This window comes from Rhipicephalus sanguineus, unplaced genomic scaffold (assembly GCF_013339695.2).
Source record: "Rhipicephalus sanguineus isolate Rsan-2018 unplaced genomic scaffold, BIME_Rsan_1.4 Seq963, whole genome shotgun sequence".
In the NCBI taxonomy this organism is placed as follows: Eukaryota; Metazoa; Arthropoda; class Arachnida; order Ixodida; family Ixodidae; genus Rhipicephalus; species Rhipicephalus sanguineus.
The window spans coordinates 1-120,001 of record NW_023616390.1 but is presented as its reverse complement, the minus strand read 5'-3'; the positions used below and the strand labels follow the sequence as shown (position 1 = coordinate 120,001).

Below are 120,001 nucleotides of genomic sequence, written 5' to 3'. Positions count from 1 at the left end.
ATGTTGACCGCATGGGTTCCCTCATAGAGTTAATATGGGTTCCCTCAAGAAGAAAATGCTTTAGACAAGTCGTGCCTGCATAGCTCATGACCGCACTTATTAAGAAAACGATAATAAAAAAAACGTGCGATGGAGACAGTCACGTGCAGGTCGCTGTTGGCTAGCGAGAGGTCCGCGGGCCGCGTGTTTGAGAGCCCTGGTCTGGACTCTGCAGCCGACGGCGGAAATGTGTGACCGGAGAGCGACAGCGTCATGTCAAATATAAAGAACGCGTTTTTCTTGGCAACCACTGTTCACAATCAAAATGAGCACTGACAACAGGGTTTGCCAGAACGAATTTTAACACGAAAGTGTTTTATGCCCGGGTCCACCAAGATTTTCATTAGATATTTCCGTCACGGAGATACGTCAGCAAAATGAGCGCCATCAAATGGCAAAGAAAAAAACGATAAGTTCCGTCGACAGGAGTCGAACCCATGACCTCTCGGTCCGCGACATTAGCTGGCGGGCATTTAGCCCACTGAGCTACCGCCAAACACATAACGGAGGCTACATGAACGCGCCTTTTATCTTTCACACTTTCCTCTCACAGTGCTTGCTATGAGCGTCCCCTTTATAACGGGGTGGTGACATGTGTGCCACCAGGCTCGAAAAACAAAACAAAACTTAAAAAACGCGCCATTGCTGCGACCGTCCCTTTCGGCGCGTTTTGTTTACCACACCGCGAGGTAGTGGCTTTCGGCCAAAGCTCGCTCATAGCATCCATCCATATCGAAAAATAGCTCTCCGACGCTCGCCTGGCTGTCGCACCGCGTTCCCCGCTGTTCCTGTGAGAATTAACTGCCAGGCTAGAAGGAAGACACAACGCGCGTAGCGTTTGTCTTCGTGTTTCACGACGTTTTGGAGGAGTGCATGTCGAGCAAGGAGGTTTAAAAAAAAATTCTTTATATCGAGTATCAGTGTCTATTATGTGCTTGTTGATGCCATATTTGCGCGAGATTCACCCCTTATGTGGTGTCCATGTATATGTTAAGAACTTCAGCTACCGCAATGGTTAAATCATGATCACGGGCTTTAGTCGTCTGTACGGAGAAGTGCCACTAGGCGTCAACGTGAGTGGATCTAGATCAGGCGGTGCTACATCTGCCAAACAACAATAGATATTATACAAGCTCTGATATACCAATGCACTAAAGCAGTCAACTACTTCTGTGACACCACGTTTCACTTTCGTGTCATACCGATTCTTATGACAGAGGGATCAACCATCTTTTTTGAATGCATCATTAGCATTATTAAAAAAAATGTAGGCATGGTATGCAGACTTGATGTATGCAATGAATAATTTTGAACAATACATATTATGGTGATGTACCCAAAAACGATAAGAACCGTTTACATACCTACTTCGTCGATCTATTTTGTGTGGTTGTATGTAATTTACGAACTTTTCGTGCAAAGTGAGACGACAACAGGACAGCGGCAAGGTCCATTTTTTCTTTCACGTTTTTCCTAACCTTGTGGACTTTTGGTGTGTCGTACGATGCGTGGATGCGCCAGACGGCTTTAGTCCACTGTAGTGAACAATCAATCAAGAAACCGCTCATTCGCTTGCCCAGAACAGCCAGATGGCTTTTTCTTGCACATAATAATAATAATAATAATAATAATAATAATAATAATAATAATAATAATAATAATAATAATAATAATAATAATAATAATAATAATAATAATAATCACTATCATTACTATCATGAAGGGCGCGGAAATATATGTGCCATGGGCGCCGTCCTATCTAGTTACGTCACTAGTTACGTCACTGCCCGCGACCTTCGGGTCTGCAGTCGAGCAGCGCAACTTCTGCACCGTCGAGGCGGACCACCACTACTGCAGAGGTTCTTCACTCATACATAGTATTCAGGAGTCATTTTGCTGCCAAAGACGCCTGCAAAAGCCTAAGGTCTAAAGTTCGCATCAGCAAAAAATAAACCTAATATGAAGGCTTCCCGTAAAGTTCCGTCATCATAAGCAGCTTTCCTATTGTATCAGGGATGTGCGTCTAGGCCGAATCGAATAGTGACAGAAGCGAATGGAATTGAATATGGTATAGTTTTTGAACAAGTCACGAATCTGAAACAGCCGTTCTTAGAACGAATGCATACAAATTGATTTTCACGTCCTCGTATTCATATTTATTTATTTATTTATTTGTTTGTTGGTTCGTTCGTTCGTTCGTTCGTTTGTTTGTTTGTTTGTTTGTTTGTTTGTTTGTTTGTTTGTTTGTTATGCTCGGAGGTCTCAAAACGGGACATTACATGAGAAGTAATCCCAGAAAAAAAGTCAGTTAGTGCGATGTCAGATAGAAGTGTATTCCATTTTTCCCCCCATTTTAAAAAGTGTACTGCAGGCCCTTCACGGCCCGTGCGAGTGGGTACATGAATACATGTGAAAATATATACATTGCCGAAAATTCATGCTGAAAATTTAGGTTTCGCCTGTACTCATATACAGCTTTGCTGTAAAAAAAGGCCGATACGTATTAGAATGGGCGCATGCTATAGGTGCACAGCATTTGTAGGCGTATGGCGGGAGGAACGCACTGGAATGGTGATTTGTTTTCCTTTGGTCAGTGACTGAAGGCAACTAAAAATAATTAAAAATTGGAGCCCCTTCACGGCAGGAGTTGAGCGAGGGAAGCAACTGGAGGGAATAAGTAGGCGTATCCACATAATTGTTCAGAAAGAGCGAATGCTCATTGTTAATAAAGTCGCGCTCCCCAAGCGAGGTTAGGTAGCATGCCTTTTACATGAGCACTTGCCTTATATGCCTCTAATATGCCCTACAGGAATGACAGTTATCGTACTTTTGCGCCAATTTTCGCCTTACTTCGTTGCAGTTGAAATATTCGTAAAACATTCGGGCTTACAAATGACATTAAGTAGGATGGAATACTGGGCGAGTTGGTGCAGATTCATCGTGGCTAACAGCGCGGAAAACACAGACGAAGACGAGAAGTGGACACGGCACAGCGCTGTGATGTGAATAACCGTCATTACAAATGACGGTTATTCGATTCGATGATAGAATCGAGGAAGGCACTGTTCGATTTGAATATCGAAACTTTCGAATACTCGCACACACCCCATAAATATGTCACTGCAAATAATGTACCTGTTGCGTTCTGTTTCATGAAATCGAATGAAAATGACGTGTTTTTCTGGCTTTCTTGCTAGTTTTTTATTTGGTAGGGTCTTCAGCAGCATGCGTAATACGTGTTCAAATGAGGTTGGAATATGACTTAGCATTACGGGATCCTAAGATGATTTGCGCATATACAAGCGGAAAATTAGTGCCGGTTACAACGGGTAACAGAATGAAGGTAAGCGCACTGTGCAGTGCTTGCCTTATCTTTAACTTATTTTTTTCATGCCCTGTCTTACGTGCTGTTTCTTGTCATAATGCTGAAATACAACTAAAACGCGCGTTTCACTCAAGCCAAGTGAAATGAGAGCGACTACCACATCGAGTTAACCCTTGTGGTAGTCGCTTCAGGTATGTTGCCACCTTTTAGGGACTATACACGCGCTATCCGCACACCCGCCCCGCACGTGGCGGGACACCTGCCGCCCGCAAAGGGAGGAGGAAAAAGCGGAAAGACGCCAATCGTCGCACACGGGGTACCGGTTTTTCCTCCTCCGTTTGCGGGCGGCAGGTGACCCGCCACGTGCGGAGCGGGTGTGCGGATAGCGCGTGTATAGTCCCTTACAGCGAAAGCTGTTATGAGATCACAACAAGGGCTGTTTTTGGCGCCGTAGTTTTCCGCCGCCGCCGCTGGTGTCCGTACACACTATCGCGCGAAATAAAAAAAATGAAATAAGGACAAATATCCGCAATGGAACACGGTTCGAACCTACGCCCTTTGCGTGGGAGCCCAGTGTTCTAGCTCAGAGCCATGCCGGTGCTTGAAAATGCTTTGCAAAAAGACCCTTTACAGGCTTGATGTCGGGAAGGAACCACATTAACATATGTAATGTAGTGTGGTAGAAGAGTAAAATAACAACCAGGAGTCTCACAATGCGAATTCTGTAACCAGGCGTCACACAAAGCGAATTGCGCAACAAGAGGGTTGTTGAATGCTTCCAACCCATTATAAAGGGACCTGCCATTATATAATTCTTCATCGTCATCAGCCACAGCATCCACAAAGTGAACAGAATGTCTTACAGGTATTTAGCGGGTACCATGGGTTCTCCGCAGAATGACAAAATATTGCACACTGGCTGCTTCCCTACTTCACGAAAATTATGATGCTTAATAGCGTAGTGGGTTCCTCACAGTGCAATTCTATTGGTTGCCAAGGAAGGCCTTAAGGCTCCCATGATCGGTTTCCTCAGAGTCTCAATAAAGTTAATTCCCTCTCTCTATCTCTTTCTCACGTTAACGTATGTTATAAAGCGTGGCGGGAGAGTTTAATAAAGACCGGGCGTCACACAATGCGAATTACGTAACTAGTGGGTCTTTTAAAGCTTCCAACCCATTACAAAGGGAAAACAAACAAACAAAGGGCTCAGCCATAATTCTTCATCGTCATCAACCGTCGCATCAACAAAGTGCACATGATGCCTTACAAATGGTACCTCGCTTTTCCGCAGAATGACGAATAATGTCGTGCTGGGTGCTTACCAACCTCACAAAAATTATGATTTGTGGCGTAGTGCGTATGTCGTGGTGGGTGCTTCCCAAGCTCACAGAAATTATGATTTGTGGCGTAGTGGGTACGTTGCTAGTGTACTTGACTTAGTAGCCACAAGAGAGTTTAGAACGGGCTCTAGAAATGCCGCTCTTCCAGCTTTCGCTGTGACTGTGCCGCTATCCGCGCAGGCCTGGCGTTTCTTTTTTAGAAATCTTTTTAAATTTTGGTCCTAAACTCATTGTGTTGTGTCTGCTTTAAGAAGGGCTGTTAAAAAGACATGTCAAGTATGTTAGGCAGAAAAAGTGTAGCTAATCACAATTTAATTACCGAAATTACCCAATATATTCCCATCACGCGAAAAGTCATAGGTACCGATCCTCTGATGTAAAACAGAAATGGCTTGGCAGCAATGTAGCTGTACATGCAGGCTGTGCAATGAACTAGAATATTTGCGCTGTCGTCGATATTAGGTATAGTATAGCCGAAAAACCTAAAATTGCATAATTTCAGGTGGTTGCATTTCAGTCGAAACCTTATAACATCAAAAGTCACTCGTGGTTTTCAATTATCCTAGTTCATTGCACAGATTAATGTTCCATAAAGAAGCACGGGAAGTTCCATCGAAAAAGATTGGTTTATTCAAAAGTTATGACTTTTTGCGCAACAAGAAACAACTGAAAATGAAGTTTTGAGAAAAACAAGAAAAGTTTTCCAAACGTGTTATATACATCTTTGGAAGGTTGTGGGACTGAGACACCAAAGAGGCTATCGACCACCAAAGAGAGGAGGCCACTAAATCCCTTTACTCGACCAACGCTAAAGTCGCGACTACCTACACTCGCTCGCCCCCTCTTGGCTACGCATCTCAACAACTTCTGCTCGAAAGGATTCGTGCTCTGGCTGGGAGGGAAGAGAGGCAACGAGCTTTCCTTGTTTACTAACAAATTATTTAATATTACTCATAAATGACAAAGGCACATGCTCTCCGCACACGATACACGCTACACAAAATCATGACAAAAGAATACAACACTCGCGACGAAAAATGCAGCATACAGGAGGATATCAATGACAATAAAACAACGCGATCAGCATGAGAGGGGGAATATAATAATTAGTCAAACTGCGCAATGTCCTAATACGCTGCCTCCCGCTGCGCAAAACTCGTTTAAATAAAGGAGATGAAGTTCGTCTCACGAAAGGTCCATGTTGTTGGAGGCTTCGGAGCTGGCTGGGCGAGTCGGGGCTCGGGGTTTGTTCCTGGGGTCGCTGTCCAATTCTTCCCGCTGCTCGTGACGCTCTCGATCTCTTCCGTCCTCATCGTCTCCTTCATTCCCTTCATCATCTCCCTCAGGCGTCTCCATCTCAGTCATTATCTCATCATCTCTCCTCCCTATCACATTCCATCCTCGACCTCGGTCCTCATCTCATCGTCTCCCATCTCGATCTCATCTCAATCCATCCTATTCCATTCCACCCTGCCGATCTCCTCTATCCTTCTCGATCGAAGTCCCGCGGCCGCTTTTCTTGGGTTGCGATTCCGCCCTTCCGTGGCAACCAATTGCCGCTGTTTACACAACATTCTTCTTTGTCGGTCAGTATCGGCCCGATGACCGCCCCCGCAGCCTATACCAGTGGAAAACCCTCTCTCCAGCAACGTAGAGCAAGCAAAAATGTAGAAGCGCCAAAGTGAGAGAGTGAAACGGGCGAGCTGTCCGATGACGCTTGAATTATGGGCGACCGGGAATTCCAACGCTCGGACAAAGCGCGCTGTCTCTAACGGCCGACGCGCAGTGTTTCGAGCGCCGCGTTAAAAAGCCTCTGGCCGCCCCTCGTCGCCCCAGTTTCCGGTGCTTGACGACCCGATGTCCAGGTCGGGTTCCGACGTCTCCAACCCGGTGTCTCCCGCGCAATTCTCCGCAGTCGCCGCCTCTTCTTCCTGGAACGTCGCAGGCGGTAATCCACGGAGAACGCGATAAATGAGCCGCGGAGGCTAACGGAATGTCAGGCCCAGCCCGACTCAGGGGTTAAAGCAGGGTCGCATGAATGGAACCGCCGAAAGCCGCTCCGCTGCCCCCCATGCCATAAAGCTGAAGGGGGCGCGCGACGCCTGCATGGCCATACACAAGAAGCGTCACCCGATCACGGTGTTTGCGTGGTGGGCCCGCGTGGACCGTCAACAGAATTCTTCCAGGAACTCTGCTGCGAAATGCGGATTCGTTACCCCGGGGAGGCTTCCTTCTGCCGAAGCTTGGGTTGAGGAAATGGATGTAAACATCTTGAGATGCCTGGGGTCGAGCACGCGTTTTCGGGAACGTCACAGGACACTAAAAGCCGCCAAGCTCATAACTAGGATCTTTCTCAGATACCACGAGTTCACCGTGAGATTGTTTAGCAGCTCCTAGATTTTTTTCTGGCTTGTTTTTCGTCAGCCGTTGACTGGTGGCAGGCGTCTTTCAAGCGAGTTCGGTCCCTGCTGAAGCAAGCTACTGTAGTGTAGTTGCCAGGATCGACACCCGCCTGCCTCAAGATATCCAGCGTGCCACCACTTCCATTGTTGAACAGTCATATGCAATCTTATCAGGGCCGTACCCAGGAATTTTTTTCGGGGGGGTGTTTGTGTGTATAACGGCTACGTTCATTGAAGCCATAGCGCTGATGAGACAGGGGCCACAGAAAGAGGACAGGAGCGCACGTCCTGTCCTCTTTCTGTGGTCCCTGTCTCATCAGCGCTATGGCTTCAATGAACGTAACGAACCAACTAGCCCAAAAGTCTGTCCTCTTAGATTTTATAACGGCTAACTTTGGCAACTCGTGGTCGCTGTGAAGGCGTGCAAATATTTTAGTGTCACCCGAAAAGTTAAAGCATGAAAAAATTTCGGGGGGTGTCAGAACCTCCTCAACCCCCCCCCCCTTAGTTACGGCCCTGAATCTTAATTATAGTCCAAACAGTGTGCGGGCCTACATAGATATATTTAGGGACACGCGGCCAGAGCATCCCATTGAAGCATTTATTCGCGTTTTGGGTTTTTCCGCAGACACATTTCGTCAAAACATATCGTCTGAAGAGAGGTCTGCATTAGAGCTGTGCACGGGCCGTATTTCCGAGCCCGAGCCCGGCCCGGGCCCGCTGACTTTGTCGAAGGCCCGCCCGAGCCCGACGGCAAAGGGCTGCGAGCCCGCCCGGCCCGGCCCGACGTACGAAAACACAATCCCGGGCCCGGCCCGGCCCGGCCCGGCTTTTTGAAGGTTCGGTGCGAAAACAAAACATCCTTTTCCGGCACTTTGGCATTTTATTGAGCATATAAAATATGATCAAACTACACACGACGAACTGTCTCTAATAGAGAGTGTTCGCGGCACTTTTGCTATAGAAGTAGACGGCCTCATGCCAGCAACAATGGAGTTCGCTCGCCAAAGCCGTCACGTGTATGGGGTATGCCCATGCAAGCGTCAGCTTGCACGAAGGCGATCTATGTCGGGTCGCTCGTCGCTGTCGCGTGCATTGTCACTCATATGGGATTTGGCCTTAAATCTAACGCCGAACAGTCGCGTGGCGCCGTCACTAGCTCAGGTGGTGTTACTTCTCTGTTTGTCGGAGTGCAACAGAGGCAGTGCTTTACCTGCTCCCCTTTTGTTTAAAGTAGCGAATGGACAGGAAAAGCAGTAAAGCGCGGTCGCGGGAAAGGCGCTGCATGCGTGCTGGAAAACAATTAACAATTCCCGCTCATTCTCTATATTTCGGGCTTGAGTCGGGCTTTGCGCCGGGCCCGAGCCCGGCCCGATAAAACTCCAAGTAGCCCGAGCCCGGCCCGGGCCCGAGGTGAAAATACGTCGGCCCGCCCGAGCCCGGCCCGCGGGCCGGGTCGGGCTTTCGGGCTACCCGGAGCCCGTGCACACCTCTAGTCTGCATACACAGGCTTCAGTTTGTTCATGATGTCTTTGTAAAAACCTTCCCTGTGCTTGTATCATCCTGTTGCGCGGGGCTATGCTTGGAGAATAAAGAGTTGCACGGACCCTCGAAAGATGGCACTGGGGAGTAGCGTAGTAGCTACTCCCCAGTGCGGAGTAGCGGAGTAGACCAAATCAGTGACAACGCAAATGTTACCAAACCAGTGCGCGAGCGCCGATTATCAGTGCCAGTGAGTGAAAGTGAAAGTGCCAGTGCCACGGACAGCGATGACGAATTTTTCGACGCTGCGGACATCGCAACACCCAACGTTTCGCAACACCCAACCTAGTTCTATAAACGTTGGCAACACCCGAGTGGGACATGACTGCGAGCGCCAACGACGAAATGAACACTAGGCCGCGTCGACTGTGCAAAAAGGCTTGGCAAGAAGATTTTGTTTATTATTAGTTATTGTTTAGAGGCGAGCGAGGACGCTCTGTGTTTTTTGGGGGGGAAAGTGATGTTGCGCGGGGCTATGCTTGGAGAATAAAGAGTTGCACGGACCCTCGAAAGATGGCACTGGGGAGTAGCGACGAGTAAATTATGGAGGGACCTTAGCGACGAGCGACGACGAAGCGGGTGGATGACCTTCGCCTCCCCCTTCCCCCAAAGAGGGACCCCTTTAATAGCCGACGCCTGTGCTCATGCATACATAACACACACTGCACTTCAGCAACGCGGGAGGTAGAGGTTCGTAGCCTGAGTCGCAAACGCGTGCGTCCCGCTGGCCTCTGTCTCGCAGGCGCTGCTCTCGCTCCACCAAGGCACGACATTCGCCCGTCGAAATCGCGTCCTATCTGCAACGCATATTGCAGCAGTTTTGTTAGTCGGTGCTCTCGCAATTGAAGCAGTCGGCGGCAGAGAAATCCCGTTCGTGCACGTGGAAGCTGCACTACTCCGATGAGCCGACGCACGCTAACACGAATACAAAGGCAAAGAACGTAACAGCGTCAAGGGTGCCTCGGCGACGCCAGCGCGGCCAGTCTACCTCTCTGGTGTCGAGACGCTTTAACCATGACCTCCGATATCACGTGCAATCTCGGAGTAAGCGCTAGTAAGTGTCGATCGTGAAGCATTACTTCTTTTCACCTCTCACAGACGGCGGCACCGCCCCGCTCTGCTAGCTCTGCCCGCCGCGAAAGAGAAGGTGTGAAAGATATAAGGCGCGTTCGCGCCGTACGTGCCTAGCATCTCCCGAGTTGGCTTAGTCGGTAGAGCGTCGGGCGCTTGCCGTCGCGGCCGCAACGTCGTGGGTTCGATTCCCAGCGGGGTATGTTTTTCTTGGTTTTTTTCTTTCTCACCCGTTGGCGTCCATTTTATCAACGTCATATCCGTGACGGATGTACTTGGTGGACCCCGGCATAAAACACTTTCGTGTTAAAAAGGGGAGCGGAGGCCGGCCTCGGGGCAGTTGGGGACGATCGCTCTCAGCAGACCAGTCGAGGCACTACCCGCCAGACAGGTCTACGCGAGCAGTCACACCCGAGCAGAGCAACGTAGTCGAGGGTCACCGTGCCCGAGAGGTCCGTGCACGATAGTCTACGTGTGACCACCTGAGTATAGACGTCAGACTCTGAAGTTTCCAAGATGTGTGGCACCACCTGTCGGAGAAGTATTGAGTAGTGCATAGACCGACTCTCTCGCATAGTTTGCTATGGGACCAGGTGCAACTAGCGAGTGCGAAACAACGATTGAGCTTAATATCGCTTGTGTTTGCGCATTTAGCACTCAGAACGAGAGCTGTGAATTGCTCTCCGCTAGTCGGACGCGCCACCGAACCGTCGTGAAGTGCTTGCTGGATAATTCGCCTGAACGACGGCGAAAACAGCAGCAGACGAGAGCCCTCCGCACGCTACGAAGAAACTCCGCAAAAGACGCACTGTTGCGTTGTGAATTGCCACGGACGTAAAAGACTGAATAACAACGTTCAGTTTTACCGATTTCCATAGTTGTCGTACGAAGAAGAAAGGCGAGAGCGCTGGATACAGGCCGTTGCGAGCGTGTTCGGTAAGCGAAGTACCCGCGTTCTCCACAGCCGGTGGCATGAATCTGTGGCTCTGCTGTTGTTTTGCGTAGCCCTGATGCAAAACCGTGGTAACCTTGACTATGAAGCTCAGCAGAGGCTCTGACCGCGGTGCTTGTCGTGTAACACGAAGTGAGCAGCTAGAGGCAGACTGGAGACGCGTGATACGCACACCGCGACGAGTTGGTCGTCACAACACAGCATCGCAGACGTATATGTACGTTTTGAAGGCTCAGAGTTCTGGTTCTAACTAGCTAACACCACGTGCGCCATGTATACAAGTAAATCGCAGAATGTTGGTCGTGACCCCCTTGTTTGTTTCGCCCGTGTCCTCCGCGGTTGCCGTAGCTATCTCGGAGGCCACGGTTTTGCCTTTGGTTGTACCCCGCGAAAGTGGACACGCACTTATCCCCATTTGCAGTACATACAAACGGAAGACGACCATCAAGAGACCATTTGAGGATGCGTAATAAAACACTCCAATGCACAGGAAGCGAGAGATGAATTAAGGGAGAATGCAACTGAAAAGGCGAAAATCGCCGGAGCCATTCGCCCCTGATGAACCGAGTTTTGTACCACTGATCGTAAGATGCATAGCTAAGTATAAATTGATCGTGTATGTAGGTACTTTATCGCTGTGGCATACGTATATACCCGACTTTAACGCATTTAGGCTCTAGAGAACGGATGTCGGAGGGCTTGCCTCGAACTCGGTGTCGTGTGATGCTCGCTTGTACTTGCGAGTTGCAGCGCGCGGGAATAACTAAAACTTATCTTGTTGTACTCGCAGTTCGCTTTGATCAGCTTCCTTTGTTTCTGAAGCGTGGATTGGCGGAAGAAGCTTTCCAGGTCCTTGATTTTCAGGAAACCGCGCCTCGACAACAACGAAAGAGGAGGGTTATATTGCGGCCTATGCACATTCGCTTGCGGGTGGCTCTCTTTGCACTACCCAGTTAGGGCCAGGGCTACGATGAGGGCGCTGGTGGCGGTGTTTTTCGCAGCGCCGCCTGGGCAGAGTCTGACGTCTATGTGTCGTTCTTGGGGACGAAGGTAGCCCGGCCGCGTATTATGATTTCCTGGCGCGGCAGAGCACGCGAGAGAGAAAAAACATGGCTGATCCCTCCGTCATAGGAATCGGTATAACACGAAAGTGAAACGTGTCTTCACAGAAGTAGTGCTTATGATATATGAGAGCTTGTACAATGTCTATTCGTGTTTGGCAGCTATAGCACCGTTTGACGTGGATGCACCCATGTTGACAGCATGTCTCTATCGCGACGACTAACGCCCGTGATCATGATTAAACCGTTGAGGCAGCTGACGGTGTGAACATATATTTGGACACAGCGAATCGTGAATCGCGCGTAAGGATGATATCAACAAGCTCATAATCAACATTGGTACCCGGTATGCACTTCTTCAAAGCGTCGTCAATTAAGGAGAGAAACGGCACGGTGTGCGCTTTCTAGTAATGGGTAGCCGACGCCTGTGCTCATGCATACATAACACACACTGCACTTCAGCAACGCGGGAGGTAGAGGTTCGTAGCCTGAGTCGCAAACGCGTGCGTCCCGCTGGCCTCTGTCTCGCAGGCGCTGCTCTCGCTCCACCAAGGCACGACATTCGCCCGTCGAAATCGCGTCCTATCTGCAACGCATATTGCAGCAGTTTTGTTAGTCGGTGCTCTCGCAATTGAAGCAGTCGGCGGCAGAGAAATCCCGTTCGTGCACGTGGAAGCTGCACTACTCCGATGAGCCGACGCACGCTAACACGAATACAAAGGCAAAGAACGTAACAGCGTCAAGGGTGCCTCGGCGACGCCAGCGCGGCCAGTCTACCTCTCTGGTGTCGAGACGCTTTAACCATGACCTCCGATATCACGTGCAATCTCGGAGTAAGCGCTAGTAAGTGTCGATCGTGAAGCATTACTTCTTTTCACCTCTCACAGACGGCGGCACCGCCCCGCTCTGCTAGCTCTGCCCGCCGCGAAAGAGAAGGTGTGAAAGATATAAGGCGCGTTCGCGCCGTACGTGCCTAGCATCTCCCGAGTTGGCTTAGTCGGTAGAGCGTCGGGCGCTTGCCGTCGCGGCCGCAACGTCGTGGGTTCGATTCCCAGCGGGGTATGTTTTTCTTGGTTTTTTTCTTTCTCACCCGTTGGCGTCCATTTTATCAACGTCATATCCGTGACGGATGTACTTGGTGGACCCCGGCATAAAACACTTTCGTGTTAAAAAGAGAGAGCGAGGAGGACGCCAGCGGCCCCTCTGCGAGCGCTTGCGCGCTATTGGTTCTTCTCTTCGGGTGACGTGGCTGGGCACGCGAGCACGTTTGCGCACGCACGGAGGAACACGGAGGAGTGTTTACGGCTGTTCCATCGTGCGGAAGCACCCTCCCCATAGTCACGCCGTCACGCTGCGACGCTATGCGACGCTGCCGCAGATTGCAGATTCGCGCCACGCACATGGCGGACGCCGAAGTACGCGCGCCTGTTTCGAATTCCGCCTGCCCATCTCACGTTGAGCGGGTTTCAGTAAACGTAAACGTGCTTCCGACTGACATGGTGGACACGCGGACGCTTACGTGCGAAATAAACGCCAGTTCTCATAGCCCATGTAACATCGACCAGGTTTCGATGAGCACGCGGACATTCACGTGCGAGTTAGATGCAAGTCCTAACTGCCCATCAAACGTGAAGTGCCTCCGCGTCGACCTGTGCACGGACGGCGACGCACACGAGTGGCTCGCCAGCTACAGTAGGACAACAAACACGACATGGATCGTCGACAGGGAAACCCGAAATCCAAAGAGGTAAGTTCACGTGTTCGTTTCTTTTTCAAGTGGCAAACAGGCCAGTCTAATAACATTTGATGATATCGACGCCATTTCGAAAATGCTAAATGCGAAAGCGCTGAATGCTCGCTCATCGTATCGAAAGGCGCGTCGCTGTGTTTGTGACCGAATGCTGCATTGATATTCTGCAGCGGCGGCATTTCCAAGCCGCCGCTGCAGCTTGGAAATGCCGCCGCTGAAGTTGGCGTAGTTGAAACGTTGTTTTGAACTGAAACCAAGAGCCCTGCGTTTTCACTGTGAATTTTGGTGGTATTGTGTGATTATTTTCAATTTTGGAAAGTCATGCCTTAAATAGCCGCGTCCATTGAACTTTGCTTAACTGCAGACGGTTTTATCACCAGCTTTTGCTATTTGCGGCCCTGTGGCGCGTTTGGTTCGTTCGCAAGTTTGAGTGGCAGAATACGGCATTTCTCACACCTCGTCTTTCGGATGGCGCCGCAAGCAACGCACTGCTGAAGCAGTAACCTCCCTAGCATACGGCCATGTAATGTTTGCATTTTCGATGGTCCATTGTCGCGTGTTTACGCCCCCATTTAACATTTCTACATGTCACTGTACGTCCTAGACCACGGTCACCCTTAGCCTTGGTTTGTCGTGTGCTAAGTGAGGCTTCCATTTCGGTGCGGCAGGGTCAGAAAAGGGCTCGCAAGGCTTGCTGATGAAATGCATTTATGTACCGAAAAGTCCACGAATGCTCTTATTTATGAAGGCTAATATATCGCGACGAAAGCAACGTTTGGTTCGCGAATGTTGTTGCTTTCTTTCATCAACCTAGATTGCTGCAGCTTTTTCTGGAAAAACATATTTATATGCTTCAAGGCTTACATATTGACGCCATCACTACTGCTCTATAGGAAATGGAATTATGTGCTGGGCGCAGAAACATTGGTCTGACCAGTTCGTTGCCAGCACCTTTGCAGTTAGTGCCATGCAGAAGTCTGTTTTCATAACAAAAGAAGTAAGAAACGCAATGCTGATGTATGAATTATCAGGAGCATACTGTGTTGAACATTGTAAATTCCCGCATGCTGCACAAGTAGTGTCTTCTTACTGCTTTGTTTTTGTGTTTACCTTCGTATTATGACAGCTTTAGGTCTGTAAGCCTTGCATCCAAGTTCATGATGCTCATTCCAATCACAGCGTGTAGCCAGCTTCAGGCTGTTGACTTGTGTGCATAAAAAAAGTAGTTATGGATGTCATGTTAGTGCTTAGACATACACCGAGGGAAGCCGGAACACTGCTGACAAGCTTTTCTGCGCAGTGAAAGAATGACTGTTGAGCAATGCAAATGATACAGATGGAAAGGTTAGAACCCTACCGAACTATATCCAGCAAAGCAGTGATATATAAAAAAAAAGATAAGCGCTTTACAAAAAAAAAAGTCCTTGACGACTATAAAGAAATTTTCTCTTCTGCTTTAAAGGATGGTGTTTCACAAGAAATGGAAATGCCAGCACAGTAGCCACAACAAGACCGCTGGCCTGAACGCTACAAACTGTCCGGCATTTGTGGACATCAAGATCAAGGCCGTGACGAAGAGCACGAAAAGGAACGATTCCTTTTTGAAGAGGGAGCATCCTCTGTGCGCCATCGTCCAGCTAATGGAGGACCACAATCACCAGCTGAACTGCGCTGATGGACTGCGCCGTTTACGGAGCTCCTCTGACACCCGGTCCACTTTTCACAGTTATTTTAAAGATGGCCTTGCACCTGCTGAGGCCCTTCACCTTCACCAGCAGAAACTTGCTGTTGAAGATGATGGTGTCGAACAACTGGCGAATGGTGCACTCAATCCTTCTGCAAACACTGTGTACCACTGGTTTAGGGTGTGGCGCAAGGATCACTATGGTGATGCAGTGGACCCACTAAGCAAGCTGGAGGAAAAGGCACCGTTGTACCATCAAAATGGTGCGTTGCAGCTCCTTGTAGAATCTACTTCCTTTTAAAGCTTCTAGAGATGCTGATATTGCTGTTCCAAAAGTAATTGCCTCACTTTACTGTTGTCTGTTCCAGTCATTGTGTGCATGTTACACATAACCGAGATGCAAAGTCGAATCAACCTCGTGAGAGACTTCTCGATAATTGTCAAAAGAAAATATAGTTTGAAAGAGAATTGGGGCAGCTACGCACTAGTGGTGCGAAGACTGAGGAAGCAGCGGAGCTGGTGGCCTTACCCTTCTCCTGACCCTCACTTCTCTTTTCCAACTCTTGCTCTTTTTCACCCCTTGCTATGGCTGTGCAATGCTTCACCCGCTTCCCTCCTCCTTTCTCGCACCCTCACATCACTCCTCCTCACTTCCCTTTTCCACGACCTTGCTGTACCACACTATGCATGGCTATGCAATGCTTTACCCTCTGCCCCCTTACACTTACTTCCTTTCCAACATCCTTGTATGCCACACCGTACTAGCACAGAGAGAGCGAGTGCACGCTGGACACGTGTAGTGTAAGCTGCGCAGTTTCGTTTGAATACCACGCGGCACAGCCAAGAGCTGAAACAGCTCGACTGTTTAAAAAAGAAAGCCATTATCGTCCACCACAATCCCATTTCGCTTCCTGTAGTTGGCTGAAGACTTGGCAGAAATAGTGCCACATTCACATGGGCGTTCCTAGGGGCATTTGTATCTAGAGAAGAGATGTGGACTGCATTATCCAAACTTCTGTTTACATCTTATCGAAATCAGATGCAGCTGTTTTACATGCTGCTGGGAATTTTTGACGTTGCCCACTATGCACACGTGCATCTGGTGTAATTTTTTACACTGCTCTGAAAAAAAATTGCAAGTATAGGGCACATTGAGTACCTTTTGCCTCCTTTCCATGTCTTTCTCTGCTTGCAGCGCTAATGCACATTCCTCAGCTTTAGGGGTGGCATTGTGATTTGCATTGCATTCACTTGAATAAAACTGTACAACTGTATCCCATGTCTTAGCTTTGGTTCAGTGGGGAAGAAAGCTACTGCTAAGGCATTGCAGTGTTTTAGAAGTCATAAAAGGAATGTCTGAACACTGCTGTTTTTAACTTCTCTTCTGTAACCACTTGCAGGTGTCAACGTTTGCACAACCAAGTCAAAGGATGGCAACTGCTGGGCAGTGTTAGTTGTTACAAAGATCATGCAGCGGACGCAAGGCTTGGAATCTGCAAGCGAGATCATATTTTTGGACTCAACAGCCTCCTGCGATGAGTCACAGGCTACCGTTACAGTAGCACTCGCAGCTACTCCAGTTGGTGCTTTACCGATTGCTGTGCTTATGCACAATTCTCAGACAACGGAGAGCTACAAGACAGCCTTTGGCCTCTTGAAACAGAAATATCCCTTCTGTTTTGGTGGCTTACATGTAAGCAAGCTACAACTTCTAAAGTATACCTAGGGTAATTTGAAAGCCTGAATTATTAAATGGATTAGTGTAGGTTGTAAATGAAAGGGTGATACCATACATTTCTTCTGAGCACCCCATGTGCTCAGAAGGTAATGTTTGAATGTTTTGTGTAATAACGTGGTTCCACAATATACTTGCAAAGGAACACTTGACATTGGCACTCGTTATATCAATGGCAAAAAATTGATTCAAGCATTCCATTTAATACACTTCAATTCGATAATTGCTGAAAAACTTATAAAGCTTAAAATAAATAGCGCAGCTCATGAGCATAACAGCAAAACACAATAAACATCCTTACAACCAACTGCCAACCATGCTGTGAGGTGCTGTGTGTGCGACCAACAGCCTTTGCAAGAACACTAGGGCTATGAAGCATTTTTTATTTTTGCAGGCTTGCATCTTGCTCTAAGGTCAAATTATAGTTATTTTTTTAGCTGTCATCGAAAAATGAAGAACAAGTGTCAACATGTGTTCATTTATTTTTCAGACCCCACAGTCATTCATGACTGATAATTCAGCGGCAGAAAAAGCAGCTCTGCAAGCAGTGTGGCCTGAAGCAACTCAGTTCCTCTGCCATTTTCACGTGGCCCAGGCAGAATGACGTTGGCTGCATGCATCGAGCAACAAGATCAGCCATGACGAGAGACGGGAGCTGATGACTGCGTTCCAGAAGGTGTGTATAATGATGCACCATGCAGTATGAAAAGTTGTGTGTTAGAACCCAAAATCCCAGACTTTTCCTACGGGAAAAATGCACCTGAGAATGCAGGATTGATAATGTGTATGGAAAGCTACAGTGACCACAGGGCTACTACAATACATCATTAGCATTCCTTCTTCAGTTCGTCGTAAGGCTGTTGAAACCATCCGTGGCTACAATAAAGCTGACTACCAGAGCATAAACAAGAAACTTGTCCGCTTTTTTAATCTAACTTTTCCACCAATGTTTTATTAATGGACTGTAGATGATAACTGGGTTCTTTTCAAACAAAGTTGCGGAACTCATTGTGAACTTTGTTCTGTTAATTGTCATAAAAAACGATAATACAAGCCCCCGAACACTGACGAACAAAAAGAAGCGATTATACAATAAGGCTAAGCACATTAATAAAGCCCTTTGTAGACTTTGATTCCACTCTTGCACCAAAGTGCGCCAAACTCGATTTACTGCGCCATCCTGATAAAATCGATGTAAATTGCGCCAAACTGCACCATAGTCTTGTGTTTGGGGGCGTCTGGCGCGTCAAAACATGTGCAGCATAATATTAGGGCCACCAAAGCTGCAATCACTCACAACGAATTATTCCGCTGAATAAACAGCGCTCATGCCTGCGTCCCGAGTAAGCCACGATGCCATACAAGTTGCTGACATAGCTTCTGTTGCACAAGTTGACTCGACGGCAAAACATGCTCTCCGCAGAGGATCATGACGTCTAGGCCTATCGGCAGCGAGGTGTGGTGGCGATTCATTGGTGGACGTCGTCTGTTTCGGAAACGCTGCTGATAGCTTGTTTCCAGCATTGCTCGCTTTTAATTAAAGCAATGTTCAGTAATAACTGCACGCATGCCGCTAAAATGTCCATCACCTCTATTTCTGGACATTGCGGAATGAAATCTGGGAAAACCAGCAATAGTTATACAAATATTCTATGGAAGAGCACGTGAATGGTGGGAACACGTTGACACTTATCTTATTTTAGCCATGGATCTTCATCCAGAAGAGCTTTTTTGTTATTCCTTCTGCGAGCCTATCCGCGTTTGTCATTGCTGTTACGGTAAATACTACCCACAAAGAGACCCTGCCCATTAGAGTTTGTGAGGGTCCAAATTCGAATTTTTTGGTTGCTTTTTAAAAATGTCATCTTATTAATAAAAGTATGCCTCCTAGTCGGAGCACCCGTAATTCTGTTTTAATTTGCACAGCTGTCGATAGCGGGCCCTTCGTTGACGACCTTGGCGTCGCAAGGGCCACTGTGAAGCGGCTACGCTATGTTACACGTCTGCCTCTATCCAGATCCGGTAGCTGACTCACAGTAAAAAAAAAGCAGTTTTACTTAATGGGACAATAAAGTGAAACAATGAATCAGTTTACATTGATAAATTGTGCTATGAAACTCTAATGTCGTTGATTTCATCATTATCGGTTCATAAATAAAGGACAAAATCAAGGTAAAAGTTTATATTTAAATATTGCACCAAAATCTTCGTGGGTCTCGTCACACATTTCAAAGTGTTTTTTTCGTAGTTTTACGACATTGGCTCAACAAAATCTTCTGAAACTTCATATGTTAAGCCTCTGGCCCCCTTAAAGCACAATGCTCTTCATTTTTACCGATTAGCAACTACATAGGTCCTAGCATACGGTGTCAGAATCAGTGACGTCATGGTGATTGGTGTGAGAATTTTATGGTGACGTCGCCTCGCGCATTTTCTTTTTTCGCGTTTTCTAGCTTTCCAAGCATCTTCTCGCGGCAAGCATGGTGATTTTGGTATTGTGAAAGAATAATTTACTAATACAAGAAAAATAGCTTCTCTCTTTACTGTACCCTTAAGGGTGAAGCAATGAATGTGATAGCAAAGAATTGTATTGGTATATGAAGTAAGACTAGCAGGTAACTTTTGGATTTGATCTCGCGGCCGCTCCAGGTACCAAAGTTGTTTTAGTGCTGTCAGTTATCTAAGCGTGAAGTAAGCGTTGAGAGCACAGCAAGTTTACCAGCCATCTCCTAGTGCCTCGAGATTGCACGTGCGACTGCACCCTTCGGGTGGTGCAGCCCCCCCCCCCCCCTCACCTCCCCTGGTGTCCTTTCATGCTCCTTACGGAAGACGGGTGGGGCGTTCCTCTCTGCTTGATGAGAAATCGACAGCAGTTGTCGTACGCAGGATGATGTTATCACTTGCGTCCTCCATGCGACAGACGGCTGGGTCGTTTCATTTCCGTTTTTGTCACCGCGTTTGTCACAAGCACTCACAAGCTTTTGCTCGTGGATAGAACCTATGATGCGCGGGATGATGTTATCAATTTGGACTATGGAAAATGGCGGTGACAGCAAAAACCCCTTGATGGTGTCCGTATAATTGCTATCGCAATAAAAATAAAAATATAAATACACTGTCTCCCGCTAAAGGGGACCATGAGGCGATGCGAAGCAGCGTTTTGGCATGTCAGGGAGTGGAGAGGGGGAGGGGTAGTGGAGAGGGTTTGCGCATGCACAGTAAGGGTGGTCACGCTGCACACCACCACCACCACTGGATTGAACTCCGCCCTAAGATGCTTCGCATCTAAAAAATTTCGAGGAGCCATTCCACACTCTAAGGTGGATGACAAGCAAGGCTGTTCAGCGCACGACACAGAGGTGATGTGGTGGAGGCCAGTTTGGTATGTAACTAAGAAGGGTGTGCGTGTAGGCCAGTCTGTGATTCATTATGTAATGGTAACTGCAGAAACAGACGGGAAACAGGACACACTGCTTCGTGTTGTCTCTTTTTGTGTCCCGTGTGCTTCTGTGGTCACCCTTGCTAATATTAATTGATATGTAAGGCCAAGTTGTTAACCGCCAGGCTCTTAATGTTCAATAAGCATTACTTTTTGCACTGTTCCCTAGATGGCATTAGGAGGTCTCCGGCGTACAAAAGGAATGTCCTAGCCATATATAGCTTTGCTGCAAAAAGAAAACGAAATTTGTGATATCACGTAGTCCCCCGTTGAACGCACTTTCGTGGAAGCTCAACTTGAAGCGGATCTCCATCTTCCAGGCAACGCGGTGCATGCACAAACAATAGTCTGTAAGCACTGCGATAATGCTCATGCTACAGCACAGAGGCGCATCAGAGAGGGAGGGAGTGTTGGAGGAGGTTGTTTCTCCGAGGCTAGTTAAGTGACGTCATGTTGCACCAGCAATACAATTGATCGAGAAGGGAAAGAACGTGGCTTTCGCCTTGGAGTCGTCCTAGGGCAGGGGTTTCAAGCCCGTGGCCTGCCACAGCCCGGTGCTACATCGACAGGCTGCTAGGCTCATCGTCATGTTTGGAAGTACCTACTTGTGCGAATAACTGTTCTCCTTGCTCACAGTAAACATGTCTGGTCGAGGATGAACAGGTGCGGTCTACCATGAGGATTGCCTCCGAACAGAAAGTTAATGTGGGCATTTCTTCTCTCGTCGCAGCTAAGCTTTGCCAAGCCAGCATGTTTAGAACTTTAGCCGTTATGTTGTGCTTCACAAGGAGTAAAGTTTTATGACTTTGCTAAATAGTACCCGCATACATAATTTCCACTCACTCTGGGACTATGGGACAGTGACAATAGTTGCAATAGTAATGGACATAGCTTAACTTTGTGTTATGTGTGCACATGGACTCGTAGTATGATCCACGATGGTAAATTTTCGCTCTCAGCTGGCAGGTTCGGGTCGAACTTATTTTAATTCATCATACACTCCACAGCCAGAAATGAGTTACATTTGAAGTGTGTCTTGTATTCCTGTATCGTGTCTAGTCATGTAACGTAAACAACTGAAATATGGCTTTAAACATAGAAGTCGTGTCTTTTATCATTTGCAGGTGATGTATGCGTCATCGGTGAAAGAGACTGCCACCGAAGAGTTACAGCAGAAGCCTCAGCGTGCATATGTGACACGCGTAAAAACATTCCTTGAAAGGAAGGAAGAGTGGGTGCTCTTTTTTCGGTTGGGCCTTATAACAAGAGGCCACAACACGAACAATTACGCAGAAGCCACCATTCGTTTATTGAAGGATGTGGTACTTGGCAGGCAAAAAGCCTATAATGTAGTTGCCCTTGTGGACCTTGTGGCGACAGTCTGGGAGGGCTACTTTTCAAGGAGGCTGCTCAAACATGCGTACAACCGTGTGGCAGCTCACCAAGTGTTCTACGAGAAGCTTGTGCAAAACATGCCCGAAAGTGCTGCGCAGTCGATCCGTGCTCTTGGCGATAGCATGTATGAGGTGCCCAGTGCGCAGGGAGACGGCAAGACCTATCACGTTTGGCAAGACGTCGGCACTTGCACCTGTGGAAGTGGCCAACAAGGGGCATTCTGCAAACATCAAGCCCTTGTACACAGCATGTTTGGAGGAGGGTTTCCAAATGCCCCAGTACTAACGACTGAGGACCGGCACAAGTTGGGTGTCCTTGCCTTGGGTGATAGGTGCCCTGACAAAAGTTTTTTTGGAAGCTTCCGCGAGGTACTGCCAGATCTCCCGTCCACCAGCACTGCTCAGGAAGCACACAGCCAGCATGTGCTTGATGCTCAGGATGAGCCAATGGATCTTGATGAAGATCACATGGAGGGCGTGAATTCCAACGAGCAACGCCATCAGGTGTGTGTCTCATTATCTTCATAGGTGCTTTCGTATAAGCTTCAACTGAAGGGCAGCGCAAAATCATGCACAACCAACCAGCCTGCCAGTGCTTTGTCAGTGTGTCATAATCACAATTTGAGATGAGCTTGTCTTGAAAGCTCTGCGATATGATTAGTTGGTAGATTACACAGCTTTGGTTTGTGCAGGAAAAGTCGTACTTGTGTTGTCAGCAATTTATTTTGTCTTGCCACTGGTGTACTAACTAAACTACGTTGTCGATATTGCCAGGTAACAGCGATTCTGTTTTCACTTCTGCCTATGAAGCAGTAAGTAATGTTGCTTTAACATTAATTTACCATGCCTTCACTTTTATGCCATGCTCACTTAAAAAGCTCGGTGTCATTTTAAATTCAGCTGTGTTGTTAATGAGCTACGATACTTTACTTTTCAGCAAGGTCAAGTATTCTATGACTTTCTCTGAAGCCCATGTTTTTAAACTACGTTTGATTTAGTTTGCTTCATCGTGTTGCATACAATGCTGAATGTGATTTGTTTTATGCCAGAAAAGCCTGCTAAAGTTGGTGTCCGCATTTGATAGTGTTGCAAGAATTAAAAGAGAGGGAAAATGTATTTCAGTGCAACCATTCTGCATGGTTGTCATGAATAGTTGTCATGAATGGAGATGTTAGTAATGAGGGCAGTGATGGGACAACTGCGCCAATTGTACCAAACTGCTCAAACAGGTAAAACATGCTACATTTGCTACATTTTTACAAAAATCTCATAATTTGCGCAGAGCGTGTGTGAAGACGTCATTCTTGTAGTGTTTCGGAGAAAAAGGAGACCGAACATACTTGTTCACATTATTTAAGTTAATACTGTAATTATGAATGGTCACTGAAGCATACTGGCAATGTAATTGAAGGAGTTGCTAGGTGCAACCCTGCCAAGCCATTCAGACAGGCCTTTACTGTGTTAATCTACTAATGACCACGTCTTGTTACAAAACAGTATATGTGCAATCGGAGATTCATGTAAACGTTGAGGAATGGTCTTAAACTCAGAAAATAACTACTGCTTCATGTTACTTGGAAACAACTAGTCAGTGGATTTGTGCATTCAAATAAAAAACAATCGGGCCTCAGATATTTACAAGCTTAAATACCTAGGCATTACACTCCCAATTAAGTTCATGTGGTCAGAGCATATATCCTATATTTGTGTAGCCAGTCTCCAAAGACAGTGGTTCCTTAAGGAAAACTTCAAAATGCACCATGTAGCACAAAACATCTAGCTTACAATGCCTGCATGATGTCTGAACTGCAGTTCGCCTCAATTGTATGAGATCCGCATTACCAAAAAGATACTGTGAAACTAGAAAACGTTCAAAGGAAAGCAGTTAGATTTTTATTTGGAAAGTACAAATGCCTAAATTCTCATACTGATTTCATGAACCTCATTGAAATATGGATGTTCTTCATTCCTTCACAACTGCCTTACAGGTAAGATAAATTTAGCTCTACGAACATCTGTTAGGTGCATTAGTACAAGGACAAAGCAAGACAGTCATAAACATTCATTGGCACCAATCTTGGCTCGCACAAAAGCATTTCGAAGCAGTTTCTTCTTCCCTCACACAGTTGCAGATTGGAGTTCTTTGCCATCTAGCATACTAAGCCCTGACGATTTTGTTGGTTAAATGCAGTGCCATGTTCTGAACATCTAGCATGCTTAATTTTTACTGCTCCTACTTATCTTTTTCATACGGTGTGTGCTTTTATTTCTGTGTTCAGCTCTTGTGTTGTTAGTGTATACACTTTTGCATTGTAAATAAAGCCCATCCTGCTTGAGCCAAATTATTGGCTTGCACTATTTAAAATAAATAAGTATTTTTACTACTACTAGACCCTACTGCAAGATTACATTGCTAAGTAGAGTAAAATAGCTTTTAACTATTGCGGACCAAATAAAAAGTAACACTTCACGAAATTACAAGTTCTTGGAAGCCAGTCTTCTGTTTGATTCGTTCCATAAATTAGAGTGAACATGCGTGCATCATGTTCCTCAATAGACCCTTTCCTTGTCAAAGGTAAAAGGAAGATGCTGACCAAATACAAAAGAACTTTAAAATAAAAGACATTTCAGCTCTCGTACGGAGCCCTGTTCACAATCTCGAACAGTCTTGTCCGCAAGACCATTTCCTTATAATCACTTTGCTTTACAAATATTGTAGAACTATTTGTCGTAACATAATTTTGTAGAAGTTCATGCATCATGCTTAATTTTTAAGTTCTGTTTGATGGTACATTCATCAGACTTCATTTACAATTCCACGCGCTGCAATAAACTGTAGTATTTTGCGTAAAAAGCATGGTGGCCCAGCATCCCAATATCTCGGTTCTGTTTCTTGACCACAGCGACAGTTAGTGTTTCAGAACATGTAGAAATTAAATACAAAGCCTGCCTTTGCCTCAAATTTCGGGGAGCATATATTAGATTTCTGGCAGAAAGGACTATTTATAAACCTGAATTTCATTTTCCGCCCATGTACCAGAATCCTGACGATTCTCTCCATAAAGAACAACAGCAGGCACTTCACCACGCAGCGAAGGCCTGAGGGTGGCTGTGAAAGCAGAAGTGTCGTCAAAATAGTTCTTCTGGATAGTAACAGAATGCATGAAAGAGTAGGGAAAGTCATATTCACTAACAAATATGACGTGGATGCTGGGTAAATGTTAGGTGGCCTGAGGTCATGGGACTACAGAAACTTAGGGCTGTCCACAGAAAAACAAAGATCTCTTGGGGTATTCTAAGCAAACATGCATGTATTAGTGCAGAAATCTATTCTATTAAACATGTAATACGGGTCTGCAGCTTAGAGACAAATATTTGCGCTTCAAGATGCGCCCTTGGTAATGCTCCAAAAGGTTGCTATGCTGCTCCATAGTGAGGTTTTAGCTGCTCCAGAAGCAGCGCCGAAGTGGCTTCAGTCAACCACATCACTGTGAGGGTGCCTGTGTAAGTGCTTGGGGTGTAAAGTATTTGTAGAGTGAAACGCATGTCTAGAACATTAGTTGCTTGTCGTGCTGGATGCTTGAATTCTTACGACCACATTATGATGGGCTCTGCGCTTAAGGCTGAGTTTGCAGTGTGCTTCATGGCTTGCATGTGAGCTCACTTCTTAGTCAAAATATGTGGTGACCAAACATTAACTCAGCAGCAAGTATAGGGAAAATTCCACATGGGAGAGGCTTATGCATTATACCTTAACACATCAACTGTCAGTCCTACTTAGAGGCTTATGCAACATAAATGAAGATGGAAACAGTATCATATTGTAGAAAACACAGGGACAGCGTATTTAGTTTTTGTTTGTTTTTCTTCATATTTGCTTGCACAGGATGCTGCCGAGGTGCTGAAACAAATCCATCAGGAGGAGTGGCGTTTTTACTCCTTGGCTGCAGACAACCCATACTACCTCACTCTACTTGAACAGGTGCTGGCAGAAATGAAGAAAGTGCACAAGGAACCTCAAGTGATGGCTTCTTACTTTGCCCAGAAGGCTGCTTTTGCAAGTGCGAGGAGGCGTGGCCGCATAATCAAAGTTCAGCCGACTGGAATAGCTAGACGTCGGCCAGGTGTGGCCAGAGGTTCAGGCAGAGTGCAAGCGGGTCGCCCTTCGAAACGTCCAGGTTGTAAAAAGACCAAGCGTCCACATGCCTTGCACTTAAGCGTGAAGAGTGGTGTGGCACATGCAAAGTCCCATGGAACCGGCCACTGAACACCCAATGCAGGCAGCATTCATGAATGTTTGAACAGGTGATAATGTGGTATGAAAATGGCACCACTGACGGCCTGTGTAGCACATACAAGCTTGCTGCGCTGCAGCCATACCAAGAAGTGTTTGTTGCACAACAGTGTATTGTATTCTGAAAATTGAACTGTCGTTTAACTTGCATTGTCATAGTACTTAAAGGGACACTAAAGAGAAACAGTGAATCGGTTTAGATTGATAAATTGTGCTATGAGAACTCTAACGTCGTTAATTTCGCCATCGTAGGCTTATTAATAGAGGAGAAAATAAAGTTCAAAGTTTCATTTTTAAATTTCGCGCCGAAAGCTCCCCGCATGACGTCATGGATTCGAAGTATTTATCGCATTTTGGCACCATTGGCTCAACAAAATTACCCCAAACTTGGTATGTTAAGTCTATGGCCCCCTCAGAGGACAATGTACTTCATTTTTACCGATTAGGAACTAAGTAGTGCCTAGTAGACGCCGTCAAAACATCTGATGTCACGGTGAATGGTGCGGAAACTTCTAGGTGCCGTCGCCACCCATATTTTGTTTTTGCGCGTTCTCTCACAGCAAGCGTGGTGCTTTTGTCATTGTAGAAGAGTGCTTTACTGATATGAGAAAAGTCGTTTTGCTCTTTAGTGTCACTTTAAGGATGCTGAGCTGCATTTTATGAAAAGTGGTGTTCACGGAATTAAGTATGCATTACATGAAAGCCTGCTTATTTAAATTTACATCTAGTCACTCCGACTAGTGCAAAGGATGAATGCAAGTGGAAGCCATATATGCAAAAATTGCACGTAAGCTGCAATCTGCCCTAACTAGCTTGCTACCTTACAGCCACCTTAAAAACACACGTAACAGCACAATATTTATTGTGTTCTAATTATTAAACGAAGATAGGCTGCACATTATTTCATAATGTTATGTTATATATATTTGGAAAGTGTCTATTATTATCAGTATATTCACTATATTGTTACGGATGGTATGAGTTTATTTACAATGAGGTTAATGAAGCGGCAGGCAAAATACAAGGGACGGTCCGCTGGTGCCGATCACCAAATCCCTCGCGCCCGTTCTTCTTCTTCGTTCTTCTTTCGCGCTCTTTCAGCGCCGCGTTACATTTTCTTCGGGGCCAGACGAAGCTCACCGAGCAAGTCAGAGGGCTCGCTGAGTGCAGGGCTTCAGTCGTGCAACATGGACAAGTTGCGTCTTGCGTGAACGGCGGTTGCCAGCTGTCACTTTTGCGATGACGTAGGTGACGTCGCTCAAACCTTTGACGACGACGAATGGACCGGTGTACTTAGAAAGAAGCTTTTGGCAAAGTCCCTGCTTTCTTACTGGTGTCCACAACCATACGAGATCACCTGTTGCAAAGGTGACTGGCAAATGTCTTGCGTCGTAACGGGCCTTAGCACGGGAATGGGACGAGAGAGTTCTGAGCCGGGCCAGTCGACGTGCTTCTTCAGCGCGACACAAGGTCTGCGCAACACTTGCGTTTTCGTTGGTCGAGAAAGGAAGCACGGTGTCGAGGAAACTTTGAGGATGGTGAGCGTAGAGCAGAAAGAAAGGTGTATATCCTGTTACTTCGTGTTTGGCAGTGTTAAAGGCATATATTATGAAAGGTAGTACGGCATCCCAGTTCTTATGGTCCGCTGAGACATACATTGAAAGCATGTTTATGATGGTACGATTGGTGCGCTCAGTTAGCCCGTTGGTTTGCGGGTGGTAAGGCGTGGAATGCCGATAGTGGCACCCACAGAGCCGTAGTAGTTTTTCGACAACGTCAGCGGTGAACTGCCGGCCACGATCACTTATTACCACACGGGGAGCTCCGTGACGGAGGATAATCGAATGCAGTAGGAACCAGGACACATCAGATGAGGTGGCTGAAGCAAGTGCCATCGTCTCAGTGTAACGTGTTAGATAATCCACGCAGACGATAATCCAGCGGCATCCGGTCGAAGACTTGGGGAAAGGGCCGAACAAATCTATGCCAACTTTTTCGAAAGGCGAAGTCGGTGGTGTAACTTGTTGCAGTGTACCTGCAGGAAGAGCAGTCGGTTGCTTGTGGCGTTGGCATACATCACAACTGGCGACGTAGTGCTTCGTCGTCTTCCACTGTCGAGGCCAGTAGAACCGCTGTCGGATGCGATGAAGCGTCCGAGCAAATCCAAGGTGCCCAGACATAATGTCGTCGTGCATTGCTCGGAACACCGCAAGGCGCAAGTGTTCTGGGACGACGAGAAGCAGTGGGGCACCATTGCTTGAGTAATTCTTGCGGTACAAAACATCGTCACGAATCACAAATTGCGTTGCGTGTTGAGATCTGTTGGTCGCATCAATAATTGGTCTCAGAGATGGGTCGCGCAGCTGCTTCTGACTGAAGATGTACAGACTCGGAAAGTCCAAGGAGACCGTCGCAAGGTAATTGTCGAAATCATCATCATTGGTGCTTGTAGTTGGAGGTGGTAGACGAGATAAGCAATCGGCGTCGGCGTGGCATCGCCCACTCTTGTAGTCCAACGTAGTCCAACAAGCCAACATGGGGAATGATGGTCGGTTACGATATTGAAATGTCGGCCGTACAAATAAGGTCTGAACTTGTGTATGGCGAAAACAACTGCGAGGCATTCCAGTTCTGTTACAGTATAATTGCTTTCAGCCTTTGTCAGAGCACGACTTGCATTCGCAACGACATGTTGGTGTCCGTCATGAAACTGGACGAGGACGGCACCAACGCCCATGCCACTTGCATCGGTATGCATTTCTGTGAGTGCCTCCGGGTCGAAATGATGCAGAAGGGGTCCAGAAGTGAGCAAAAACTTCAACTGTTCGAAAGCAGCCTCATGCTCAGCGGTCACCGGTAGGGGGGTGTCCTTCGAAGCAAGTCTGTCAGTGGATGAGCTAGCTGGGCGAAGTTTTTAATAAACCGGCGAAAATAAGAACAAAGGCCCAGGAAGCTACGAAGGTCCTTCACCGTCTTTGGTGGCTTGACGTTGTGGACTGCAGTGATCTTGTTGGGATCTGGTCGTATGCCGTCCTAGTCGACTAGATATCCAAGAACAACGGCTTGGTGCTCACCGAAGTGGCACTTCTTGGAGTTTAAAATAAGACCAGCTTGTTTGATACAACTGAGAACAACGCTGAGCCACTGGTTATGCTCGTGGAAAGTCCTGCCAAAAAATAATGACGTCATCGAGATAACACATACAAATCTCCCATTTGAGACCGCAAAGGATGGAGTCCATGAATCGCTCGAAGGTTGCTGGAGCGTTACATAAGCCAAACGGCATAACGTTAAACTCAGATAAGCCGTCGGGCGTAACGAAAGCAGTCTTTTCTCTGTCAGACAGATGCATTGGTATCTGTCAGTACCCAGACCTGAGGTCGACGGATGAAAAGTACGAGGCGGAGTGCAGGCAATCAATAGCATCGTCGATGCGTGGTAAAGGATACACATCTTTCTTCGTGACGGCGTTAAGGCGGCGGTAGTCGACACAAAATCTCCATGAGTTGTCTGTCTTTTTGACGAGTATAACTGGAGCTGCCCAGGGGCTGCGTGACTCCTGAATAACGCCCTTCTGCAGCATGTTGTTGACCTGTTCGGCGATCACTTTCCTTTCCGAAGGGGATACGCGGTAAGGCTTCTGGCGTATTGGTGTAGCATCTCCCATGTTGATACGGTGGTGCATACGGGAGTTTTGCAGCGTAAAACAATGATCGCTTTGAGCAAAATCAAAGACTGGGGCGTACCTGGCAAGTACCTCTTGAAGAACGTCCAGCTCAGTAGAAGACAGCGACTTGTTTATCATGCACCACAAGTCGGCTGAGTAGTCAGGCGTGGGGGACGGATGTCTGGGGACCCTTCAACCGTCCGGAACGTAATTGTGGTCATCTCCTCAAACGTTCCCAATTTGAATCCGGCTGCAGACGGACAGACTCTGCAGAAGCGTTGACTGCCACAAGAGAGCCACTCCGTCGATAACTTGAATAAACGCCGAGGGACCAGCACATTCTTCTTAAGTGCGTGGTAAGATCTGGTTCCACTAGGCCGCTGCAGGATCCCAACAGGACACGAGAAGAGCACACGGGAATAAACATGGCTGAATGACCCAGGGCTCAACGCATCTCGGACAAGAAAGAACGTCGGCGGGTTGAGCCCGAAAATCGTCAATTACGGCAGTTGGCAACGTGCTTTGGAGAATAATTTCCCCAGTCCCACAGTCAAGTGTAGTGCCATATTCACGCAGGAGGTCTATCCCTAAGATAACACTACGAGTTGCTTGCGCCAGACAATGAATTCTGCTCTAAAACTTTGTCCTCCAATCTTTACTAAAGCCGAACAAACACCAACGGGGCGCAACATTTCTCCTCCAAATCCACGAAAAGTTTCATTGCGATCCCACGCAAACATAACCTTATGTCCTAAAAAGTGATTTTTAAAATGAAGGCTCATCACCGAAATAGTCGCACCAGTATCTACAAGAGCTATAGTGTTTACACCGTCTATACACACACGCACTTTGTTCTTCAACATAACAGCAGAAGGAGGAATTGGCGAATTGGACTGTCCCGCGACCGCACCTCCATCGGTCGCACCAGCTAGTTTCCCAGCTGGGGAGAAGGCGACCGACGACGCGGGGACGGCGAATGGCGTGGTTGTCTCGAAGGCGGCGTGAGGCTTCGCTCGGATGCTGGGGACTCGTCACGCAATCTGTTAGGCCGCTGCTGTCGTAGAGGGCTAACGATAGATTGAGATGTCAAGGTTTCGTGTACACGAGCCGGGTATGCCGAGAAACGTGGCGCTCGCGGCTGGGGGCGACAGAAGCGCGAGATATGCCCTCGGAGGCGGCACGTGTAGCATATTGGCACGTCACGGTTCCAATTAGTTGTAGCAGAGGCTCGCGGAGTTGGGTGGTACTCCGCAGCGCACATCGTGACGTCTCGTAGTAGTCTGCAGGGGACGTTGTGTGTCGGGGATATTCCGCAGCAGCACGACGTGGTGGTGACATCCGGCGGCGACCGTGACTTGTCGGGAGCGATCGGAAGCTCGTGCTGGAGTGCGCCTCTTCAGATTGTGGTAGATACTCGATGCGACGCTCTCGCTTCCAGAAGGATGGTGGTTCGGGAAACTCGTCATATGCGCATTGATAGCCAGCCTCTGCTCCCTGAAGCCATGCTAGCTCTTCTTGAACTACTCGACGCACGATCAGAGGAAGGTCTTCGCAGGCGGCGACGTCCATACTTGAAACCATAGGGACGTTGTCCAAGCACCCGAACTTCTGCAAAATTCGTCGGGTCTTCAGTGCCTCGAATGCCCGACATTGCCGCCTAAACTCGGAAGGTGTGTTCAGGTTTTCCTTTGTAATTAAAAAGCTATAAACATCTTCAGCGATACCCTTTAACAGATATCCGACCTTGTCTTCGCCGGACATGTTCGTGTTCACAATGCCACAAAGCTTCAGTACTTCCTCAATGTACATTGTACACGTTTCGCCGGGCAATTGTGCTCTACGTGCGAGTGTCTGTTCAGGCTTCTTTTCTTGGAACTTGTGTCCCCAAAGCAGGCCTTCAGTTCCTCAACAAAAGTCAGCCAAGTGGTCAGCACGTGTTCATGGTTCTCGAACCAAAGCAGGGCGGTCCCGGCGAGAAGAATGCCACGTTCACGAGCTTCGCCGACTACTCCATTCGTGATAGCGGCTCACTCTTTCGTAGTGCTTTAACCAATTGTCCACGTCTTCATCGGTCCTACCTGAGAATATGCGTGGCTCAGGTGCCCAGTAGCTAGGTTGTTTTGGTCGGTGGCTGCCTTGCTCCGTGACAGCGGTTGGTGCGTGGGCGTTGCCGGCCGACGTGCCTTCGCGGGCGTCGGTCATGTCTGTGTGTTCCGGAGGTAGTCCAGCTAGGCGTCGGCTTCTTCGAAGGTCGTCTGCGACAGTGTTGTCCAGGGCGTCGGTTACCCCGCACCAGTCACCAAAGCTGTTACGGATGGTGTGGGTTTATTTACAATGAGGTTAATGAAGCGGCAGGCAAAATACAAGGGACGGTCCGATGATGCCGATCACTAAATCCCTCGCGCCCGTTCTTCTTCTTATTCTTCTTTCGCGTTACAATATTTTATATTTTTCCGTTTTTTTAACATTTTTATGCATGTGCCCTTTTGTCTTCATTTTCAGCATATAATGCTTGTAATTATCTGCCTTCATTACATACATTTTGTTTTCATGTGTGCACTTTTTATCCTTGTGTCGTATGTGATTAAGCACAGGCGCACCGAAACATCGCTTTATTTGCAAATTTGTGTGATGTGGTTACTTCACAAATCATGTTAAAAGTCATGTTCAAAATAAAGTTTGCTGCCAGTTTTGTTTGTAGATCCTATACAGTGCTTAATCTCATCGCATGTAACCCTCATCTGTGCAATTACTTAGTTTAACATGACCGGAGGAAACAGGAGTCTCATTTTCATTCAGCAGACTGACATGCATGAGCCGGTATGCCATGGAAGAATTAATAAAGTCTACATCTTGTGATGATGTACACTGCTATACAGGTTTACGTAACTTTCCTTGCTTTGTTGTCATAGTGTACATCGTTCAGCCAGATTTTCCAAATATGTTTACATGTCTACTGTTGAGCAGTCAGTGGTACTACTAAGATGTAGGCAGTAGCATTGTGATGTGTGTTTGGTCACCTTTTTGGTGTTGAAACCAACCTGCTATGTGCAACAGCTCTATAGCACACATTCTCCTTGTATATCAGCGTTTTTGATGTCCACTGCTGTACAAAAAAGCCTCTGCCAGTGATTCCGATTTGCCCAGTCCTGTGTGAGCTCATTCCATTTTATGCATGCAAATTTCTTAATTTCGTCACTCCATCTACAGTCTGCCTTTCTCAGCTATGTTTCCCATTTCTTGGTATGCCATTTTCCATCTCCCTCGCATTACATGACCTGCCTCAGTCCACCTTTTTTTTCCCTCAATGTCAGCTAGAATGTAATCTACCCCTGCTTGAGCAGGATGGAATACTGGACGAGTTGGTGCAAATCCGTCGTGGCTAACAGCGCGAAAAAAGCAGACGAAAAAGAGAAGTGGACACGGCACAGCGCTGACTTTCAACTGAATTTTTATTGAAGAAAATGATAACATATATAAAACACGAACAGACACCTCGTGACTAACTCAGCCTTGGCCATTCGACTAAAGAGTACTCTGCGCGCATAAGCATTGTCAAGTAGACTATAGAATGAAAAAAAAAAAAAATGCAAAAATAAAAAAAAAACACAACCAAAAACTATGCACGAGGTAACATAAGATCCTCATCCACTAATATGGAAACTTCGTTATCCAGTAAGGAATGGATGGCTGGCTGACACATTGAGATCCGTTCTTATAAAAAAACTCTGTGCGGTGTCCACTTCTCGTCTTCATCTGTATTTTTGTGCAATTAGCCACAATGAACCCCTGCTTGTTCTCTGATCAACACTGCTCTCTTCATACTTCTTATGTTACGCCAATCATTTTCTGTTCAATTGTATGTTGCATGGTTCTTAACTTGTTCTGGACTTTCTTTTTACTATCATTCAAGTTTCCATGCCATATATTAGTACTGGCAGTATACTTGTTGTGCACTTTCTGCTTTAGGGACAGTTGTAAATTGCCTGTCATTATTTGGGAATGTTTGTCGTAAGTTCTCCATACCATCTGTATACTTTGGTGAATTTCTTTTCATGACTAAGGTTTCCCGAGAATATCTGACCTAAATATGCATATTCTTGTAAGGATTCTAGTGTCTGGTTGCAAGTTGCAAGCTCTCGCTTTTCGTTGGGTCTCCTAACATTATCTTTGTCTTTTATGTATTATCTTTAACCCTACCTTAATACTTTCTCAGTTTTAAGTGCTCAGTCTTTGTTCTTTTTTTGTAGTTCGTCCCCATCATTTCTATAAAAGAATGTCATCTGCCAACCACAAGTGCCGAGATATTCTGCGTCAATCTTTATTCCTCTTTCTTCCCAACATGGTGCCTCAGAAACATCACAGAGATTGTGTCTGCTTGCCAGACCCTTTCACGAGTGGAATTTTTCTGCTCTTGGGCAAAAACTGGTAGCTGTGGACTCTCTGTAGATGTTTGCTAGGGTATTCATGTATGTATAACGTACTTCTTGATAACACTATGTCTGTACTACTACTGGTATCTGTACTGAGTCGTGTGCCTTTTCATAGCGTATGAAACCCAAGCAAAGGGGCTTGGTCTATTCCACAGCTTTTTTTTTTTTTTTCACCTATTTGATTGAGCACATGTCTATGATTCGTAGTGAGCATCCTTTCCTGAAGCCATCCTGCTCTTTAGGTTGGTTTAAGTCAAGTGTGTCTGTAATTGTATTCAAAATTACCTTTGTGGATATTCTGTACAGCATTGGGAGTAAGCGGGTCTGTGTACAGTTTTGAAATCTTTCAAGTCTCCTTTCTTGTGTATTTGTATGGTATTCATGTTCTTCCAATTCGCTGGTACATTTGAAGTCGTAAGCATTGTCTGCAAAATGCCGCAAGCTTCTTATATGCGAGATCTCCTCCATCTTTGATCAAATTGAAGTTATGCTGTCTCCAATGGATGCTTTTCTATGGGTCTGTTTTGTAGGGCTCTTTTCTATTCCCCTTTTCCGTTCCCTCAGGGTAGGATACCCTATCAGATGCTTTTTTTTTTCTTCCAATTTCTATTTAATTCTTTTGACGTTCGTCTATATTTACACGTGGAACTTTAGTGTCTTGTTGAACTCTGCCTTCTTTCCATGTCAGACGGCTTGTTTGTTAACTGTACAGTTCAGAATAAAAGTCCTGCGACCTTCACTGTGTTGTTGAAATTGCTGATAACATTGCCCTGCTCATCTTTTAAAGAACGCCTTCCTAAGCAGAGTTTCCTGTTGTGACACTCCCTCCTATTTTACACTGCTTCCTCTATCTCTTTGGCGGTAACATTCCTCATGTCACTGATTTTTTTTTCGTTTATCAGCTTTGTTAGCTCAGCAAATTCAATTTTAGATAAGTTGGTAGTATTCATGTGTTGTCATTTCTTTTTTTTAGGTCTTTTGTGATTTTGAAGAGTTTGCTTATTTATTTCCTTGGCACTTTACCCCTACTGCAGTTGTTTCAGAAATCAGTGTAGTTATGGTTTCATTCATTTCCTCTATGTCATAATTTTTCTCTTGTTCTAAGACCTCATATTTACCCACAAAGGCAATTCTAAATTGCTTGGTTTTTATTGACTTCATCTAGGTTGGTCTTCCTTTCAGTGATTTTTTCTTCTTCTGTACAGGTTGATTGCGATCTTCCTTCTCATTAACCTGATACTACAATTTACCTTGCACAGAACTTTCTTAAAAACGAAAACTAAACTGTCCTGTTTTGAGTAAAGATGCACAAAATTTGCAGGAAACTTGATGTGGATTTGGTAACGGAAGGCCAAGTTCTGCAGCCAATCCTCGGAGAAAGGCCAACAAATAATTTCGAGTGCGCCATGGCTACAGAGCAACCACTTTTCTTGACGGCATTGAGGAAGCTACAGAGTAACAGAACCAAAGTGCATGCCTGCTACCGCGCCATGACAGAGTACTTAAGTTTACTGATAATTTCTCATTTGCCTTGCTGAAATAAATGCTGCTTTATTTATTATGATACTCAAACAGTTGCGGGAAGTCGCAAATAAAATAGTTATTGTTCACCTTGCAAGAATTCCTTCCTTCTTTCCATTTCTTAGACAGCCCCACCTTTTCAGCACCCTTTTCCAAAGTAAACATGGCGTCCATGACGTCAGTCAGTGTTCGGCCGCAAACGCTGTTTAGTTCTCCAAGAAATATACTCGTAATATGACACGAAAATGTGCACTGAACGATCGAAATGCCACCCCATTCACATTTTTCGTGTATATGTTTTTCTAAACCCCTTAACGATGCGGGCGAGCAAAACCGAAATCAGCCGCAAGCCGCCGTACTACTTGCGGAGCAACACGAATGTGCGGAAGCCCCGCCTCATAGCCTTCGCTCCGCTGTCAAATTGCCGCTGACAGTCGAGACTGAGCAACCCACACCAAACGTACTCGAGCCTTGCAAATGCTGAGCACAACATATGACAAATTGCATTTTTTGGGTGCCTTGCGGTTCCACATTCAATTTTGGCGGCCTCTGCCTATGATGATGATAATGGGATTGAATCATTTGGAGAGATGGTCTTCGTGGCGACCTTTACTAACTCTATGCTAAGTGATGCCAAGTAAAAAAAAACTTATAAAATGATAAGTTAAACACGAATCAGAGGTTATCGCCGCGGTGCATTGTGCTTGCAGCAACATTGGCTTACGTTGGCTCGCGGCGCGTTTGCGAAGCCAAGAGAAACTGTCATGGCGGCTTCCTGTCTTGTCGTTGGACCAGCGCGAAGTTCAAGCTATGCAGTTTAATGCCCCTTATTCGTCACAAGCGTCCTTCCTCCTGATCAACTATACTTGTGGCACGGTGATGGAGACAATTGTTCACAACTCGAAAGTGTACTTCGTGTCACCGACAGGTAAGCTGTCGACCTCCACCTAATCAGGGGATTCCGTGCACACTAGAGCCGTCGACTGTTGAACGCGCTTTTGCACCGCAAATATCGTGGCATGGAATGTTGTTTTTGCAGTGACGGTAATACCGTTTCGTGTTAAATGTACCACAATTCAAACGGTTTCTAGCTGCGCGAGTTGCTCGATTAGTACGGCAGCATGGTGAGATTATCCTAGAGGGTAATACAGGTCTTAACGAATAAAACAGCGATGCACTGTTCATGACGGTACGGTACTTGCTTCTCGTACGGTATACCGGCACTGCTAAAATGCCGTACGTTGCGTTTCTGTTGTGACGCTACGTATACTCACAATGTCGGCTTGTTGTGAATGCCAAGTAAACACATTGCTGGCTGTAGGATCATGTGTTGCTGTCCTGTGGCGGATCTGCAACAGGAGCGTCTCAACTAGTTGAAATCGCGCGCGTTGACGTTGAGTGACAGACGAGCCAGTCTCTCTGCTCAGTGTCGCATAACTGTCGCATAACAAATTGGTGAAATACGTCACATTTGATCTACTTTTCAAACCGTTATACCACACTGGAGAGGACATTTAACCAAACCACTGAAAAATCAGGTGCGCGTAAGCGGGAAAAAAAAAAAAAAAAGCTTTTCTCTTTCGCCCTGAAATAAACTCTGCACTGCTTTGCTACCAGTCGGGCCTCTCGTACATGACATGTTGGTAAAATAAAGAGCCGAAATAAAATATCTCAATGCTGTGCATAATGAAAAAATTGCGGTCCTTTTGTTCTCTTCCACAATTTAGATTTTAATATAGTACATACTGCAGACCAAACAGGAGGGGCAGAAAATAAACAGTGACCAGAGATGTACAGTTTAATAACTGAATAAAACAATTGCACTGCAGTATACCTTTGTGACATGGGAAACGAAGAACAACGTGCACATTGAACTTCTATGAAAGTGCATACAAAACTGAGCCATTATTAACAAAAGACTAAAAAAACTGATTTTTCTTTTTATATCAAGAGTTTTATGTTGTGGAAAAGCATGTCAAGGCAATGTGGTCTGTTCACTGGCGATTTGAGGGGAAAAATGTATGCTTGAAAAGGTTAGCATGTATGAAGTGTGGTGTCAGATTGTTATTAACACTATGTCTGGTTTCACATAGTGTGCTGAAAAATATACTTCCAAGATTGATACTAAACTGTCACATGTAAAGCAAAATGTTTCAACCTGGAAGTGGGCCTGTGCCATTGTAAAACTGGAATGTACGTATTCCAGTAGCCAACGGTGATGAGTGTAGATCAAGATTGTGGTAGGCATTGTAGATCAGTTGCACTGGCCTCTTTTCAACCTTTTGTAGCCTATAGATACTTGGCACTAGTTGCACAATGTGCATACATACCCTGGACTAGCATAGAAGTACTGTACGTAGGCAACAAGCTTGATCTTGGATGGTGCATTTTTTAGTTTATGCATAAAAATTTGAGTTCTTTAGACACAGCTGTACAAACATTAACCAAGAAAATGAATTAGTAATGATGAGTCCCAGATAATTATATTTGTTGACTCTGATCAATGGATTGTTATTTAGCCTACTTCTAAATGGCATATCTTGTGATTTGTATAAAGCGGAAGTGTCTACCGCTTCGTCATTAATAAAGCTGAGAAGCAAGCAAACATCTTGAGGTGTCACACAGAACTTCAGAGCTGCAATCTTCACTTGGACAAACTAGTTCCGGTAATTGACACAGGAGTGAATCCAGTATATCAAGGGGCAAACCAATGTTAGATAGCTTCATGAGGACTTTACTATGACAGACGTAGCTAGAGGCGTTTCCTGCTTTAGAAAAGAGTATCTATTTGCCGTTATCAAGTGTAAATACAAAGTCACGAATAGTGGTGATGACTTAGGAGGTTGTTCAGAGGCACTTCTTAATATCACGCTAGAATGAAGTCAAATCATTGTTTTCTATAAAATACATCTAATGCACAGTGATATTTCAGTGAGGAAGGCGAGAGGTCAATAATATATTTGCAGGAGCATGTACAACTGCCCGCAGTATAGCGACTGCCCATGTATGAGCTTCGACGCACCTTTGTTTTGTTTCCTCCTTGTGCCCGTTCTTCGCTGACTGCCCCGTGACACAACTGTCCAGTGGCAGCAGCACCAACTTGGTGCTGTTCTAGATGAGAAGCGGGTAAGGTAGTGGCCACTGCTATGTCTTGTGCTTAATATGGTGCACCATACAATGTGCACAATTTCGGGTAGTGGATGATGAGCAAACAGTGTCATGGGTTTGAGAGCTACAATCTCGTAGGTAAGGTCACTGACTTTTCAAAGAACATAGAAGGGCCTGTGTAAGGTGACAGAAGTTTTTTCCGAGAGTCCCATTTAGTGGGTTGGAGTCCAGAGGGGAGCAACGGAACCCTGTGGGAAATGAATGAGCAGGCAAAGTCTGACACATAGAGCATTCTGCTGCACTTGTGGTGTGGTTAATCACTGACATGTGACCTGATGGGCATGACTGGCTCAGGCAATAACGTTGCAAGCATATTCAGTGGTGGTAGGCAACTGAGAAGCCAGAAAAGAGTCTGTGGGTACAGTTGGCTTGCAGCTGCACCAAAAATGAAATAAAGCGAAACCGGTGACATTAATAATAATAATATCTGGGGTTTAATGTTCCAAAACCACGATATGATTATGAGACGCCGTAGTGGAGGGCTCCGGAAATTTCAACCACCTGGGGTTCTTTAACGTCTGTTGACATTAAGGCGTGATGAACTGTAAATGAATGCCACAAATGGAAGGTTCACGTCCCAGTCACGGTAATCTGGAGAAAATGTACATTGACATAATGTCCATGAGAGTCTGATTCAAGCGTTTCATTAGTCCGAGGATGGTATGCTGTGGTGAACTTGCGTTAGGTTGTGCACAATGCAAGAATGCTTGCCATCACTTTTGAAAGGAACTGCAGGCCTCTGTTTGAAGCACAGTTTGTAGGTAGGATGCATAATCACATACTGTGTGACGTAATCTGTAGTGATGGCGAACCATTTGTTCCCAGGGTGAGACATGGGGAAAGGGCCAAGCAAGTCAATGCTGACATGAAAGGCACCTACAGGATGTCCAAGGATTGAGGGAGACCACTAAGGGGAAGGCAGGGCTTCGTTCATTGTTGGCAGCTGTTGCAAAAAGTGACATACTGGTGCACAGACTGATACATGCCAGGCCAGCTAAATTGGCGGTGTGTGTAGTTGTATGTATGAGAAATCCGTAGCATATTGGGCGTATTCTCTGAAGGGGTCATGACGCCCTAACTTTGATCGCAATTGTGTGGGTTAATCCTTGTGCATTCACAAACAAGGTGGAAAAATTTTAGCAAATTTGGTCACGCACTTAATTCACAACTAAATATTTTACAAACATGCGAGTGGCCTGAGAAACAGGCAACACTGACTCACTCATGAGCTGTACATAACAAGCTGCGTGCTTGTTACGTACAGCTTATTCCAGCAAACGATGGTATTGTTCCATGGTGAGCTGTGCGCGTAGTCGAGCTATTTCAGCTTTGTTTAACTTGTGATTGGAATTAAATGATTTGCAGCGGCTGAAATAATGCCACCGCAGCACAGCGGCAACAAATTTATCACGTGTGGTAAGCTGGCTGACTTGGTATTAGACAATGGCTCTGCTCCATTGTCACTTATCCCGTTAATCGGGTGGGCAATCACCGGGCAGATTCCAAGGGCTGATGTATCAGCCCCCCCGAAACGCACCACGAAAGCGCAGACAATTTAGAGTTGGTCCTTTTAGTGCGCCAGCGAATGCTGGCAGAGTCAGAGTCAAGAATTGATAACACAAACAAAATATATTCTCAGTTAAGGCAGTACAAGCATCACACAAACATGCACACTCGGCTGGTATCAATTACAACTCACAATATAACTCAGATGGTGTTAACACAACGGAAACAAAAATTACGCGCTACAAATGCAATCTCGTGTATTACAAACTATTCAAGAACACTTAAAGTCTTGAATATTCACCAAACGTATCCAGTCCACAGTTCTTGGAACATATTTTGAATGCTTCTCTTCCACGAAACACTCCTGTAGCTTTTCACTGCTCACATGGCGTCATCACTCGATTCTTCCAGATTGACGATCAACTGACCGCACAACATCACAAAACACGTCTTTTTTGGCCGACGGAACCGCACTCAACATACATTCTTCACCATCTCTCAACCGACTTCTCCTCGTCAGTGCATCTCCTTGCTCCCGGGTTCCAGAAGCGTCGGTGTGTTCTTTGGCGTGCAACACAACCAAAGCTAGGGAAAGGGAGATTCTTCTCGTCAGTTCCAGTCGCGGTGGCATCACTCAGCATTGCATCATCGGTTCATTCACAATGTTTCGAGACGTTGCGTGGCGTTTGATCCGAGACTGCTGGTTGTCTGCGGCTGTTTCGAGTAGGGGAGGAGGAGGCACCGCACGGGCGTCTTTTAATACCAGTTTTTTTCGTTGCGCACGCTTGTTGAGCAAACGGCTGGCGCTGGGCTTTCCTGCTGTCGTCTGAAAGCGGCCGCGCGCGCCTTATTAACGCGCTCGTTTGTGACATCCATGCATCACTTCACGTGCGCCATGGCAAAATGGTGGTCATAGGTGGTGGGAAGGGTTTATAGCTGGCTACTTCTTGAGCTTATTTTGGGCTCAAATATGGTTTTACAGTCCATTTTTCCCCCTATGTAAAAGCTTAGACTGTCTACTTTTATTTTTCGCTGCAAACCGTAAATTCTTGGAAGGCCCCTTTATGGGGGTCATAAACTATCCCTCAAGCTTGGTGAAAAAAAACGCATCCTGTGGAAAGCAGACACTGATGTGAACAGCTCAGCCAAATCTTGCAGTCGTGCGTGGCAAAGATAGTTTAGATGTGGAGCGTGAAGTAGCTACTTTATCAGGTGCCCTCTTTTCATACAGAGGCCTGTGCTCCTTGTCAGAGGTGCCAGCTCCTGCTGTTTGACATCTAACAGCAAATAGCATTCAAGAGTCGACATAAACCATGAGCAGCATTTGGATTAGATCCGTTTCTTGCCACAGGGTGCCGCCACGTGCAGGCTACCTCCACAGTTTGCTGACGTTACGCAGTAGCCACTCTAGTGCACTTAAGAATCACAACGGAAAGAGCAATCACATTGCATCACGCATGCTCAAAGTCATGACGAGCACTATGCAACTATCTCTCCCATGTGTAACTTCCCGTGCTCGTTAGGATGACAGAAGAGAGACAGTGCTCAAAGCGTGCAACAAATCTGTAAAACTCCACTTTTTGATGGCTGCTGAAAACCTTTTTCAGCGATCAGTTCACGAGGCCATAAACTTTGATACTAGGGCCATTTAATGATTTCTCTGGGAATTGAATCAGGACCCCTTTAAAGGGCTCCTGAACTATTTTTGTAAGTAATCATTGAAAAACCTGTGTTCATTTATGTCAGCTCTCGGCCACTAGCAGCAATCTACTCTATGGCAAAACAGAGTTGGCACCAGCCCTGAACAAAAAGATGCCGCAGCTTCTGCTTGCAAATTTTCAAGCTTGTGAGCTCTCTTTCCTGTGTCGTACCTCACACCTGCTGTGCCTTACAGGTAGAATATTACGTTCACCAAGATCAATAACAGACCCTAACAGTTGCTAGTGCTGACATATTCTTGCCAGTTCAGCCAGTCCTCTATGTCAACTTTACTGGCTCCAGAAAACATGCCCAGGTCAGGATATTGCTCCAAGATGATGGATGACGTTGCAGTCAGTGAAGCAGCAGATGACTCAGCTTGACTTGTCGAACAGTCAGTCTGTGTCACCATTGCTATGGGTCGCTCGTGACCTTGCAGCTCTACCAAAATCTAAGAGAAGAGGGTAGATGTGAAAAGTATATTTACAGCAGTGAGTACTACAGCAACGGTAGCCTGTGACTCATCGCAGGAGGCTGTTGAGTCCAAAAATATGATCTCGCTTGCAGATTCCAAGCCTTCCGTCCGCTGCATGATCTTTGTAACAACTAACACTGCCCAGCAGTTGCCATCCTTTGACTTGGTTGTGCAAACGTTGACACCTGCAAGTGGTTACAGAAGAGAAGTTAAAAACAGCAGTGTTCAGACATTCCTTTTATGACTTCTAAAACACTGCAGTGCCTTAGCAGTAGCTTTCTTCCCCACTGAACCAAAGCTAAGACATGGGATACAGTTGTACAGTTTTATTCAAGTGAATGCAATGCAAATCACAATGCCACCCCTAAAGCTGAGGAATGTGCATTAGCGCTGCAAGCAGAGAAAGACATGGAAAGGAGGCAAAAGGTACTCAATGTGCCCTATACTTGCAATTTTTTTTCAGAGCAGTGTAAAAAATTACACCAGATGCACGTGTGCATAGTGGGCGACGTCAAAAATTCCCAGCAGCATGTCAAACAGCTGCATCTGATTTCGATAAGATGTAAACAGAAGTTTGGATAATGCAGTCCACATCTCTTCTCTAGATACAAATGCCCCTAAGAACGCCCATGTGAATGTGGCACTATTTCTGCCAAGTCTTCAGCCAACTACAGGAAGCGAAATGGGATTGCGGTGAACGATAATGGCTTTTTTTAAGGGGGGATGTGGCACTTAGGAAATGAAAATCAACCCAAAATCTAGTTTTCCCTGGCCATCTCTTCACGTTCCTGACAGGGGCGTAGACAGGGGGAAGGGGGGGGCTTATGCCCCCCCCCCCCTTGAAATTTTTTCTTTTTTTCGTTCTATGATACACCGCCGTCCGAAATAACCACTTTCACCGAAAACCACCCAGGATGTCGTTTAAAAAATATATTTTTTTTCGAGCACGACAATGCCATAGACAGTTGAAAGGTTCTGGAAGGTGGCTTTTCTGCAAGATTTCTTTCAACCACTCAGCTTGTGAAACAGGGTATCACTCTTTTTCTGTTTTGAACAATGAAAAGAAAATTGACTCTGGTCAGATTATTCATATTTTTACCTTACTTTCACGCAGCAGGCGTCTGCCATTGCATTCTTCCTAACCTAGAAGGTCTACAAGGTGACGCACATTTAAGTACATTAATTTTCTAAGGACTAACATCCCCGGGTCTAACAGTTACTTCTACAAGGCAACTTTTAGTCCTCACAGATCGTCTCGCCAGATGAACAGTCGGTCCGCTCACACACTCCATGTGAATTATATTTTTATCCATAGTTCAGGTGAACTGTTAATCCACCGGGATTATTTTTCACATTTATTTAGTGCAAGGAGCGAATACTTTTTTTTTGCCATGTTGTTTTCCGTGGTTACAAAAAAATCGCTCGGAAAAGAACACGACAAAAAAATATTTAGCATTCCGTGCCTCACTGCTTTCGCTGTCAGTGCAACAACTAAATGCAAAAGTGAGACAATGAAATGTTTTATTTTTCCATATACATATAAAATTTCTTCTTTCTTTCAGTATAATCACTGTCAAATGTCTAATACAGGGCCAGCCGCGATGTCAATATCTCGTAGAATCCTCTTTCTGAGGATTTCTGAAGCTGCCCTAACGAAACCGGCAGATGACTGGCATCATACACGCCAGCGCACACAAATCAACACTCTGTGGACAATGGCGGCGTCCTTTGTGCTAATTCACAACTAAAGTGGCCGGGCGCTCGCCGACACCATCATGAGGTTCCTTATAGACATTGGAATTAACATGCATCATCTCCGTGGTCAAGGCTACGATGGTGCAAGCTTGATGGCCGGCAGAACGAATGGTGTTCAAGCAGCTGTTCGTGAGACATATCCAGCCGCACTCTACACTCACTGCGCCAGTCACTCTCTTAATCTAGTTCTGTGTGCAGCATGCTCCATCACAGTCATCCAAAACTGTTTTGAGACTCTAAAGGCGACGTCAGTCTTTTTCCGTGAATCTTCTAGTCGCTCACACGTTTTGCGAAGAATGATAAGTTTGAGCTGTCCTGAGTCTGCAACGCAGCCCCTTTGGGACTATGCAAAACGCGCTGGGTCGAGAAGCACGATGCAGAGCTTTCATTTGTGAGCCTCTTTGAGCCGTTGATTGCAGCAGTAGAGGAGATTAATTTTAGCGGAAATGACGAAAGTCCAGCGCAGGCAAAGTCTAATGTTGGCACTCTTGTCCAGCGTTCTTTGTAAGCCTGCATGTGGCGGAGCACGTGTTAGCCCTCACTTTACCACTGTCAAAGAAGCTGCAGACAAGGAGTATCGGCATGAGCGCTGCCATTGACATAGAAGCGGCACAGCAGACAATTGAAAATGACCACAAGAACATGAGAGCTTCTTTCTCAAAAATATTTGCACAACTGCAGGCATTGGCAGAAAAACTGAATGTGGAGTTCACGTAGAAAACAGCGCTACGAGACGGGACAAAGAAAGGGCACAAACACGGCGCTGACTATCAACCAAATGTGTTTTATTCCACCAGTCCGCATATTTATACATCACCATGACTAACGAAAGCATAACAAAAAACCAGAAAAAACCGGTCAGCCTGCGCAAAGGCAAGAAATTTTTTTTCGAAGGAGATAGCATTTCTGTCGAGTTAAAAAAAAAAAAAAATTCTTGCCTTTGCGCAGGCTGACCGGTTTTTTCTGGTTTTTTGTTATGCTTTCGTTAGTCATGGTGATGTATAAATATGCGGACTGGTGGAATAAAAGCACATTTGGTTGATAGTCAGCGCCGTGTTTGTGCCCTTTCTTTGTCCCGTCTCGTAGCGCTGTTTTCTACGTGAAGTCATGCACCAACCAGCCCAAATCCGTACCCTACTGAATGTGGAGGTCACCAGCTGTTGAGCCGGTGTCCGGAAGCAAAACCGTGGGTTCATCACACTTTCATTTTCTTTTCCACCAAATGACCCAACTCTAAGCCTTGTTTCTCTGCTGAGTAATTAGTGACCAATTCTTCGTGCCAGACTGCTTTGAATGAATGATCTTTGACTTCCACTGTTGAAAATTTTTTTTTGCATACTCTGCTTTATTTTCACTTTCTATCCATGCTATGGCAGTCTGCTATAATGTCGTTCTTCTTGTTAGAAGATGCTAGCAGGTTGCACGATTTTCTAACAGTTATGTCTTTTCGTTCCTCACGTTTCTCATTACATTTACCGATTTCATTACTCTTTGCCCTGCACACCGAAGTTGTGTGTCTTGTTTGCAACGTTTACAAACGACAGTGGTTTTACAAAATCTTGCGTTGTGATTCGGCCTCACCTGAAGCACCTCTTTTTATCTTGAAGTTTTTTTTTTGTCGTATTTTACTGACCTCCGACAGCCTTCAGTGCTGTGGTTGTTTAGATTACAGAAGCAACATCGTTTTGTGAATGAGCTGTTGAAATGTGGAAGTCTTGTTCGTGAAGTTTGATCTGTCAGTCTATTTTCTGCGAGTTCTGCCTTCACCGTCATTGAAACCTCCAAGCGACTCTCTACGCTTCACTTGCTTGAACAAAAATTTATGAACGCTTTCAGTGCCTCTACACGAGTACCGCTGTTACTCTCTCCTGTCGACTTTCCTGTTCACTCTAGTGTACGTAGAATTCTCTTCTCATAAAACTGGTGGTCAACAAACAACTGTTGAGGCATGCAACGCTTTAAAATAGGCATCAGCATCAAAGCGTACGAATCCACTGTGACTCCAAGCGCTTCCAGTGCATTCGTGTGCACTCGCACCGTCTGACAAAGTTCTCGTACACCTTTGACATCTTTTGGATTCTTAAGTGGCTGTAACTTGATCACTGTGTTCATGTGGGTTTCCTTTATGTTTTCCATTGCCAAATTCTTCTTTCAAAAGCTTCACAGCTGTCTGAAAATTCTTACCTTAGTAATGTAGCTCCTCAATAAGAGCAGCTGCTTTTCTATCAAGGACAGAGATTAAGCAGTGGAACTTTTGACTTTCTGGTATCTGTCAAAGATGAATTGTGCTTTCAAACTGCATCCAAAATCCTTGCCATGTTAGCTTGATGATTAGTGGATTTTTGTGGCACAAGGGCCAGGTGTGGCCAAAGTGTCGTGTCTTTTACGCGCTCTAACAAATGGTAGCTCAATCGGTAGCGCATCGAACACGTTATTCATAGGTTGCAGGTGTGGTCCCTGCTGGTGGCAAGTTGTCTTTTCGTGCACTTTAATTTCTTCAAATTTATGTCATAATTGCTACAAGTAACATCCCCCATAATTTCCTTGGCTTGATTGTCTGTTAGTTCCAATTAACACTGCGTCTAACAAAGAAAAGTCAAGCCCTTAAAAAAAATTCCCCTTAAATGCGTTTTTCGGTAGTCATTCTTTCACTGCCCAGAAAAGCTTGTCAGCAGTGTTCCGGCTTCCCTCGGTGTATGTCTAAGCACTAACATGACATCCATAACTGCTTTTTAGGGGCGAAGCTCCTTAAGGCGGCACCCGTTCGTCCCTCGTCGTGGTCGTAGTAGTGAGTAACAAGTCTTACGCTTTGACCTCCAAGGTGGTGCCGGTGGGAGATTTCTCCTGTGCGTTGTTGAACAATAAAAAATTCGCAGCGTGCGCGTTAACTAAAAGCCGAATTCTTCTGTCTCTCATTCCCCATTAGCAGCCATTGGCATGTTCCAGTAGGAAACGTTAGTAGAAGTAGAAGTGTAAGTGTTAGCTAAAAGCCGACTTCTTCTGTCTCTCATTGCCATTAGCAGCCATTGTTTACCTCCAAGGTAGTGCCTGGTGAGATTTCTCCTGTGCGTGATTAAACAATAAAAATTTTGTTCAAAACGCCGTTGATTGATGAAATAAACCAACGAAAGACGCCAGATGTTTTGTAAAAGCAGAACGAAAGAATGCCAGATGTTTTTCTTAAAGTGTAGTAGTTATATGTAGCCACCTCGCCCGATCGTCAACGGGCGAGGTGGACCGGCAACGGCGCGAGGACCCTGCCGTACGAGAGTTAAATCACACTAAAAGACATACTTTGCGGGCGATACACTCTAGTGAGCTTTCAACTTTTCGTCTTAATGTACATGATAAAGAAATTATTTCTACGAAAAACGCAAGGCACACCTTGAGCAATATGTTTGGTTTTGGGACGCTAAATGGAACCATGAGGCGATGCGAAGCCGGAGCACTTGCACGATCGCGTTCCGTTGGCTTTCGTTGGGCATGCTACCGACCTCGCGTCGTGGAACGCGCGTCCTGTCTTCCTCTAGCCTTGCCTTTAATTCGCACAGGGCGAGCGGGGAATGCAGTCGCTCTTGGCGCTCTTTCGCTCGGGAGCGGACTTCTTCCTTGCATTTCACCGATCACAAGTGACAATGAAGGGACCACGTAAACCAACAGTACAATAAAAGTTTGATGTTTAATATATACACGATGTTTCACACTCTTATATTATGTACTGGGCGCATTTCACGGAAGAGTTTCACGGTTTACAGATGATTCCCTCCGTAGCTTCGCCCCACTCATCATCATTCACCCCGTGGATATGCTGTGATTTTTTTTATGCACACAAGTCAACAGCCTGAAGCTGGCTACACGCTGTGATTGGAATGAGCATCATGAACTTGGATGCAAGGCTTACAGACCTAAAGCTGTCATAATACGAAGGTAAACACAAAAACAAAGCAGTAAGAAGACACTACTTGTGCAGCATGCGGGAATTGTTATTTAAATGTTTCAACACGGTATGCTCCTGAATAATTCATACATCAGCATTGCGGTTCGTACTCTTTGTTATGAAAACAGATTTCTTTGCATGGGCACTAACGGCAAAGGTGCTTGGCAACGAACTGGTCAGACCAATGTTTTGCGCCCAGCACATAATTCCATTTCTATCAAGCAGTAGTGATGGCGTTCAATATGTCAAGCCTTGAAGCATAGAAATATGTTTTTCCAGAAAAAGCTGCAGCAATCTAGGTTGATGAAAGAAAGCAACAACATTCGCGAACCAAACGTTGCTTTCGTCGCGATATATTAGCCTTCATAAATAAGAGCATTCGTGGACTTTTCGGTACATAAATGCATTTCATCAGCAAGCCTTGCGAGCCCTTTTCTGACCCTGCCGCACCGAAATGGAAGCCTCACTTAGCACACGACAAACCAAGCATAAGGGTGACCGTGGTCTAGGACGTACAGTGACATGTAGAAATGTTAAATGGGGGCGTAAACACGCGACAATGGACCATCGAAAATGCAGACATTGCATGGCCGTATGCTAGGGAGGTTACTGCTTCAGCAGTGCGTTGCTTGCGGCGCCATCCGAAAGACGAGGTGTGAAAAATGCCGTATTCTGCCACTCAAACTTGCGAACGAACCAAACGCGCCACAGGGCCGCAAATAGCAAAAGCTGGTGATAAAACTTAAGCAAAGTTCAATGGACGCGGCTATTTAAGGCATGACTTTCCAAAATTGAAAATAATCACACAATACCACCAAAATTCACAGTGAAAACGCAGGGCTCTTGGTTTCAGTTCAAAACAACGTTTCAACTACGCCAACTTCAGCGGCGGCATTTCCAAGCTGCAGCGGCGGCTTCAATGCACAATATCAATGCAGCATTCGGTCACAAACACAGCGTCGCGCCTTTCGATACGATGAGCGAGCATTCAGCGCTTTCGCATTTAGCATTTTCGAAATTGGCGTCGATATCATCAAATGTTATTAGACTGGCCTGTTTGCCACTTGAAAAAGAAACGAACACGTGAACTTACCTCTTTGGATTTCGGGTTTCCCTGTCGACGATCCATGTCGTGTTGGTTGTCTGACTGTAGCTGGCGATCCACTCGTGTGCGTCGCCGTCCGTGCACAGGTCGACGCGGAGGCACTTCACGTTGACAGTCGGAACCACGTTGCTCATCGAAACTATCGACACTGTCTGTCTGTCTGTTATTCTTCAGGCGCCCTCCGCGCACGTATCTACGGCGTGGCGAGGGTGCTTCCGCACGATGGAACAGCCATAAACATCCTCGGGCGTGCGGAAACGTGCTCGCGTGCCCAGTGACGTCACCCGAAGAGAAGAACCAATAGCGCGCAAGCGCTCGCGGAGGGGCCGCTGGCGTCCTCCTCGCTCTCTCTTTTTTCTCTCTCGCGTGCGCTCCCGCGCCAGGAAATCATAATACGCTTTGGTGGCTTTTTAGTCGCTCCCTCCGCGATGGACGTAAAAAGATTGACAACAGCTGATGACAGCAGTACTGATGCTAAAGCAAGGGTACGTTTGAATGCACCGTGTTGCGCATTTGCGCAACGGAATAATCGACGATAATACACGATTTTAAAAAATACATGTCAGGTCAGGTAAGACTGTTAATATTATTGTAATGGGGTTAAAACAACCCGAAGAAGAGGATGACGTCTAAAGAAGAAAAGACAATTCATTCGCAAACCATGAGACGCTATTTTCTTATTCTCTCATCGTCCTATCATCTGTGTTCATAACGGCCCCTTACAATACTAGGCCAGTCATCAGGTACCCTTCTGTGAGTACGACGCAAAAAAACTCGGATAAAACCCATTCGCTCAAGTCCAGCAATGCTACGTCGTATACCTTCGAGTTCATTTTTTTTTTCGTTCACTGTGAAGAATTGTACAACCAGAGTAACTGGTCGCACTTCGAGTTAGCGTACAATTGGGACCATTTGCTTCCAATATAACTGGATATGGTTTCCAATTGGGACCAGCTGCCTTCAGTTCAACTGGTCATGGTTCCCGTTGGTGGCCAGTTGAGTTGTAACTGGGACCAGCTGCCAACTGGAACCAGTTGCAGTTGGAATCAACAGGAACCAGTTGAGTTGTAACTGGGACCAGCTGCTAACTGGAACCAGTTGCAACTGGAATCAACTGGGACCAGTTGGTTTCCAACTGGGGCCAGTTGGCCCGCAACTGGGACCATTTGATTCCAGTTAACACCAGTTGAAACCAGTTAGATTCCCAGTTACACATTTTCACCTGGGGAGAGTACAATGAATAGCGTTACTTTCCCACGATCAAGGGGCTCGGTGCAGGAGGGACCTTACGGTGCAGTGGACTGTTGCGCCACATCTCGTCGTCAATTTTGAATTCTCGATCATGCACCGGTTCGTACGTTTTGACAGCGGAGCTGTTCAAGCTCGTCGTTTGTCCGCAGACCAGGAACGCGCGTTGCCCAGCAACCACTTGGCACAGCTGTGCCTCGCTTCGCATAGAAGAAGAACCATATGATTGCGTTGCTATGGGCCAGAGAACGAGAAAAAGAGACAGGGAGAGAAAGACACAACGAAAGAAAGAGAGAGGGAGACAAAGAGCTATAAGCAGAAAGAGAAATAATGAATAGCCACGGCCGGGATAGACCGCGCACGCTGTGCGTGCGGTCAAGGGAAGTGAGGATGAGGAGGTAAAAGGGTAAATCATCGCATAGCCATGCATATATAGTATGGTATAGCAAGGGGGTGGGAAAGTGAGGACGACGAGGAGTGATATGAGGAGGGGAGAGGGTGAGAAAGATAAGTGAGGGTGAGGAGGAGGACAGAGGGTAAAGCATAGCATAGTCTTGTATAGTATAGCAAAGGGTGGGAAAGGGAAGTGAGGGTGAGGAGGAAGAAGGCAAGGCCACTAGCTCGCTGTTTCCTCAGCATTCGCACCACTAGTGCGTAGCCGCCCAATTTTTTTACTTTTTTTCTGGCGCTAACACGTAGTATATTCCAAAGGTTTGCGGCTGTCAGCTAATCATCACACGTTTCTTCCTTTTAACCATTCAGCTTAAAACTGTGGGGGTGCTACCCCCCTGTAAAGCCGTTTGCTCCTCGTGGCGCACGCGCGTCTCGCCGATAGGCCGCAGTACAGTGTAGCATGGCCTCCGAGATTAGCCGGCGGCGCGGCGCGCCGCCGGCTAATCTCGGAGGCCATGAGTGTAGGCCGCAGTTAGGTTAAACGGCCGCCGAGGGAGATGTGGCGCTGTGCTCGCGCGCGTTAGGGTTGCGCGGTGGCGCCGGCAGCGCCACCGCGGGGTGGTTAGGCCGGCGTGCAGGAAACAGCAGGTGGTTTGACATTTTTGGGGTTTGTTAGCGTGCGTGGATGGACGTCTCCCGCGGTGGGTCCGTGGGGGACGAAACCATGGGCTCGTTTCCCGCGGGCTCCTAGTGGTGAGTCGAACATCGGCGACGCCGGCGGCCGCATTGTATGTCTTATGTTTTCTGTGTATTGTATTGGCATTGTATAAGGTTATTTAGCAACTAGTGTGTATTAGATTCGGCAGGCGAGCTCGTCGTATGTAAAAGTGTTTAATAATTGTACACGCGTTGCTTGCACGGCCGTGTAACTGTCTCCGTGTTAGGAAAAACTTGAAAAGCGCAAACGACGAAGACGAAATACTTACAACAGGACTGGCGCATTACTTGTCTTCGACGCACATTGATACATCATAGATTTGTTTCAAAATTCATGTTTGGAGACTGACCCGCGCAATCTCTTGTGGGATGATGTGTGCATATGCATGACGCCGGTTGCAAGTAAATCGCCAGTCCTGTTGTATGCGTTTAGTCTTTGTCGTTTGCGCTTTTCAAGTTTTCTCTAATGATGGCCCCAACTCACCCGAACTAAAGGAATTGTCTCCGTGTGTTTCGACAGCGGCTCATTTTCAGACCCCACAAAAGAATGCCACTTTTTCGCGGTGATCGACATAAGCCGTGTGTGATAAGCCGCGATTTGCCTGATGTACCTCAAGTGACGACTGCCGCACGACCAGTGCGATTTTAAAGTGCATTGTGTTATCATACTGTTTCTCCTTTGGAATTTCCTTTTTGCAACATTTCAAAGTGTTCAGTCTTTTTTTTCCCCACTCAAATCTAATAATGATCCATGCCCTTCCCTCTTCAGGGGTGCTCCTACAGTGACCTCTCTTACGGTAGCTCCTTCACCACTCTTCGATATGCTTTTAACCATATATCAAGCCATTATGTGGTCGTTGGTCAGGTCGTTGGCAGCCTAATGTGCTATCAGTGCTTGTGGCCAATCGCTATCGTACTGGCACTAAACAATAAACCTCGTGCTCAGGATGCAGAGGCAGCAGAATGCAAGGTATATGCAACATATGCCCCACCAAAAGATTTTCTGTTTTTCAGGCTCTGGTTACGTTTTATACGGCTGTCACAGGGGCACTTATGATCGCGGTCAGCGCTGCTGCTGTGCGGTCACTTCTAAAGTGCGATAAAGCCTGATTACGGTCAGGTCGCAACATGACTGATGGCTGCACCTATTTGGACCGTGTAGCACTGTAGCAATGACCATTGTTGATCGCAATCAAGAAGTCCGATCAGGATCTGCCCTGATCACTATCAAAAGTGCCCGTGTGACACCAGTATAACACTGCATGCATCGACATTATTTAAATTCAATATTACTGAAATTCGCTCCCTCTTCTCTAGCCCAAGTGAAGCGCTATGGTGCAGCAGATAACACTCCTTTATTATTGCATCTTTAGCGCACACACACAATGCTGCAACAATATTGAAGTTGCAGAAAAACAGTCAAGCCTAGTGAATGTGGCCAACACAAGCAAGTGTAAAAAAAAGTGCGATGCAAAGAATTTCTTGCTTGGCTGGGTTCTGCTAACAACAAAGCCTATGTATAGGCATGGGAGAAACATGCGTAGACCATGCAATGCACAGCTATATCACAGATGAAGTTTAACGATACAAATATGCGAAACACACAAACAAATGGTGATGCTAATTCGGCCACGTGTGTGTAGACACATGAGCCATGTAATCGCCATACAATGCATCTGAAGGAAAAGGCACACCATCAAAGCATGTTGCCAACTGCGCAACAGCCTGCATAAGACAGTGATCACTATTATTCTGATGAGCAGCTGTAAATGATAATACAGTTAAGGTCCACATGACATTTTGCAGCAGCTGAGAGAGCAGACAAGTTGTAATGACATCTATCTAAATGTATCAATAAGGTTAATTGCCAGGGATAATGTCTACTTTCCAGCAGCTTTTATTGGTGTTAACTATAACGCTCCGTGAACAGTCATCTAAAGCACAGAAGTCAAAGTGACATCATCAACTGCACCTTCTGACAATGGACAAACATTTGTCTCTGGTGTACTTTGTGCACCATGTTGTGCACAGTTAGTGGTAATGAAAGATTACTAACAAAATCATAATAATAAGAAGCAGAGTATAGTCTTTGGTAAAATCACAGCAAGGACAGCAGTTATATGCCATTCTCCTCTTTGGATTTATTGGATTCAAGCTCTTTGGATTTAGTGGCAGCACTACATCTCCCAACCTAAGTCATGTGCCATGGCCAGTTCCATGTGAAGGGTGTGCGTTGTGCAGGGCATTTGTGCAGTGCATTTACCCTTGCTCGAAGCATGGCTTCCTCAAATTGAATGTCAAAGTTGCACAGTTTGCATGCGCATGTGCTTTACGTGCGGCACTTGTTCATTTATGATGGCCAATCCTGAAGAAGGGTCCTTTATTACACAATGCAGTGATGCGATTGGTCCAGGCTACTTTGGAGCAGTTAATTTCGGAGTAGCAGATCACCCTTTCAAGGAAGTTGCCAGCCACATCTTTTCACGTGAAAATATTTGGTCTACCAAAACAGCAGCACAGCCATGTTCTCCCGACAGATTCTATGCATGCACAGGTGCATATCCTCTGGGATACAGGTTATCCCAGAAGATGAAATCGTTATTCCTCTTCATTTTCCTGTGAGGAACCTCAACTTTCCACAGTCCTGTGACTCCTGGCCTCCTGATGTAAAATATATTTCCCAATATAATTAAGATTAGTAAGCTGTTCAATGATTTTCTCCAATGCTGTAGTGTGAAAGAAATGAAGTGAGATTCACTTCAGTACTTCATACTCTGCTAAACGCAGACTGCTCAATTTTCTGAAGCATTTAAAATTTACTAACCATAAAAATACCTAATCCTCCCCATATTCGTGCTCTCAGTGCAGGCCCGACATTGCAGTTATGTTGGGTAGTATATCTTCTGTGGTTATCCACTGGTTGAAGGACATAATTCTTAGGCACATGGGTCCTTGCAATGCACTGAATGCAGCTAAATGTAATCATTTTATTTAACTGTGACCGAAATATGCTGTACAAAAATTCTGGTTATTATAGTGGAATGCTCTGGATTAATTTGAACAATTTTTTGTAACATGTACAGTACTCAGGGATTCAAACACATCAAATTTTTCAGTATAATGACTGGTATGCGCAACTGCTCGAGGTAACCACATCACGTCGCAACGAGTCTGATCTCAAAGGTAATGTTGGTTCTGATCTATGCATTTGAGTCAAAATTACGCCGATATGACCCCAACTGAAGACGCTGGAAATGAAAGTACTATGTGCGTTACTTAGCCTTAAAATGTCCTGTTTCAATCTGTGAGTACTGTACCTTGTCTATGTACGTACATGAGTGTTTTTCCACTGCTCTCTCAGTAAGACATAGTTGCTACCCCTGTGACTGAATATCATGAGCATCAGGATTTCACAGGCACTATGCCTTTGCAGTGAGTGTAATTTCTGCCCATCTTTCGGAGAGAGCGTAAAGTACGTATCACTGCTCTTTTTTATATGCTTCGATGCATGTGCAGTTTCCTGCATCATAACAACATGGCTACAATCACGTATAATTTGCATGCACTGCAAAAAACTGCAATTTTAGCATGAATTCTGAGTCGAATTCAAGTGGATATCTTCACGAAGTAATACAGTATATGTGAACATCTCTTGTGCTAGGCTTACACAGTGTACACACAGGAGACCAACGTCCGTGCAAGGATGCCTTTTCACGGGGTTAAGGTAGTTGGCACTCGAGCGAATGCTTCAGTCATGCTCCCACTTCTCAAATAAACGGTAATGCAGTTGACGGCAGAGCATGAGCCTTAATAGCCGAGTTGTAGGCGCAATCGCGAGGAAAAACACTTGTCAGCTGCCTGTATGATTATGGTGTGCTGCATGTGTCACATGTGACAAATTTGTCTTCCATTCAGTGTAGGTAATGCCGTTAAGAAAATCAACTCTAGGGCACTTGCCTGTCAGTCTTCATGTGACCACTCAGGATGACATTATAGTCACATATTTCTAGCATTTACTATTTTCTCTTTCTCCAACCTGAGACAGCGACAGTGACACCTTGGCACAAGTGTGGCATAAAATGTGATAATTTGTACCCAGGCGTAGAAGGATAGTAGTTTCGCTTTTTGGTGCAGTTTGGCAATCGCATCACCGCAGAAATGATCAACATTCCATGGCAAACATAGTTAATTTGATTAACCACAAATACAAGGACAGCCTTCTATTTTGCTCACTAATGTCAAAAGAACACAAATAAATTTCCATTCTAATAAACAGACCATCACTTTACACCAGATGCATTGTTTCTTTTTTGTTTTGTTATTTTTTTTTCCATGAGGAAAGCAGCTGCCAAATTCAATGAGTTGTTTGCTTCTGTGCCTGACAGAGGATGCAAAATTAAATGATGACAGCACAAAACATTCCAAGGAGCCACTCCTCCAAAACATCGAAGGAGTCTGCCAGAGCTATAGTAAAATTTGTTGCTTCGATGCAAGAATCCTTCTTACACACATCAAGCAGTATGGATCCATAAAAAACATAATGGGCTTGAAACAAGGCCAAATGTGAGAATACTACATGAACATGATGGAAGAGAAACCATCGAATATGCTACAAGGCATTGGTATAAAACTATGCAACAGTAATGCACTGAACATTAAAATATAGATAAGGTTTTCAAAAAAGCATAACCTAGTCAACAAAATACACAAACTCTGCCACACACCTTCAACATGACCACACAACACATACACATCTGTTACTGTGCTCTGTAAAGGGACAGCCTTCACAAACCTTTAATAGGACCGAAACTTTCTTGTAAGACCAAAAGCAAGAACATCACAACTAAATAAAAATGTAGTTTATATGATACATGATAGTATCAGTAATTTCAAGTGCTTCCTTACATGTCACTGTGTTTAGGTAATACTCAAGCCATTAGAGAAGTGTAAAAAAGCTTTAGAAATTGTTTGGACTTGGTATCTAAAAACACTACTTCTTCGGCTTAATGTTTTTGCTATTTAAGTCGTTAATTCATACTGAGCATAAAGTGATGCAACAGTGTTGTGCACATAAATAACCACATCTAGAGCTTAACAACACAAGAAAATAACTTTTTTAGACATATGCAGGGCGGATGGAGTTTCATAAAAGGTAAAACTGTCATCCACATGAGAGCAGTGAAGAAGTATGAATGAATCCAATGCAGGTTAATTAAACAAAAGGTCCAGAGTGTGAACCACCTTTGTGGAGATGTCAATCAACTACCTGCACGTACAGCGTGCTCTACTAACTGTGGTGCTGGGTTAAAACCAGAATAAACTGCTCACGTTTACTCTTAGGAAACTTGCTGTTTCACAGCTGCCCACTATCTTAGGGTACACAAAAATGATTCCCTTTAAGCAAAACGATCTCCTTCTGAGGATGCAGAGCAGCAGTAACATTCAACAAAAACTGACCGACGTTCTCAACTTTAGTTGAACTAAAAGCAGTAGCTTCTGAAGCTATTTATGAAGTTTCATGCTGTCTGAATGCACTAAACAGACTCGGAGTTGCACAGATGTGTTCGCTGCTGCCCAAATATGCTAAACTAGTGCCATGACTCTCAAAGAGGCCCTAAACAGGAAAATAACAAGGGTTCTTAGGTGGGCTAGTTGGTTCATGAACAATGTGGCAGAGCAGCGCAGAACTTTTTTTTTTTCTACCGCTTGTTCACTTCAATAACTGGTGTCTCAAAACATGACAGCAGCTGACGTGGCCATGCCGTGCTGCGTACTTTATTAGAGATGAAAGCCATAGCAACGCGTTAACAGCTGCAGTGTCCAGTACAGACACACCAGCCACTGTTACATCTCGCTAATGCTTAGGTGCTCAATTAACTTCCCCAATGCTTTTTCTGGTTTTACTGTATGTTACTTCAAGTTGTTGTTCTTGTTACCAAGTAATGCCAAGTTGCTGGCAACTTTTTGTGGCACCATGAGTACACAAATGCCAATGGGACCAATCTTAACCCCTTAAGCGCTTATGACAACATGCACTCGTCATGAGCAAACATCACTTTTTTTGCTTATGATGACCTGTGCTCGTTGTGGCTCTTCAGCAATGTTTCATGAGGCTTTTGATGAGCCTAGCTCGTCAAATGGTGTTTTCCTATATAAAGCATAGATAGCAGCACGGTCTCCGCGATTGGCGCCTTTATTGAATGAGAGTCTGCACACTAAATGGCAAAATGCGCGCCTTGCGTTTCAAGCGCATTAAAACGAACATGGCGCAGTGCCATGCTTTGAACGCTACCACAAGGATGGTAGCCTCATCTACTTTGTATTGAACTGTCCAGGAATAGTACATTTTGCCTGCGGGATGTCAAATGGAACCCTGACTTTCTGGAGCTGGAGAAATTTCTTTAGGAATACACATCAAATGCCCCAGGCATCGGGTGTTACCAGGCCCGCAGCCAGGGGGGGGGGCTTGGGACCTGGGCAGCCCCCCCCCCCCCAAATTCTGATGGAGGGGGTGTTTAACCGAAAATAAATAACGAAAATAGGTGTTTTTCAAGGCTTTAAGCAAGTGCCCCCCCCCACCCTCTGAAAAAAATTCCTGGCTACTGGCCTGTGTATTACATGACAGCGCGAAATATGACAAATAAAGCATTTTTATCTGCCGTAAAATGTTTTTGCAAGTATTTTTTTGTTTTGAACATGTTATTGAAGAATTTCACATCACAAAAAATATGGCAATTTTCCAACAATTTTTCATAATTTAATCGGCACTTAAGGGGTTAAATATGTTCTTTAAAGGAGTAATGACACAAAAATGGTACATCTTGTTTTTGTTTTTTCTGTTGCAATATGTAGCTAATGATCCACCTATCACAGCTGGAAACCTTCTTTGCTCGAGCATGCGGTGGTTAATTATTTGGAGACATTTCTATAGTGCCCAGTTGCAGTCTCAGCTTCAGGAAGTGCTGCTGGCCATGGGAGCACACAAAACAGTGACAGATTCGCCACATGCACTATGAGCAGCATTGCATGGATATGGGCATCATGTTGACAAATGCGGGAGAGAGGGCACGCAAGGAGCATGGCAGCCACAAGCTCGTCATGTAGGTGGCTGTTGGTTGTTTACGCTAGAACCAAGATGGTGTCTATGTTGCAAGGTGCTCTATTTCGCGTGCAGGTAGGTTCATGGCACACACTTTAAAATAGATTTTTAATACGCTGTAAGCTATATTAGCCGTTGATATTTAATAGATAATGTGTGTGTCCACACAAATCTATCTCACAAGTTATCTCACCTTCAAAATTTTGCACAAGTACTCCTTCAAGCTCATTCTTTCCCTGTGGCCTCCAGAATACAATATAACTAGTTCTGTGCATGGGCGACTTCATTTTGCCCTTGCATTCCACTTTGACGAACACTAATTTTCATTTCACAGAACTTGAAGCTCGCATGACACGCTCAAATTAAGAAAGACTTAATTCCATTCGCTTTGCCTTGCGGTGGTGCACGTGGTTGAGGCTAACAGAAAATCAAGTCCCTCCGATCTCAACTTTTCAATCCTTTCGTAGTAAAGGCAGTCTTGATGCCATGAGGTGGTGTATGAGTGATATCTGGTCAGTATCTTGCCCATAAGATCCCGTATGCCTATGGGTAAAAGGATGTGCAACACAAGGCGAGGAAACAAGAACAGGAGAGGGTGTTGTTTCTTTGCCTTGTGCATAATACGAAGCAACTAGCCCAACAACATGTTTTTGCCATGAGCGTCATGTGGTAACCATCTTGGGCACAAATACTCAAGATATTGAACAAGACTAGAGTGCAGCAGTAGCAAAGCATAAGGGAGAGAACATGGATTCGATGCCCAGCTGCGGCAAGTTTTTTTTTTTCCTTGTATTACTTTTACGTTTATGCTCCTCCATTTTCTTTGGCTTCACTGTATCTTGCATCATGCGGTTGGACTCGTTCATCAAACGCACACAAACGATGCCTATACAGGGCCCCCTTCAATGAGCTGGCAATAGCTACACAAACAGAATTGCACTTTAAGCATGCCAATGTTCATTGGTCACTATTAAAAGAGCCCAAACTTGCATCCACAGCCGCAATTCTTGCACCTCCATTGATGAACTACCGTATACACTCAACTAAGGGCCGCGCACATGTAAGGGCCGCTCCTTCCAACTTGGCAGTCCAAATTAAAAAAAAAAAACAATCTCGCCAGCAAATGGCAGCGTCGTCACGTACCGCGTACGGCGCATTTCGCAGGAGCCACCAGATGGCAATAGCTGTCTTGCGGCTTCGTCACGCCGCGCTATCTGTGAGCTTCGGGCGTGCAGCACTATCTGGGAGATCTTGTCGCTTTTCTCGCCAGCGCCATTGATTCTTTGTGCCGCAATTCATTTTGATGACTGCAAATAGCACAACATGTGTGTCTGCGGATATTATTATAAAAAGTTTTAAGGTCACCGGGATTTCCAATGCCATGGACGGCACTGAGGACGACTGGATACATGAACGTGCAGATGACCCGAGCAGTGATGACGAGCCGAGCCCGAGCAGCGATACCGATGAAGACGTCTAACGACGATGTCTGCAGCTAGACGCCAGATATCCCATCGTTAAGTATATATGGCACAATTAGATAGGTTTTTAGGTGGATCCAAAATTGAAAAAATATTTCACACTTCCATGGAAGGGCGCACCTCATCAAACACGCGGAAAATAAGTGCGGCCCTACACGAGGTATACGGTGGCATCTGGAGAGAGGAACATTAATAAAATAAAGTGGAGAGGCTGGCCTAAGTGCCTGACTCTAGCCTGTACAACTTGCATCTAAATTATGTTCACATAACGGTAGAATAATAATGAAAAAGTGTAATAAGGAGTACTAGACTGACAGAGGCAGCCCCATACCATCTTTTGCCATGCTTGGAAAAAAAGAAGGTAAGAAAAACAGACTGGATGACAGTTGTGCAAATGATAGCAGCAGTCTGGCTGTTCTATGTCTCAACATTGGTTTGTTGCTACGTTACGCGCAATTAATTACGCAAAACAGTTACGAACTTAGTTTGTGACTCACCTGTTTGCAGCAGCTCACACACATTGTCAAGAAACAACAGAAGTGCTGACCTGAAATAATCTCGTAGAGCACCGTATCAAGCACCAAACTACATTGGAATCAAACGTGCCTATCACAGTAAGCAAGATGAAGGCTTTGTGAACATTAGGCATTGTGCATCTGCTCACTAGCACTATGTCATGTTAACCAGTACTCAGCTATGCTTAAACAGTCCTGCTCCCTAGCAGTAGCCAAAGCAGATTTAGAGCAAACACTGTCCACAGCAAAGAATCAAAGAAAAACAGGACCATACTCTCCAGTTTACCCTCATCAAGGTGACGTGACAGAAGCCTCTCTCATATGGCCTTAAAGGTATGCTACCATTCATTCTCGAGCCACCAGGGTGCTCTATATCCAATTGTGCCTAGACTGCACGCACAGTGATTAAGCAGCTGTCCACACACACACACACAGAGTAAAAGCTACACAGAAGTAAAAGTGGAAATGAAGAACAAGTTTTCTTGTACAGATTTGTCACTGACATCAGCACGTGCACAGAAAATAGGGAATAGATTGAGAGAAGAGACAAACATAGTAACATTCTGTCCCTCGCATCTGTGCAATGCTCCCACTATAGCAAATCATCACGAAATAGATTATATCACAATCCTGCTAAGCAGGTTACAACCTGGCTCAAAAAAAAGCAGTAAGTCATCCACACTTGTGCACACTTTCTCAACAAATGCTTGCATTGCACCCTTCTAACTCGGGCAAGTCCATCTTAAAGCTCCTTCCTATTAACTATAAAACTAAAAAACATAGGAAACCTTGCAAGTAACCTTCTGTGAGCATCCGAAGGCTGCAACGTAAGTGTCAAGGACAACAATGCCCTGGCCTCGTTGAGCTTGCTTTCAAGCTGAGGGCTTTTCCAGGCAGTGCTTCATCAGGTGGCCGCTGCACTAGGAGCAACTTCGAGTGGGGACCTGATGAAAAAGGAAAATTCCAAGCTGTCACAGAAGCATAACAGGCAACTGTGAACATAAAACAGCGTAGGAAGTCATCACTGAACTTGCACTCTGGAATGTTGCAAAGAATAAGTAGTGTATACAATTTGTACACACTGCTGAAACGGCTTGTAAGGTAAAACACTAGAGCTCTGCGAATAGCAAAATTTGGGTGCGAAGCAATTCGAATATGAAGTGATGTGCGAATCGAAACAGAATATTTTTCGAATATTTCTAGAAATTTTAGAATATTTTCTAATACTTCGAAGCGAAATACAGTTAGAGAGGTTTCTAAGCATTCTATGAGATAGCAACATGAAAGTGTTCTTTTCGCTAGGTTGATGAAGCACTAGAGGGGTGGTTTCATAGTTTCTTACAAGAATGAGGAATGTTGAGGCTGATGTACTTATGTACATGATTTGGTGCAACCTAAGTGTTGCGACAACACTTTACAACGTGATAGGCAAAGATGCCATTTCTTCAGCCTCTCCTCTTTCAACTTCTGTGGAAGCCCAACTGATGTGGCGGACAAGGGTGTGCTCCCTTCAAGTCCGAAGTTCCAAATCTGCCTCGTAGACGTCGATACATCGACGTCATACATCGACGATACATAGACGTCGAACATCTGAAATTTTGCATGCTAAAAAGCTTCGGCTTCCGATTTTTCGGACTTCCTGTCCAAATTTCAGGTCCAAAACAGTGTTAATTTAGCCCCCACCTCTGCCACATCTTTCATCTCCATTGGAACCAGCGTTTTCTTGAGTTAATTTGCGACCGTAGCGGAGCTTGAAAGGCAGCTTTGCCGCAATACGGGGGTGTCATGAGGTGAAGCATATTGAAAATCTAGAGACACTTTCAATCGGACATTGTGTCTTGGCAAAGTTCGACCGTAACGGAGCTTGAAAGGCAGCTGTGCCGCAGTACCGGGGTGTGATGAGGTGAAGCATATTGAAAAATCTGGGGATCACTTCCAATCAAACGTTGAGTGTCTCTTGGCAAAGTTCGACCGTAACGGAGCTTGAAAGGCAGCTTTGCCGCAATACGTGAGTGTAATGAGGTGAAGCATATTAAAAATCTGAAGGGGTCACTTTCAATCGGACATTGACTGTATTTGTTTTGGGAAATTCGAATAGTAAAATTCCAGTGCGAATCGAATCGAATAGCAAACCATATTCGAAAAATATTCGAAATTTCGAATATTCGTACACCCTAGTAAACACATATCGCCTGTGATAGCAATTTGCACTTAATATTTGCAGCAGTTAGAGAAACCTTGGTGGCACAGTGCACTTCGAAAAACCCTTGCACAGGTACATACAAAGCACACATAATGCACAATGAGCACAGAAAATGGTGCCTCTAATACAGCATCAATGTTTTTTGCACAACCAGGGGATTTGGAACCCATGTGCAGAACACAATGTGCGTGCTGATACATACTTTGGACACCGTAACAAGTGTGCACACACTTCACGCTGTATTCTCATCAAAACATCCTAGCTAGCAGATCCTGGCACTAAAAATTTGAAGCTTTTGCTTCTCATCAAAACATCCTGGCACTGAAACCTTGAAGCTTTTGCCTATCATTGTCACAGAAAATTGTCGAAAGCAAATAGAGGTTTCAATGGGTGATTACAACAGCACGTTTGTGTATATCAAATTGAAATTTCCCATGAATTAAATGCTCTCCAAATCTTAGCAAGGGTTGACTTCTGGCTTTGTTGGAAAGACATATCCCTGGCGTATAGCGCAGTGGCTTATGAAGACGGGGACAAGACAACACACTGTGTGTGTTTCTCCTTCTTCTGGTCCCCGTCTTCACAAGTCTCTGCACTAAATGCCAAGGATAGCTCTCCAAATATGTAACAGAATGTAACAGAAATATGTAACAGAAATGTAACAGAAAATATTAACAATAACATAAGGACTCTACTGCACATTACATAATTATCATCATAAGAAGGTCACAAACCAGTTGTAATTAAATTTTGCTACGAAATTCACAAATGGCAGTGTCATTTTACCAGACAAAGACAATTCATAAAATATGCCATACAGTAGCACCAACCTTGAACATTTCTTGCCAAGAAATGGAGACAAGGCTGAGGAACTCATTCTTTTCTTCTTCAGTGGCAAACCAAAAGATCCAGTTGTAAGCACAGCTCTCAGCCTCACCCCCATCAAACTCCTGCGAGTGCAGTGGACAGAGTGTCAACAATGTTAACAGGAGAAAATACTAAATTGATGAGTGAGAAAAAAGAGGAGGCCTACCATAATGCAGAAGTTGTTCTCACTGCGCACTACACTCAGGTCGATGATGACTCCAACACCTAAGACTCTTGACCCCTCGACCAAGGTCAACATAAGGTCACCCACCAACACTAGGCAGCAGGCCACCATGCCACCCATAGATCCAGACTGCACAACAAGTTATATTGCAAAAGGGCAATGACAAACATGGGCTATTGCAATGTACTGCTACAATCACCTTAGGTATTTTCCAGGAAAGTTATCACCCAAGAATTGTGAACCTTGACTCCTATTCGGGAGCCTCACTTTACATCAATAAAATCAGAAGTGGTTTTAACAATTAACCCATAATGAAAGCAATTTATAAACAACTGAAATGTTACGTAACATTGTTAGAGAGAGCATACTATATTAAAAAAAAAGTTGTTTTAAGATTCACAACAAATGACCCCACGCAGCACACTTCCAGTATAACTTTGCATATTGAACAACAGGATTCCATTTTTCCATAAAGCCCGCGTTAGCACTGTGGGAGGACTTATTCCAGTTACTTGTTTCTGCTATTAATTAGCCAGCCATACCACAAGTGTGCAATGACTTAATGATCACTGGTGGGCCATGCAACTTCTCCAAAGCTAGTTAATCTCCAAGGCAACAAAATGTCTTAAACTGCAGAAGTTTTCACAGCTGCCCTCTTTTTTACAAGAAAGACCGTGCTTTCACTGCCGTGTACGTGAAAAACCGAGAACGACCACTGATCCAGGAGAGAGAGAAGTACTAAGAATGTTTTCCAGCCTCAAATAGTCGTTGCTTCTTGATAAGCAGTTTCAATTAGGAGCTACACTTGAACCAGTGATATCCAATTTCTCTGGGAACTCTGTTACAAGCACAGTGTCCTCGCAACCAAATCAATGCACTAAGGAAACAGTGGGACTTTTTCAGACGGGGACAAAATTTTTAAAAATGACACGGACACGCATTGTGTTCAACGCTTGTCCAAGCTTGTTAGCTTCCCTTTCCACCTGCTCATCTTATTTGCTGCCATCTTTCTTTTCTTGTCAACTGTTTCTGCTACTGACATGATCAGCCTCTGTGGGTACCCTGCTGCTTCGAGCTGACGAAGCTGCATGTTAAAGCTTTCTGTAACAACATGACTGCATGATTTTTCTAATGCGTTGGAAAAGCACGGTTGAATGGTGCTTCTTTTAACTAACCTTGTGCGTGACAATGTGTATGGCACAAGGATTTATGTGCTCCGGGCTCGTCGTTCTTTTTCGCTTTGTCCCCTCCTGAGAAAGTCGCGCTGTTTCCTTAGTACTATGCATAACCAACTAGCCCGAAGTTTGACATTACAAACAAAATGAAAACACAAAGCATGAGCCCACAGACCTGCCAAAGTTGTCAAAAAACAGCTTTTAGTGGTCACTACAAAAAGCTATCTTTCATATCTTTCATCTAAGGAAACGCACCCCACGAAGGAGGCCTGCCCGGATTCAGTGAGTGCATGAACCCAACGCTCCATCTCTGCCTCATTGGAAGCAGCGAGCTGAAGGCAGGCACCACCAGAAGGAGCCAGGTTCAGCTGCAAGGCATGCGGCCGGCCAACATTGGAAACAGCCTGGCAAGAACCACAGTGGACACCGCTGCAGGATGAGAGGACAAAGAAAGCGGTCTGCAGGCTGCACTACAAACAAAAGTCCACTGAAAGCACTGAGAACACGAAGAAGTGCAACTCTCACCTGACAAGGTAAGTGGCACTAGGTATGGTGTCCCCTTGGTTTGAGAACCTGTACAGTACCCCAGCCCTGCAAGGAGAAAGGATCGAGAAAACCAAACTTGTTGTGAGGCTAGTCCACCTGGTGGCTACCATGCTGAGCCAACCAGAAGGACCTTGTAAAAATTACCTAAAAATTTGTATCTAAATGTTTTAGCAAGGAAGTAGGCTTACAGGCCAGAACAAAAGTTCATAGAACTTCAGAAGCTATGGTGTTCAATATAGAGTTCAGAACATCAAATGCTAAAGTTACATGCACAGGAGCACCTTACAAGAGTACAGCCAACCAGGAAAAACATCAGTGAAGCCTCGTCCCAGCAAAGAGCACATTATGTACTAGTATCCCCTATGATACTGTCAGATTGTTGTAATGGTGACTAATGGAGCAGCCAATGCATTACAAAAGATTGAACATATTGAGGCACACTTGTTTCCTGCAATAGCAAGTAACACAATGCACAATGCTAGCGGCAAGCACAGTAATCTGTTGTTAAAATTTGATCTATGGGCTGACGCAGACAGCTTATACAGTAGAGCGGTGAAAATGAAATTTCGATAATTCAAAAAAATTTCAAAATTTTGGTTCACCCACTATGCTTTCAATGTACAGTCAAACCTCTTTATAATGAAGTCAAACTGCCGTAAAAGTGGTTCTCGTATCAGTATTTCGTTGTATATGAACTCACATTTCAAAACGCATGAAAATCAGCCACCAAGTCATTTGTTCTTTCTTTCCCTCCCCCCCCCCCCCTTCCCGCGCAGTTTTGTTACAGAGCACTAACCCAGCCACTCCTCTGATGACAAGTTAAACCTTTTTGCTCCATGAAGCGACGGCCGCTGTGTTCTTACTGAGTGAATAAACTGCCTTTCCAATGACCTAACGCCATTTCAATGTAACAAGGTACTGCTGCGCTGCATAGAGTCAATCATCCCTAGCTAGTTACATGCAGTGCATTGCCTACTCAGCTCACGCCGTCACTGCCGGCCAATGGCTGTACCGTAGGTGCACACCTGCCATTGGTGTACCTGCCTTTGTACTCACCTTTGGAGTAGTTTATGGCAGTCTTAGAGCAAACTCGCATTTAGTGGCACGACTGTGTCAATGGCACTTGCATACCGCACAGGCAAATCAAGTGTGCTTGCCAACGCAAACTCTGACTCCAAAGTACAATATGCAAGATATACTGCGACTTACTGTGTATACAATCCAGAGCCTCTTATAGCTGTTACCACTTCATATTTAGGATACCACCTCGTTTTTGCTTATTCCATCAATAGATACAACTGGCACCCAGAGGGTGATCCAGAGTGTTTGTCATGCTCTCTGGCATTCTGTAAGCATGCAAAATGAAGCACCCACCGCAAGAGGTAGCCAGCTTCCCAGTGCTTCTTCCTCTCTCGCCTGGTGTTCCTTCGAGGAATCTCCACATAAGGGGACCGCCCACACTGGGCCCACAAGCGAAATCACCCGGTGAGGACTGGGTGCACTTCTCCCAGTGCACCAGGTGGTAGTCCTTTACAACGAGCCCACCGTCCTGGAGTGATTGCATTAGTTAGTCCCTTTGTGCTTATTGTTATGCTGAGCACTGGTCAAGACTGACTACTTGACATCACAAAGCAACAAGTGCCACAGTGAGGGTAATACCAAGCGATGATTTGGCCATCTTGGGGCCTTTAATGTCCATGCAAATCTAAGCACACACATGTGCCTCAAGGAAACCGTCAATGAAACGTGAGCAAAATGCTTAGCAGCATTGTGTGTCTGAAGATGTTGGTGTGCAATGCAGTCAAACCTTCTAAACACAATGTGCTGTGCAATGATGCTTTCCTTACGTCCAATCTTTTTGTGCGACCTTTATGACAAGATGACCCACATAATGAAATTAACGAAAGAAGTGACATGGATTGAGTGTCCCATTTTTTTGTCAAATACTATTTTGAGATAACCTTAATGAAACCCAGATAACGAAGCCAAGGAAGGTATAGAGGACGTTAATTGTACTGTTTTAAGTGTATTGAAGTGATTGTGATGTAGATGTGAAGAAAGTAAAGTGGACGAAAAGACCACTTGCCGCCAGCAGGGACCAAACCTGCAGAGCCCTCAAAGTTCCCTTCTTTCATTCAATCTTGAAATAAATGTTAGATACAGTTTTGAGATAAAGGTGAACAAAAAGCGACAGGTGGGGAGCAAGCACTCTGCATTGCATGTGCAATGCACTGCCAGTCTCACCCACTTTATTGGTATTTCTGTGCGTGTAACCTGGGAGTATTAGCCAGCACCACTTGTAGCCATGGTGGCAAATACACATTCCTTTTGCTAGATAGCATCACGTAGCAAGCCATCTTTACAAGCTGGCAGCTAACCAATAAATCCTCGCATGCCATTTCCCCTTCACCCGGCATAAGAAAAAAAAATGTGCTAATGCCTAACTTTTTCATTTACTTGCAAGAGAGCCAGTATACTATAGATTAGCACACAAACATACTGCATAATATGCACATAGGATGCACATATTCGATGCATGCAAGTACATTGTTTAATGTGATTATGGGAGAAGAGGTGCAGACTCCCTGCTTCTCACCTCTTGGGCTTTCAACTCATGGGCCAAGAGCTTCTTCAAAGCATCTAGCTGTTCAGAGCAGTGACTCACTATAGATGGAAGGCACTTGACACCATTGTGAGTTCTCCGAACGGCTAGATCCAAGCTTGAGAGAATATTCCTGCAAAAGAGAAAAGGAAACTATGGGAACAGTACAAGGGAAACTCAAGACACAGTATAATCACACTGAAATCTAACAACTACAAGCACAAAGATTCCATTAACTGTGCAATCGGCATGGCTTCACATTTCAAACTTGCAGCTGAGACACATGAACATGTGGATGCACCTACCATGGCAGCTCGAACTACAGGCTTGTAATGAAGAATGGAAAATATTACTTTTCAAAACTGCACCATTTTGTTGAATTTTTCAACACGACAGTACATCAGTATAGCCTTAGAGACAAATCTGGTCATCCTTTCCTATTTTAGTAAGGCAAAGGTCTAGAAGAAACTAGCAGTGCAGACCGTTCAGTCCCTTTTTTTTTTCCCTCCGAGTCTGTTGCCTGTTCTTACACTCTCGCCACAGCCTTATAAATGCACTTTTCACTATTTTTGATAACTATTATAAAAGCACGTTACGGTGGTTTATCTTCCAGCTGACTGAAAAAATAAACACAGCCAGTCAGCATGCCTATCAAAAAAAAGGAAACCGCCATCAGTTCTCTTTCTCCATGGCATATGTCACGGGCGATGCCAGCACCTTTCCTCTCTTCAAACTCTCCTCCTCTTCCTGATCAGCGTTCAGATTGTGCCTCGGTGACAATGAAGCCTGCAGTGGCTCTGCTGTAACTTTTCACACACACCAGCAGCATTCCACAGCCTGAATACGACACACTGGCATCATCCTATACCCACCTGATTGGACCGCCAGTACGGTGGAACGTGGCAGGTCCTGCATTATGTGCAAGCCATCTTATGCTTTACCCACTTACAAATTAAGACTGCTAGCCTGCTGCAAAGTAAGGCTAGCAGCGTAACATTTGAATTTATTGCTATAGCATTCATTGCTTCACCTTTGCAGCAAAACTGTGACCTTTTGTTCCTGCACTTTGGGCTCAGAAGTTTGCCACTATCACTGCTTCTGGTTGGGGAAATACCACTAACCTTAATCTTCACAAAAGAATATGGAAAAAGAGTGGCTCGTTAGAAATTCGACTTTTGAAAAGCGTGTGCAACGATGATGCTGCCATGAAGGTGCACCCAGGACGCGCAACGGTGCACTTTTTGAGGCAAGCAGTAGAGGACAGACATGTGGAATAACAGCTATGCAGTTTGAATGGAGACGCTGCACCTGAAAGTGCTCAACATTGCATGAAACAGGGAGATTCTGGCTATAATATTTCTTTTGAAGCGCATCTAAATATTTTTGCATTCTGCCCCCATCAGAATGCAACTGTCACAGCCAGGAACTGAACCTATGACCTTAAGCACTGCGGTGGAATTTTGAAGCCACCAGACCACAGCAGCTGGTATTGTATACTTACATCTGCTTAATTTCCGAGAGAACTGCAAATGCCATTTTACAAAAATTTAAAAACACAGAAGTGCCATAACAGTAAACAGTACTAAGGACGGGCGAATATTCGGGTGCTTCGAATATTCGAATGAGTATTACAGTATACGAATTCGCTTTAACATGAATTTAGATTATTCGAAATTTCGAAATATTCGAAATGAACAATTATATGCATATCTGAGCACATGTAATCCTCCTGTAAGGTCGTTTCACTGCAGCGTGGGGGTGCTATACCACAAAACCACCCATCCAGGGAAAATCCATACTGCCACTTCAAGGTTAAATGTACATATTACCTTCACCTTCATATTACCGTCATTACTTTTAAAATTTAAAAGCGTATTATACGGGCTTATATGTGCTAAGCATAGTAACTTTTAAACATAACTTATTGTACCGTTTTACCTTGCACCCTTGTGCTATACAAATCTTGCTACTATTCAAAGTTGCTCGGACTTCACTTCGAACCAAAAATTGACACTCACACATGCCTAGTTTCAATTCTTCAAATATTGTGCTAGTTGGCTGGGTCATGACAAAAATGCTAACTTTTTTTAATATATGACATATCTATTTGATTCAAAATTATCTGACCCAAATGACTATTCGCTTCAAACCTCAAGTTTACTACATATTCGCCCATCCCTAAACAGTATGTTCAACACAGTACCTTGTTAACTCAGCATGGCCAGTAGCCACATCTGTCTTCTTCCCAGAGTTGCAAGTCAGGGAGAAGCCCTGGTAGTTCAGCCAGACCTGTGACAGCAGGCAATGCACGAAACAATGCTTACCACTTCGGTAACTACAAGTTAACAAGGAAGAATACCAAAATAATCATCAAACGTCAACAATGCTAATACTTGAAAATAAATAAACAGGAATTTTTTTCCTTTTAGAGCATCTGACATTATAACAAGTGCTACTATCTCACATAATTATGGCAACAGTGTCAGAAAACATGAAAGGGACTTAGCAATAATGCTTGGCAGTTCTTTCCAAAGTGTCGGCACACTAATTTCCACAGCATCACATGTGCATGCTCGGCACAAGTTCGCCAATGGCACACTTGCTCAAAAAGCTGAGCAAGGTATTTTACTGCTTGATCAAAAAAATAATAATAATGAAGGAGAGCATGCTAGAAGGAGAGCATAAAGGCACATTGCTGAACAAGCACTCGGGGCAATGTGTCTTGTGTTGAGCCTGATATGTGGTAACAAAAAGTTGTAGGCAACAAGAAAGGGCATGAATGTTAAGAGCGAGTGCTCCAGGGCTTCGTTTTAACAGTAAGTAATTGTCAGTGAGCAGGATCATGCAGGATCACAAGGTTGTGATTCTGCAAATTTAGTTTCGGAATAAACTAGTTGAGAGTTTGCGCTGGTGGCGTTCCCTTCTCATCTTCATCTAGTGTTGTGAATTCAGCATGAATCACTATCAAATCGCCCACCTGCCAGCTATTTTGCCACAAGACCGTGGCAAAAGGCCTGATTTTTGCTATGAAACCAAAAAGGACAGCACAGGACTATTGCATACTCGACAATAACAGGTACATGCGGTGCAAACTTCCACATGCAACCAAGCTTACCTCAAAGATCAACGTGGTGTTCACTTAGATGTAGTAGTACCAAATATTAATTAACACAACATTTCTAATGCATGCTCAAACATTTATTTAATGCCTCCAAATTCAAGCAAAAGCACAAGTTCTGATAGTTTTACACTGCTGTGGCTGCAGCTAAAAATTCTAACATGCAGTAGTTGTCATGAACAACTCATCCCATCTCAAGGGATTAAGATTGCGAACATCAAGTTCTCCAGAACAGCAACTAAACTAGTGTGTGAAAAGCTTAATCCTGATCTCTTTTTTATTTATTCTGAAAGCTAATGCAGGCAACATGCATTCAAAAGGCATTTGTAAACAGTGCAATGTCATGTGATGTCTCCATTTGAGGGATAGTGACACCATTATTTTGACACAATGTACTTAACTTGAAACACTTCAGAAACATATAAACTTCAAGTGGAGTAGATTTCTGTACTCACGGTGACCACCTTGACTTCACTGAGGCACACCGAAAAGTCGACAACAAACTGGTTCACCTCAGCCCCAGGCCTCAGTATGTACAGAAATTTGTTTGTCATTAGAACATATATAGGCTCCAGCAGTCCTCTTCCATCAAAGCCCTTCCATGCCAGAAACATCTGAATGCGTCAGACAGCAAACATAGGGAAAAATAAAAATCGTGCTATAGCTCCTTTTAGTCACAAGGCCTAATCTGGATATAGCCAGCTTTCTAAGAATTTATATGCAGTTTTCAGTCACACACACAACAGGGCCATTTTTACAGTGACTTGTCTCCCCACCATAAGCCACAAATGCATTGCCATCCAACACTTCTTGAATTCGGAGTAAGCAGGCATCACCAGCAGAGTTCCACAAATGTTTAAGGAAGATGTGTTCTGTCATGCACAGTGCATCAGAGAGATGTGAAAGTATGGGATGTGACTGAACACGAGCTTCATCCATCTCAGGTGCATGTGGAGTGCCTGTATTTCAATTCATCGTGCACACATTCCTATAAGGTGAGCACAACCAGCTGAGCTGCCCAAGCTAAACAGCCAACTGTCATTCCATTCGTTGTGTTTGTCTCTCTCTGTTCCAATTACTGCTGTTTGCTGTGCAATGTCAGTGCATATTAGAGAACAGATGGTCAAAATTTCCGGAGCCCTTTGCTACGGTGTGGCTCATAATCATATCATTGTTCTGGCACGTAAAACCCTACAAATCATTATTTTCTGCCGGCAGGTTTCTTTCATTTATTTCACCATTTCTATAGCTGGGGGCCCTAGGCAGTGTAATTACGTCATTACTTAACCCTGCATGGACGGTTTGGCATGACAAGAAACATGGTGAATATTTTCTACACCATTTGCCGACGCTATAGAGGAATAGTACAAGTCATGATCGGCAAAATTTTTACATTAACAACTTAGGCAGATAATGAAACACCCCTGCATAGGTTTGAGCATGCAGTACAGCTCAGCGCTTTGAATCGTCATAAAACTTGTCATTTTTATTTTGAACCTTCGTTTCTTTGGTTTCTTTGGTGATAGCATTGGCATCCCCTCGATCGCGTCTATCAGCTATGCCTTTCACCTCTGACTCATATCAAACATTTAAACTTTCTCATGCCATTGGCAAAACATCTGCAAACATTGTTTGCTTGTTATGTTTGTGGCAGTTTGCACATTTCCTCCCCTGTCTATCATCCTAGCGATAGTGGGGAGTTGGTCAAGTCTATGTCATAAAAGTGTCGCACAGGATGGTTTAGAAGAAAATACTACCAACAAAACACCTGCGCTTAGAGTTAATTTCTTTAATTATACATTTACCTTTTTACACACTGCACTACTTTTCCCTATTTGGTGTCATTTAGCCAGTTATTATCAAAAGTTGCTAATGTGTTTCCTTCTTATTTTCAGAGACGCTCTCATGAGAATGAGTTCGATGCCAAATACGGCTAATCTTCCACATTTCTCACACCGTTTTCGAACACACCTTTTTGGAAGTTTCTACCGCACAGGCAAGAGCAGCTAATGATAGTGGAGTGTTGGTAAATGAGAGCTGAGTCATCTTGCATGGTAAAAGCATTGTCAGCTGTTACATGTTTGTCTATTGTAAGCCCTCCCTTCTGTGAAGCATGAGGGCATAATAAATTAAAGAAATAAATCATTATTTTTTTTTTGCCTGGGGGACACAAAGTGAAGCAGCATAAGTGCGCTGCGTACTACTCCACTGCCAACTTTAACTTTCAACCATGAAAAGTAGACCACACTGAAATTTTGAAAAGGCATGAAAACAGAAACAATGCTGCATACACTGAGGGGCTGTTTCTTTGTTATTTTTCGTTTCTCTGCTTGTACATTGTCAAAATTCTATTATGGTTTGCCTGTTATGCAAGACCAACTATCCCAAATTTATGTTTTAATGAACCTACAACTACTTAAGATTATGCACACATTGAACCATCACTAAAATGCAGTATAATACTGTCATCATGATCATGATATCACAATCTCCTATGGGGCATGCTGGTGGCATATACATTGGGCATTTTGTACTGCTACTCATACCCGTACTATGATGCATGAGCCACGTTTAATGTTCTTTGCTAGTGCTCAGAAATAAAAAGTAACTAGTGCACTTTATAATCGGTTTATAACATTCTTATTTTATAGAACATGTGCAACCTATATTGGATCGCACAGAAAAGAAGCTATAGGTGAACGCTTAGTAAAACACAACCATATATCGGAATCCAATAAGAGTGCCTTGTGCCATTTGTAAACACGAAAGGGAAAAATTGGCAATCCCACCATCGCACCTAGGTTGATCTTAGGAAATCAGCCCTGTCCCGTAGAATGTTGCTTGCTAACGATATGATATGCTCTTGGAACACCGAAAGAAGTTCTCAAATGTTAGTGGAGGATATTCAAAATTAAGCGTGCCTACCTATGGGAGAGAAGTTTGGGAAAACGATATATTAGCCTACTTGACTACTGTTCATACTTGCTTCTCACACGGTCAACGAACAGTCAACGTAAGGACTGTACCACCACACCGTACAGCCAGTAGAAAATACATAGCAGAAGACCGCTGGACTCATAAAGCTAATGCATTGGCACTTGAGTGAAAGCTGTCATGATATAGTGGAGCAAATAGTCTTTCCTTAATCACATTATTTGAAACAGCACGCTGGTGCTGAGCAGGTGTGCGCAGCGACAAGGTGCAGCTGCCAGCCAAATAAATTAAATAAACACAGCTTTCATCTTTAGCGTCTGCTTTTGCATTTCGAATAGTATTACAGAGCGTGAAAGTGGGTACTGAGCAGTAAATGGAAAAGCTCAAGCAAAGTTCAATCTAGGTACTCAAGTTGCAGCTACATGTATCGCTGTTCGAGATAATATGTGTCTCCACTGTGCAATATATTTTACATGAACCTGTTGGCAAGAACAGCAATACATTTCATGAAAAGTGTTGAGAACTTATTTTTCAAAGCATAAGGAAAGCAAAAGGGTGTGCTATGACCACTTGATTTTTCTCAAGTTTCAACGTTCCATGTAACAAGTATAATTCAGAAATCAATTATTAACATTTTTATGATTACTGTTACTATTGCTCCACAGCATCTGGCTAAGTCATTCGCGTTTGCTCATTAGAAGAACGTCAGCACTGATGTGTGATCTTCTGCATTTATGCTGAACTGCTTCAAATTCCTAAACAACCTCAGTCACTTGTGCCAAAGGCGTATCTTGTATCTTAGAATACATGATACTTCATACAATGTAGAGGAAATACAGATGCTGATAACCCACCTGCCAAAGGTATCATGATACAGATACAAGATACCCAAGGAGTATCTGAGATAAATGTATCTTCAATAGTGACCAGCCCTGGTTATGGCCGTAACAATTATTACTGTGGTTTTGGAGCAATTGTTTACAGTGAAGCTTCAGAAATGGTTCCAAGGCAATTAATGAAATGAAAATTTGCACCAGGGAAGCTTGCACAGTTCTTGACTAGTTAGAATGAAAATTTGGTGAAGCCTGGTCTACATGAAGTGAGGAATAACAGGGCCAGCGCCAAAATGCTCGTTCACTTGAAGTGCGACACAGTGCCAACATAACATTTGATTATAACACTGTGCCCACATAAAAACATTTAAACAGCAACACATCTCTCAAAACATGAACGTTCTTGTAAACTGTGGCACAGAATAGTCACAGACTCATGCAACGCAGCAAGAATTAGCACACAAGCAACGATGTCAGCAAAACTTCCATGACACAATTTGCGTAACTTTAAAGAAAGTAATCACAAGAAAGCTGTTCATGTCGTCAGCAAAGCTACATGCTATTGCCACCAATGCAGCAAGTTAGCTTTCAATGAAAGAGAACTGGTTTTCGGAAAGCACTCTCTCTCTCAGGGAAGTGTAATACACCTTGGTCCAGAACACTTTTCCAATGTACAGGTCACTATTGCAAAACAGTGCTCGTGATTCTATGACTGCAGCAGCATTCTGAAAAACTATCAAGGATGTAAAGTTCCTTACCTTATACAGTTTCTCGTCATCCAATTCAAATACCTTGAGTGTCAGATAGAGAAGAGCACTATTCTCTACTCTGAAAGAAATAACGGTTTAACAATATAAGTTCTATGCATGTTCATATATATGTTAGATAAAGACCTGCTACAAGTCTCTATGTTTCATTACATACTCTAACATGACTGCAGCAAAGAATTCACATTCCATGTCAGTTGCCTTGGAAGTAGCCACAGTTGCTGCGGCTTTTCAGATGCATGCATGCACAAGGTGTCTAGTGGCGCAAGGACATAGGCAGACTGGAATGGAACTTACTATTACACCAGTGGCTGCATTCTCTTTCATATTTCAAGTTTGTCCACATGTAAACATTGTTAAGTTCACATTCCACTTAAAACACTATGTATGCTGCATGTGCTTTCAATACAATGAGTGAATTTATATACTGCATTTTCTCACATATAACCCATACCTGCATGTAACCTGCAGCCCCAACTACAAACCACGGAAAAATAAAAATTAAAGGGAAAGAACATCTCCGATTATTGCCGTGAAGCTGCCCTCCTTGCACTACCATGAAATAGTGCTGCAAAGCCAACTTCCACACCGAACTTGATGTATAACTCGCACCGCGACTTTAGCTCTGAAGTTTCTGTATATTTGTGCCGGCTATACACAAGAAAATGCGGTAGGTTTCATTAGGCTTTCATTAATACACATAATAAGTAGGTACTTTACAGCTCTGCACTTAGAATAGCAAGTATGTTTATAAATTTTCTAAAATTCTTGACAAGGCAATTTGGCTGCCTACAGTCATAGCAGCGCTGCTAAATTTTCTGTCTGAGCAAATGGAGCTTACAAGGAGGGCAAAATAGAGCATGAGAAAAGCAACAGAAGCAATAAGAGTAAGATTACAAGCATGCATATCCCTGGATAGTTGTGCCATGCCAGGAAGTGTCGCAGCACAGACATTTTGCGAAACTCAGCGGCACACTCCACCTGCTTACTTGATATCGAATCCTTCTTTCTTGCTTGTCTCTACAAGCAGTTCTGGTTCAACGTAGTTTGGAGGCTCTGCTGGCTTTCCTTGTACAGCAGAACCACTGTCATCACCGATGCCACTGGCTGTCATGTCAGAGGCACACTTGTCACTATGATCATAAATGGAAAACACTTCCTCGTTCGGTTCACAGTCATCTGTTGTCCTGCCTTCTGGCTCAGCTTCATCAGTTGCACCTCCTTCGCAGCCATCTGGGGCACCTCTGTCACCTTCCGCAAATGCATAACATCCAGAGTCTACCATGGAAACGGTTGACTCGGCTAACGAAGCAAAACATCCAGTCCTTGCTTTCTCACTCGACGGGGCTCCCTGCAAGAACTCCTGCTTTTCTGCTTGAGCCAGTGTCTGCCTAAGCACAGCACACACCTTGTCATCGACGTTTTTCGCCTTGCAGGTCACTGATGTCACAGCTTCACTTCCGCACGTTGACAACGTTCTTGGCTTCGTGGCACTCTGGCCTCCACCTTTGCGCCGCGTTATCACAACTCGCGTCACCTCAAGTTCTAAATCAGCAGCCTCGTTACAGTCACCAGATGATGGTGGAACGACATCTAAGTTGATGATCCGCTGAATGCGCTGTCGGTCCAGAAAGGCAGCACATTCGGCACAATCACAAGTCTCGGGGACGTGCACTTCTTCCGCAGGTGATGCCAGAGAAGAAAGCGTGGCACAAGAGACACGAACGCTCTGGATTCCCGAGTCGTCCTCACGAGAGCTGGTCGAACTGTCTGTTGACGATATGGTCATCACAGACACTCCCTGTAGACAGACAGGAAATGGGAAGCATTATTAGTTCAAATAAGTACTAGTTTCCATCTAGCAGAATCTTGAAAAGCATCATCTCAGCCTTAAGGGTGTACCAACACAAAATTTTGAAGGCGAGATAACTTGTGATAGATTTGTGTGGTCACACATATATCATCGACAAAATATCACCAGCTAATATAGCTCAGAACGTATTTAAAAAAAATTTTGAATGTGCGTGCCACACAACTTCACACGAAATGGAGCACCTCGGAACATCGACATAAACTTGGTATAAATGTAAACAACCAAGTCACAACTAAGTCACGAGTCTGTGTTGGCAAACACCTTTTTTTTTTTAACTTGACATGAAATTCCTAAAATCTTGACTCAAGCCTGAATTTGTAAACTTCGTAAAAAATTTAGGAGGGTTGGTAAACATGTACGTATTCTCTATGGCGCATAGAGGAATACTACAAACTAAATTGGTCTCTCACCTGAGGTAGCACCACAACATCATCATCCACATGAAGTAGAGACTGGCGATGTGATATGATCTTTGGCCAGGCATTATGTCATCCAACAGTGCATTGTTCTGAGGGAAACGGAACATGTGAAGATCTTTCAAAACACAAGAAGTCATATGGTTTAAGCAGTACATTCCATCTAGTTACATATGCAAGCAAAAGATGCAACAAAGAAACCGTAATCAGGAGTGGAACTGACCCAATGTGTACTTGTATATGAGCACTTCTAGCAGCAGCCGTTTTGGAGCAAACTGGGAGCAGCTATGTTACCGTTTCAGAAGAGGTAGACGGGAAATATCAGACTATATTTTGCATCATATATTAAAAAAATTAACCTTACAACAGTGTTAAGAAAGTGACTTGATCACCTTGGACCATTTTATTGTATAGGGAACACTGATGTGCTGAACACTGATGGCAGGGCCTTTTAGAGGGTATTTACCGCAAGAGCAATTACGAACCCAGATGTGCTGGTGGAAGGAATTACGAAAAAGTTCTTCTGGATGAAGATCCAATTTTTCATTCTGCGATGTCCAGAAACAGAGGTGACAGGCATTTTAGTGTCACGTGTATATATTTATTAGTGAACACTGCTTTAATTACATGCCGTGCGACGCTTAAAACGAGCTATCGGCAGCGTTTCTGGAACAGACAACGTCCACCGAAGAATCGCCGCCATACTTTCTCGATACTGATTGGCCTAGACGTCTCGAGCCTCTGCGGAGAGTGCATTTTGCCGTCGAGCCGACACGCACAACAGAAGCTGCATCGGCAACGAGCATGGCGTCGTGGCCTAGTCAGGACACACGGGTGAGCTATTCAGTGGAATAATTCTTGGTCTGTGATTGTGACTTTGGCGGCCCCAAGATCAAGCTGCACATGTTTTGACATGCCGGCGATGCAACTGCCGGTGATAGATCGCGTGATAGACGACCCCAAACCTGAGACTCTGGCACAGTTTGGTGCAATTTCCAGCGATATGCGCAGGAGTGGAATCACTGCATATGACATGGGCTATCTTCAAGGGCGCCGGCAGGGGGGTTCAAAGGGGGCGCTTGCCTCCCGGCCCCTATGCAACACTGGTTTGCACCCCTCCTCCCCAATACAAAATCCTGCTGATGCCCATTGCTGTCTGTTTTATCTCTATGTATTTGTGGATACTGCAGATGCGTGTCTCTTGAGGTTAAACAAGTATGCTCCATTGCAACATTAATTACTTCATTTAGTAGTCACGCCACGAGCCATACCCATTCAAACTAGTTCATAAAGTGCCTACTTCTTGCCATTGCCACAGACAACAGGAACATAGCCAGGGGTGGCAAACCAGGCAAGTTGCACCCTCCCTGCCACACACACCCACTTGAGATTCAGTCAGAAATGTACGCTAAGCAGCCCAGAAGACGGCCTCTCTAAATAATTCTGAAATGCTCCAGAAGCTCTGAATACATTTCTTTATCCTTAATGTTATTTTAATGCATTAAATAAAACAGGCTTAAAAATTAGCAATATGTAATGAACAAAGTACTTTTTCAACACCTTGGATGATAGTACATAAAAACTGTTCTATATTAATGCTGAAAAAGGTTGACCACCCAAAATCTATTCGACAAGTTTACCCTGTCTCAAAAAAATGCCACTTGCGCATCGGTCCTTTCAGCAATTAAAGTTTTGGTGCTGCATTATTATCAATACATCCTAAAGTTTTCACTGCTGGCACCGTTAATTTGCTGTTCTAATGGGTTTCCAAATTAATTAAGTCCTGGCACTTCATGGGTTTCCTAATTTCTAAAGCAAGGAAGAGAAACAAGAATTTTGGGCCATAGCGGGTACACTTTCATTATTGGGTTGAAATTAAACAGAGGTGTGGTACCTGGTTCAGACTGAAAGGGATGTGTTCCAATCCTGAAAGCAAGGTGGCAAGCAGGTCCAAGTACTGCACAAACAGAACAGAGCATACTGTACACCATTGCAAGGGCACTGAATTTAATAAAAAGGTATTGCCATTTTTAACAGTGATACACACTAATAGCATTATTATTATTATTATTATTATTATTATTATATTATATTATTATTATTATTATATTATTATATTATTATTGCTGCTGCTGCTGTTGTTGCCACTGTTATAACGATTATTGTTGTTGAACCAAAAATGTTGCATGAGCCAATGTTTCAACAAGTGGACTTGTCTTCTCTTTTGGTAAAAACTAATCGACAGCAAACAAGGCACAAACATATGTACACACCCACACATATAGGCAAACAGAACATGCACTGGACGTGCTTGGGTTGCTAAAACAACTAACATCTTTAGTTCACGCTTACTTTGGCATTCACAGTTCAACAAAATGCCCCTCCCCAGCTCCCTTCTACCCTTTGGAAGCGGACAAAACCCCAAACACAAGGCATGTGCCCCACTCCTCACTTTCTTTTTTTACTGACCCAATTTGGCACACCGGTTGATCTCAATCTATGCCCCTGTCTTTTCTTCACTTTATCGCTGCTGTTTTCGCACTTTCCCTGGCCTACTCTTCTGTTTTGGTTGGGGAAGGTGTACACAGCACACACATAGACAGGCTACATTAGGCAGCTGCTGCCTTGAAGACAGGACCGCTCGTCGAAACGTGGGCTCCTGCGACACCCCCGTTCAAGGATTTTTCACCTCTTCAAGCTTCACGAGAGATACCGATGTTGCAGCCACGCAGAACACAAAATGCTTGCCTTTCCTAGGTTACACAAAGCTGCAAAATTTGGCAACATGGTGCTCGAAAAACACCTGCGGATATTGTTTGCACTCCCGCTCTTTACTAAGAGCAACGGCTGACAGTAAACCAAGGTTGCAGTAAACATTCCTGATCAGAAACACGCCAACGCAACCAAAAACCGAGACCATAAGATTGCAAGCTCAATTAATAGAGCCCGTAAGAATAAAAAATCACAGCATATCCACGGGGTGAATGATGATGAGTGGGGCAAAGCTCCGGAGGGAATCATCGGTAAACCGTGAAACTCTTCCGTGAAATTCACCTAGTACATCATATAATGAGTGTGAAACACCGTGTATACATTAAACATCAAACTTTATTGTACTGTTGGTTTACGTGGTCCCTTCATTATCACCGCTTTGTGATCGGTGAAATGCAGGGAAAGTGTCCGCTCCCAAGCGAAAGAGAAAGCGCGCCAAGAGCGAGCGCGACTCCAAGCGTAAGAGAAAGCGTGCCAAGAGCGAGCGCGACTCCGGCAAAAGAGAAAGCGCGCCAAGAGCGAGCGCGACTCCGAGCGAAAGAGAAAACGCGCCAAGAGCGAGCGCGACTCCGAGCGAAAGAGAAAGCGCGCCAAGAGCGACCATGTTCCCCGCTCGCCCTGTGAGAATTAACGGCAAGGCTAGAGGGAAGACACGACGCGCTTAGTGTTCCTCTTCGCGTTCCACGACGCAAGATCGGTAGCATGCCCAACGAAACCCAACGGAACGCGATCGTGCCAGTGCTCCGGCTTCACGAACAATGCACAGCGTTTACTGCGCATAAAGCGTCCCAAAACCGAACATCTTGCTCAAGGTGTGCTTTGCGTTTTTCGTAGAAATAAATTCTTCATCATGTACATTAAGACGAAAAGTTGAAAGCTCACTAGAGTATATTGCCCGCAAAGTATTTCTTTTAGTGTGAATAAATCAAGGAACACTACGATGTCTTGTAAATTATCATATCTAGTGAACTGCCCATCTAGTGAGCAATTCATTAAACTAGAGCTGGCTACATACTACTACAGAGGAGGGAACGACCCACACCCTAAGGAGCTTCGCCCCTAAAATTGCTCTGAAAACATGGATAGTACACTGTAACATGGGCCTGTCCATCAACCAGAGACAAGCCGTCGTACTGCAGTGCCACGCTCGCAAAGCACCCGGCAAATGATCCGGCACAAAGTGTGCGGCACACACGGTGGCGCTGCAGACTTATGGAGATCGCAGTTCAGAGCAAACTTGGTATTACTCACCTAAAGCATATTCTGACTCAGTTGATCACCAGGTTGAGAAACGGTGATGGCAATTAGCTTGCATTTCTATGTGGCCACACTAACCGCAAATTTCACGCTAAAAACTGCTTCCTGAGAGATTTCCTTAGCAAATCGTACAACTATACAAAGTGGTGAGAATCCGTACATTGTATGGGTAATCCGGAAGACTTGGTAGGTCTGGGTATGGCAGGGGCAAGGACGGAGAATTAGGACACAGCTCACGTGAGAATTGATAAAACATTTCTTTTTCGGTAGTTGTGCAAAAAACAAACTGTGTGTTCACACAGCGACACGGTCCAAACAAAGCCAAGCAAGGTTTGTTTTGCTTTAGCCATCTCACTTGTGGATCCCTGAGGAGAGAGTTCAGTGAGTAGCCCTTGCGCAGCAGCCGCAAGTTCTGGCGGAACGAGAGCATGTAGCTCTCCAACAGTCCTCCATTCAGACTGGCCAAGAGCCAGGCACGGCCATATCCAAGGTCGGTGGACACTGCCGACAGGGAAGCAATTTCCTGCTGAGCGGCAGGGTGTGTGAACTTGCGCACCCACGGCCAATAGCCCCACTGAGGCTCCTGCAGGCTGCACAGAAAAATAAGATAAAGCTGTTATGGGATGCAAGAAAAGCGTGCAGAACAGAAAAGGCAGGACTGTAAATCACAGAACTAGCCTAAGAACACACTCATTGATTGATTACACATACAATCAAGCACCAAGGTATTAAGAGAGTAGAATGGGGTACTTGCTTAACCCTTTCACGGATAATGGGACGAATCTGTCCCACTTTTTCTTCTTCCGTAAAAGCTTCCTTCGCCGCTGCGCGTTGCCATTAGTGGTATGATTTTCTGATGCCGTGGGTTAGAAACATTTTAGAAACCAAGAAAAAATATTTTGTGCGTTTACGATATGTGGTGTTGGTGATACGTTGAGTTTAAATTTGTTTGCTCTGTAGAATTTTTTTACAATCGTTCCATTGCGTGCAAGATAGCTAAAGTTCTAGACTTGTGGTAGCTTTCTCCTTTTCTGAATTTCGAGAGAAGTAGTTCTAGCATGAATCTATGAAATTTGTTTCAAAATTGCAGCAGTGTATCAGCCATAATCGTGTCAAAGCGTACTCAAACAGAAAATGAAGCAGTTTCTTCGTAAGCCTAACAACCAAACAGGGCCCCATAACTGCCTTTTCAACTTTTTGTGGGCACTATCATGTCGCAACACATGCTTTCTGATGGAGAAGGTGCTGAAATTCCTTTTTGTCCTTTTTACGACTGCAGTACCAGTGGCAATGAGACCAAAAGCTATGGCTAAGACGTTGTTCCTGAAATTGAGAGGCAAAAGAAAGACGAGATTGATGCTCTAGACAATCTGGAAGTGAACAAGAACACGAATGTACAAGATCTAAGAGAAAAGTTAATACCTCAGACATGCATGGAGTTCATGAATGCATTTACAGCATTCAGTGCATTCAGTGACACCACACTGATGATGTTTGCCTTGACTCATAGCCGCAATTTTATATATGGGTGGAAATTCATGCGTAACTGAGGTGCTCGTCCCTATCTAGACCAACAGTAGAGGCAGGAAGGAGCTAAAATGGTTGGTGTATGCGAAGAGGCCCGGCAGAGCCGCTGGTACAGCACAACAGGCACAAGTGCATATTTTGTACCACAGCCGGAAATGAGTTGTGCCAGAGATTTTTTTTTTTTTTTCACAGTTCATGAAGTGCCCCTCTGCACCGCTTGCTTCGCGCATTTTCATGCGAGAGATTTGGTGGAAGGATTGCAGTTTGGTGCGCTCATGAGGCAATAGGACAGGTGTTGTCCCACTTTTCCAAAGACCCGTCATGGGTCAATGGGTGTCACGGACTGCGATTTTTGCGACCCGGCGTCACGGCGAATTAGCGGGCGCCGCTCGTCCCCGCTGACCGGCGGGAACCGCGTACTCTTGAAAAGAGCCAGGAAGTGCTGAATGGGTTGTCCTTCTTCGAACGTCGCCGCGGACGATTGATCCTTTGTACCTACGGCGGCGGCGGCAGGATCTTGCAAAGGCCGCGAGGTACTCCGAACAAGCTTTTGACTTCAAGACGCTCCGGCTGAGAGCCAAGCAAACTGACCGTTCCCACGGGAAAAACTTCTGGTGGACAAGCCGTATGGCAGCACCCCAACAGATTGTCGCCCTCGCTCAGTTGAGGACCCTCTCCTAATTAAAAGGGGGTGTGGTCAGTGTAATTTTAGGGCGGAGTTTCGAACGATGAAACGCGCATGATTGGACCCAGGTAGAGGTCCCTTGTTCCCCCAGGAAAAGGATGAGGGGACACGAGGATGATTTAAGCGCAGGATTTGGCCCTGCTAAGCAGTCTAGTCGCTTACCAACATGGTGTAGAAGCAGATCAACAAGTATCCCTTCTGGAAGTTTTGTGTGGCTCTGTATCGGCTGGCCACCTAAACTTAGCCGTTCGTTTAGTTGTGACGAGAAATTAACGTCCGCATCGTAGACATCGGAGCTTCCTCTCGGGTTAGCTCAACCTGCCCGAGATCGCCTTCAAGCACTAGCCTCCCGGAAACACCAGCGTTGCAACACCACCGACATCGCAGTCGTGCCAGAACTCCGACGACTTCTCGCATCCGATCGTCGTGGACCCAACGCTGCCGGTCATCACACGTATGCCTTCCCCTGTTTATCCCTTTGGACTTTCGCATCAATAGTTTTAGTGTTTGTTAGTTTTTGTGTAGTTCGTAATCATTCTCTCTTGTAAGCTGATTTATTGAGTTTGTATGTATTTTGTTAGTTTGTATTAAGTGTTGTATTAATTTTTTTGTGCCGCAATATCCTTAGAGTAAAGTTGTTTTGTTTTGTTTTCCCACGTCTCTGATCTCTTCACTGTCTCTGCTTACGTACGGAACGAACTAACCTGCTGTCATCCCGTCGCCGACTTCGCGCTGGCGTCGCTGGTGGCAGCTTGTAACAATGGGACACATACGTCCCACTTTTTTCTCGTAAACTAATGATGCCATTTTGGTGAAAATTGTTTCATTCTATTTCTAAGTATGTTATTTGGATATTCCGCAGGCATATTTTTGTGTTATCATCTGAAAAATATAGATGAACCCACAAAGGGTTTAAACAATGACAAGGATCGCTACTAACTTATATAATGCTAGTGATATGTGCATTGGAAATAATTGCTAAAAAACAAATAACAGGAATACTATGAAATTAAAATTACATAAACCTAGCAACGTATGAACTGGACATACAGGGATATATCAAAATTAAAGGGGCATAAAAAAGAAACACAAAATTAATTTTTAACTGATACACCGTTATTTCAAAACTCCATTTTTCATTAATTTCACAGTAATATATTAATTCATTAGGAGCAGGGAAAATTAGTTAAACTTGAAGGTTTTATTTTGCACCAAATGGCAAAACCAGAGGTTGAAGGGAGTTCAATCTAATCCCCCCACCCACCATTTTCAGCTTGTACGTGTATAGACGCAAACACACACGTGAAAACACACACGGACATACAGTCGCGCTCAATATGACTTGCAACACGGGAACGCTTGGCCTCTACAAGTTTAATGATTGCGCACGGCTTCAACTTGCTTCATTTCTGTACTTAATATTATTTTCTTATTTGGGAACATCCCGCAGTCAGAGAGCACCGCTTGGTTGTAGAAATAAAGGTTAGTGGAAGGAATGCGAAATGTGTAAACTCCTGAGGCCACGCGCTCCCCTCTTGAAGGTCATATTGAACGTGACTGTACATACAGGGAGATCAGGGCCCCATCCCCCAACCACAAGATACAATCCTGGCTGTGGATGTGTGGAGGAGAGTGCAGTTGCAGCATGGTAATTTATTTACAACATTCAGTCTTTAGCTCTACTTGAATATTATGCAGTTCGCATTACCTAACCATGCCAACTCGGTGTCAAAAATCGATTACAAGAACTTCAACATGGCACTGCCATCTCCCCTTCATTTTTACACCATTTCACGCTTGCTAGGCATTCTCTTACTGCAAGAACGGTAGTTATACCGCTTGAATCATTTTTTTTTCTCATTAAGAACCTGTCAAAGGCTGGTGGATGCGCAAGCTTTAACTTCCAAGAGGACACACACATAGTTTATGAACAGCGCACTAACATGAGAACGCCAAAAAGAACCACACCACACAGGCGCTGTGTAGACAAACACGAACGCACTGCTTCACATAGTCACAAATAAGTAAGTTTTTACCCATAGAGAAACACTCTGTCAAGATGCTGACACAACCAGCAAGCCTCCGGAGTGTCTTCTGTCATACCATTTGTGCCAGCAGGCTCTGCAACATTCTGCACCTGGAAACCAAACAAATTTAACTCGATTTGCTTGTGAGCGAGTCTACAAACACACACACACACACACACACACACACACACACACACACACACACACACACACCCACACACACACACACACACACACACATATATTATATATATTATATATATATATATATATATATATATATATAATATATATATATATAATATATAATAGTGGGAAAAGAATCACGCGGACCCCGATAGAATAAGGAATGAAGAAAGAAACTATACGACTTTCGTTGGTTTGGCACTGTATATTTTCACTAACGTTTCGTCTGGTGGACCAGACTTTGTCAAAGTAACAAGCACATCGGCGTTTCTTTCTTCATTCCTTATATATATATATATAGTAATTCTTGAGGAAAAGGAAGAAGGCACTAATTTATGTCTACCCAATGCCTACCGATCGGTGATAGGAGTTGGGGAAGAAAAAAAAAAGAAGTGATAGAAAAGGTGGGGGGGGGGGGGTGCAGGTTAGAGCAGTTCATGGACGGCGCCCCGATCAGCGAGCGATCTTCGTGATGACATCGCGGACGAAGCGACCGTCTGGCATGAAATCCTCCGAGCAACCATGCAATCCCGTGTTTGATGTCAGCCCATCTGGCCGGGGGAATCGCGGAAAGACACACCGACCAAAATAAGAACCATGTTCATATTTACTTATTTGCTTTGCTTGGCCCTTCCCTTATTTTATTTTCTGATTGTATCCTCCCTTACCTAATGCCCGTTCATGGACATGTACGGCACGACAAATAAATAATCTTGCAAATTCTGGAGCGCACTATAATACTGCTAAAAAACTGCCACGAGGTGATTGACGGTATCCATAAACACTAGTACGCAAAGCTCAGTTGATCAAACGAGAGAAGCTGCCTCTGTGCGGTAAACGTCAAAAAGCTGTCCAGCGCATACCTGCTTTATAGCCTCTTGAAGCGCTGTCAGAAGACGTCCTTTGCGTCGTGGTCAGAAGAGCCGAGCTGCTTAACGTCAAAAACAGGAACTATTCCAAATCGCGACATCGCGCTTAAGCGATCACTCGACTGTAAACAATGCGGTCAACGCTTGCCATGTGATTAGTGACACGACAAAGCGACCACTCGACTGACAACCACTTAGCACGCACAACCCGAAACACGGCGCAAGGCCCACCGACAGAACATCTATCGAAAACCTTTCCGCGCCAGTTCCACTTGAGCGACACTCGTACATTATACGACAACTGTTATCTTCTGTAACAGCCGCCTCGTTGGCCTCAGGAACGTTTGGGGGAGCATTTATAGCTTCACGCCACTTCTATCTACAAATCCTAAAGTGTCCACAGCCGCTCCGAGTTTCCTTTCCGCATGTCGACATCAAAACAACTGCTGCTGGCTCTCCACGACTACAGTCCCCCTGCCAACGACTTACGCAAGTAAGCGCCGCTAAAACTTTGTGGTGACGCAATTTATCCAGCTGCATGCAAATTAAAACTTATGGTAATACTAAGAATTACTCACTCTCAATTAGTTGCAAATAAGAAATCTAGTCATATTTTGTTTTGTGTATCGTATTTGCAAGTCACAAAGCCACGCACGATCCAGACAAGCCACAGTCGGCAGTTTGAAATGTGGTTTCTGTTCTGTCGTGTTGTATCTGTACCGATGTTTCGCGGCCGGATTCACTTGTAAGCCCGTTCTAATTAGTAATGTTTGGGCAGTAGCATGCTCAGCTACACGATTTTGTGTACTTATTTTTGCTAATTCGTGGAGACGCACTATGGGAATCTATGTGACGGTCAACTTGGACGTCGAGCCGCTTACAGCCGGCTTTTATTCCCCCTCGGTCTTCCCGCTGGAAGCTCCGTCGACCTGATAGTTGCTCCTCCGTCTCAACCAAAAGCGGTGGATCGCAAAAGTCCGTTTTCCTTGTGTCACGCCCTCGTATGCGGCAGGAGGGTTCCCATTGCTCGGAACAACTTCGACAAGAGTTTCGAGGCTCCCTCCGTTCCCAGGGGTCTGAGCGTCCGCTCCCCCCTCGTCAATGGACAGCGCATATGTCAGTTAAAGAATGTACGCGGGGACATCAACCAAGCCGGTAGCGAACGCGGTACCACAAACACCGCCCGTTGACACTGTCGTTGCGGACGACCCTGAAGAGTGCAAGAAGGCCCTCGAGGACATCATCAAGGCCGGAGAGCCCGAGACCAAAACTGTGTTTGTGTGCACCGAGTGTCCGCACCGCACTTTCGACAAGGACGAGGCGGTGGAGCATTGCAAGTCGCATCTCGCGTCCGCTGGCCCAGCGGACGTAGCAAGCGCGGCGAAAGATGTGCCGAGGCCTCCGCCGAAGCGCGGGAGGCCTCCCAAGGAGAGGTTTCACTGCAATACGTGCGCGAAGTCGTTCTCCTCGCGACAGAGTCTTCAGACGCACCTGCTCAACCACACAAGCCGTGGCGCTGCAGTGCCTTTGGTGACCAGGCTGAAAAGTGTTAGTAATGTGCCGCCCAGAAGTGAGCCTGCAGACTGTCCGCAAAACCCCGTTTCAGAAACCACTCCTGATTGCCCACAAACATTAGTTTCTCGTGCGCTTGAGGAATATACGAACCCTACACTAAACATTCCAATTTCAGGCGATTCCAGCACCAGCGGAACTACTGAATTCAGTGTGGGGTGCGCAGAAATGTTTGCATCACTCTCTGATCTTGACACCCATCGTCAGTCAGCGCATCCAGATTCACACTTTTGCCACATCTGCGGTGAACTGTTCAGCGAGGCCATTCACCTCGAATCGCACGTGACAGCGGCACACGGAAAAGGCATCTGCTTTTATTGCACACTTTGCCTGATGGTTTTTGTGGGCGAGGAATCCTTTAAGGGCCACAAAGCACGGTGTGGTGTTGTCTGTGCTACATCCAAACGCAAAAGGCGAGAGTTTATCTGCTCCCACTGTTCTTTCATCACTGATGCTTACTCCAAGCTGTGTGACCATGTGGTTGAGAAACACCCTAATGTTTCAGTGCATCAGTGTGACTATTGCCAGAAACCCTTCCTCCATAGTGCCATGCTTGAGCATCACCATGAAACAGTGCATGAAAAGACAGATGGGCCAACAGCTGCTGGAATTGGCAAGAACTCAACGACACGTCTCTATCCGTGCACTTTCTGTGATCGTGTGTTTAGGAGCCACCGAGGCATCCAGGCTCACACAAACATTCACAAAAACCTGCGGCCATATGAGTGCCGCAAATGTGGTGCCTCACTGACATCCATGACTAACCTTAAAGCACATATGGTCTGTATTCATGGCAACCCTGGTGACAATGCAAAGTGTCCTCACTGCCCCAAGGTCAGTTTTATGGTTTGCTTGCATAATTGTTTGCTCGAGTGCTTTAGTGTTATTGTATATTCTTTCCCCGTTTTGATACCCTCTAGTGTAGTGTAGCAAACCAAAATCTTCTTTTCCATTTAACATTTTCTTCGTTTGCCTTTTTCCCTCTCTCTACACATTACAGAAAAACAATAACCTATTAAGATTACTTTCCTTGAAAATGTAATTGGTTATATTTACCATTTACTGCCCCGAGAAAGTAATCAAAGAATTATTGAAAAGTAGTGTATCACTTCCATGTTACTTCCCTCCAAGCATTTATTAACATTGTACCAATACAGGAAATAGAATGAGCTGGCCTGACAATTTCGCTGAAACTTCTGCAGCACTTGCACCTTGTTTATTTCACTAGCAATTGCTTTCATAATTTCGTTCATCTTCTCCCTTGCTTATTTTTCAAAACATGAGCGGAATGACGATAAACAAGATTGCGGTTGTTGCAGTGTCATGACGCTTGCATCTTGGTCCTCTGTGAAGCACTGTGCATTGCAGTTGCTACTATTCAGAGCATCTCTGAGGAGGCACTCCCACCAGGTTCAATGAAATGTGGCCATCATTGCTGAATGATATTAGTGCTGTTTCAGTTAGTCAGCCAACATACGGCAGAGTATTATGATGAGGAAACTCATAATTAAATGATGGGGCATTCTATTCTAGAACCACAATTTGATTGTGACACAACATTAATTAGAACTAAGAGACATGAAAGCCAAGGAAAGTACATGCGATTATGAGGCACGCTGCAGTGGACTCCATCAGGAAACAAGTGCGCAGCACCTAGGCTTGCCTATTCACTCAAGCACAATCACGAAGCTGTTCTACTGTAGTTCCTGCCAAATTAAGGGGATAAGGCTGCATTATACCTCCTCATCAACAAAGTAATTGATTACATGTTATTGATTACTCAAAGAGTAATTGAAATACAGTGAGTGATAACGACTAAAAGTAATTGATTATTAGAAAACTGCCAAAAAATTTGATTGTGAGCAATCAGTTACGCATGACTTGTTACATGCAAGTCTCAATTCTTTTAAACGGAGATTGCTTATGTCTATTTATGAGCAATATTCCTTGAAGTGAAAGCCCAGCAGAGTTCCTTGAGTGCGATCTTTTTCTCAGACAGACCAATGGTACTTTTTGGCGCCATAATAATGACCAAATTTTCTCATCATTCCTCTCTCAGCACCGACCGGGAATGCTCGCTGGGTATAATTCATTCTGTAATAATGAAAAATAAACTGTATTTGAAAAATTAACGCTGTATATGAACAGAAAATGGCTTAAAGCCCAAGCAAGAATTGTCCAGCAAAGATTGTTCCTTGGCATACCTGACTGACCTACACAAGACCACATTTGTTTTGTGTCCTTATGAGAGTATGCATGCCAGGTTGACACAAGCAGTTCAAATATTGCACAGAAAGAAGAGCTCATTTCCAATTTATATTGACCTACTTCTTTTCACTTGAAGTCCAACTGCAACAAAATATTGACCATCATGAAAAAAAGGACTTAGTTCCAGATAGTGTGGCTAAGCTTTGCCTCCATGCAAAATTTCTTGCTTGAAATACTAGCGCATCTGTAACAAAAAGCTGTCAGAAATAAATGTCTTTGATTCGAAAAGTGAAGGAAATTGCTCCCATTGGCAATCCCTAAACGTGACAACAGACCGACAACTTGAAGAACCAGCACAACTTTTCGGCATCAGCTGCAAGATTTGGCAATGCCCACATTACACGTAACTCATCACATGCAATATACGTATTGAGATTTGTGTCACAGCTGCCAACTACTACACGGACGAGCACGGTCTGCTTAACTGCCGATTGGCTGCCACGGCGGTCTAGTTAGTATTGCGATCGACTGCCGACCCGAAGGTTGCGGGACGGAATCCCGGCCATGGCGGCTGCATTTGACGGAGGCAAAAATGATCAAGGCCCGTGTACTAGATACGTGCACGTTAAAGAACACCAGCAGGTCAAAATTTCCGGAGCCCTCCACTACCGCATCCCTCATAATCGTATCGTCATTTTGGGATGTAAACCCCAACAAATATTCTTAGGCACTAATTAAAGATTGTTACTAAGTAATTAGCCCATTACCAACCCTGTGGTCTTCGCAAAATTGCTTGAGTATTGTGTAATATGTACAATTTACTTCAAATTAGTCTAAGCATACAAACAAGAAGTTAAAGGCTTGAGGTGAGCAACTATGGTCTAAAAAACGACTGACCAGGACAAGTTATTCCTGTCAAAAATTGACTGCAGAGACGTTCTTTGTTCTAACTAATGGTGTTGAGCAGCTAAGCCAGAGTGACTTGGTTGCAGTTATTCTTTAACGCATATATGCCCAAACTCAGAAAAAATGACAAAACAAATATTTTTTTTCACAAAACGTGTACTTATACCCTCAAAAGAAAGCACAAGTTCTTTATTTACTGCCAGGTAAACGCAACACTGTTTTTCAAGCTGTCCTATACATATAGGACACTGGGCATTAGGGATGCTAGTGTGGGTGTGGTAAGCCTTGAAACATTTCACGTGCACGCAGACATTGCACTTCTTCCTCTCCATGACGTCTTTCACACAAAGCACGCGTTTGCCCGGAGAAAGCGGTCGGCACGTGGCAGCATGAAAGCAAGCAATGTCTAGGCTTGCACACCTTGAGAATGAGGCCTGCTTGATGTGCTGTATGTGGCGTAGTCATCAGCTAGAGAAATAGCGATGTTAGAGTGCATCAAAGAAGCGTCCTATATGTAGGACACTGTGCATATATGGGTTAAAGCAAAATTAGCTTTTTCTTCTGCTCAGGTATTCAAGCTAAAGCGCTCCCTGAACATACACGTGCGTGCCATCCACAGCCAGGAAGGTCGCCGGCAGTGTGAGCTCTGTGGCAAGTGGCTGGCCACTGAGCGGAAGCTGCAACGTCACGTAGCCTTAACGCATTATGGGGATTCTGTCAATGCCCAAGACGGTACGTTCCCCCTGCTGCGACCTCTCAAGTGTGATCGCTGTGACTTCAAGAGCTTTAGCTACCCACGGCTCGCAAGGCACAGGTATGTTTTGATAAGAATGTTCTTTTGGGCAACTGGAGTTGGATAGTGCAACACTTCGGCGAGACACAGAGCAGGACGCTCTGCCGAGTGTGTCTCTCTTCCGTATGTCTCGCTAATGTGCTGCGCTAGCCAACTTAGTTTTACTATACCAACACACCCAGTCATCAACCTTAGGCCTAGCTTTCAGGCTATTTGGTGCCTTGTTAATGAAACACCTTTCATTGCTATATAAAGAAAACAATTCTGCAGAACCAATCTCACTAAGAGTGTTAATGTTAACGTGCTTATCATTTGTTGCTGCGTAGTAACAAATCATATTTCCACAGCTGAAATGCATCGTGTACGAAGCGTGTGGCAGATGGGCTCATTTCTTATGCAGCCCTCTCGAACACCATCTAGTTGCAGCGCTGCAAAGTCAGCTTGTGGTGCATCTGTGAACATGCTATATTCAGACAAGGTGGTCTTAATGGTGATGCTTTTATTTCACCCAACATTAAATAAATTCTGAAATCTACTGTGTACGGTGTTCATGTGCCACTCTTCAGTGACAAAAAAAATTGGCCCTAAGCCATGGCAGACACACTTAAAGGGGACCTGCAACACTTTTTTGGCATGGTCAGAAAGCGCTGCCGATCGGTAGTCGAGGCTCCCAAGAACACGCGAGCCAAACATTATAGCGCAGCACGCCGCCTGGGATATAGAATAAATTTGCAAAGTCAGCTAACAAGCGCTTCCTCTTCTCTCGACAAAAATAATGCTTGCAGCATCACTGACACAAGTTCCACGTCGTTGGCTGATTTGAACACGGCGCACTCAATAGTTACTGCGGCCACCTTGCGGTGGCCGCAGTAACTACCGAGTAACTACCGCGCGCGCGCGCACGATCGCACTGAAAGTACGTCACACGTTCGAAAAAAAAAGAAAATGTGCTCAAGGTCAGGAGGCGTGCATGACGTACCTCCTTCCCCCATGCCATTCCCCCCTGCTTAGCTTCCAGTGCTTTTGTCAGGGCGAGAAAAGAGAGAAAGCAATTACAGCGTGCGGCAAATCTTTGTAACTGCACGTACTGGACGGATTCTAAAAATTTTTTGTGGCGTTCGATTCGTGAGGCAATAAGTTCTTTTAGTGAAGCCTTACTTGGAAAAGTGTTTTAGAGCCCCTTTAAGGTAGTGTGCGAAACATTAATTGAAGAGCAGCACATGCCATGTTACCTAAGTTGGCAATAAATAAACTTGTTAATGAGCGGCACATACCTGGTGTCATATGCTTGGTGACTTAAGTCAGTGAAACTGCTGTGTTTTAACACAGCTCTCTCAGCACAGTGGCCCATTGTCCCACCTGTGGACTTCCTCATAAATTTGTGGGAAAGCGGTTATAAATATCCTGAAAAGTGTGAATAGGGTCATTCCACGCCAACTGTCCCAGCTGGGTGCTCGACAAAAATCAATTTCTCTAAAAAAATCTGAGAAAATTACGTACATATAGACATTAGTTCTACAGTATTTTCCCAAAATATTTTGAGCGGCAAACATTTTTCGGGCACGTGAGCGCCATTTGAACTTCTCGATATGGTGGAAAACCAGGTACGAAAGAAAAATTCGCCATAAATGGACAGTTTCAGGCATTCATTTGAAACTTACTTTTTACGTTTTTAGAGCATCGCGCTTTTATTATAGGACAGTTGCTCAGAGTAGCTTTATATTTTTCACTCCTTAGTGCTTGAGTAAAATTGAGTAAATTGCAGCGTTTTGGGGAATTTTTGTACAAAAGACGATTGTAGACCAAACGAATCAATTATTTTATAGAACTCTCCATAAAACGTACTATCTCCTAAGCTTTTGTTTTGCCTGTGTGCGGCATACAGGCCCTAAAATAAAATCCTGACCTTGTAAAGAACGCTACATTGGCCTATGTTCAGATGTCTGTAGCACTCTAAGGTGGTCCAGAAAAAATAAGCAGAAAAGTGCATACGATTGAGAATCATACAACTTTGTCCACAGAAAGTTTAATCAAAGTAGTTTTTGTTTTAGTCAAAAAATTTTTTGAAGTTTAGTCCCACCATTGGATTATTTTGCTGTGGGGCAATACAAACTGACTGAATTTACTGCATAAAAGAGGTAGTGTATTCGGAGCACATGGTTTTCAGTTCCTTTTGTTAGTACTTTATAATGTATATTACATATCAAGGACATAATAAACAGAGGTAAATATAACAATACCATTGGCTTAGATGCCAAAATTCCCCAATAATTGCGTTACTTTTGCTGACTCTGAGAATCTATTGGCGTCAAAATAAGTTAAGTCTCAAAGTTTCTGTAAACCGGAGAAAGGAGGTTCCGTCGTGCGGCGCTGACGCACAAAAAAGTCGGGCTCACGCCCCGACTTTTTTGGCCGGCTGTACATACAGTTTCTTTGTAATGATAAGTTGTTTTAATATACAGAACAGCTGTGCACTTGCTGGCAATACTTTATTGGTCAATATTCAGTGCTATATACACAACCCACATAGACTTGGTTTTTTTCTGCATTATACACGCATTGCTTTCCCTCTAGTGCTTACATTAGTCATGTCTGTCTTTTTACTTTATGGCTTTAAAGGTGCTGCATTCAGCATTATGTTTGCAAGAAGACTTTGCAACTTTAGTGATACCATTTCATGTAGTATCGGCTCATCAAGTCGAGTATGACCAATAATCTTCATACAGAAACATCCTCACCATCCGCCTACACGCCACATGTAAGCTGGCATTCTGAGAAAACATCGTGGGTCATGTTATGTTTAACAGTTGCTTACAGAACTGCAATAACAGAGCAACGTGTGCAGTTCTTGGGTTTGGGCAAGAATCATACACTTCAGTGCCTTTCTTTTCTCACTTTTTTCCACAACATTCTATGCACCAACTGGCACCAAACATGATTACTTGCAGTTTTTTGTGTGTGGATTGCCATTGTATCTTTGTGGATTTCTTGTGCACTTATCAGCAAGAAAAAAAATGTGTCCATAAACTCCCAAGGATATAACAAATACAGCAGAGATTGGTCATATAGAACATATTAGAGTCAGTCATCTTTTCTTGTTGTTAAAGTGTCAGGAATGATAAAGTATAATGACAGACTGCTTTTCTATGTTTGTTCAGGTCAAGTAAGGACGCCCTAGCTGTGACGCTCGAGCACAGCATTTGAATATGCATCATAGTGCCATATTATATTGCATTTGGACATAACAACCTTCATGCACACCAACATGAGAGTAAATATCGAATTGCTAGGCACTATGGCCATGTAAACTTCTTAGAGAGCCAGAACAAATTCATGTCAAACTGTAGTGCGAGGAAAAACGGGACACAGTAAAGACACCCAGGACAGCGCTGTCCTGCGTGTTCTTTACTGTGTCCCGTTTTTCCTCGCGCTACGCTTCGACAGGAGTCTACACAAACTCACCCAGTACTCAATGTTACTTCAGCCAGAAAAATGCATAGTCAAGTGACAAGAAATCCAGAGATGTTTCACTTTACTCTTTGGTCTTCAGAGGAAAAGCTTTCACGATCTTACCTAGCCCAAGAATAGTTCTTGTCTAAACTGGCACTTCTGTAGCCACTGCTGTGTATCCATGTGGAGTGTCTTTTTAATATTTTTAGAATATGGTGCAGTTTTAGTTATGTATTCAGAAAGTCTTTGCTCTGCCCTAAATATCACCTTTTCCCGTAAACTTACTTTTTAATGCGTAGCCTCAGAGAAGTTGCATGTCTATTGCCACATGTTGATATTCTCCTGCGTTGCACAGGGTGACACACACGGGAGTGTACCCCCATCAATGTCCCGAGTGCAACAAACAGTTTGTGTTCCGTGACCAGATGACACGGCACGTCCAAAGTGTGCACCGCAAGGTCCGACTCAGCTGCCAACTGTCCACGCCTGTTCTTCTCCGAGAAGCTCTTTCAACAGCACCTCGATGCACATCGGTTGGGACAAGGTTCCCTTGCACGTACGTGCTTATGCTTTAATTAGGCTGTATAGAGTTGCGTCCCTCTGTTGCAAGCTGCATGTCACCTCTGCCAATGCACCTTGCAGAGGTGTGCTTTGGGTGCCTGTGTGACAGAGCATATACTCTTGTTGTTCTGAGAACACCATTCCTGAGAGGTACCTGTTGTGGTCAAAGATAATAGAAACTTCATGGCTTTTGGCCTATATGCACCTGTTCCATTGAACATTATCAATCAATCAATCAATCAATCAATCAATCAATCAATCAATCAATAAATCAATCAATCAATCAATCAATCAATCAATCAGTCAGTCAGTCAGTCAATCGGAAGTTGCCTTTTGTGCCAGGAGTACCTTGAGTGCCGTTTTGTGGTAAAAGAAATTAGGAATGGTGTGCTTTAATCAATCAACAAGTCAATCATCAAGATTAAACACTGTCATCTGGAATACAATCGGACAAAACTGGCTGTACTTCAGAGGCCAGGTTAAGTGAAATGTCCTTGAAGCGTCTGTAAATGTAGACGCTATGGTTTGTGGTAGCATTGCGGCACATTTGTGTAGTAATACAATGATTATTAGGGTCTTACTTCCCCACTACAGACTGCACAATAATATTAATGTGTTTCCACTTTACTCACCCAATTCAGCACGCCAGCTTACCTCAATCCACCCCAGTCCTTCATCCCCCCCTCCTGTTTTCGCACTTGGCCTCTCCTCCTCCACCTTTGGGTTGGGGGAGAGTGTACGAAGCAAACACACATGCGCGCTAAAGTGGGCAGTTGCTGCCTTGAAGTAGAGAAGACCACTTGCGGAAACATTGGCTCCAGCAAAACCCCTGTTGAATGAAGGAAAGAGATGATTTTCAAGGGCTCATTTTCTTTGTTAGGCACAATATTAATGAGAACTAACAGACTGTCTGTTAGTTCTCATTAACCCTGTTGAAGGATCTTTCATCTTTGCAGTTAGTAAGTAAGTAAGTAAGTAGGTGTTCCTGATCCCTTTTGGCACAGGGCAGGCGCTCGCAGCGCCTGCTGCATAGTACACCAGGTGTCACATATTGGAACTGTTAGGGGTGGGCACCCGAAAGCCACCTACTGATTAAAAAATGGGTATGTCACAGTTCATCAGGCAACAGCCTGACCATAGCTTTCTTTATGACTCCGTTAGCATGGGCACTTTCATGTATAAACAGCATACCTGCCAAGTCTCCCAGATTACCCGGGAGACTCCCGGATTTTGAACGTTTCTCCCGGTTGTACGGGTCATAGGAAAATCTCCCGGAAATCCAGTTTTGCCCCGCGCGTCCAGTGCATTGCGCGCCACGTGCGTCACGGTGACGCGAGGTGGGACGTTTCACGTAGAGATGCGCTACACGCAATTTAAAAATTGATCCTAAATGTGTTATAGGTTATACCAGCCGTTAATATTTCGTATATGATGTGTTTGTGTACACACAAATCTATCCCACAAGTCATCTCGCCTTCAAAAGTATGTGTCGATTACTACTGCTTTAGGTGGAGAGCCAGCACTTTTAATTTTAAGTGCTGGGCTCTCCACTTAAAGTAGCCTTACCGATGTCTGTCGAGATAGCTTGTTCGCCAGTGCTTGCGACCGTCCCCGTCTCAACGGCGCCCCTTATGGTCCCTTGCCCGACGAAATAACTGGTAAGCAAGCGACGACAGGCCTCGCACGCGGAGCGATGTTATCGCATGTGCCCTTCGCGCGACGGTGACGGCCGGGTCGTTTCATCTCTGCTTCAACCGCGTTCGTCCCTAGCGCTAGCGCGCATTTACTCGCACGTGAAACAGATGATGCGTAAGCGATGTTATCGGTTTGGACTCTGTACAGGTCAGCGGCGACTGCAAAATCCCGCTGACAGTGTCCATATAATTGCTAGCGGTCGGCATACTTTATACACCCCCCCCCTTCCCCCCGTTCAGTAGATCTCCCGGATTCCGTTCTCCAAACTTGGCAGGTATGAAACAGCAATGAACAGGCTTTCACGACTCTTGTTCGACCATAGTATTACCTCGACTTTGTGTTGTGAACAACGAAGTATAGAGAGTGTCAGTTTTGTATGATTTCCTTCAAAACACACTTTTTGGATCAAAAAGCACACTTGACAGTATTCGGATTAATGTGTGTACATTAAAGTGCCACTTTCCATGCGCGGTGCTTGCAGTAAGCGCACTCAAAGACTTCACGTAGAAAACAGCGCTACGAGACGGGACAAAGAAAGGCACAAACACGGCGCTGACTATCAACCAAATGTGCTTTTATTCCACCAGTCCGCATATTATACATCACCATGACTAACGAAAGCATAACAAAAAACCAGAAAAAGCCGGTCAGCCTGCGCAAAGGCAAGAAAATTTTAACTCGACAGAAATGCTATCTCCTTCGGAAGCAGTGAAATCGAGGGGAGGCTAACACATGCCTCGCCGCCTTTACAAATGTGATACGCTTCAGAAACGAGACGCGCACGTTCGTCATAGTACTTTGATAGGAAATTCGTATCTTTAAAAGATGGCTGGCAGCCGCATTCATTACAATGAATGGATAGTTGACTGTCTTTTGCTTGTTTAGAGACCTTGTTCGCGTGCTCGCGCAAGTGGTCATTAGCACACGGCCAGTTTTACCAACATAGTAACGCCCGCAGGAAAGAGGAATCTTGTACACAACAGAATCGCAACATTCAACAAACTTTTGCCGGTGCTTCTTACTACATCTTTCCGTCTTGGTTTCTCTGTTTACCTGCTGACACAGGCTACCAAGTTTATTTTTGGCAGAGAATAACAACCTTACCCCAGCCCTACTGACCACCTTTTTAAGATTATGTGCCACCTGGTGCACATACGGGATGACTGCAACTGGTGCTGGGGGTGTGTCGGTGATTGCACCGCTGCTGAGACCCTGTTCTTAAAGCTAGAAAGGAGGCTTTCAGCGATGCTGGTCAATACAGTTTCCGGGAAACCTGCCAGCTTCAAACGTGCTAATTGACAAGAAAAACTCTCCTCAACCTGGTGGTCACAGGACCTCTCAAGCGCCGCCTTCATGCAGGCCCTGGCAATGCCGCGCTTCACAATCTTCGAGTGCGCGGACGAAAAAGGGAGAAGGCTCTTCTGCGACCTAGGCGCATAACCCCAACAAACATGGTCGTTTGAGAACAAGAGTTCCAAGTCTAAGAAGCGTAACCTATTGTCTAAGGGATGCTCAATGGTCAACTCAAGTGGGCTTAATTCCGTGAGGAATACGTCAAAAATTCCAGCAGCAGGCTGTACGTCAAGAGGGTTAGTGCAATAAATACTAAAAAGTCGTCCACGTACCGCATCACCTTTACCACGCTAGTCTGTCTAAGTTTGCTGTCAAGATTACGGTCATAGCGGGCTAGTAAGATGTCGCTGAGGACAGGGGCGATGCATGAGCCAATGCAGACTCCTTTTCGCTGAATGAAAAGCTTATCGTCAAAACTTATGAAAGTGGATTGCATGTAAAAACTTTAGAACTCTAAAATGGTCGACCGTGATTCACAAAATTGTCGACCGTAATCTTGACAGCAAACTTAGACAGACTAGCGGGTAAAGGTGATGCGTGACGTGGACGACGACCTTTTTAGTATTTTATTGCACTAACCTCTTGACGTACAGCCTGCTGCTGGAATTTTTGACGTATTCCTCACGGAATTAAGCCCACTTGAGTTGACCATTGAGCATCCCTTAGACAATAGGTTACGCTTCTTAGACTTGGAACTCTTGTTCTCAAACGACCATGTTTGTTGGGGTTATGGCCTAGGTCGCAAGAAGAGCTTCTCCCTTTTTCGTCCGCGCACTCGAAGATTGTGAAGCGCGGCATTGCCAGGGCCTGCATGAAGGCGGCGCTTGAGAGGTCCTGTGACCACCAGGTTGAGGAGAGTTTTTTCTTGTCAATTAGCACGTTTGAAGCTGGCAGGTTTCCCGGAAACTGTATTGACCAGCATCGCTGAAAGCCTCCTTTCTAGCTTTAAGAACAGGGTCAGCAGCGGTGCATCACACGACACACCCCCAGCACAACCATTGCAGTCATCCGTATGTGCACCAGGTGGCACATAATCTTAAAAAGGTGGTCAGTAGGGCTGGGGTAAGGTTGTTATTCTCTGCCAAAAATAAACTTGGTAGCCTGTGTCAGCAGGTAACAGAGAAACCAAGACGGAAAGATGTAGTAAGAAGCACCGGCAAAGTTTGTTGAATGTTGCGATTTGTTGTGTACAAGATTCCTCTTTCCTGCGGGCGTACTATGTTGGTCAAACTGCCGGGTGGCTAATGACCACTTGCGCGAGCACGCGAACAAGGTCTCTAAACAAGCAAAAGACAGTCAACTATCCATTCATTGTAATGAATGCGGCTGCCAGCATCTTTTAAAGATACGAATTTCCTATCAAAGTACTATGACGAACGTGCGCGTTCTGTTTCTGAAGCGTATCACATTTGTAAAGGCGGCGAGGCATGTTAGCCTCCCTCGATTTCACTGCTTCCGAAGGAGATAGCATTTCTGCGAGTTAAATTTTCTTGCCTTGCGCAGGCTGACCGGCTTTTTCTGTTTTTGTTATGCTTTCGTTAGTCATGGTGATGTATAAATATGCGGATGGTGGAATAAAAGCACATTTGGTTGATAGTCAGCCGTGTTTGTGCCTTTCTTTGTCCCGTCTCGTAGCGCTGTTTCTATGTGAAGTCATGCACCAACCAGCCCAAATCGTACCCACTGCACTCAAAGAGTGTGGCAGACACTTAAGAAACTGCTCCTCCTCTTGCACTGCGACTGTGCTGCATGTTCCTTGCAGGCCTGGAGTTTGCTTCTTGCTTTATCCAAGCGCAGAAACTAGCAGCACAATGCAGGGCAGTTGTCTATGTGAAAACATGCCACCTTTTCATTGCCTGTTTCTCTTGTGTAGCATGTGCGACAACTTCTACGAAACTAAGGCGGCATTGGACCATCACAGCCAAAGCCATGAAGCAAGTCTACCTTTACAGTGTGAAACTGTGCAAGCAACGGTTTAAGTACTCACAGGGTATTGACTTATTACTACATAAGTTCGAGTTTCACACTGTAGCAGTGGCTGCAACTGTAAAGAGTGTCTTTTCATCTTCTCTTTGCTGTGCAAGGGCATATACTACTAATACCAACGCAACAACCACTGCAAATCCAGACGTGTCCCACCCCTTTTAAGACATCCCCCCCCCTTTTTTTGTCCCAAATTAAGGCTGCATGAGCCCCACTCGCCCTGCCCTGTCTCTTATACGCTTTTGCAAGCCGTCCACCTGTTCATTTCTAAGCACTGGTGCTTGTTCCCTGTCTGTGGCCATGTTCATCCATGTGCTTTGGGTTCTTGCAACCAGTGAAAACACAGCTTCTATGGACCCACTTCCTTACCTGGAATCCCAAGGTTCTCTCTGCAAAGTTGTAAATAAACTAGTAAAAAATGGTTGATCCCTCCGTCATAGGAATCGGAATAACACGAAAGTAAAGTGCGCCCTTACAGAAGTAACTGAATGTTTACTGTACATTGATATAGAGAGTTGCACCATATCAATTGATGTCTGGCAGCTATAGCACCGTTTAACGTGTATGCACACACTTCATGATTGTTGGTACATCTCCATCCCGACGACTAACGTCCATGTTAAATGATTAAACAAACCCTTGTGGTAGCTGTAGTAGTTAACGGTGAAAGCGTAATCAGACAACGAGGTGATAGCCAGAAGACCGTCGCATATTAGACGCAGAACTTGGTCGCCATCCCGCGGCCTGTTAAATGTGATTGAACACCGCGGCCACACTAGAGGGAAACGCAAAGCGCGTCGTGCCGCCCCGGTAGCCCGGCCGCGATTTTTCTCGGGGCGAGCGCTGAGCGGGGAACGCGTGTTACAGCCACGTGAGGCAGGCGCGCGTAGCAGAGCTATTTTTGGTTTGGATTAGCGTGATACTATGAGCGAGGCTAGCGAGGCCGACACTTTTACGGCGCTTGAGCTAAGGTCACCACCTCGCGATGTGTTAAGGCATTGAAAAATTGAACTTCTATTGAAAACGCGCCGAATGGGACGGACATGTAACGCGTTGCAAGTGCTAATCGCAGGGGCCACAGTAATGACGAATTACTTTACTTTACCGCTCCCAGAGGAAAACCCACCCCCCCGACCGAGAGTGGTAGATATAAAAGGTGCGTTTGTAAAGGCTCTAGAGTCTGTGACCGTGGCGCAGTGGATAGCGTGCCCGGCATCTGTTGTTGCGGACCGAGCGGTCGTGGGTTCGATGCCCGTTGACAGAACTTTTTTTCTTTGCCATCTAATCGGGTAAATTTTTTCGACGTCATTTCCGTGATGGAAAATACGTCACTGTAGTCTTGGTGGTCCCCAGCATAAAACACTTTCGTGTTAAAATGATAATAACAATTAGTACGCAATGCAAGAATTCAAACTAATTACCCTTAGGTTGGAAGACTGAGGTATTTCGCTGTATTGCCCTGATGCTACTGTGGGTCATTTCCACCAGCTGCTGTAATTGGCTCTTGTTGTGCTGTTATCTATAAAGTAGCACTGAGGTGAAGGAACTAAAGCAAAGCTAACACAGAAAAAAGCACGCACCAGGTAAGGGAGAAAAGGCATGTCTCTCAGCTTCTCCCTTGCCAGCGAGGGTCACTTCACAAAGCAAACACGACTTCAACTAGAGAGGTTGGTTGGTGAAATCAAAATATGGGGAAATATTCGGGAAGGATACAGGATGAGGTGGGTCGTCACTGAGTAATGCTTCTTCTGCTTTTAAATGGAAAGGATCTCGGGCATCTGTAAGTGTTTACTACAACTGATGCTGCGAGAATAGTGCAAGAACTCCTCCTCGTGGATTTCTGCAGAACTGATTTTTCACAGGCCGTGTCCACGAGTTCTTCTACTTACAGTAAAACCTCGGTGATACAAATCTCGCGGGGTTACGAAAAATATTCGTATCATCCAAAATTCGTATCACCAGAAAACATGGAAAATTACTAGTATGCGAAAAAAGAAGTTGGCATACATTTTGATTTAGTGTTTCTCAGGGCCGCAGCTACGTCATGAACAGCTCTGAATGATTGCCAGTAAAGTTTTAGGCGTCAGCGATCATACTTGCACTTGTAATATACGGTGCATGCGCGCGTGTGTAAGTAATGAACCAGATGTGTTGTGCCCCGGGACCGCTAGTGCCCCTTCCAATCTTACTACGCTTTTTTGCATGACACCAAAGTACTGCAGCGAAAGTGGCTTAAGAAGCGCTTTGCACACGATAGATAGAGGCCAAGCTCCTTCGCCAAGACCGTTTGCTTCGTCTCTTGGGGTCTTCGTCCACCTTTAATGGGACTTCATGACGGACCCAGCCCAAGTTTCAGTCTTGTTTCATAGAACTCTGATTGCGGGGACATGGCTTACATAGACGTGGCAGGCACGTGTTAACACAGTACAACGACGCTGCTGCCTCGAGCACAGGAGCACGCGTCAACGTGTCGGAAAAAAAAAAAAAGCGCGGCGTCAACGTCATCTGTAATCTCAACGCGAAGGCGCCTAAAGGCCTTCAAGATTCGCGCGCATGCCCGCGCCCGCGCGTGACTGCCGCGTCTTCCGCGACAGCGCGGGCAGCACCTGTTCGTACCTGTGCGCTATAGCGTACATTCGTATCAAACGTCGTGGGGTGCAAATCGGTTCGCAACAACCGTACCCCAATACATTGCAGGCTAATGGGCCTTGGCCGGGACCACAGAAAAATTCGTATCACCCCGAAATTCGTACGAGCCGTGAACGTATCACCGAGGTTTTACTGTATTTGGCCTTGCCCTGCAATTTACTAGCCTCTTATTTATTTCGGATAATCTGCCCTCGTTTGAGGACTGAGCCCCGTACAAACGCTTCCATGGAGAAGCGTTTGTATGGGGCACAGTCCTCAAATGAGGGCAGATTTTTATTCACTAATGAATTCCGAGAAATCAACGTTATTGCTTTGCACCATTCTCTTGTGAACAACAACTTAAGTTTTCTTCCAATAGCCGAGCGCTACATGCAGTGTCTCGGGTTGATATTAGCCACTTTTGCAGGGGCTTTCTATTCATCGGAGGTTTCGGCATAGCAAGGAAGCAAGGTCATCGAGCCAGTGGAAGAGTGGCGACCACCGTGGCGGCACAGCTGTGACGTCTGTCACATTCGCTTCAAGTACCAGAGCAGCCTAGCTGCACACAGGTTGAACCGGCACACCGATGCTGAGCGACTCACTTGCACCTACTGCAGCCGCAGTTTCAACTCGCAGAGCGTTTTGGCTCTGCACATTCGCTCACACACTGGCGAGAAACCACACGTGTGCCCACACTGCAGCAAGGCATTCAGCATACCAAACAATCTCAAGAACCACATCATCACACAGCACACCAAGGAGTTCAAGTTTTTCTGTCCACTGTGCTCCAAAGGTGCAGTCAGCCAAATAAACTACGACAGCATTTGCTTCAGTCACACAAGGCCATAAATGACTCCTCAAGCAAGTACAAGAGAACGGTGACGAAGACTGTTCCGGACATGCCAGATATTGATGACCTTCCCATGTCTCAAGTGGCTGTTGAAGATGCAGCCTCCATTTTGTCCCAGATCATCATGTGAACCAAAAGCCAGTTTTTAAGCATTGTGTTACTGTGTTAACAAAACAAAGTGACTTTTGGAAGGAGTAATTGAAGTTCTACTTAGCTTGTTACTTGAGTGCTGTTCATGCTGCTTGCAATAGGATAATAAACTGTTGCTGCATAGAGAAATGATAGTAATAGTCAACAGTATGTTTCTATAAAGTAGGAAGTAAGCAACATGAAATGACTTAAAATTTTTGCAGTTTGAATGATTTCCAATTGCTGACATCATGTAAGAACACATGTGAAATTTATTTTTCAAATAACTGTATTATATTATTGGTGTGCAGTTAGCAATTACATAAATTAAGTGTTGGTATGTTCTTCTTTTGTCTATAGTTATTATAGTGTATGTATGTTACAGTTATGTTGGATAGAGGTTCATGCAAGTGTTAATTTAATTCTATGTGCCAGTACATATATGCCTTTTGGCAAGTGCACATTTATATGCCTTTTCTGAGATGCACAGACATGATGGAATTCATCTAACGCAGCACCCCCGCTTCCAGCAGCACTTGGTTACATCCGTTAATAATTTAGTTGGAGCGCATTTTTGCCTTTTCAAACCATGGAAAACTTTTGACTGCAATAGCGAGTGAGGAACTGCACACCAAGTGAGGAATATTCAGTTCTTCAATGAGTTTTGTCAAATTTACAGAATTGGGTGCTTCATTCAAGAACTCTCTGTAGGAATGTGAGATATGAAACCTTCAACTGTTCCATGTTGTATATTTGGAAAGAACCTATCCAGCAGCTGTTCTTGCTTTTGATGCGCTCTCACATTATTTCTGTACTTCCACATTCAACACTACACTCGCTGCTTCTTTTTATTAGCCTTGTCTTGTCCTCAAACTGTGAACGTCAATGTCGATGGCACTTTATTTTTTGAATACTGAAATCCTAGTAGTTACAGATACCAAACGAGATCCATCCATCAGCATCACACAACATTTCAACTAAGTTTTCAATGCACTGCACTGAAGAAAGTAAGTGCATGCAAGCGGAGTTACAAATATTGTTCCTGGACAAGGTGACAAGATTTGCTTAGAAGGGTGTAATTTCGTGCACCCTTATTTTTTACACCTTTTGAGGTGTAATGTTCTCAATATTATCAACTCTGTACGCATTTGCTTTTTTAATTTCCTTTCAGGAAGTGTGCAGAAAACATAATGTGGGAATAAAGATAGCTATGCAAAAATGTGAGGATGAAGAGACTCTGCACAGCAGAGGCACAAAGCACAAAATTTTTGTAGGGATGGGCGAATATTCGGGTTTAGAATATTCGAACGAATATTACAGTATTCGCATTCGCTTCGATACGAATTTATATTATTCGAAATTTAGAAGTATTCGAAATGAACGAATATATGTATGTTTAACCGCACATAACCCCCTGTAAAGGTGGTTTCACTGCAGCGTCATGTTGCTCTACCATAAAACCACCTTTACAGGAGAAATCTGCACTGCCACGAAGTCACACTTCAAGGTTAAGTGTACATATTTTTTTAAGTTTAAAAGCGTGTTATATGGGCTTATATGCGCTAAGTATAGTAATTTTTAAATTGTAACATATTGTACTACTTCTAACTTGCACCCTACTGCTATTCAAATCTTGATACTATTCAAGGTTGCTTCCACTTCATTTCAAGTAACATTCGCTCATACCTAGCTCCAATTCTTAAAAATATTGTGCAAGGGTCATGACAAAAATGCTCAGTTTTCATAATAATATGTGCTATACTATTCGAACTATTCGATTCGAAATTATTCGACCAAATCACTATTCGCTTCGGATTCGCTTCGAACCTCAAATTTGCTATTCGCCCATCCCTAAATTTTTGCTACTGAAAACATGATAAATATGCTTGAGTTTTGCACGTAGTGCCACCCATTGAAGCTGAGGGCTGTTGACTCAAGATAAAGCTTAACAAAGAAGCTGCTGCTTACCTCTGTGATATTCTGGAAACTAACTTCGCCATTCTCATTTGTTATATCAAGTGCAACACAATACAGTTTATCATAAAGCATATAATACAAGATCTTTGACATCAAATGAAAATCTTGTGGTGCCATTCTCCGATTCCTTCTGTGAGTTCTATGACAATGTCAAAAACGCTGCGAAGAAGAAAGGGCTCTTCAAAAGCGTTACCACGAACCCTTCTCCATAACTATTTTATGTAATAGACAGTCTGGCTTGTTTGTTTTTTCTATAAAGAAGGCTTCCAAGTAACTTGTTGCTGTCTTTCATAAACAGCATCCTGGCTCGAGCCCTTTGATATACCGATGACAATTCGTTTTTGAAGCCTTAGGTTGAAACTCGCATGGGTCTATTTTGTAATCTTTTTTCTGTAGCAGCTAAGGCTTTTTCTTTGAACTAGCTTGGGAAATGACCACAAACTGTCCTTATCCCACAGTGGTAACCACAAAACGGCAGGAAGAGGAAGATGGAAGCTTGTGATGAAGAAATCCATAAACGGGGGCTGGGTGCTCGAGCCGACATTTCGACAAGTGGACTTATCTTCTCCAGCCTTGAAGAAGACAAGTCCTCTTGTCGTAACATCGGCTTGAGCACACACACCCTGTTTACTAATTTTTTTCATTAGTAACCACAGTGACTTATGTGCAATTGTTTCTCTTATTTTACTAGACTTGCCTGCCACGGTGGTCTAGTGGTTATAGTGCTTGAATGCTGACCCGAAGGTCACAGAAGCTGCATTTCGATGGCGGCGGAATGCTGGAGGCCCGTGTGCTTAGATATAGGTGCACGTTAATGAACCCCAGGTTGTTGAAATTTCTGGAGCCCTCCACTACGGCATCTCTCATAATCATATCGTGGTTTTGGGACATAATAACCCAGCAGTTATTATTTCACTGCACTCCTTACTTTCCTGCCAGAAGTGTTGCAGCATGTTGAGATGTGTTTGACATGTGTCTACTTGCCATGCAGTGTTAGGGAAAGTTTGAAATGCCTGCAAGGTGGATGACAACTATCATTGGTTAAGATAAATACTAATGTGCTTAAATCTTTTAGGCTAAATTTTGTGTTGAATGAAGGAACACTCCTAATGCTGTAAAAGAAGATGCTTACAATGCTCAGCAACTCGAATGTGATGACAGGGCCACATGGTGGTTGAAACTTGCACTACTGGCGAGTGCTGTGGCCAGGTAATGCTTTTGGACCAAATTTGACCACAATGCATGACGAAGGCTCTTACATTTATTTTATTGTATGCTGCAAGATATTGGCTTGGTGGTCCCACTGGTGGCGCAAAATCTGGCAGCAGCCACGTGCTTTGAGTAGGTTTTGAATCGCCAAGTGCTGTACACACCATCATCATCAGCGTCAGCCTGACTACGCCCACTGCAAGGCAAAGGCCTGTCCCATGTTTTGCCAATCAATCCCGTCCTGTGCTTGCTGAGGCCACGTTACCCCCGCCAGCTTCTTAATCTCATCTGCCCACCTAACTTTCTGCTTCGGCCTTGCGCACTTGCCTCCTCTTGGACCATCCAGTCTGTTACTCTTAATGACCAGCGGATATCTTGCCTTTGCACTACATGCCCTGCCCTTGCCCATTTGTTCTTCTTGTCCCTTGAGGTTACACCTGTCATTTTTCTTTCCTTGGCTCGCTGCATCATCCTCAATTTAAGTTAAACCCTCTTTGTAAGCCTTCAGGTTTCTGCTCTGTAGGTAAGTGCCAGTAAGATGCAGCTGTTATATACCTTCCTCTTGAGGGATACTCGTTAACTACCATTCATGATCTAAGAATGCCTGCCAAATGCGCTCCACCCCATTCTTGGTCCTCTGGTTGCTTCAGTCTTGCAGTTCGGATCTGTGGTCACTACCTGCCCTAAGTAGTTGTATTCCTTTACCACTTCCAGTGCCTTACTACCTATCGCGGAACGTTCTTTTCCGAGATTGTGAATATTAATTTAGCTTTCCGCATATTCATTTTCCCTGATGACGTTGCCTTGCTGAGTAACTCATGGGACGAATTACAACGCATGATTACTGTATTGGACAAAAAAAGCAGAACGGCAAGTCTGAAAATTAATATGCAGAAAACTGTACACATAAGGTTTGTTAAATCCAGAAAAAGTGCACATCAACTTGTACAAAGGGGTGCAAGTGGTGTGTAGGTTTTGATGTACTGGGCTGCACCCGCTTGCTACAAGGCTCAACAGTACCACCCTTAACACCACTGTACTTAGGAGAACAAGGGTTTATGTACAGCACACTGAACGTAACACTCAGCATGCTGGAATGAGCACAGGCAAATTCTGAACGTGACTAGGAAATAACGATATCTGTAAGCCTAGTGTTGTAATGATGTAGTAGTATATGGAATACCTAATCGCCTTTGTAGCAGAAGGTAGTCAGGTGGGACTTCGTGCAATGGCCCCATCATCTCAAGTAATGTTTCTTTCCTTCCTTCCCTTATTATAGTTAAGCTGTTACATGCCAAATGTGGCTGCTACTTGTGAAAACACAAAAATGTGTTTTCCATTGGCGTTTTAAAACGTGTTGCATTGTACCAACTGGCCCAGTGCACTGCTTTGTGAAGGCTGCTGGTTAACAGTGTAGAAGGTGAATGAGCGAGCGTCAAAACCTTAGGATATATATATTACTAAATATATGGTCAAAACGTAATATTTTGCTGCTCCCACGTCCCACCTTATCGCCACGCAAGTGTAACCTCCGGCCGCATTTCCGATGGAGGCGAGAATGCTTGAGGCCCGTGCACTTAGATTTAGGTGCACGTTAAAGAACCCCAGGCGGTCGAAATTTCCGGAGCCCTCCACTACGGCGTCCCTCACAATCATATCGTGGTTTTGGGATGTTAAACCCCAACAATTATTATTATTAAGACGAAACTAACTATTTGCACAACAGCTATTATATTTTTAAAGTGTCCTTTGGATTGGCAGTATCATTTTCGTTGGTTCCGAGGAGCCACACCTTTACATAACACGAAAATGAATTGTCGAAAATACCATTTCAGCACAAGTGTAGCAGTGAGTGGGTGGAGTTCCGACCACTCCGTATGCATGTTCGCGCGTGTTCTGTGTGCACATACAAATTCTAAAAACATCTTGGGCTAGGGGGTTGGAGTTTGAGCCCCTCACGCCCTGGCTACGCCACGGCATTTCAGTGTCAAGGAAGTTTATGAATAACCATTTTCCGTGGCCCCTAATGTTCCTGATAATGTAATGCCCGCGAAATGCGTTTAAGAATGGCGCGGCAGTAAGCTGTGGCTGTGAGGCGCCAGCCCAAGTGGAAAGTTTGGTAGCGGTCTCATCATTCCGACATTTATCGCCTCGCAACAACAACCAAATAAAACGGCCAATGCGGCGTGCGGTTTGGCCAGTTTGGCTGGTTTGGCCATTTTCTCGCCTCCGCGATCCACTCCGGCAGCATCGCTCGCCATAGAGTGTCGCTCGCTGTCGGAACGGATCGCAGAGGCCACGTGCTTTTTTTTTTTTTCAAACAAACACTATTCTAAACGTTTTTCAGTTTATATGCTCAAGAAAAAAATTATATACAAAAAATATTGGTAATAAAAATATTGAACAGCTTGTGGCTGGCTTTAAGGGGGCGTCTTTTATTCTTGATGCTCTGGTAGTAAACATTTTGCCACGTGACCTGGCATAGCCAATGCCGGCACAGTGTTCACGTGCTCGCGAAGTGATCGGTAAATCAGTGGTGCCGTGAGATGCGTGCCCGTAGTCCTGCGAAAAATTTCAGCAGTGCGTTCAGAAGCAGGCGACGGGTGTTGTTGTGTGTGGCTTGATGTGTTCTGGATGGGATGTCTCAATACGATGCCATAATACACCTCTTGGCTGGAGGGTAAGTTATGCGCAGCAGCGAACCTTTAATGTCGGCGCAGTCAACCGTACTGCGGTAGCTGTAATGCAACCCCGAACGGCGAGCAACGTCGCAGCTCGCTGGGACGCTCCCTCTCGTCGGTTCGCCGAGGTCTCCCTGAAAGAGCCTTCAAAGTCGTAGGTGTTAGCTGCTGAGCCATGCCTGAGTCTCACGGCTGCTTGTGGACCCTGGAGTTTCGAGTTTACGCTATCTGTTGCACTCGCGGACGTGCTGCCTGTCTCGTCGAGCTGCGGTTAACTGCATCGTGGTCGTGGCGGTCGGAGTAACCGTGTGTTTTCCACTACGTACTTCACGAACCGAGTCGTCTGACAAAAATCAGTTCACCGTTCGTCTGTCTAGATCGCCGCAACACCCTTTGTCTGGCATGTTTCGTAAAGTATGTACGTTAATTATTGATTGGGATGTGTGGCTTTTCTTATGCTGCGAAATAGCATTTCACTGCACTCTGTTCTGCCAGATCGTTATAGGCAAAAATAGGACGCGTTGTTGTTTGGGTATGATGCCGCATGGGTGTGCGGACGCCGTGTCGGTCACGTTCGCACCGGCGCAGCAGTTCATGCGTTAATACGGATTGTTTGCTGTACCTATCCGACGTTTTCGCTTTTTCTTTATTGTAGGTGATGTTTTGACGCATCTTTCAAGTTTGCTTACTCTGTCAGACTTAACGGTTCCGGCGTCCATTCCTGTTAAAAGGAGGCCACGATGGAAGGACATTCCCACGTATGGGAAAGTTACTGCGCACTTAATTACTCCAGAGTGAGGAGATAGATCAATTATTTCATGCTTGCGGTTTATGGCCTTGCTAGCTCTGCTATCATTTCTCGGCATTGTACCGGCCGCTGTTTCCCGACCACCGGTGAATGCCCCGAACGGGATGCAAGCCCACCCGAACAAGCCGGCATTTGGATTGGGTGTATTTGTTGAAGCTTCTCGAAATGACGAGGGCTCCCGTCGCTTTTTGTTTGTTTTCCCTCATCGAGAGTATTATTTCCCCACCCATGTACTACTACAGAAGCACTGCGAAGTGCGGAAGACTAATTTCCAATGGGGCTGGCGGGGGGTATTTTACGAAGTGTCCCACTCCCACGCGAAGCGCTGTTGGCGTATTTCGTGAAAAGGAACGATGGTGACCAAGCATAATTAACGCAAGTCAGAGAGATAATTTTGGTTGGGGCGGGCATGGTGAAAAAGTCCTCATTCAAGAGCCTGACATTCTTCAGCGCAGCACTTGTCGAAGACGCCGTAGTAGTTGCCTTTCCTTCCCCACGGGCTTCCGCACGGGAAAGCTACATTGTCGATTCTGAAGGCCTTCAGTGATTACAGTTGGCTTTAAGAAGAAACGTTTTAACAGTATCCCGGAGCTCTGTTTGGTCGGGCTTGTTTCGAGAACAAAGCTAGCCCACTTTTGTGTGTTTACACACACGCCCAAGGAAAGTGTCCCAGTGACGCACGCTTCAAGAATGTTGACGATGTTTGGTCGTGTGTTAGCGAACCACTTTACTAGTCGAACTGCGGAATTTCTTGCACGGCGCAGATGTTTTTTGGAGAGACGTCGCTGAGAAGGAAGAGAGCAGTCTCGTTTTGTTTCGGTAAAGAATCGTTGTCAACAAGCGCAAAAGACTTGCGCACTTGTAACAGCCATGCGGAAGGCCGTGCTCGTAGCAGGTGCGTTTAATTGTGCGCATTAGTGAACAACCTTGCCCGAGAAATTCCAAGGTATTTTGCACAGGTACTGCAGCGCGTTGACGATTACTGTTGTCAGTTTGTTCACCGCTTGTTAAATATAAATAAGCGAGAACGAGTTCACGGAACTCGCTAGTTACTACACCGCGCGTGAAACCCCATAGTTTTGTGCATGGTGCTGATCCAGCCGTTGCGCTTTCGCAGTCTGGGTGGAACAGCCGGTGCCATCGCCACCTGTCCTCTGGAAGTGGTGAAAACGCGCCTACAATCGTCGGTGGCGAACTTTCACTTCGCCGGGCCCGGCGGTTCCCCTGCGGCAGTCCAGTCTCTGGCTGAGCGCCTGGGCCTCAATGCCTGCACGTGCACGCCGACCCCAACGGTGGAAGTGGCGGCGGCTTCACTACCTCGGTGATCAACACCAGCAACGCGAGGGCGCCCTCCATAGGAATATGGCGCTGCCTGAAGTGAGTGTCCGCCGTGTGTCTCGCTTATTCTGTGTCGCAAGCCCCTTTAGATCCATCGTCAGTCTTGCTTCCAAATTTGAGCTAGTAATTGCCATTTTGTAACCGGCTAGGTGACTTCAGTAACGTTGGGGTTCCAGTCTTCATAGATACTGTGAATGTGACACCAGTGTCAATTAGCACATATAGAGAAAGTTAACAACCCTACCTATCTTTCATTCAAGCTGGATATCATGGCCAGAGACCATGGGTTTTACAAATCACATAGTCGACACTGACTGTCTTACCTTTTGGGTCAGCAAATTGGAAGGCTCATAATTTTATGTTACAGTGCTGTATGCCAGGTTGTGAAGTTCATAATACTGTTGAAAGTGAATTTCATAAAATTCAGCAGTTAAGGAATATGGCATAAGCTATATGGTATTTTCAGCACTCCGTTGTGCTAACAGTGGAGTCATTCGTGACATTATTTTGTGCATTGTCGGCCTCCATTTGGTCTGCCAATTCCGAGTTGTGCTCAGTGCATTGGGTTAATACAAATATTTTAGTAGTAAAAAAAAAATGCCCTGGCTTATATCATTCTCCAAAATGTATGGGTTCTACTAAATGAAAGTAAGTTTACTATGAAAAGTGTCAAGTTCTTGCCTTTGTTGTTTGCATTGAAAAGCTAGCAAGATTGCTGGAAGTTAATCTTCCCTCCTCTTTTGCGACTTATTTGAGTGGCCAATAAATTAATTGTAAAAATAGACACCAGAATAGCAGTAATTTGCTAGGATTAAACTTTGCAGGTCAGTGTTAATATGCAGCACTTGCAATTGTGCTTGGACCTGTTATTGTACACAACCAGGAGATGCATACAAGGAAGCAGCAATGTGTAGACTGTCCATTATGACATTGTCAGATACAGGTTGTCACCCGAGTGTCACTACACAGGCGATATTCATCCATCTTTAACACACAGCGGTTCTTAAATGAAATGCTGAACCACTTGCAAAGTCAGGTTGTGTGGTGCATTGCGAGTCATGGGTAATGCTGCGGTAGCGCAGTCGTTGCTGTTTGTGTTGCTGCTTGTACAGTGGTGCATCTGCACATGTCTACCGTACCCTTTTGCGCTGCCACAGCTCTGCACTCGCACAGCTGCCCGCGCGTGGCCATTGGCTGCTTCGGCGATTTCTGACACTGACATTTTCTCTCTCTCTCTCTCTCTCTGTCTTTACCCCCAACTCAATCCAGGCAAATAGTCGAGATGGAAGGCACCAAGGCTCTTTTCAAGGGTCTCGGACCTAACCTGGTCGGAGTGGCGCCTTCGAGGTACATCATTTTTGACAGCTGCTGCCGCTGCTGCTGCTGCTGCTGATTGGGGCATGCGCAGGCGCACCCCTTTTTTCCTATTTTGCCCTAATGTCTTCTTCTAGCAGTCGTCCACTCACACCATTGTTGCCTTCCATGTTTTACCACACCAGGGCCATCTACTTCTGTACATACTCCAACTCCAAGAGCATCTTCAACGAGCTTCTTCCTTCGGATACTCCCATTGTACATATCTGTTCGGCAGCCAGCGCTGGTAAGACTCTAGAATTGCGCGTAGTGGTTCAGTAGTTTGTTGCTGTTACTGCTCCATTTCCTGTTTGTGTTTGTCAATGCACAGTGGTGTTATGCTTCAAAATGTGTGTGCGGTCCAAGCTGCAAGTGCACTGGTGCTCTAATCATTATGTGTATTATTGGAAGCGTGGATCCATGGTGTGCTTGCAACTGTTGTCTTTTCAGGCTTTATGTCCTGCACGGCAACCAACCCTATCTGGTTCGTGAAGACAAGGCTCCAACTTGATCAAAGGTAAGAATCCTTCAGGGATTTTGTGGACTTTTCCCACTGTCTAAGAATGCAAGACCTTGACAAAATTACTCTGTAATTGCATGGATAAGGCAAGAAAGTAGATGTAGTTTGCAATTCATCTGTGGCATAATTTTCCAAGTACTGAAGTAACAAATTTCACTGCCATGTTTTTCAGTAATGTGGAAATGACACTGTAAAACATGTTCCCATGTACTGATTTCTGTAGTGCTGTCTAAGCATTAATAATTAATGTGTTGCTGGCCTTGCGTAGAGAAGATCGCTGTTGTGTTGCCTTCTTTTTCTTTAGAGGAATATATCTGTTCATGTCCCATAGTGCGTATGTGGCGTGTTACGTGTGGCTTGCTGACATGTGTAAAACACTTGCAGATGGTTGTTTACCGAGGTTCTACAAATCGCTTACAGTTACCATCACACTTATATCTGCTCCTTTCGTTTTACTACTGCATAATTTAGTAGCATTTTAAAATGAGAACTTTAATCGTTTAGGCCACACTGACCACATTCTTCAATTGTTTTCTTGGCAGGATGTATGGCAGCATCTCTGCACTGCAGTGCATTCGCGACATCTACCAGAGGCATGGACTGCTGGGCTTCTACAAGGGGATCACTGCTTCGTACTTTGGCATCTCTGAAACCATCATCCATTTTGTCATCTACGAGTTCATCAAGGCTCAACTGCGACAACGCAAGGAGTCCTCGAGGGACTCGTACAACCCTGACGTCAAGTCTACTCGTGACTTTGTACAGTTCATGGCAGCAGGTGCCGTCTCCAAGACCTGCGCCTCCACCCTCGCCTACCCCCATGGTGAGTGAATGTCGTCCAAATGGTTCCCCCCACACTGCTATCCTACTTTGTAACATTGTAGGCTGTATACAGGGTCTAACTTACACCAAGTATACTTCTTAAATCGAAATCCTACTTGGAAGACACGACTGTTCCGATAAACAGTTAATTTTACATATATTTTTAACAGGTGTATTTTTGGAGGATTGTCAGCGTGCAGCGGCTGCACACCAGTGCGAGCCGTGACGTCACATTCACCGTGGTGCAAGTGTTTCTGTCCCCTTCACATTCCACTCTCTCCCTGCCGTAAAGGCGCTGGGACGTGCCCCCTTTAGGGGCTCTATCCCACCCAGGAGTATTGTTCACTGCTGGTGCTGTTCATAGTGGTTGTAGTGGTTCTAGTAACCGTAGTGGGCGGGGGGCTGAGCGGGTTCAGAGATGCCAGCGACGGCCGTTGTTGGCATGCCCGTTTCAGGTGCATTAAACGTTTCAGGTGCATTAAACGGCGCCAAACGTCACCTCCTCTTGTTCACGGTGCAGCAGCTAGACGTGGCAGTTTGGTTTCCCACTAGTTTCTGTCTGAAATGAAGGTTGTGTCTACCGATGTCAGCACCCAATCTTCCAGTTTGGATGAAAATCTCGGCTGGAAAAATTTTGTTCAGTATCCCTTTAATTTCACGGAGCCTTAAAAAAAAACTGGAAAAAAAAATTAAACGGGGCACTTATCTTAGCATAGATGAAATAATCCAAGGTTGCTTAACAAGCGTAACAGTTTTTCTATTGAATATTTTTCATTAGTGTTACTGTTATAAAGGTTAGTTAAAACTTATCACATTGGCAGTTATTTTAGCATGAAATAAATATTCCAACGTTTCAGAACAAGTGCCACAACTGATGCATTGAAGATCTTTCGCTAGATTTACTAATTAAGTTAAGTAATCTTTGTTTATTACCCAGCTTGGCTGATCGGGAAAATATCCTGACGGGCTGCGTATGGTTGCGAACAATACTGGGCCAATCTGACACGTGTAGCACATATGTTTCATATGTTTTTTTTTTTTAATACTAGGCGCATGTTAGGTGAAACACCCTATACTATAGATGGACATGCTGAGTCTTGGAAAATTATCACTATTGTGTTTAGCTTTGCGGCGCGCTTAATAGAGCCAGGCAAGGTGTGCTCAGAAGACAAGTTCCGAGATAGTACAAGCTTCAGGGTTAGTACATAAATTCTACATTTCAATTTACCACCAGTGTTTCTCCTTGCAACTATTTTGGTATTACTTTTACAACATTTTGCTTGTCATGTGTTCAAGGGCTTCGCATGTAAAAAACATTGATATCTTCTAATTGTGATGCATGATGTATTGTTCCTGGAGGAGAATGACGCATCATTGTATTCACCGATAACCTTAACTCGTGCTAATCACGACACGAACCCACCGCGATAACCCAGTGACTAAGCTGTTGCATTGCCATGCTCGCGAATTCAGGTTCGATTACCAGCCATGGTGGCCATATTTTTATGACGGCGAAGTGCAAAATTGTCTTCGGTCTTATGTTTAGGTGCACATTAAACAAACCTCGGGTGGTCAAAATTAATCTAGAGCCTGCCACTATAACGTGCCTCACAGGCATATATATATAATAGAGAGAGAGAGATTTTGGCCTGTAAAACCCCACAATTTAATGCAGGCTGCGACTTTAATTTACATAGAAACATTTTGCTGACTGTACAAAAACCACCAAGGAATGTTATTTGAGACTTCCGAACAGGTAGCACTCGTGTCCATGGTAGTCAGTCTCAACATACTTGAATTAAGTTTTTTCGTACATGTATGTTTATCACCGGTGTTTTACCGGGCAACTTGTGCTCTGCACAAGAGCGCCGTGCAGCAGGCTGTCGTGCAGCTTCAGGCTTTAGCAGCTCCCTCCGAGTTGTACTGTATTCCCCGCGCTGGCCATGTTGCCCATAGAGGCTTGCTGCGGGGGAGGCATTTCTTTTCCGTGCAGAAATAGCTGCCCACAATCTCCTCTTTCGGGAGATAAGCGGAATACTGCTTGTCACATTAGGACCAGAGGTACTGGTTTGCAGTTGCGCCCCCCTCCTCCTTTCTGATCAGGAAGTGCGGGCAATACATTTGCCTGTCCTGCAATGTCGTACCGCGAGCACCTTATCTCGCCTCCTTATCGGCCTCTTCACGTTACAGCCGTTAAATAAGCCCGTCACTGTGGGCACTTGGCTCGTATTTTTTGTGAGGGCCGCGAGCCCAGCGTATCTTTCCGGCCGCAAACAGTTCGGTTGCGTCGCCGCCGCGTGACCCCCTCCTCCAACAACCTGGTCTCCGTTATCGCCGAGGGAGCACGTGCTTTTGTTTTCTCCCACCGAACCGGGCTTGCACGTGGCGGCGCGACGACATTCGCGCGCCGTCCCGCTCACTGCAGCTGCTGCTATCTCAACGGTGCTCGCTCTGTCGCGCGCTGCCCTTCTTGTAACACCGCTTTTCAAACTGCCACTAATAACGTTGTAGCCTGCGTGTGTGCACACGCGGCCCGTGCTTGTTTCAACACTCGAGAGATTTTAACGGAAACAAGCCGCTCGAGAGCGCCACGCTTCTCAAAGGTACCGTCTCGCGTCTTCCAGTGCCGGTCGGAGTATCTTACGAGCGAAGCTCCGCAGTTTTTATGGCACATTCTGACGTTACCGACTAGTTATTTGGAATTCGTTTGCGGCAAGGAAACTCTGTGGAGTTCATCCACGGTCGAGGTCAGGGGCGTAGCCAATGCCCCCCCCCCCCCAAATTTTTCAGTTTTGCTTGCGTATATATCACGCACACATACAAACGCACGCACGAACATACATAAAGTATGGTTGACCCCCCTCCCTCCCCCCCCCCCAAAAAAATTCCTGGCTACGCCCCTGGTCGAGGTGTAGCCTCATTGGCAGAATCTCGCCGCGGTGCAGCTCGAGCAACGGTCCTGCGTTGGAACGCCGCGTCACAGCGAGTTGTTAAGCGAGTGGAAATTTGCCGGCTGGCTTATTGGCTGGTCAGGCGAATAGCACAGGCATTGTGCAGCAGCCCGTGCGTAACATTGCCCGAACTCAGTCACGAAGCAAGTCATATTGGTGTCGGCGATAGCGCTGCTTGTGACGGAGTCGACGGACTCTTGCCGGCGGCACCTCCACCTCCAGGCAAGCGCTGTTTGTCACCACTTCCGTTTCTGTCGCGATTCCGTCGCACAGTGAACCCTCGTCGAATCGTACCACCGAAGCACGCTCTTCCGTCGCGTTGTAGCCGTCCAAGTGACCATGCAAGTGACTGCGCAGCTGCATGCCGCCTCCGACCCTTTCCCCTTCGGCGCCACGGTGCCGATAAGAGGAGGCGAGTGCTGTTATCGCGCAATGCTCGAGGTCACTTGTGCATCTGTGTGTGACTGCGCTCGCGTGTCAACAAGTGCCCTTCGTCGGGGGTGGCGAGGGACGAAGCAGTTCCGGGAGTGGCGCCGTACACGTGATGATAATGACATGCACTGATAAAGAACGCCCTCTCCGCGATACAGTGGATGTCACGACAATTAAGCCTCCACTCGTGAGGTG

General features: G+C 45.1%; 2 protein-coding genes, 1 non-coding gene and 2 pseudogenes across 3 annotated transcripts; 4 read left to right on the top strand and 1 right to left on the bottom strand.

Annotated features, from left to right (window-relative positions):
- The first annotated feature begins 13,257 nt into the window (after window positions 1–13,257).
- On the top strand, window positions 13,258–15,581 carry LOC125756129 (uncharacterized). Its single transcript, XM_037647794.2, has 2 exons — window positions 13,258–13,479; window positions 14,945–15,581. The coding sequence occupies exons 1-2, from the start codon at window positions 13,304–13,306 to the stop codon at window positions 15,465–15,467; spliced, it is 699 nt and encodes a 232-aa protein (XP_037503722.1). The 5' UTR covers window positions 13,258–13,303; the 3' UTR covers window positions 15,468–15,581.
- A 585-nt stretch (window positions 15,582–16,166) lies between these two features.
- Window positions 16,167–31,809, top strand: LOC119378759 (uncharacterized). The gene is made up of 5 exons (XR_007414802.1): window positions 16,167–16,859; window positions 17,392–17,577; window positions 21,465–22,238; window positions 25,621–25,795; window positions 31,586–31,809. It is a non-coding gene; the product is annotated as an uncharacterized LOC119378759 (transcript).
- A 10,444-nt stretch (window positions 31,810–42,253) lies between these two features.
- On the bottom strand, window positions 42,254–88,006 carry LOC119378756 (pleckstrin homology domain-containing family M member 2-like). Its single transcript, XM_049411811.1, is given in 20 exon segments — window positions 42,254–42,472; window positions 42,524–42,681; window positions 60,116–60,245; window positions 63,780–63,899; window positions 63,983–64,129; window positions 65,427–65,604; window positions 65,701–65,766; window positions 66,163–66,169; window positions 67,096–67,270; window positions 68,318–68,456; window positions 70,527–70,612; window positions 71,897–72,055; window positions 75,967–76,036; window positions 76,965–77,776; window positions 78,259–78,333; window positions 80,159–80,221; window positions 82,649–82,883; window positions 86,542–86,642; window positions 87,582–87,625; window positions 87,628–88,006. Coding segments are annotated over 20 exon segments (3,045 nt in total). The 5' UTR covers window positions 87,689–88,006.
- A 418-nt stretch (window positions 88,007–88,424) lies between these two features.
- Window positions 88,425–106,054, top strand: LOC119378760 (zinc finger protein 791-like; annotated as a pseudogene).
- Window positions 106,055–111,416: 5,362 nt separating this feature from the next.
- Window positions 111,417–116,449, top strand: LOC119378757 (mitochondrial carrier protein Rim2-like; annotated as a pseudogene).
- The last annotated feature ends 3,552 nt before the right edge of the window (window positions 116,450–120,001 follow it).

What these genes read in the sequence shown, in the direction of transcription:
- LOC125756129 (XM_037647794.2), top strand. Translation starts at nt 13,304, where the DNA reads ATGAGCACGCGGACATTCACGTGCGAGTTAGATGCAAGTCCTAACTGC. An exon ending in GAAACCCGAAATCCAAAGAG is followed by an intron (nt 13,480 to 14,944) that starts GTAAGTTCACGT and finishes TCTGCTTTAAAG; the next exon opens with GATGGTGTTTCACAAGAAAT.